The sequence below is a fragment of the Artemia franciscana genome, chromosome 9 (assembly GCF_032884065.1).
Source record: "Artemia franciscana chromosome 9, ASM3288406v1, whole genome shotgun sequence".
In the NCBI taxonomy this organism is placed as follows: domain Eukaryota; kingdom Metazoa; phylum Arthropoda; class Branchiopoda; order Anostraca; family Artemiidae; genus Artemia; species Artemia franciscana.
Window position 1 is genome coordinate 21,193,592 of NC_088871.1, and position 122,264 is coordinate 21,315,855.

A 122,264-nucleotide genomic window follows, 5' to 3' on the forward strand; every position below is an offset into this window, starting at 1 on the left:
TTATTATTTTTAATCTAACCTTTCTTCTTCAGTCTTGCTAGGAAAAGCTGTCACTCCGTCGCCAGCAAATAAAAGTCATAATTAATAGTCTAAAATGTCTAATGACACCTTACAGTCAGATATAACTATCTTAATCACCAAAAGCGGAACCAACTTCAGTAGTTATTTTGTAATAATGGCTATAGAATAAAATTATATATATCACCTCTAGTTTTGCACAGGGGACACATTCAGCGCAATTTCAAAATGATTCGACCTTCTTAGGAGAGAAAAAAACTCATAGTTTACTGCATCAGCTTCAAATACTATTTAAGTAAACGTCATAAATGTCTTGATTTTACAATGAGAAGCCCCATTTCAAATCCAGTCTATACCATATTACAAGCTACTATGAAAATAAAACTTCAAAACTGAAATTAACCCGGCATACGAAAGGCTCAGACGAAAGTTTCAAACAAGGGTTATCAACAGAGGCGGAATTGAGGGGGGAAATAGGAAATGGGCCAATTTCAACTCCAGCGATTTTTTCTAAATATAGATAGTCTTAAGAGTAACTATGTGTAGGCCTATAGACAAGATTTTAAAACTTAGGATGTGCTATATTTACCTATTGTTATTAAAAATTGTCGTGTGACCTTAGTTGGGATGATCACATGCAAAGCGAATTTTTAAACTTCCATTCTATTTTTTTTTTTTTTTTTTTCAAGTTAATTTTCTATTTTATGATCCATGAAAAAATGCTGAATGATCCAAGTCCTTTTTTAAGTTCAAATAATACTTATTTTAAAATTCTGGTATGAATCTACTTCAAAAGATGCAACATGTCTACTTTTCAACTAAAAATCTTGTAAAGGGGAAGGAAAGTGATGTTGCAGGGGCATATATTTATGTATTGTATAGACATCGTTTGTTATATATTTATACAGACTTTGTTGACTTTAAGGATGCCTCTGACCCTCTTGACCCTAAATCTCTATGGTTATTATTCTACACCACTAGACTGCAGACTAATATCGTCAACTGTTAAGCTGCATTCAAATAACAAGCAGATGTCATCAATAGTTAAAAAAGCTAGTGTGCAATAAGGGCATGCTGCTGTCCCTGATTTGTTCAATTGTGTTATGGATTTTGGTCTGCAATTTGGTTTGCAGCTATGGATTTGGTCCTTTTGGTCTGCAATTTATGGTAGAGATCAAGTTCTGGTCCATGCTAAATTTCTAGATGACCTTGCACTTATTGTTGATCCTATACAATATCTGATAGATGTCTCAATATCCTGCAGGAAAAAGCTGCAAGATGGTCTTAAAGTGAATGGGTGAAAAATAAAACTAAAGGCAGTGGAACAACCAGGTCTAGCTCCAACTCCAGATCGCATTACAATTTGAGGAACCCATGATGAAGATGTTACAAGCCGCAACTATCTTGGTTATGTAGTTTCAAATGACGGCTCAGTGGATATAGAAGTGTATAACCCTATTGCATAAGATTCTTTTTATCATTTGAAGTCACACTACCATTAGGGGAATGCAATATATTTCTCTCATATTTGTAGCCAATATGGGCTTGTCCAAGTTAAAGATAGGAACAGGGCAACAATTAGTGATAAGGAATGAGCTAAAGAGAAATGGGTAGAACATTTTGAGATTGTGCTATACCAGGATAAAGTTGCAGGAAAATATATAAAGGATAATGAAAAAGTTTTTGATGCCTTGGATGTGAAGGAAGATGTTTTATGAGGAAGAATTAGAGACAGTACCAAAAGGATTAAAAAACAATAAGGCCCCAGGGACTGACAGTGTGGTAAATGAGTTTCTTAATATGGTGGCTCTGAAGTTAGAAAAGTCAATGAAGAAAATGAATATGATCTTTGAAAAAGAGGCAGTACCTAGCAATTTTGGGAAAACAGCTGCAAAAGAAAGGTGATACAAGTAATTATAGAGGCATTAGTCTGGTATCTATAGGTAGCAAATTACTTAGTAATATGATACTTTTTAGACTGAGAGATGCTGTAGACAAATTTTTAAGAGAAGAACAGTGTAGTTTTAAGAAGGGTAGAGGATGTTGTCAACTAAATTTTCACTCTTAGGCTAATAATTGGGAATTTCCTGAGTTATCAAACACCTTGTCATCAGTTTTATAGATTATAAGCAAGTATTCAATTCTGTTGATAGAAGAGCTGATAAGTGTTATGTACAAGAATAACACTGATGCAGTTAAGGTAGGAAATGAGGTTAGCAGCTGGTTTTGTATTGAATCAGGAGTTAAATTAAACAGGATTGTGTCCTATCCCATTTACACAGATCATTTTGATCGACTTTTTCTTAAGGAGCACAGGAAAGGCAAAGGGAGAACACAGAATAAAATGGGAAGAAAAATGATGGTAACTCCCATACGGTCAGTCAAGGTTTCCTGTACCAGTCTTTGTCAACATCATCAACCAATATTCCCAGATCTTTTTTGCTATGACTGCATATGAGTGGCTGTTTTGAACCATTGCTGAATTCCATAAAATATTGGCACAGAGGGTTCATTGCTCCAAAATGAATGACTCTGCATTTCTGAGTGGCTGTTCTGGACCATTGCTGGATTCGTCAAAATATTCGCACAGAGGGTTAATTGCTTCAAAAGGAGTGACTCTGCATATCTGAGTGGCTGTTTTGAACCATTGCTGAATTCCATAAAATATTGGCACAGAGGGTTCATTGCTCCAAAACCTGCATTTCTGAGTATTAAATTAAAGCCACCAGGATGTGGCCCACTTTGAGAGTACATCAAGATCAGCTTCAATGTTTATGGCACATTGTGGGTCATGGAGAGGACTAATTATTTTGGAATCATGCACATTTTTTTCTCTATGAGTGAAGGCATACAAGCAAATTTCGTTCTTCATGATTGAAGGCATACAAGCAAATTTTGTTCACTATGATTGAAGGCACATTGTTGATGAAAATATTAAAGAAAAATTGGATCCAAAACCATTCGTTGGAGCACTGCACTTTTACATCTGTTGATTCCAAAAAGAGAATTGATCTGCCATCTCCACATACCCTTACCACCTACTTTCTTTAATGTTAAGAAGACCAAGTTGCTAAGGCTAGGAATAAGTGAAGTGAAAATGAAAAGGTGACACTGGGTAACAAAAAGATTGATCAAGTGGATAGCTTCAATTACCTTGGTAGTATTAAAGGAAAGATTGTGGGAGCAGTCAAGATGCTGAAAGTAGAATAACCAAGGTTCAGGGTGTTTTTTATTTTATTTTTTTTTTTTTAACTTGAAAAGTTTTGAAGAATAGGAAGATTGGTCTGCAAACCAAGATTAGAACATTGGAAGCTAAAATGGTGACAGTGGTCAAATATGGTTCTGAAGCATGGGCACTCCAAAAAATGAACAAAGTTTTACTAAATGTTTCCAGAGCAATTGCATGTGATTGTTCTGTGTACCCAGCTTACTAACTGTATTTCAAACAGTAGGTTGTACAAAAAGTGTGGTTCAATCCTGCTTTATAAGACACATGGCACAAATTAAAGATGACATATTGCCAAAGAATTACTTTCAGGAAACAACTAGGGCTAATCAGAAAGCAGGTCTTCCATGGTTGGGGTGGGAGGATGTCATACAGAAAGATTTAAAGGAAATGGGCACGTCCTGGGAGGGTGTATAGGAAGGCTTTGAATAGATTAGGATGGAGGAGGAGCATGTATAGCTGTGTTGGCTTCAAGCAGGTTGGTGCTGGTGTGAGTTGTCAGTTGTAGTAGTATATTTCTAGGCACACAAAGTTTAGTATGTTAAAACCACCTAAGAGCTCAGTCCTGCTTCAGATAAGTGAGATAGGTCCCCTCAATCTAGTCTTATGTATAATGGATATCTCATAGCAAAACATAAACATCAGTTTTGAGGGGTTTTGGGCGATTTTTGAAAATTTCCGCAAATTTATTTTCAAAATAACACTTTACACTATTAAAACTAATGAAAAAAAAAGATCACCATACCAAAATCAGCTACAAATGGTATTTTTTTTTCCAATTGTGCACCAAATCACTCTCTGGACCACGCTGTTTTGTTTTTGTGGACGGTGAAGACTTCCCTTCACAAGAGTGCAGATGATTTGGTATGGTAATTTCCTTTTGTTGGCAATAAAGCTTATTAAATTTATTTAAAAATTTATTTTTAAATTTATTGATTAAAAAATTTATTTTCAAAATAACACTTTACTATTAAAACTAATGAAAAAAAAAGATCACCATACCAAAATCAGCTACAAATGGTATTTTTTTTTTCTCAGAACAATGTAATTTTCTGCAGAAGCAATTATTTAATTTGGAAAGAGCACAAAAAAAGACATCAAGTGATGTATTCATTTCCATCCTAGCTAAACTATGTGAAAATGCAAATTTTTTTGGCTTATTTTATCCTAAATAGGTACCTGATGATAAATACTCGTGGACAAAAATTGAACTTTAATCTGTAAACTAATTGCATTCAGGAAGAAGTAATATATTGGTCTTTTTTAGGTAGTAATTTAACAAAAGGGCATCAACACAACAGCAACATCTTAAGAAATTTATAGAAAAATTTCTTGCGTACATTTATCTCCAGTTATCAGAAGGAAACCCATCCAATTGTGCACCAAATCACTCTCTGGACCACGCTGTTTTGTTTTTGTGGACGGTGAAGACTTCCCTTCACAAGAGTGCAGATGATTTGGTATGGTAATTTCCTTTTGTTGGCAATAAATCTTGTTTAAATTTGGAAATGACAATGCTAAGAACACCCCCTAAGGTCCCCCCAGACCCTACCCTAAATTTTGAATAAGTTCCACATCCACCCCATCTTGGCTTGTCAAGTCTCTCCCAAAGCTCACATGATGGATCAAATTCAATAATGGATTAGACAATCATGGAGATAGGGGCATATGTCACTATATGATAAAGTCATTGTTGAAAATGACTTTCAACAGGTCCTCTCAAGGAGCTCCAAAAAAAGGGGAAAAAAATCTGCCCAATCAAAAACAACTCCCTTCCTCTTGCACTAAGCCCGCCCTCTTCAAACCTTGGAATATACCTAAAAATATCTCCTAAAACCCCCTTTGAGATAAATAAGATAACTCTAATAAGGGTTGCAATGTTTTCATTAAACATAAATATTGATGGATCTTTGCTAATAACTCTCCAAGATTTTAAAACAGCAGAGATACTACTTTACTTTAAAACCCTTCTTAATATCCCAATAAAATCTTCTCTCTGGAGCCCAAACCACTACCAAACTAAAATAGTTGTGCATAATATTCCTCCAAGAATACCAATCTGTAGACTCATTACTGAACATTTCATTTTCCTAGCCTTACCTCTTTCCAAGATAGAAAAAAGTAGCTAAACTAAAATTTTACATTGGGACTAGACCAGTTGGGATTGGCTGACTGCAAACTTAGAAAACATCTGGTCTTTCAAACTTCAAATTTAGACTAAAGTTTGCTCTACCTTGCTCTAGTTTATTGGCTATAAATATAATCATTCTGTTTCACAGCACTTGTCTTAGATTAGGTCCATCCAAGGTTGACTGTGTCTGTCAAGATTAAACACTTGAAATTATTACTTTATTGGCTTTCCTACAAGGATCTTTTTTTGGAATTACTGATGATCCTGTTTTGATGTCAATATCCTTTCAATGTTTCAGTTTTATTTGCATATTTACAGAAAACTGATTTATCTTCTGATTCTAAAAACGTAACTTTTAGGCCAATTGCTTGATATTTATTCTAGTAAATCACAAATTTTAAATTAAATTTTTGCTTTTTAACTGCTCACCCAGACAAGGCAAATAAAGATGGGTTCTTGCTACTGCACTTACCTTACCTTAAATTGCACTTGCATGCATTAGTATGATTCATGTGTCCTCCAGCTTCAGTAATGATAGTTAGTCTTCAGTGGGGTCCCAATCAATGGTCCATTGTTTATTGAACCACTCTCTATCCATTGATGACTTGAATGCCTCCATGCTAGTAGACGTCACTTTTTTTCACTGAGGGAATTCCAGAAACTGGCAGCTCTATTTGAAAAGAATTTGTTCCTTAGTATGCTCGTTTCCAGAAAAAATTATGAGGGTGACCACAAGTTCTCTCTGAATTTTCTAGTTGGAAAAGGTCAGGAATGGTATCCTCAGCATTTAGAACCTTGTATACTGTTATCACATTGCCATATTTGTATCTATAGGCTAGAGATGGTATTCTGAGTTTGAGGAGATGAGACATCACATAGGCCTTTAATACATTTTGTTACCCTCCTCTGGACTGATTCCATTGCTGATTTGTCAGTCTTGCATTTTGCTGCATTAATTTCAAGCTTACAAATATTAGTTCAGTGAGTGAATACATCAAGGTCAAGTTATGTTGACTCAATATTTTCTGTTGTGTCTGCACAACCAATAAGTTTTGAGTCATCAGCATAGAGGCTGACTTTGCTATTAAGGATATTTGCCATATCATTTATATACATATATATATATATATATATATATATATATATATATATATATATACATTTACATATACATTTATATATATATATATATATATATATATATATATATATATATATATATATATATATATATATATATATATACATATATATATATAAATATATATATATATATATATATATATATATATATATATATATATATATATATATATATCAGATAGTCAGACCCACCACTGTGCCCTGGGGCACACCACTTCTAACAGCAGCCACGCAAGAGAAGAATGTCCTTCCAAATATTTTAGCCATCTATCTCCTATCTGTTAGGAGCTGCTTCACCCACTCTATCATGTCCTCATTCACCCCAACAGCTTAGAGCTTGATTTGAAGTCTGTTATGGCACTTGCATTGCATAATGCTGTTGTAACATACAGATGGTCCAAAAATGCATCTATATTTTTCTGGAATCCTGAAGAAAGTGGTCTTTCTCAAAAAGAGATTTTTTACAATATATTTGAAATTTTGAGGAATGTGCATTGTATAAATATTCAAGCCAATCACATACTTGTTGAAAACATTTTGATATATCCAATGCTGAAATAATCAAATGATTTTACAAAGATTTAGCTGTTAAAGAGTGGATTAGCTGGCCAACTACAGGGCATCTTACCCTATCTGTGATGCAAATCATAATAGGCTAGGCCCAAGCTCTTCATTTTTATCTTTGTCTGCTGGGTACAGAGTGTTTTTTTTTTACTTAAAACTTTATTTATACTTAAAACTTACCCCAACTTTCTAAGACTTCAAAATCAGAACAGGGTTAACATAGGAGCTTGGAAATACCTTTCTCAAAGTATGTTTTTAGCCATGGATCCATTACTAAAAGTTTAATCATTATCCAATCACAGCTATCTAACCCTATACACATAATATTCAATATTTGGACCCTGATGTGAATTTACAGGAAAGTTAACTTAATATGCAAATAATCCTAGTTAATAAATTTTGCAGTGGGGGATCCTTTATCTTCACTTCTTTCACTGTAGTACAATCTTTTTAATAAAATTCCAAAAAAAAAACAACATAGATTTGACTTCATTTATCCATTTTCAAATAGTGAAACCAGAAAATGGTTAACATAGAAACTTGGCAATATCTTCCCAGAGTATGTTTTTAATCCTGGATTCACTGCTGAGAGTTTTGTTTTCCTAACCTAAGCCCTTTCTAAGATACCAAAAAGTAGCTAAACTAGAATTTTGCCAGAAGTTAAACACCATCACTGCCATCAAACAAAAAGATATTAATGGGCAAATAGTGGAAATTAGGTTAAGTGACATCATATTGGCTTGATGGCTCTTGCATGTTTGTTTTTAAACAATTTTTAAGAGTTGGAGAATAGACAAAAAACTAAAAATACAAAGGAATAAGTAAAGATAAAGGTTCTTGCATTGAAAAATATGTTAATTGGGATTATTTTTTATATGATGAAGTAGGAATTGTTTTCTTGACATGTTTCTTTATGTGGTTGACTGCTTACACATCTACACCAAGAAAAATTATAATTAGAAGACCTGGCCAAGATTAGGCACTGGCAAAGTACTGGTGTCCTTTCCCTAGCCTCAATCATAGACATATTTAACCTATTACAAGTGTTGTGTAGCAGAATAATGATATTTCAGTAGGCTGGACTGTATGCTCACCTAACTTTTGTCTAAATTCAAATGTTGAAAAGCCAAGGTTTCCAGGATTGTAGTCAGCCAACTCTATCCAGAACATGATTTTTTATCCAATCATAAAAATCTGAAGCTATAAACATAATATCCAAGATTGATGCCTTGTCATCCATTGTCTGGAAAGTTATATTTTAATAAGGAAATTTTGTTTGAGATTAAACACTATCTGAGTACTGGGGGTCTTACCATAAGCCAGCCTACTCTCTGTTTGTACTACAGCTTTATTATTTCTGCAGTATAATGACATAAACCTATATTTCTAAAGAATAGTCTATGCAAATTTAAAGGACATTTTTTGGATCTATAGCCCTTATGATGAATTTGCAGGGTAGAAAGTAGGGTAAAAGACCTCTTTTTGGGAAAGGTCACTTTTCTCTGGTATTCCAGAAAAATAGAGATGGCTTTTTGAACAGCACTATTTTAGTAAAACATGATACAATGTGAGGGTAGTAACAAGAGTCCCACCTTTTTGGTGAAATTTTCAGCAATTACATGTCAGCATAAATTGAAAATGTGGTCCCTATTTTAACAAGCAATTGAAAACAAAAAATTTTATTTAATGTTTGTGATTGATAGAATAGATAGGCCTGTCAAGCAATAAGTTATATTTCTAGAATCAGAAGAAAATCAGCTTTCTGGTAATATATAAGTAAAACTGAAAGGATATATAAATCAAATAGGGTATTTCCAAAAAGAGGTACTTGTAGGCAAGTCAATAAAGTAATAATTTTAAGAGTTTGATCTTAAATAGGGCAGTTTTAATAATAACCATATTGATGCATAGCTTAGTTTTTTGACTGTTCATTAATTTATACAATTTCTATTAGATAACAAGGTGTGAGGGTTTTAGTTTTACATAATTCTGCTCAATTAGATACTAGCTTTTAACCCTATCTGGAACTATGTACCTTGGATGAGGCTTGCCATTGAAGCAAGTCTATTAAGTTGTTTATTAAATGATGAATATGATGTATTACTACAGTAGCGCTATCTAAAAAACAAAACTTAAGTTTCCTCCTATAAAATAAAACAGGCAAGTAAGGATTTGAGGACATTTGAGATCGATAGGAACAAAAAGTCATTTCGGACTTGTAGCTCATGGCATAGAAGTCCTTCAAGAGGAACGGCAGTTCACCTAAGTCGGTTTAGATTTTTTGGAGATTCAATCAATTCGTTGCCTAGAAGATAAATATGACATTCGATGTGCCAGTCAAAAGCAACACCCTTTCCGTTTGATATAATTGTTGAAGTTACAATTGAATCGCCCACCAACCGTTATAAAAGACTGATCGATCCAGAGATAAAACCAAAATTGTGGGAGCTTTTTTCTCAAATTGGCATTACGAATCAAGAGATGATGAGAAATAAATACCTTACTATTACTAGTAAGGACTTGTTGCAACACAAAGCCGCCTGAGGCCAACACAGCTACGTATGCTCCTCCTTCATCTCAATCTTATTCAAATCCTCCCTCTTTACCCCCTCCTATTAATTTCTTATTTCCATCAGATTTTTCCTTATAGCATTCTCCTGCCCCAATCGCGGAACCTGCTTTTTGTTTGGCCCTAGATGGTTGCCCGACAAAGACAATATGTCTTCCTTCATCCAAGGAACGTGTCCTAGCCATCTCATGCTTTCTCCCATTGTGGCCCCTGAAAGTGCAATTTAACCGTATTGTGGTATAGCTTACTGTTTGAGACCAGTTGGGTCCCCAAAATAATCCCTAGACAGTTTTTCTAGAAAACATCTAGCAAATATTCATCCGTATTTTGGAGCGTCAACAATTCAGAATCATGCTTGGCAACTGTCACTACTATAGCTTCTAACGTTCTAATCTTGGCTCTTGGACTTAAATTCTTATTCTTCCAAACTTTTTTCATCTATGTAAAAACACCCCTGGTCTTGGCTATTGTACTTTAAACATTTTCACTGCACCCACCGTCTTTATTAATAACTATCTTGTCGTTACCGACTTAGCGACTTAGTCTTCTTAAAATTGATTTTTAAACTTGTACTTGCACCCTGAATTCGCTGAACCTCATTTTGGTAACGTATTCATCGATGATCCTTAAATAGTCAGCATAATCTAAACCTAGTAAAGCTTTACTTCCCCACTTGGTTCCGTGTTTCCCATTGCCGTTGCTGTTGTCTTTAGGAACGAAGTCCGTCAATATAATCCATATAAAAGAAAATAAAAGGTAACCCTACTTGTTCCTGATTTAATACACAACAAGGTATTAACCTAATTTCCAATTTTAGCTGCAGCAACATTACTCTCGTACGTAAAACTAATTACTTTAGCGTACTTATCTTGTGTGCGACACAGCGATAGGGCCCTCGCTAAGGTTACTCCTTACAATTTACTTCGAGTTCTTAGTACTTATACTTAGTTTTAATTTTGGTTGAGTACTTGGTACTTATACTCAAATACTTTTTTGGAGTATTTGACCCAACGCTCCTCTAGAAAAACTATTGTTTTTTCTCTGTATTTGTTGTGGGAATCTTTGTAATGGGTATTTGTAGTGGAATTAAGTTGAATCGCTATAAGGAATCGGTGAGGAGGGTACTCTTGTGACTCTCGTTGGACATGGTCCAACAATTTCAGCCGGGGTTCTTTGACCGTGAGAGCAACGCTTCTCTTGATACCGCGTATTCATCGTATATCCAATTTTGGTATGCAATTACGCAGACGTATGCTGAGTATACTACATAAATAGTTGAGGTAATAAGCCTTCAGTGTGTTTTAATGCAATTGCTTCACTGACCAAGTTTTGCATCCGTAAAGAAGGATTGTTCGAATCAAAGCCAAGTAGATTTGGATTTCACTGCGTACACTAATTTTACGTTTATTCCATAATGGTTTCTGAAGGAAGCGAAGACCGGTTGTAGTTTCTGTAATCAGTGTCTGAAGATCCATCATTACAAAGCTGAGAGCCAAGGTATGTGTAGCTCTCAACCGGATTCAAGTGTACTTGATTTACAGTTAGCAAAAGAGGACTGTGCTGCCTATGACTATTGACTGACTCTACTCAGAGATAGAAGATATGGAAGGCCAACCAGAGTTCAATGGTAAATCTATCAGAGCAGCTGTGATAACGGAAGGTAAAACGTGTGGAACTTGAACGTGACTGAAGTTCTACGTCCGAATGTACTTCCAGTTTTTTAGAATACGCGGAAATCAGGATTACTCTGCGATTGATTTGGCAGTGTTTGTATTTTATATTTACTTAGAAGAAATGATTTTAGATTGTATTAGCACTAGTGCAGATTTTCATAAATTTTGGTAAAATGCCTGTTACCTATAAACAGGACCTGCCACCTCCAGGTGGCTATGAAGGAATAAAAGTTAAAAGAGTGCCCATGAGACAATACTTTACTGGTAATTTTTTCTCAGTTAGTTTGCTTAGGCTAGGCCAGTGGTCTGCAAACTTATCAGCCAAATATCACATTACAATAATTTTCAAAGAATTGGGAGCTAAGTGTGCTTGTTGAGTAAACATTTTGTTAAGATTCTACTTTGGCTACTTTTTGCTATCTTGGAAAGGCATTAGGTTAACAAAATGAAATTTTAAGGGATAGGTCTACAGACAAAAGTAGCCTAGCCTATGTCATGGGAAGGTTTTTTGAAGTACCTATGGTAAAATTCTACTTTAGATACTTTTGACTGTCTTGGAAAGGGATTAGGCTATGAATATAAAACTTTCAGGGAATTGCCCAGACTAAAGTAGGCCTATGTCCTTGGAAGGTAGGCCTATCTAGCCTACCTCCACTCTTTCTCCCTTTAAAAATCTATTGCATTATAAAAGTGAAACATTGAAAATAGATCTTCTGCTTAAATGAAGTACAACCAAACTTTTGAACTTCACAACTTTGCTTGGTAAATGTCAGTATTACCTGAACAATTTTTTGGGTCATGAAACTATTGTTAATAGATGCATTTTGACTTTTTGAATATCTTTTCTCTCTTGCAAAACTATCACAAACTCACCATTATAGAGTTATTCTGGCCCAAATATTCTTGTATTTATACATAGGCTATAGAATTATAATCATTTCTGTTTTCATTGATCAGAAATTTGAAATTGCTAATGGTTTAAGACTGAAAATTGCTCTGTGGCTTTTAGAGACAATTTGCACAAATTTTGGATATTTTTAGAGAAGATTATTTATGAGAGAATCAGCCTAAAATGGCCTAAAAAGGATTTTATAATTATTCAATAGCACAATCAATCTTACAGGAAAAAAGACTAAAAAACAGTAGAAATTGACAGAAAAATGACCAACTTTCAGTTTGACCAACTCCATAATGGTGAGTTTGCAGTAGTTTTGCAAGAGAGAAAAGATGTTCAAAAAGTCAAAATGCATCTATTAACAATAGTTTTATGACTCAAAAAGTAATTCCAGTAATACCAACATTGACCCTTGCTCAGTCCCAATTTACAAGGTTTCATAAAAAACCCATTGATATGGCTTAAAATTTTACTCAAATAACAGGAATTACATTTTCAAAACTAAAACCCAAGAAAAAGAAATTGATAACTGAAATTAACATAAAATATTGTTTTGTCAAAATTTTAGTAGGTATAGGCCTGTCAAGTCTACAAATTTCTAAGACTTCAAAATCAGAAGAGGGATTTTTTATTCCTTGACCCTGGATTCCTTATTGAAAGTTTTGTTTTCCTAACATGACCCTTTCCAAGATATACAAAAGTAGCTTGAGTAGAATTTTACCATACCTATCTCCACTCCTTCTCCCTCTAGAAGTTAGTGACATCTGATAACCTTTAAGAATATTAGTGCTATTAAAGTAAAACCATGCAAAATAGATCTTTGGTTTAAATGGTGTAGCCTATACCAAAACTGTTTCCAGCTTTACAACTTTGCTCAATCTCAATTTACAAAGTTTCAAAGATCTGTAATTGTATTTTCAGAACTAAAACCAGAGAAAAAGAAAGTGGTTACTGAAAGTAAGGTAAAATATTGTTTTGTCAAAATTTCAAATAGACAACTTTCAGAAGCTTGACAATGCCTTCTCATAGCATGTTTTTGGCCCTGTATTCATTACTGAAAGTTTCTTTTTCCTAACCTAACCCCTCCCAAAGGTAGCAAAAAGTAGCTAGACTGGAATTTTACCAACTTTTTTGCACTGATTATATAGTACACTAAATAAAAGTAAAAAAATTTCATATGCAATAAAGATTCATTAATGTAAACAATATGCTTTCATTTCCTAGTGAAGTTTGAATCAGTCAGGTTTTTATGTTTCTTTCTTAGTATTTGGTAGGATTCCTAGTTCTCATCAATAAGATGACTTCTTGGTTTACTCTTGATAATGTTCATACACAATTCTTTTTCAAGTTCATACTTGAAAAAGAATTAGTTGTATATATAAGCAGAACCAAAAAGGGATTACATTTGTTTTTTCTCAAAGTTTTGCAATTCAACACAAAGACGTTTGAATTTTTAATGTAACATCTCCTTGTTTGTTTTTTTTTTCAATCCAGCAACTGCATTTCAAAGCTTCCTATGTCAATTTTAAAAGGTGAAAATCTTCAAGCTGGCTACCATAGCATTAAGGCCTAGCTGAAGTCCAGATGTTTCACTCCCTAGTCAATTCTTTTTCAGATGCAGCAAAGCAGTCAAAGACAAAGTTATCAGTTTTCTTCACCACTTCCACTAAACAAATATGAGAAGGTTGAACTCAAGGGGTTCCTCACTCAAAACTATGATCATTGGATTGCTATTCTGTGTAATTTGGCAAGTTAATAGGAAGATTTATTTGCAAACGAACTATTATTTGAACAAAAATAAAGAAATTATTATTTGAAGGGAATTTTTTTTGGGGGGGGAGGGTTCAACTCTCATGCAGGAAATACCAGGAAAACATAGGAAAATTAAACATTTTAAAGGGAAAATTAAGCATTTTGCAAAGTTTGGAAGGGGGTGAATCCCTCTCCTGCATGTGTACCTGTGGTCTTGGCATCATTATTTGCCAGGGTGCAGTAAAAACTTGTGGGAATTACAAATAAAAATTATGTGTTTTTTTTTTACTTCTGGCAGACCTATTTACACAATTAAAATTTAAATAATTGCTTGCAGCAAAGTTACCAATTTACTTCATTTTATTTATCTATACAGGTCCATAAAAAAAATTCTAAAGCTTGAGTGCTGCTTGTGTTTTTGTATATCTGAATTTGTATTTGGATAAGACAGTAATTACACAAGACAACTACCTACACCTAGCATAATTGGATTCATATAAACATTTCCTGTATCTCCATACTTTTTGGCAACCTTCCATCAACAATTTCTGGTAACAGTGGTTACAACTAACTAATACTTCATTGAATTGATCAAGAACAATCCAAGTTGTTAGTCCCTTTGTCTAATTCATGTATTCTCATGTACTCTGATAACAGCTACATATATTCTTTCAAGGAAAATCTTTACTTTGAAACACAAATATGTAAAGTATTTGAAGGGACTGCAGCCAGCAAGTATATATTATACAAATAAGTTTCTGATTGTTGAATAGAATGTTTTTTGTTCTATTTTTTGATACCCCACAACAGCAATGTCAAGTGTAGCAATCTAGAATGTAAACCCATAACAGGTTTTATAATTATTTTGGAATAAAAAAAAATAATTGTTGGCTTTAAGATTTGATTAGATCAAAATGTTCACCAGATTTTTTTTTTCTTTCTGTTAAATTAAAAACACTGAGTCAGGCTAACTCCAAATGTTTAACATGGGAGGTATAGGAAGACTCCTTGAGAGTCTGTCCTGCCTCAAGAGAATTTTTGACTAATCCTAAAGATGCTCTACTATTTTTATGGCACTTGGTATTAACCAAGTGACATATAGCAGTCGCCAATTCTGTCAGTCTGTCGGTCCTGGTTTTGCTACTTTAGGCACTTCCAGGTAAGCCAGGACGATGAAATTTCGCAAGCGTATCAGGGACCGGACCAGATTAAATTAGAAATAGTCGTTTTCCCGATTTGACCATCTGGGGGGGAGTGGGGGCCCGGTTAATTTGCAAAAAATAGAAAAAATGAAGTATTTTTAATTTATCAGCGGGTGATTGGATCTTAATGAAATTTGATGTTTGGAATTATATTGTGTCTCACAGCTCTTATTTTAAATCCCAACCTGATCTGACGACATTGGGGGGAGTTGGAGGGGGAAAACCTAAAGTCCCGGTTTTGCTACTTTAGGCACTTCCAGGTAAGCTAGGACAATGAAATTTGGCAAGCGTATCAGGGACCGGACCACTTCCAGGTAAGCTAGGACGATGAAATTTGGCAAGCGTATCAGGGACCGGACCAGATTAAATTAGAAATAGTCTTTTTCCCGATTTGACCATCTGGGGGGGGGGGAGTAGGGACCGGTTAATTCGGAAAAAATAGAAAAAATGAAGTATTTTTAACTTATGAGCGGGTGATTGGATCTTAATGAAATTTGATGTTTGGAATGATATTGTGTCTCAGAGCTCTTATTTTGAATCCCGACTGGGTCTGATGACATTGGGGGGAGTTGGAGGGGGGAAAACTAAAATCTTGGAAAACACTTAGAGTAGAGGGATTGGGATGAAACTTGATGGGAAAAATAAGCGCAAGTCCCAGATACATGATTGACATAATCGGAACTGATTTGCTCTCTTTGGGGTAGTTGGGGGGGGGGAGTAATTCTTAAAAATTAGAAAAATGAGGTATTTTCAACTTACAAACGGGTGATCGGATCTCAATGAAATTTGATGTTTAGAAGGATATCGTGTCTGAGAGCTCTTATTTTAAATCCCGACCGGATCTGGTGATGGGGACAGGGAGCTGGGAGGGGGAAACCTAAAACTTGGAAAACACTTAGAGTGGAGGGATCAGGATGAAACATGGTGGGAAAAATAAACACAAGTCCTAGATAGATGATTGACATAAACGGAACGGATCCGCTCTCTTTTGGGTAGTTGGGGGGGGGGTTAATTCTGAAAAATTAGAAAAAATGAGGTATTTTTAACTTGCGAACGGGTGATTGGATTGGTGATTGGGGGGGGGGGGGGTATTTCTGAAAAAAGAAATGAGGTATTTTTAACTTACGAACGGGTGATTGGATCTCAATGAAATTTGATATTTAGAAGGATATCGTGGCTCAGAGCTCTTATTTTAAACCCGACCGGAGCTGGTGACATTGGGGGGGTGGGGGTGGGTTGGGAGGGAGAAACCTAAAAATTGGAAAACACTTAGAGTGGAGGGATTGGGATGAAACTTGGTGGGGAAAAAAACACGAGTCCTAGATACATGATTGACATAACCAGAACGGATCCGCTCTCTTTGGGGTAGTTGGGGGGGGGGGTTAATTCTGAAAAATTAGAAAAAATGAGGTATTTTTAACTTACGAATGGGTGATTGGATCTCCATGAAACTTGATTTTTAGAAGGATATCGTGTCTCAAAGCTCTTATTTTAAATCCTGACTGGATCTGGTGACATTGGGGGAATGTGGGGTGGGGAGACCTAAAATGATGGGAAACGCTTAGATTGGAGGGATTGGGATGAAACTTGGTTGGAAAAATAAGCAGAAGTCTTGCATACGTGATTTACATAATTGGAACGGATCCGCTCAATTGCGGGGGGGGGGGGGGAATTCTGAAAAATAAGAAAAATGACGTATTTTTAACTTACGAAGGAGTGATCGGATCTTCATGAAACTTCATATTTAGAAGGACCTCGTAACTCCGATATCTTATTTAAATCTCAACCGGATCAAGCGTAATTGGGGGGGGGGGGTAGTTGGGGGGACCAGAAATCTTAGAAAATACTTAAAGCGGTGAGATCAGGATGAAACTGGATGGGAACAATAGAAACCTGTCTAAGATACGTGACTGACATAACTGGACCGGATCTGCTCTCTTTGGTGGAATTGGGGGGGGGGGTAATTTTAAAAATTGAGGTATTTGCAACTTACGAAAGGGTGACCAGATCTTAATGAAATTTGATATTTAGAAGGATCTTGTGCTTTAAAGTTCTAATTTCAAATTCAGACCAGATCCTGTGACATTCGGGGGAGTTGGAGGGGGGAACCAGAATTCTTGGAAAACATGAAAATTGGAGTATTTATATCTTACGAATAGATGATCGGATTGTAATGAAATTTGATTTTAGAAGGAATTCATGTCTCAGAGCTCTTATTTCAAATCCCGACCAGATCTTTTGACATTGTGGGGATTTGGAGGGGTAAATCTTGAAAAAACACTTGGAGTGTAGGAATTGGGATGAAGCTTGGTGGATAGAATAAACAAATGTCCTTGATACGTGATTGACAGAATCGTATTGGATTCACTCTCTTTGGGGGAGTTGGGGGGAGGGGTTCAGTGATTTGGCGAGTTCGGTGCTTCTGGACGTGCTAGGGCGATGAAAATTGGTAGGCGTGTCAGGGAGCTGCACAATTTGACTTGATAAAGTCGTTTTCCCAGATTCGACCATCTTGGTGGCAAAAGGGAGAGGAAAAATTAGAAAAAATTAGGTATTTATAACTTACGAGTGGGTGATCGGATCTTAATGAATTTTGATATTTAGAAGGACTTTGTGACTCAGAACTCTTATTTTAAATCTTGACCGGCATTAAGCCTCTTATTTTCCTTTTTAAATCAATCTATTGATTCATAGAATTTTGTTATAGCTCATGCCATATGATCTCTTGGCTCTTAGCTCTTCTCGCCTCGTCACAAGTGCCATATGAGCTCTTAGCTCTTGTTTAAATTGCTGAAACTTTCTGAGAAATCCTATCATCATATTTGAAATTATTGTTTAAAATAGTGTTTATCAATAGAGGAATTATTTTCTGAGCAATGCTTCAGCATGCTCAGAAAGCAAAACAATGCTTCCCTTTTGAAATCTTGAGCAAAATTTGAATATTAATGCTTCTTCTAACATCAGAAAATTAAGGTTTCCTTTCCCCTGTAGTTTACCATTAAACTGATGTAGATAATGCATAACATTTACCAGAACGTAAAAGCTTTGGATCCACTAATTGTCATTTAGTTCTGGATATTGAATGCCCTTCTCAAGGAGAAACACATTAATTCCTTGAAAAGGGGATACAAAATGTTTTAAAATATCCCCTCTTGATAACCAATGTATGTTGTTATGAACCAGATGATCAGCATACTCACTCCATTTCAAGTAAAAATTCTTGGAATTTGCAATGATTAAGAGCTTAGCAAAAATAGAGTTGATAATGGTAATCACTAATTCCATAGATTTACAAAATTTCGTCTGGAAATGTTATTTGCATGAAGTGCATGTTAATGAATGATACAATGGTGAAAAAGTATTTCATGATTAATTTTTTTCTTTCAAAATAGCAACAAATCCTTTTTCTTATGCTGCTCATACTTTTGGCCCATCTGTTGAAAATCAGCACAATTATATTGAGGGGAATATAATGCTCATCCATAGCACTTCAATATCCTTTCATGTGTCTAACTTTTGGGTGGTAATAATACTAAAAATTCTTCTTTAGATCCTGAATGAGACATAAATCTTACAAAAAGTGAAACTTGTGCTGTATCATTTATTTCACAGGATTTGTCAGCTGCTATTGATAAAGCAGAAACCAATATCAGATCTTCAACATGATGTGTGTTTATATTTGAACAGATTTCAATTGCTGTATCTTTAATGATTTTGGAAGACAATGCTTTAATTCTTTTCAGAATATCTGCTTTGTTCTTAAAATCTTATAACATAGACACAAATTCTACATGTTCTCAATTTATAGAAGAATTTTGATCTATCAAAATAAGAAGTAATTTTTTTCTTACCAAGTTTTTTCTTATAAAAATACATGTAATACCAAGCATGTGAGCAAGTCGAAAATGAAGAGCAAAGACACACGCGGATAGAAGAATAGCAGTGGCATATCAAAAATGAAAATGTAAGACACACACAGTTAGAAAACATGCAACGCCAAGCATGTGAGCAAATCAAAAATGACAATGAAAAGCAAAGACACACACTCTTAGAAGACAAGCAACATCAAATATGTGAGTGAGTCAATGAGAATCAACCTGAACAGCAAGAATCAAAACATGCAAAATTGAAATGATGGCAATACTGATTGAGTTTGGGATTTTGACATGGATAAGGTAATCAGTGCCTACCATACCAGCATTACTAGTAACTACTAACAATTCACCACTGCACCAAGCTGCCTGAGGCCAACACAGCTTCACACATTCCTCCTCCATCTCAAACTATGTAAAGCCTCCATCTTTACACCCTCCCAGTAAGTTCCAATTTCCTTTAAATCTTTCCTGATAACATCCTCCCACCCAAGACAAGGACAACCTGCTTTTTGTTTAGCCCTAGACGGTTGGCCAAAAAGGACAATCTTTGGCAATCTTTTTGTCATCCTTCATCTGCAGAATGTGTCATAGCCATCTCAACCTTGCTTTCATTATAGCCGTAGAAAGCAGGATTGAACCACACTTTTCATGCAGTTTATTGTTTGAAATATGGTCAGTCAGCTGGGTACCCAGAACAATCCATAGACAATATCTCTGGAAAATCATCTAGTAAATCTTTATCTACTTTTTGGAGCGCCCATGCTTCAGAGTAGTCCCCAAAGCCGCACCAAATCGAAATTTGGCAGTGGTGAAGAGAATTTATTTTAGTGGGGGCATGCTGCTGAAGTACTATTGGCAGCGCGCCGCCAATTTTCTGGCGTTTTCGCAATTTTTAAGGCATTTTTCAGTAACTTTTTCAATTTTCTTTGGAATTTTTAATAGTGTCTTTACAGAAATTCTTAGTGTTTTTTCATGATATTTATAATCCCTGAATCTCTTTCATCATTACCTTGTTGTATAATATCTTGTCCAAGTGTTTAGGCAGTGTTTATAGATAGGCTACTTAAATCTACAATATTCACCTTACAACATGACTTTGCAAAAACTAGCGGAAGTTTCTAGATTGTGAGATTCACACTTAACTCAGCAAGCAGCAGACTAGAAAATATGAGTGTAGGACTATTCATATGATTGAGATTTTGGAATCCAAGTCCAAATACCCTTTAATACTGAATATATATAATAATAAAACAAGAAAAAAAGGATCTATTGTAGCTGAGTGCAGTAACTCAAATTATTCCTTTGAAAGCTTTGACTACCTTGTAATTATTACGTATAAAAATGAGCTTGTTCACGCGATGTGGAGCTAACATCAAATGTTTGGCAGTGACTATAAGCCCTTCATCACTGAAAACTCTTTCTGCTGCTGCACTTGTCACTGGCAGCAATAAAACTTTTCAGGCTAAAGCTGCAATCCATGGTAGCTGAGCACAATACCTTTTCCAGAATGCTATTGTTGGATTGAGTGTCTCTACCAGGTCAGGATTCTTGGATCTGGAAAATACAATTCCCATATTATTTAATTTTCAACAAGCTTTTAGACATCTCAAAACTAAGTAAGATTTTCTTGTTCCTTTAAAGGACTGTGAAACATACTCCTTCATGCTTTTTTAGACAAAGGGGAAGATCCAAGCAAGAAAATTTCAAAATCAACACCAAATGCCTTCTCACATGCAAGCTTCAGAAGAAGTTTTGGCCAAGAGTCAAAACTTTGTTGAGCTGCACAACAATAAATCATATCTTCACATCTGTGCAGTAACTATCTGTCTTTTGACTGAAACGTCTTTTATTCCAGACTTAATTTTCTTAATTATTCTTTTTTTTTTACAGTTCTTTCAACTCCACCAATGGAAAAAAATACTTGGACATACTAAAATTTACCCTCAACAAAGTCTATAGCCTAAACACAGATATGTAATTGAATTATTGATTTTGAAAAGTTCGATTTTTATTCGATTCCCTGCAAAGTTCCTTACTGTATTACTGAACTACAGTTTACTTTACTGCATACTCTTTGATGTATTGATCTGAACACAGAAATCAAGTAGGCAGTAACGTTTTGACAATAACTGCAAAATTGAAATTTACTCTACCTAATGCTGAATCACATCATCATTCTTGTCCTGCTCCGTTTCATCTTCTTGACTGATCTGATCAAGAAGCTTTCTCTTTTAGACAAATTCTCATTAGGAGGTTTTGGGGTTGGGGATTTGGTGGCTGCATCAGTTGACTCACAAGTGTACAAAGATTCTTCTTCCTCATCTATTTCAATCCGCTCTTCTTCATAAGAAAGAACTCAGGCAACGCTAGCACACCCACCACTACTGATTATAAAGCAACTAATGTCTGTCTCCAACACAACAGTTTTCACCATTTTTAACAAAAACTCTCTTTTTGTTATGTTTTTCTGTAGAAGATGGCCATTAATCTCTCTGACCTTGAAGATCTCGAAATATAAAAGCCCTGCTGTCACCATAAGATTATCCCTTGGAAAACAGAAATTGGACTGATTTCTCACTTTTTTCTTTCAAAATCAAAATGGAGGTGGTGTCTCCTGTTTCCTCTTGGAGGTGAGCTTTCAGCATCTCATGGCACAGTAGTACAACATTTAGGGTAAGAAAAATCTCTCCCTCTATTGCCTCCACTGTCACTACGAGTTTTGACAACAAACAACAAAGATCAGTCATAAGTTCCACTTTGTCATCATCTGGAAAAAGCTCTGGTTTCCCTATTTTGCACAGAACACTTGACAAAGGACCTTTGTGTTGAAGAATGCTCTGGATCATGCTGAAAGTGGCATTCCATCTTGTGGGCGAGTCCTGTTTGAGTGATTTGTACTGCTCATGACTAGGTAACATGGGAGGCAGCTCATCATCAACCTGTGTAATGGGCAACTGAGCATCAGCGTCAAGGGCCTCATCCAAATCACCAAATGTTTAAAGTAAAAAAAAGTTTTCTGAACATCAAAGTCAATCTCCTTTGTAAGATCTGCACCTTTGTATGTGAGGGCCTTGACAATCAATCTTGTCTTTTTCACCACCACTCCAACCTCATATACCTGAGATATTCCATCAACTACGATGAGGTTATGGAGTCCATGAGCAATACAGTCTCAAGACTTGGAGTCTAAATGGTCCAGGTGGCAAGCTTTCACAACATTTGATCCTCTGTCATGTACCATTATTAAGTTTTCTCCTGTGATGTCAAATAGCTTCAAAGTAGCACAGTAGTCTCTGCGGATATTGTCGACGGTATGGCAAACAGTCATGAAGTACGAGTTAGTAAGAGTTACATTTCACATTTTGAACTCATCATTCAGATATATGAGACGGTGGCACTGGTAACTAAGGTGATGGTATGAGTCAGTCCAAAAATCAAGAGCAACAGCAGCTGTGTCTTTCACAAGTTCAGATTCTTTAGCAAGCAGCTCCTTAATGGCTGTGAAACATGAAGTGTAAATGTCCTGTTGAAAATTTGTTGCAATGTCTCTGTCACTGGGTAGGTCACCTGCATTAGCTACAATATCATGTTTCACACTGAAATCTCCAAATCCTTCCCATTCACAACTCCAAATGATAAACAGTCAATACTACAAAGAAGTGTAATGTCGCATCCAAGGATACTCTTTGCTTCTTTGCTCATGCTTGCATATGATTTGAGAGTGTCCCGAAATGACTTAAAAATGTCAGATTTCCCTTTGTTTGTACCACCTGCTTTGTCTGCAACCTTAAGCAATCTATGAACTTCTGCGTCAGATTCATGAACAGCCTTTAGATGGGTTAAGAGATTTCCAGTGCTAACTCCCCTTTTGTATCTGGCTAGACCCTTGTAAATACACTTCAGAACCTTCTCCTTGTCTGCTTGCTGAAAACAAACTTTGCAGAAGTAATTCTCTGAATCAACAACTTTCACAGCAAAATCTTTTTTCATTATAAGTTTGCCAAAAAAGATCCATGCCACTGACTTTTTGGTCTTTCCAATCATGATCTTGAACAGTTTGCCAGGCTCATTTCCAAATTCTTTGAGCAATAGTGACAGCACTCATTGATACCTGCAAAAGTATAATATACAGGTGATGAAAAGAAACATTGCGCTCTGAGTTTGTAGGTCACATATTTTTGTCAGTTATGCAAGGATTTAAAATTTGTGGGTTATTGTTTGTAAATTTCTGAAATCACTACAGTGATGCACATTACTGGAACATAAAATTTTTTTTCTGCTTCATACAAATTAGTATTAAGTAACTGTGTAGGCCACAAAACATGGGAGAACTGAAAAGAAGTACTTTCCTTAGAGCACACCTTGCACTGTTCACTGTTTGAATTTCAACATTTAAACTATTGGAATAATGCAAAACAAAGCACTGCTTATACAAACTATTCAAAACTTTGGCTATTTTATGCCTTTTTTTTTTAGGTCCATTAACTTCTAGCAAAATTCAAATAACTGGTTTACATGTCAATAGCAAGATTTGCTGCTAACACTTGTGGGAGTACAATGCACATAAAAAATACTGAATCATGGTTAGCACAAATATCAACAATGGGGTTCTGCTGGCAGGTTTAGAATGTGACATTAAATTTGGGCTTCTGGTATTTAAAGTCTGTTTATGGAATTAAGGAATCAGGTTGCATTGTCATTATAGCAATGATGGCTCTTATCATTTGTCTGGTTTGGTGAGTGGGGAAGAGCTCTAACCACTACTGCAGCACTATGCCATTTTAATGCACATTTTCGAGAGATCCCTCCATCCAGGTGTCCATTTTAATAAATTTCCTTCATTGTCTATTTCCAACATTAATCTTAGGAGTACTCAAAGTTTCAGTTATTATTCACCTCAACTATATCTATAGTATTATCCATGATATTTTCCTTTTTCGAACAATACAGTTCGGGGCTAAATGTAAAATGAGAGCCAGAATACCTACTCAGGTGTTTACAAGGACCTTTAATTAGCTAATTGGCTGTTAGTAACAGGATAACTGCACTGTGAAAAGCTATACTACAAGAAGCCTGGTTAAACAAGAAAATTACCAGTCGGCCTATTACAATAACTCTGAGATGCCCCTGTAAACCCAATGAAAACTTTATAGCCTGCGTAGTTGTATAGTAATTTTATAAAAAAGTTGCATGTCTTGATATGCAATAGTACAGAATACTTTACTTTGATGTGCCTCACACAGTGCTACTTATGCAGTAGTATTCAGAAGCATCCCCACCCAGGGGCGTCCTGACACCTTCCTGATTTGGGGGGGGGGGTGCAGTTTCATAATTTTACCGGAATTTTTCTGGAAGTTTTACCGGGATTGGTCGAGGCTTTACCTGAGCAAAATTCCAGTAGATTCCCTGAGCAATAATCTCGTAGATTCCCTAAAAATCATCAAGTTCAGGTGGATTTATCAAATTTTGACTGGCACGGCTTCACTGCACCAGTCAAAATTTACCAGATTTTTTACCAACAGACCTTCTTGGGGGGAGGGGCTGTAGTACCTCCTCCCCCCTTGGGATGCCCCTGTCCTCACCATATTCCCGTAACACCCAATCTTGCTATAGTCTGTTACAGTCATATCAGCATGTTCCTTTCACAAACCACTTCATACTACTATTTGGAGATAATTTTTCATTTGGAACAGCCTGGTAGTATGTGCTTGTAAGAATGGACATTGATCTTTGTGTTTGTATGCATAGGTTTACTCTTACTAACAGTATATTTTAAAGCTATACTACCTTGCCATTCACAAATCCTAAATTTTTCCAACAATGGCGCTCCAAAGCCTGGGTATTCCCTAATGTATGGGCATTGATCTTGTACAATAAGGCCCTGCAGCAAGGGCATACTATGGTAAATTTATAGCAAACCATATAACTGGCTTTTGTATAAAGTGAATATACCACTCGGTGCATTTTTTATGCTCTTTATGAATATAATATTCACTTCTGCCGCAAATTCAGATTTAAGCACTTTTTAATCTAACCTAACGTAACCTTATTATAAAGAATTTTAGCACTGAGAAAATGTAGTATTCTTTTGTCAAAAGCGGCGCGGAGAAAATGTAGTATTATTTTGTCGGAAATGACGGATAACTTGTACTTTAATTGAAAATTCATCATTTTTAAGAGCTTAAAAAGTGCTTAAATTTGAATTTGTGGTAAAAGTGATTATTATATTCGTAAAGAACATAAAAAGGCATCAAGTGGTATGTTTGCTTTATTGGTAAGTCAGTTATATGAACTGTCATAATTTTTTGAAAATTCGCCATTGTTAAGTGCTAAAAAAGTGCTTAAGTCTGAATTTGCGGTAGAAGCGATTATTATATTCGTAAAGAGCATAAAAAAAGGCATCGAGTGGTATATTATCTTCATACGAAAGCCAGTTATATGGTTTGCTATAATTTTACCCATACTACCCCCATAACAATCTGTTTGAAAGCAAATTTAAATGTTATGTACTAAAATTAAATCATTTTGGTGCTATAACCTGCCATTGCTGCAGGGCATAGTAGTACCCCAAGGTATGAGGACCATGCCTACACATTGGGGCACTACTATGCCTGAAATTCAAGGATTTGTGTACAAGTGATACTTTCCACCGAGTATTCAGGGATAGGCCTGCACTAGGCTAGACTGCATTACACAGCCTCTTTACCAAGAAATGGAAATGTACCATACAGTAATGGTACAGTATGCTCATTTGAACATTTGTATACTTTGCACTGTGCCATTTTCATAATCATGCACTTACTATGACTAAAGTTAACAACTTAGATAATAGCCAAGTAGATAATTAATGGCATCTGTATTTTAAAAAATCATCCTGCCATTTGTCCAAAACTCCGCTGTTTACATTTAAGTTTCAGTGACAGTTCAAATAAGCATGGCTCTATTATACAGTACAAAAGTAAAGTACTTACATAAGTTTGTTCTCTCTCTCTCTGTAGTTAAAAAAGTCGTCGTTCTGATCTCCACTTTTGTTCTCCAACTTTTTGTATTTCTTCTTCCTCTTCAAAGTCGAACGTGGCTTGAGCAAAATCGCCCACAGATGGCACAGACAATAGAGCGTCCGTAGTTACAGCTGTACTCACTTGGAGAGGCTATATAGGACTAAATAAAAATTGGCGGCAATTATTCATCAGCGGGCCGCCGCCGGCGCGCCTATATGTTTTCGGCGGAGGCCCGGTGAGTTATTTTCGGTGGCGCGCCGCCGACTTTCGGCGCGGCTTCGGGGATTACTTCAGAGCTATATTTGACTGTACCCTCATAATCATTGAGGTTAGCTGTCTTATTCTTCCAAACTGTTTTTAACTGTGAAAATTCTAGCTGCATCCTTCCAGATCTTCGGCAATTTTATCCATGGCTTCCACTTCACACCTCCTTATTTCATATTTAATGCTTTCTCCACTGTCTACATTCCTTTTGTTTTCATATGATGTATCACTCAGATAATTCTTGTGCAAACCCCTTCTCCTCTCTATTAAACATAAAGCTTTTTCTCTAATATTCCTAGCTGCAGTCTTAACTTCCTTCCCTAACACATCATCAACTTCACAAATCATTTTTCTTAAATTATTCCAACAACCTTCCGCATTGTCACATTTTAAACTCTCAAGTTTGGTATTCAACAGTTCATGGAAAGTTTCTCAAGTTTCTCTCAAAATCTCAAAGCCTAAACAAAACTTAGGAGCTTCCTGTCTCATCATAAGCCTGCTCCCTGTCTAAATGTGTGGTAAATATCTGTTGATTTACCAAAATATTATTAATCAGCCATGTTTTATAAAATGTTACAAAGAATAAATCATTCAACACTCGAGACAGCTGTCAATGTACACGTCAAACTAGGATTACGAACCCATAATGATATTATTGATTGGAATATGGATAAGCTTGACAAAGAAACCAATGAAGCCCATTATAGCAAATCCAATTGCTGTGGCTAAGGCTGTTTTCTGGAATTCTCTTTTATCTGGTTTAGTGCATCTCTTAATGAATCGGTAGCTATCTTTGGTGAACTGCTTCACAGGTTTGGCAAACTGAACAATTTGATCCATTTTGAAACAAGTAGGTTTCAAAACAAGTTGGTTATATAAAAGGGTCATCATATTTTAGTTTTGGGTTTTGTTTTAGGGTTTGGTTTTTTTATATTTTTATCAGTTTATTCTGCACTGAGGACGGTCAAGCAGAGGTTTTGACTGAAATATTTGTATAATTTTCAATTTTTTCACTGGCTGTTAATTGTCCTTCTTCTTCGTCTCTTTTCGATTTTGTGTTTTGTTTTAGCATTTCTTATGACGTCATATAAGCATTTTCTTATATGACTTCATGCACAGCATAAATAAGACTGTTGAGTTTCCAATTGATCAAGTATGTATGCTATCTTTATAAGTGAGCAATAATCGCGTATTTTTTCTCGAAACACCTACTTTTTTTGGGAGAATTAGTATCTTGGGATAGTATTAGTCAGAATCTAAGCGTTTTTTATTAAACATCAGAAAATATAACTCATATTTCCAAATGACGTCGTTTGGTGCCCAAATCGAAAATCAAGATCAATACACCGGGACACAGGGAATATAAACGTACACCGGGACACTCAAAGAGAAATTACAGACCGGGATGGGACACAAATGACGACCGGGACACAGGGAATATAAATGACGTCCGGGACACAGGGACACAACTACAACGGGAACGCCGGGGGCACAGGGGGATATATAAATGACGACGGGGACACAGGGAATATTCGATTATCAATCACCATCAACAAAGCTCAAGGGCAATCATTAGAAAAATGCGGTATAGATCTGAATACGGATTGTTTTTCCCATGGACAATTATATGTTGCATGTTCAAGAGTCGGTAAACCTGACACTCTATTTATATGCACAGACAATGGGACAGCGAAGAATGTTGTATATTCGCAAGTTTTACGTAGTTAAAAACATATATATATATATATATATATATATATATATATCTTCTATATATATAAAAATAAGTTGTCTGTCCGTTACGCCAGATTATATCTTATCTATATATAAAAATGAAACTAAACTGAAAAGCAAACTGAAACTAAAAATGTAGAAACTGGGAATTGCATAAATATTTCTATATATTTTGACAATAGATTAAAGTAATTCGAAAACCTTATAACAGATATTTATAATTTTGAGGTTTATTATAAATTGTTGAGTGTTAGCATGCTTGGCACGTAAAATTTTTTCTAACAGTCAATGTTAGAATGAACACTGACAAATTGAAAAACATTGAAAAAGATAGAATGTTACCAAAAAGCAAAACCAGGCTTGCGGTTCAAAGAGAAAGGGCCAGATTAAGAATGTGCAATTTACGTCAACGAAGGCGTGTCGAGGAACTACCAGAGCAACGCGAAACCAGACTTGCTTCTGAAAGAGAAAGTAAAAAAAGAAGGCGTGCCGAGGAATCACAAGAACAGCAAGAAAACAGGCTTGCGGCTGATAGAGAAAGTAAGAAAAGAAAGCGTGCCGAGGAATCACAAGAGCAACCTGAAAATTATCGCCTGGCATTCAGGTACAGCCCAGTCGATGATTATAGTAGATGTGTTCAAATCGGGACTATGTGTAAAATTTGTCCCTATTGCAAGGCCTTGAAATTCAATGGTGAAACAATGGGAATGTGTTGCGCCTCAGGAAAAGTTAAACTTCCTCTATTGGCTGCACCACCAGAGCCATTGAAAACTTTGCTTACTGGAACTACGTCAGAATCTAAGCGTTTTTTATCACAGATCAGAAAATATAACTCATGTTTCCAAATGACGTCGTTAGGTGCCCAAATCGAAAATCCAGATCAATTTATGCCTACTTTCAAAGTAAAAGGGCAAATTTATCATAAAGCAGGGTCCCTTCTACCATTCTCAGGCGAGAATCATAAATTTTTACAATTGTACTTCATCAGTGATAGAAATTCTGAATTGAATGCACGTTGTGAAATTTCTCCCAACGTTGAAAGGACAATCGTTTCCCAATTGCAACATCTTTTCCACGAAAATAATATTTTAGTGCGTCTGTTCAAAACAGCCATCGATTTGATGCCTACTGATACGCATAAAATTGTTATTTCCGCTGACAAAACGCCTCCTGGCCAACATGTGCGTAGATACAATGCTCCAACTATCGACGAAGTGGCAATCGTTATGGTCGGTGATCAGTTTTTATCTCGAGATATTATTCTTTATAAGCGAAACGCTCAGTTGGTAAGAATTGCTGAAACTCATCGATACTACGATGCCCTACAATACCTATCATTTTTTGGGATGGAGCCGACGGCTATCACTTTAATATTAAATTGATGAATCCAGCCACTAACAAAGAAATGAATAAGAAATGCAGTGCAATGCATTATTATTCCTATAGACTAATGATTCGGCAGGATGAAGATAATTACATTTTAAAATGACGCCAATTGTTTCACCAATATGTCGTTGATATGTATGCAAAAATTGAATCAGAACGTTTGCTATATATCCGCCTGAACCAGACCAAGCTCCGCTCTGAACAATACATTCATTTGCGAGATGCAGTTGTAAATGACGGTAATACCACAAACGTTGGAAGATTAACGATTTTACCTTCGTCATATGCTGGCAGTCCCCGTCATATGCATGAATATGCTCAAGATGCTATTGCGTATGTTCGTCTCTATGGTCGTCCAGATTTATTTATTACATTTACATGTAATCAATCTTGGGACGAGATACAGCAGCTTTTACTTCAAGGACAATCGGCGGTTCATAGACATGACATTACGGCCCATGTCTTCCGGCAAAAGTTGAAATCACTGATAAACTACATAGTAAAACTTGAAGTATTTGGGTCAGTGCGATGCTGGATGTACTCAGTGGAATGGCAAAAACGAGGTTTGCCACACGCACATATACTAATCTGGCTACATAATAAAATTACGTCTAACGAAATTGATGATGTGATTTCCGCTGAAATACCTGATGAAAATATCGATAAGGGGTTATATGATGTTGTTGTAAAAAATATGATACATGGACCTTGCGGTGCATTGAACGAAAATTCACCATGCATGGCCAAAGGAAAGTGCACAAAGCAATATCCTCCAATTTTAGTATCCAACACAATTACTGGCAATGATGGTTGCCCACAATATAGAAGAAGATCTACTGAAGATGGCGGTAAAACAGCAATAATAAAGAAGCGTAACGGTACCACCATCGAAGTAGATAACCAGTGGGTTGTTCCATATTCCCCATTATTATCAAAAACATTTAATGCACACATAAACGTTGAATACTGTAACTCCGTAAAGGCAATCAAATACATATGTAAATACGTCAACAAAGGCAGTGACATGGCAGTTTTTGGCTTGCAGTCCGAAATCAAAGATATCGACGAAATCGTAAAATATCAGGCTGGAAGATACATCAGCAGTAATGAAGCTGTTTGGCGAATTCTTTCATTTCCGATACATGAACGTAGTCCAGCTGTTGTTCACTTAGCGGTACATTTACAGAATGGTCAACGTGTTTATTTCTCGGACACCAACGTGCAACAAAGAGCCCTGAATCCACCGGATACAAAGTTAACTGCTTTCTTTTCGCTATGCAAAAATGATTATTTTGCAAAAAAACTGCTGTATACTGAAGTGCCTTCGTATTACACGTGGAATACTAAAAATAAAGTATTTGAACGTCGAAAACAGGGTAAGTCAGTCGACGGCCAACCTACCATCTTCAAAGATACCACGATAGGAAGACTCTACACCGTTCACCCCAATCAACATGAATGCTTCTTTCTACGCCTGCTTTTGGTGAATGTACCCGGTCCAACGTCCTTTGAGTATTTGAGAACTGTAAACGGTACTATACATGACACTTACCGTAGTGCATGCCAGAATCAGTTTTATCACAAACGTTTTACCAGTACCTCCTGGCGCATCCAAAAAGAAAATTTCTCCAACGTTGTTTTCGACACAATGCATTATCCTATCATAAATGTCTTCTTGTTCCGACGTTAACTTGGAAATGTTATTTTGTACATACGACAATAGATCACTCTTACTGTAACTTTGTTCACGATCCAATTCTACACATGTCGAAACAGCAGCGGTACGATTAGGTGAAGGCATTCCCAAATCCTGAAGAGGTTTGTTTGCCATACATACGCACAAATCTTCTATAATAACTAAAGTGTAGTTATAAATTTCTGATGTAAAATCAAAAGTCATATCCGACGTCTCTAACCGTTTTCGATGGAGTATATCTTCGGACATTTTCGATTTATATTTTCCCCATAACTCTGTAGGAGCTGAAGGAGAGCAAGTTGTTAGAATGATTCCAAACAATGCACGAATTTGACTTGGAGTTGACGTTTCGCACACGTCATTGATGCAGTTATCCCAGTGTTGGTCATTCTCCAATAAATTCAGAGCTTGGCATGCACTACGGTAAGTGTCATGTATAGTACCGTTTACAGTTCTCAAATACTCAAAGGACGTCGGACCGGGTACATTCTCCAAAAGCAGGCGTAGAAAGAAGCATTCATGTTGATTGGGGTGAACGGTGTAGAGTCTTCCTATCGTGGTATCTTTGAAGATGGTAGGTTGGCCGTCGACTGACTTACCCTGTTTTCGACGTTCAAATACTTTATTTTTAGTATTCCACGTGTAATACGAAGGCACTTCAGTATACAGCAGTTTTTTTGCAAAAAGAATCATTTTTGCATAGCGAAAAGAAAGCAGTTAACTTTGTATCCGGTGGATTCAGGGCTCTTTGTTGCACGTTGGATCCCGAAAAATAAACACGTTGACCATTCTGTAAATGTACCGCTAAGTGAACAACAGCTGGACTACTTTCATGTATCGGAAATGAAAGAATTCGCCAAACAGCTTCATTACTGTTTATGTATCTTCCAGCCTGATATTGTACGATTTCGTCGATATCTTTGATTTCGGACTGCAAGCCAAAAACTGCCATGTCACTGCCTTTGTTGACGTATTTAATTTATTTATAACCCACTAAGTACATTAAACTGTGGAGTAAATACACAAAAAAAGAAAAAACAAGACAAAAAACATAACAACATAAATAACAGCAGCATAACAACATACAACATAAATAAATTACCTCCATTCAAAAGATGGTCAAAAACACCGATCATTTGCCGAGTTTTAAGACATATATCTTTAGATAAATGTTTCAGTCGCGAGGGCGCATCAACGATGTCAAATTTAGAGACGACTGTATGATTCCGATACCACCGAGGCAGACGTAGCAAATACTTGCAATACTTAAAATATCCTGAGCGTATTTTCTGTGTATCCTTCTTGCGAAGGAGGAAAGCAAAACCAGAAAGATAAAAAACAGCAGGGGCACAAAAACTAGAATAAAGACGGCATAGTCCATTTCGGTTATATCGACCACGATTTGATGAAATTTTCGCGTATCCAACCCGCATACTTTTCAGCACGCTGGACGTAATAGCGGAGCAAGTAGACGAAAGTGACGTGGAAAAAGAGAGACCCAACCATTTAATACTTGCTGAACATGGTATAGCTGAAGAACCCAAGCAAAGAGGTGATGCTGGTGGAGGACTCCCAAAACACAAAAATGCACACGTTTATGTGTGCATTAAATAATTGCCAGTAATTGTGTTGGGCACTAAAAGTCGAGGATATTGCTTTGTGCACCTTCCTTTGGCCATGCATGGTGAATTTTCGTTCAGTGCACTGCAAGGTCCATGTATCACGTTTTTTACAACAATATCATATAACCCCTTATCGACATTTTCATCAGGTATTTCAGCGGAAATCACATCATCAATTTCGTTAGAAGTAATTTTATAATGTAGCCAGATTAGTATATGTGCGTGTGGCAATCCTCGTTTTTGCCATTCACTGAGTACATCCAGCATCGCACTGACCCAGGTTGCTATTGTGATTCCTCGGCACGCTTTCTTTTGGTGATTTGTCTTTGAGACGCAAGCCTAATTTCACGCTGTTGTTGTGATTCCTCGGCACGCTTTCTTTTCTTACTTTCTCTATCAGCAGCAAGCCTGTTTTCTTGCTGTTCTTGTGATTCCTCGGCAAACCTTCTTTTTTCACTTTCTCTTTTAGCAGCAAGTCTGGTTTCGCGTTGCTCTGGTAGTTCCTCGGCACGCTTTCTGTTCTTACTTTCTCTATCAGAAGCAAGTTTTTTGGCATAGACTCTTTGAGCAGCTTCCTCGGCTGTTGCCATTGTAGGTTCTTCAGTCATTTTACAATTAAACATTTTTCCGTGAACGAATGTCTAAAATACCTTTAATGACGTCATCGTCATAACAAAAATGACGACAACTAACTTCATGACGACATGATGACATGACGTCAGTAGACAGACACACAGACAAACAACATATATATATATACTAGCTATTGGGGTGGCCTTTCGCGCCACCCCAACACCTAGTTGGTGGGGCCTTTCGCGCCCCCCCAAGCCCTCCCGCGCGCGTAAGTCGTTACGCGCCATATTAGTTACGCGCCATTGTAGTTGTGTCCCTGTGTCCCACCTGTGAATAGAGATAGATATAAATATATGTTTTTAACTACGTAAAACATGCGAATATACAACATTCTTCGCTGTCCCATTGTCTGTGCATATAAATAGATTGTCAGGTTTACTGACTCTTGAACATGCAACATATAATTGTCCATGGGAAAAACAATCTGTATTCAGATCTATACCTCATTATTCTAATGATGTGTCCCTGTGTCCGGGTCGTCATTTATATTCCCTGTGTCCCGGTCGTCATTTGTGTCCCGGTGTCCCAGATTGTAATTTCTCTTTGAGTGTCCCGGTCGTCATTTATATATCCCGCCTGTGCCCCCGGCGTCCCCGTTGTAGTTGTGTCCCTGTGTCCCGGTCGTCATTTATATTCCCTGTGTCCCGGTCGTGATTTGTGTCCGGGTGTCCCAGTCTGTAATTTCTCTTTGAGGTTCCCGGTCGTCACTTATATTCCCTCTGTCTCGGTCGTCATTTGTGTCTCGGTCTGTAATTTCTCTTTGAATGTTTTTTCTTTTTAGTTTTTTTTATAGTTTTTTACCTTTTTTCTTTTTTCAGTTTTCTTTTTCTTTTTTATTTTTCAGCGTCACTATGAAGTACATATCGACGAACCTTTGCTTTTTTAACTTAAATCTGGTAGGCATTGATGACCTTATCCAAGTCAAAATCCCAAAGCCAATCATCATCGCTATCATTTTCAGTTTTGATATGTTTTGACTCTCGCTGTCCAGGTGGATTTTCATCTAACTGCGCGGTTTTGCGTTCTTTAGCCGCAAGCCTGTTTTCTTGCTGTTCTTGTGATTCCCCGGCACGCTTTCTTTTCTTACTTTCTCTATCAGCTGCAAGCCTGTTTTCTTGCTGTTCTTGTGATTCCTCGGAACGCTTTCTTTTCTTACTTTCTCTATCAGCAGCAAGTTTTTTGGCATAAACTCTTTGAGCAGCTTCCTCGGCTGTTACCATTGTAGGTTCTTCATGTAAATGTAAGAGCAAAATGTAGAGCAGACACACACGGTTAAAAGACTTGCAACACCAAGCATGTTAGCAAGTGAAAATGAAAATGAAAAGCAAAGACACACGCGCTTAGAAGAGGTAAAACATCAAATATGTGAGTGAGTCTATGAAAATCAACCTGGACAGCAAGAATCAAAACATGTCAAAATTGAAAATGATGGCAACACTGATTGGATTTGGGATTTTGACATGGATAAGGTCATCAGTGCCTACCATATTACTACTACTACTAACTACTAACAATTCACCACAGCACCAAGCCGCCTGAGGCCAACACAGCTTCGCACGTTCCTCCTCCATCCCAATCTATTTAAAACCTTTATCTTTACACCTCCTAGGAAGTTCCGATTTTCTTTAAATCCTTCTTTATGACATCCTCCCATCTCAGACGAGGACGACCTGCTTCCCGTTTAGCCCTAGACGGTTGGCCGAAAAGGACTATCTTTGGCAATCTGTCATTCTTGATCTCCAGAATGGGACCTAGCCATCTCAACCTTGCTTTCATTATAGCCTTAGAAAGCGGGATTGAACCACACTTTACGCACAGTCTATTGTTTGTACAGTCTAAGTTTATTTTAGGCCAGAATATAGCAGGATGCTAATTTTCTCGAAAAAATATGGAACCAATTTTCCCGAAAAATATGGAAAATATGGGAATGTTGTATTCACTCTTCAGAAGGAAAAAAAACATAATTTAATTTAGTGCCAAATTTAACTGTTGTTTTCGGCAGTAATTCTTTTCTCTATTTCAGGGTATCAAATCATCCTAGGCTATATTGGGATAACAGCAGCTTCTGCTTGGTATTATTTTCAAGGTAAAAAGAGAATGAATAGAGATTTTGTGGAAATGCATAGCTCACATTTAGCAGTATTGCCTATGCTGGTAGCCGAACAGGACCGAGCGTGAGTAACTAAACACATAACTTTGAAATGATTGGTTTATTTTAGTATTGGTTTATTTTGCTTGATTAAAAAGATAGTAATGAATAAATCAGTTTTCATTCAGCGGTCATCGGGTGAACATCGTCTAAAAAGCAATATTTCAAGTGAAACAATTTTGTACTCATCAGATACTATGCTGGTATGTCTTTTAGCAATTAAATAAAATAAGCGTTTTTTTACCTGCAAGTAAGGAGCAGCATTGAAACTTAAAACGAACAGGAACTATTACGTATGCGAGAGGGATTGCCCCCTTCTCAATGCCTTGCTCTTTACGCTAAAGTTTGGCTCTTTGTTACAGCTCTACTTTTCAAAACAACAAAAAAAAACTTTAGCGTAAAGAGCGTGGCGTTGAGTGGACAACACCTTTCATATACGGAATAATTTCTGTTCGCTTTAAGTTTTAATGTCGCTTCTTACTTGCAGTTAAAAAAACTTGTTTTTTTTTATTTAATTCTGAACGTTTTTGAATTAACGCATGTTTTGATTTTAACTCACCGCACATGAATAAATAAAACGACATTTGCATATTAATTTTTTTTTTGGCCAAATGGTTTTCTAATAGTTTTGATTGGACGATAATGATGAAAAAAAAAAGGGTAGTTGCCCTCCAATTTTTGGTTACATAAAAATGCAACTAGATTTTTTAACGGAAGTTTTTGTTAGCAATAAACATACGTACCTTACGAATTAACTGACGTAACGAACTTCTACATTTGTGTATTTTTATTACGCATATTTGGGGGTTCGCCCCCTCGTCAATACCTCGCTCTTTATACTAAAGCTTGAATTTTGTCCCAAATCTTTAAGAATGACCCCTGAATCACAAAGGCCGTAGAGCAACTAGTTAAAATTACTATAACTACTTCAGCGTAAAGAGTAAGGTATTGTGGAGGAGACGAACCCTCGTATATACGTAATATTTTATGTTCGTTTTAAGTTTCAATGCTGCTCATTGCTTCCAGTTGAAAAAAAAAATTCTCATTGTTTTTTTTTAAATAATTTTAGAAAATCCTGCACCCCCTTCATGGAAAATCTCTTCCCTCAGGAGAAATTCCTCCATGGAAAGATCCCACCCTAACCCCAACACGAAAAAGTCCCCCTGAAAACGTCTGTACACTTCATAATAACTATTACTATGTGTAAACAATGGTCAAAGTTTGTAACTTGCAGCCCCTTCCCCGGGGACTGGGGGGATTAAGTCATCTTCAAAGACATAGTTAATTAGGTTTTCGTCTTATTTGAACAGAATGGCTGCCTCAAAATTTTGATCCAGTGACTTTGGGGAAAAGTGTGTGTGGGAGGGGGCCTATGTGCCCTCCAATTTTTTGGTCACTTAAACAGGTCACTACAACTTTTAATTTTTGTTAAAATGAGCCCTCTCGCGACATTCTAGGACCACTGGGTCGATACAATCACTACTGAAAAAAAAAACAACAAATAAACACGCATCCGTGGCAAAAATCTTTCTTCTGGCAAAAAATACAAAATTCCACATTTTTGTAGATAGTAGCTTGAAACTTCTATAGTAGGGTTCTCTGATACCCTGAATCTGATGTGTGATTTTCTGTGACTTTTAGTGGGTGTTTCCATTGATTTGGTAAAATAAGGCAAATTTTCTCAGGTTCGTAACTTTTGATGGGTTAGACTAAACTTGATGAAACTTATATATTTAAAATTAAAATTCGATTCTTTTGATGAACTTTTGGTATCAAAATTCCGTTTTTTGGAGTTTCGGTTATTATTGAGCCGGGTCGCTCCTTACTACAATCGTTACCACGAACTGTTTGATTACGCATCAACATCGATTAAATCTGCGATGAATATTGAAATTTAGAATTAATAGTTAGTAATGAGTTATATCAGAATTAGTAAAAAAAGATTTAGTCTTCGGCGGTCGTGTGTTAAAGGATATTGCTACTATTCCCTTAAAAATTAATTTTTTCTTGAAATGTCTATTGAAGGAGAAGCGAGCGCTCAGTTTTTAGGAGAAATTAATTTGAAGTTGGACCTTTGGCAGGAAATGCATGAGCTAAGGAAGAGATGAAAAAGAAATCGCAGTATTGAGAAAGTACTTAAGCGCAGCTAGTCAACGCTCAGATGATTTAGTTAGAAGGTCAAATATAGTTCTCTAACTTTCCTCCCATTAATACGGCAGTGAATACTCAGAAAGAAGAAATTCTTAAGACTCTTAATAAGTAGATACCCAATTTAGGCATTTCTCGCTATGGCGTGAAAGATGTGTTTAGAATTCGTTCTGGTCCAGCGGTATTAAAACTAAATTCAGTTGAAATATGTGGTATTATTTTGAGATCTAACCCTCTATTAAAGAGAAGTGTGATATCAGCAGCTCCAGATTACCACCAAAGGTAAAGGGAGGCGCGCAAGCATTTGAAATTGGTCTTAAATGATGCCCTTTCTCAGCGCCACCAAGCAAGGCTGAGGGGAGAAAAATTGTTTATAGACTGCAGAATGTTCATTTTAAACTTCTCCTCTAAGTGCGTGAAAGAGGTAGTATCCAACAGGGAAAACGTTAAGCCAAACTGGCAGAATAGAGAAATGTTAACAAAAAGAAATAATCCGGTTGAATCAGTGGCTGAAAGAATAGGCTTTTTTAAGACTTGTGAGTCGGTATCAGAAAATTCTTAGAGTGATACCGAAACACTGGTGGAGCTTAATAGAAAAGATCCTTCACCACGACTCTCCAAAAGCACATCAAGGTCTACTGAAAAAAAACTAGAAAATCTCCTAAAGCTACGAATAATAAGGAGAAAAGATTTAGAAAAGTTAGTGACATCATTAGTCCAGAAGAAAAGAACCGCTGTGACATTCGTAATGTTGTGAGAAGAGAAGTTAACTATAAATGTCCATCAAAGGGCCCGGCTACTGCATATACCAGTGGTTACTATTGACTTTCGTTCCCACATAGTGAAGATCCCGTCTCATTGTACGTCCTACCAGCACATGATGTTTTATTGCCAAGGGAATAGGGAGACTACGGTCATTCTACCCTTTGCGGTTAGCTACACGGAATATCCAAAGGGTAAATAATAAGGCAGACCATATATTACAAGATGTATATGGTCTGGATGTTATTGCTTTAATTGAAACGTGGCACAGTGAAGATTCAGTGCCAACTTTCAGAGATTATTCAGTAGAAAAATTGTTAATTAAGCAGGGTTGTTTATAAAATTATTTACGTATTTCTAGCAATTCAGAAAACATTGTATGGGTTCGAATTCCCCTTACAAAGGGCAAAAGATTGATGCTTGGAGTGGTATATATAGCTCCTCAGAATAGCTATATAGTAATGAATCAACATGGGATCTGCTTGAAGAAGAGATGAGACATTTACGTTGTCGATACAAAAATGATTATTTTTTAGTTGTGGGGGATTTTAACTCTTGTGTTGGGATGTGTAATGAAATGAATGAAGCTTCTTTTGTAGGAACGCGAGATTTGTTACTGGCTATTTATAAAACATCTAGAAGTAGCAAGGCCTAAAAAAAATTTTAATTGTTGGGGTAACAGACTTCTAGAGCTATGCTCTGATTGCGCTCTTGTGGTTGGAAATGGACGATTTGGTAAGGATGCAGAGGTTGGTGAGTTTACCTGTCTGCCAGGGAAAAATCTAAGCATAATAGATTATATATTGGTTGGGATCGAGCTTGTGAAATACACAATGTGCGTTGAGGTTCCAAGTATCATAGGGTCTCATCATTTTCCAGTTGAGGTTAAACTAAGCCTTATAACGGGAATCGTGGGAAAAACAAATGTAGTGAAGAAGAATAATGATGATTTTGAAAAAAAATGATTATTATAAGAAGCCTTTAAAGACCGAGTGGAGTGTTGAGGAGCTGGAGTTGTTTGGAAATGAACTTTTAAGGCCTAAGACAATTGAAAGGCTTGGAATTATGTACAGATCATCAGTGAGTGTTGATATGACTCTGAGCGAATTGTGCTCAATTATTTATAATTGTGCTCAAAAGTCTGAAAGGTTAAATAAGAAAATAAATGTAAATTTCTTTGACAATGAGTGTAAAGTTATGAAAAATTTCTTTAGAAGATTTACTAAAGGCAGTTAAAAATTACTCTTCATCTGACGAAAATCACGAATTATTGTTGAGCTTAAAAAAAATAAGAGAATATAAAAGGTTGATAAAAAGAAAAAAATGGCAAAAGCTTAGAGAAGAACAGAAGGAGCTTGAGCAAGCTTTTAATCTAGGTAATACAAATGATTTCTGGTCAAAAATGAAATCAAATGATAATAAAAGAGGCCCTATCAGATATCCCAGCGGCCGGTACTTGGTCAAGTTGTTTAGAAAGTATAGAAGGAGAATGTATAGAATTAAGTAATGAAAGTAGGAGCGATTTTGTGTTGTTCCCTATGAGAGAAAAGGATTATGATTTGGTAAGAGAAGTTTCGTCATAAGAAATTAGGAAATTTCCCAGAAATATGAAAGGAAGGTCTGGACCAGGAACAGATGGAATACCAGCAATTTTGATAAACAGGTCACTTATTGTGATATTGCCTCTGTTAGTTTGTATATTTAATAGAATTATTAGTAATGGAGTATGGTCTTCTACATGGAGGACATCGATAATGGTACCTATATTTAAAGGGGGGAGTCCCAGGGATCATGAGAGTTATAGGGTAATAGCCTTAGCTCCTATTTAGCAAAATCAAATGCCCATCCTAAATTACGGAGCAGAGGTGTGGGGGCATGTGAAAGCGGCTCAGCTAGAGAGTGTTCAATTAGGATATTTTTTAAGAGATTGTTTGGGCTGCATAGAACTATTCATTCCTAGTTTTTAAATGGCGATCTAGATATATGGCCACTAATAAATTACAGACTAGTCTCAATGATTAAATTTTGGTTGAGAGTCGTCCAGTTACCGAGTGACAGGTTGCGTAAGGCAGCTTATGAAGATTTACTCTCGCAGGGGAAAAAAGATCATGGCCACTAAAAACAAAAGGAATTTTATACAAAATAGGGTTTTCATTTGTTTGGAATGAAGGTAGAGGACCAATACGGATTGTTCTGGGTACCCGGCTGACTGACCGTATTTCAATCAGTAGGTTGTACGAAAAATGTGGTTCAATACCGCTTTCTACGGCTATAATGAAAGAAAGGTTGAGATGGCTAGGCCACGTTCTACGGATGAAGGATGACAGATTACCGAAGATTGTCCTTTTTGGCCACCGTCTGGGACTACACGGAAAGCAGGTCATCCTTGTCTGGGTTGGGGGATGTCATAAGTAAAGATTTAAAGGAAATGGGAATTTCCTGGGAGGGTGTAAAGAGGGGGGCTTTAAAAAGATTAGGTTGAAGGAAGAGCGTGCATAGCTGTGTTGGCCTCAGGCGGCTTGGTGCTGCAGTGGGTTATTAGTAGCAGTAGTAGTAGAGGACCAATGAATATAAATGCAAATTGGGAGAATGAGATTAAGATAGTATCAGAGAATCAAATGATATAAAAATGGAGTGACCAGATAAAAAAAATCAGAAATATTAAAGTCTTGTAAGGATCTTAAGGTGGTTTATGGGCAGGAGTTCTACTTTAAGCTGAATTTACCAGCTAGATATTTGACGTTGTGGATGCAGCTCAGGGCTAACTGCCTGCCAATTAGTGCAAGATTAAAAAGATATTCTAAAGAAAGATGTTCCAATGGAGACAGGTATACTTGCCCACTTTGCAGAGTGAGTAGCAATTTATTTGGAAATTTTGTTAAATAAAAAAAAATATAAAATAAATAAAAAATCTCAGTATAAAGTAAATGTAATGTTTTATTTATGTATTTTTCCAAGTGTTAAATGTTCTTTTCAATAACCGCTTTTTCAAGTATTAAGTACTAGTATTAGGTTAGTGCAGTGTTTCTTTTAGGTGTTTTATGATGATCGCTGATCAAAGTTTATGTTATTTGTGTCTTTCGTTTATGTTATTGTACTGTATTCATGGCCATATATTTGGCTTTAAAATACACTTATTTATCTATCTATCTAAATAAGTGAGAAAGCAGCCATTGTAAGATGTTTTTTACGCCAAATAAATGATTTTATACATTTTTTGAAAACCCACTGAAAAATAATGGTCATTTTAACTAATTTACTAAAGATAATGTCATATAGAGTTGCCGAATAAGTTGATAAAATTTGAACTTTGTTTGGTATAAAAGGCCATTGAATTTTTTTGGTGGAAGAAGCTAAATGATTTTACTGCATTCATTTTATGCTGTAATCTATTCTAGATTTAAGTTTATGCTTGTAAAAATATTTGATTTGGAAGGGGGCAAGTAGTGTTTATCAGAATTGTATATTCAAGCTCAAATTCTCTTCTTATTCTTTTTTGCCACTATTAATATTACTCTTGTACGTTCACACAACACAAATTTTTGGTTAAGGAAGGAGAGGGAGGAATGTATTTAAAGGCTTACGCTTTCCAATTTCTCCTTTATTTTCAAGTATTTTTGGAGTATTTTGCATATTACGATGACTTACTATTTTCAGTTTTTGTGTAATATGTTCTTTGGAGGTAATTCGCCAAGTTAATCGAATCAACAACTATTCACTCTCATATAATGTTTTTTTATTCCTTTAGGTACTTAAAGCATCTAAGAAAAATTAGAGACGAAGAATCAAAACTGATGGCAAATATTCCTAACTGGCAGGTATGTGTTCAGACTATTAAAAGCTTTCGCCATTGTCTCTTCAAATATATACAAATTCGATCCTTAGGAAACAAAGACATGTCAGAGGCCATTTTTGGGCTGGATTGAGTCAAAAAGAGAGATTTTTAACCATAAATAGCCCTGCATTATTCCTGGAGGTTCTCTTGGCCAATTTTGGAAGGGGAGAGAGTTCCACCTATATCCATCTCCCTCATTTTTGGATTCTTCTGAGGGGTAAAGTTGATTTTTGGATTCTTCTGAGTGGTAAAGTTGATTCGCCAGTTTAAAAAAAATTGGTATGTAACTTTGTTTTGCTCTTACAATTTTTTAATTCTCCTTTGGAGTTTCGCATGTGAGTCACCAGGCCATTATAACTTTCAACTTTCATTTACAAGCTTGGATTTCCTGCTTTACTTTTGACCTACTTCAAAATAAAATTATTTGATTTGATTTATTAAGGCAATGAAAAGAAATATTACTAGCAGTGTTACTCCTTCAGTGTAATGTCATCGTTACTATTACTTGGCAAAGCAAAGGTTTACCAATATTGCTTTGCCTTGTATTCATTCTGTTCAAATAACAGAAGTGTTATTCTGTTATTTGACTGTAGCTGCATCTATCATGAAAGTAATCGGAGATGTTCGGAGCTCTTTTGATTCGTGGTCAGTATCTAGCAACTGCATCTGTAGGTTTGTAGCTTGCTGTTTGTGTATGCTCTTTATTCTCTTAACCACAAAGAATACAAAATATTATCTCAATCTGAAATACTTATTGTCAGTGGAAACTAAAGGATGATACGGATTTTTACAGGCGAATAAGAAAAGAAATTGCATCTAAAATCAAATTTTGCCCTTTTTTGGCAGCTATCGATAAACAACTCCCTTTTATGCCTCTGAAGTACAGTAAAATCAAATCTGATAACAGAAACGCGAATATCGAAGATAATTTTGCAAAGGAGACAATGAATTTGTGAAGAATCAAAAACCTTTAGATGTCTTGAGAACAAAAAAGGTGCTAGCAATTGGATTAAAACATTGAATCCAGTATACTTTGTTTATGATAGTGTGAAGGGGAGGGGGATATGAATACTAATTTTCGAGAGTGGAATTACTTAGCGAATCGAGGGACCATGAAAAGGTGATCCAAAAACTAATCCACGAAGGCCGTCAACCCACCAAATGTATTACTCTTTTTGTTGTGGTTATGTTAGATGTAAAAAGCCTCTTAAATATAATATTTATCTATTTTAAAATTAGTTTTATTGTTTTCGGCTTTTTCTGAATGTTAGTTTTCAGTGTTTCGTTTTTCCCTTGCAGGTTGGTAAGCTTTACGATGAGCCAGTTTACAAAACTCTTGACAAGGATGATTGGATTGATTTAAGTCTCCATGAATATTATACTCACAGTAGATGGTGGGACAAATATTCAAAGGAACATTTTAGTGATTACCTTTAGATCAATTTCACTAACTTTTGCAGTTATAGCCGTGTACCATATTGTAAAACAATATACTAGTTAAATTTAAATTACCTGCCTTTGGAATATAACGATTAAGAAGCTTATTTTTGCAATATTCTTCTTATGCAAAAGAATGATGTAGTTGGGAAAAGTCTGGATTTCTTAACTTTTTTCTTTCTTTATGGTTAATAATGGTAGAAGGTAATAAGCCTACCTAAACTATGGATGTCGGGTGATTGATTTTTTCAAACGAAAATTTCGACAGGACCTGTACCTGTCATCATCAGGTTCAAATTCAGATTTGAATTCTACCATCTACCATTATTATGTATAAGAGTCAGGTTGGCCCCAGAGAATATATTTCTTTATGGTGCGATGAAACAGGCCTACTTGATAATATATTGCTAGTCTCGTCACCTCTGGAAAAAAATAAAGACACATCCGTGACCTTTCTTCTGGTAAAAAATACAAAATTCTACATTTTTGCAGATAGGAGCTTGAAACCTCTACAGTAGGGAGTTTTCTGATTCGCTGAATCTGATGGTGTAATTTTCATTAAGATTTTGTGACTTTTAGGGGGTGTTTCCCCCTTTTTCGTAACCTTTGATGGGTAAGATTAAATTTAATGAAACTTATATATTTAAAATCAGCATAAAAATCAAATTCTTGGGATACGTCTCTTGGTATCAAAATTCCGTTTTTTAGAGTTTCGATTACTATTGAGCCGGGTCACTCCTTACTTAGAGTTCGTTACCACGAATTGTCTGAAAGAATTAAGTCTTAAGAAATGTAAGAACTAAAATGTATTTTATGCAGGTTAAACCTCTGAATGATTCATTGCATACCCTGTTTATTGAAGACAATCTGCCATTTCCGTATCTCGAAAATTTGTGATGATTTCAGATATTTTTTTCAAATTTAACCAATTTTATTCTATCAGTCCTTGCGACACCGAGGATTGAACTTCCCACCCATTGAACAGGATGCACATGTTCATCCACTACGCCATCGCAAGGTAAATCATTAAATTTTTTGTTTTTAGGCTCGAACTCATGACCCTACGATTATGAAACTTACGCTCAACCGACTGAGCCACCCAAGCTTTTTAAATTATTTTAGAAATAATTTTAGAAGAAAGTGTAGCTCTGTCCACAACGTCATCCCAAGGTTATTATATACACATATTTACATATTAAAAACCCCGTCAATGCATAAAGACCGTAATACCGTTTTATATTACTTTATGTAAGGGGGACGATAACGGAATCGCCGGATGGTTCATGTAAAGGTAACCAACAAACCAATATACACAATTTATAATGGATCTTCATCATCAGTACTAGACTTAGTACCTCCTCCTCCTCCTGACAAGAGTCCAGTGGACTCATCTAACTTCTTTTTCTGTTTTTCTGCTTCTAACTTCTCTCTTTCTTGCATTGCCTTATACTGCTTTTGAAGTTGCTCAGAATCTGATACAATACTTCAATTTGAGCTCTGCACTTGCCTCAGAGCAAAGTTGAAGGAGGCTGTTTTGCCTAGTTCAACGAGGGATGACAAAAGGAAGACGAATGCAAAAACGTAGTTTTGTTGAACGAGTCAAGTACGAACACACATATCAATGTGGACAGATGATTTTCTTCCAGCTCTTGTCCAAGCAAAAAAGGGCTCTAAATATATATTGAGTCATATGCTGGCATCACAAAATTAGAAAGAGTACCTGAACAACGTTGTTCATTTATTCATGTCTGTTCGAGAAAATTGAAAATATTGTACTATTGTTTTGAAATTGTCCTCAATGACCTGTTCCTAGACTGGCGGTGGCACTCCTAGGGGACATTTTTAATCCTTTGGGAGGGAACAAGCAGTTCTTAAAAAGTATCAATAGTCCTGAAAGGGGACATAAATAGGTTTGTTTCTCGATAATTACTGCTTTTTATAAGGAACTTAGATTTTGAGAAAGTGGTAGGCAAAATTTTCTTAACAAAATAAGAGATGGGTCAAAAAACCAGGAAATATTATTAGGACCTGGGTCTTGTATCTTGTTCTCTCTTTTTTTTTTTATCAGGTACCAACATTTTTCACTGGTTCTTAATGGAACAATATGAAATTTTTACAATATACGGAAAAAGCGCGCATTGTTTACGTAGAAATAGATTAATTTCTTTAAAAAGAACTTGATCAAGAAAAGTTAAAGTTAATTTCTGAAGATACACGTTATTATTTTTTATAATAATACTAGCTGTTGGTGAGGCACTTCACACCACACCAACACCTAGTAAATATTTTATAAGGATGGTTGACATCGTGCGTAATATTTTAGACAGGATAGAGGTGTCTGGTAATGTGTTTTCTTCGTTTTTAATGCAAAGTCGTGTTCGGACAATTATCAGGGCTGCTAACCAGCCACATTTTATGTCAAGAGGTTACATTCTCATGTGCCGGGACACAATGACATCAAAAGGCAAAAAAAGTGACACGTTTTAAAGACACGGGACATAAAATGGCAAAAAAAGGACGCATTTCAAAATGCGTGACATAAGACGAAACATTTCTCAAATGGATATATATTTTGGTTGGAATATGTAACTTTTCACCAAAGTATTGTTTTTCTTGGTATTTATTTTCTTTTTTTTTGAGTATCCAAGTTTTGCTAGAGATGTTGTAAGTAAAAGTCTTTCTCTGAAGTAGGGGATTTATATGTTAGTATGGATTTCGTGTTTTCACACCGAGCAATTTTTTATGAATGTTTTACATGGATTTTTTTTCGTTTTCACTATATTTGATGTTAATTGGTAGTTTTGAATATTTGATGTTAATTGGTAGTTTTGAAAGTGGTTTTCTAATATAATACAATATGGACAATAGTGAAACTGGTAAAGTGGATACCTCTAGTTTTTAAGAGTTCAAGATGAACCCTTTTTAGCAAAAAATTACAAATTTTGGAGGCTCAGGGATAGATAAAAAAGTTGGCAACCCTGAAAATTATTCCAAAAACTATAGAACCCTATCTAATGTACAAAACCAATTTTTCAACTCTTCATATTAATCCTTCTATACAGGTTTCATACTAATATCTGGAATAAACAAATATATATTTGATTTTAGACGAGAACATCATCTAAAAACGAAACACAACGCCATTTTTTGGTTTAACTTCTTCTTTTTCCCAATCCGGTTGAACTGTTTTTAACTCTTCTACTGCTGGGATTTTTTCATCTATTGGCGATCTAGGTCCATCGTAGTCTAACTGTTCTTGTGAGATATATTCTGCAATTAAGGCTGTTTTCTCTGAATCTTCGTAAGTGGGGTCGTCTGAAAGGTGCTTATATATAATCTATTTATTTTTGTAATGTAAAGCCTAAGAAATAATAATAAACATCTAAACAGAAGAACTGGCTCAATATTTGAAGAGCAATTTTCAGATGAAAGCCAAAACTAGATGTAACCTGTTTCTTGCTATCTCGTTATTGTTTATTGCCTGGTGTAAATGACTGTTGAGTGGGGCACAAGCTAGGATGAGGGGAATTGACTCCCTAGAGTTTGGAAATGCTTTTTTTGTATTTTCATTGGAAAACCAATCATGATATAGATTTTGAAAAATACCTCTTGTGTCTTCATTTAAAACATTCAAAAAAGGTCCTTGCCCACCCTAGATTTTCGTGAATTTGCATCCTTGCTCTTGGTCAGTCAGTTAAAGTTTCTCAACAATTTAATTATTCATAGCCGCAATACAGTTATGATTCAACTTGTTTTTTTCTGACTAAACTTAAATTGTAGTGTATCTTAAGATGCCTCAATGAATACCTATTACACTCATTTCCGTCACTGTGTTCATTTACACCGAAGGAAGCGGATAGAAGAAGAATTGCCAACCGACACCCTTCCTCCTTCTCAGAATACATGTAGCGTAATTTCCGCTATCAATCATTATTTATCTTTTGGCATGTAGCACATGTTTGTCCAAATACAAAGCTCGGTTGGCTGTATGGAAGAACAAATTAGAAAATCATTAATTAAAAATACACCTAAATTGCATTGATTTTTAACTTCTAGCAAGGAGCGACATTAAAACTTAAAACTAACAGAAATTATTCTGTATATGAAAGGGGTTGTACCCTCCTCAACGCCTGGCTCTTAACGCTAAAGTTTGACTCTTTCTCATGACTCTACTTTTTAAAACAATAAAAACTTTAGCGTAAAGAGCGAGGCGTTGAGGAGGGGACAACTCCGTTCATATACGGAATAATTTCTGTTCGTTTTAAGTTTTAATGTTGCTCCTTACTTGCAGTTAAAAAACTAGTTTTTTTTTTATTTAATTTCGGAACGTTTTTGAATTAATGCACGTTTTAATTTTGGGTCATCGCACATAAATAATTAAAACAAAATTTGCATTTTAATTTTTTTCGGCTAAATGGCTTTCTCATAGTTTTGATCGGACGATTTTGATTAAAAAAAAGGGACGGGGGAAAAGGCCTAGTTGCCTTCTCATTTTTGGAATTCTAATTTTTTTACAAACGTTTTTATTAGTAATAAATATACGTAACTCACGAATTAACTGACGTAACGAACTTCTATATTTGTATATTTTTATTACCTTTATGAGGGGGCTCGCCCCCTCGTCAATATTTCCCTCTTTACACTAAAGCTCTTTACCCTGAATCACAAAGGCCGTAGAATAAATAGTTGAAATTACTAAAATACTTTAGCGTATAGAGCGAGGTATTGTGGAGGAGACGAACCCCCTTATATACATAATAATTTCTGTTCTTTTTAGGTTTTAATGCTGCGCCGTACTTCCAGTTGAAAATTTCTTTTATTTATTTTCTCATTGTTTTTTTTAATAATGCTAGAAAATCCTGCAGCCCCTTCATTGAAATTCTCTTCCCTCATGACAAATTCCTCCATGGAAAGATCATCCCACGTAACCCCCTCCCCCGAACCATCCCCCACCTCAACACGAAAAAGTCCCCATGAAAACGTCTGTACACTTCCCAATAACTCTTACTATATGTAAACAATGGTCAAAGTTTTTAACTTGCAGCCTCTCCCCCGAGGACTGTGGGGGATTAAGTCGTCCCAAAAGACATAATTATCAGGTTTCTCGACTATGTTGAACAAAATGGCTATCTCAGAATCTTGATCCGGTGACTTCGGGAAAATTAAACGTAGGAGGGGCCTAGGTGCCCTCTAATTTTTTTGTTCACTTAAAAAAGGCACTAGAACTTTTAATTTTCGTTAGAATGAGCCCTCTTGTGACATTTTAGGACCACTAGGTCAATACGATCACCCCAGGAAAAAAAAACAAACAAACACACATCCTTTATCTGTCTTCTGGCAAGAAATACAAAATTCCACATTTTTGTAGATAGAATACGCTGAATTCAATGGTGCGATTTTCATTAAGATTCAATGACTTTTAGGGGGTGTTAATAAGGCACATTTTTCAGGCTCTTAACTTTTGATGGATAAGACTAAACTTGATGACAACTTAATTTAAAATCAGCATAAAAATGCGATTCTTTTGATGTAACTAGTGGTATCAAAATTCCGTTTTTTAGACTTTCGGTTACTATTGAGCCGGGTCACTTCTTACTACAGTTCGTTACCACGAACTGTTTGACCAAGGTATTATTTAATAGATCAATGTTTTTTTCTCAATAAATGACGGTTTTCATCAGATTTTTCAAGAAACATTTACTTATAAAGCTTGACTTTTAGTTTTAGATTTTTTTAAGGGGAAAACACCTTAATTTTTTTTTTTTACTTTTACGCGGTTGTTATTCTATGTCAAATCTTTTTGTATGTCGAACATAGTTTCAGTTTTTGCCTTGTGAAACTGGATTAGCTCATATTTTATATTCAAGTAAAGGGAGTGATGTTCTGCTATGACAAGCTGGTGTTTTCAGCAATGACGTATAAAATCAACATTGAATTTCCAGTGATAAAATACGTTGCAAATATTGTCTCCAAATAAATTTATTTTACGAAGAAAGTTCTTCGTAGAACCGGCCCTTTTTCATTGGCATGACTTTCTCAAAATGCTCTCAATATGAAAGATCTAAATGTTTCATCTTTTAGATTTTTCTTTCTTTAGTTCGACTATTCTTTTTTTCGTTTTTTTTTCTATCGCTTAATCAGGGCCTAACAGTTACAGGTCTTTTGAACAAAACATCAATATTAATTCAGTTTTCCTGCTAGTTTTGAAAATGAGTCGGTTCAAAAAAGAATGTGTACTTTTTCTTTGAAGACTTAAAGGGTATTAATAATTGTTATATTCTTGAACTTACTATAGGATATATTCCGTAAAATATAAGAACTGAAATTTAACCATAAGGTCTGCCTTAGCCCTAGTCTGAATCCTTAAAATAGTATTAGAAACTTGGATTCTGAATATCATTTTTCAGTTATTCTATGTGACCTACTTGATGTGTTTAACAAGTAATTCAAAACTCAAAACTGATTGTCTGCAAAGGGTTGCGTTACCCAACTTGCCAGCTTGTTACAAATTAGGAAAATCGAAACTTATTCTTGAAAAAAAAAGATATTTCATCAATTGGTCGAAAGACGAAGAAATTCAGAATTCTTTTAAAATTAAATTTTGAGTTACCTGTAGGAAGCAGGGAAATTATAGTGAGAGATATGGCTGCTAGAGTTCCTCCAAGGCAGCCAAATCCAACGCCAAAAATTATGGAAATTTCAAGAAGATTGTTGAATTCAATAGCTGTTTTATCGTGAACTTCAATCGATGCTTCTTTTTCAACTACTACAGTTTTTCGAGGTAACAGGTATCCTGCAAATGAATTTAACTATGTAAGATTAATGTAGGATTAAGTACATTTTCTTTAGGTATCGTAGAGCCGTAATACTGTGTATAGTCGCAGTAGGGGTACAAATGATGAGAATCTAGAGGGCCATGCTCCTCTCCTCATTATCCAACAACACTTTAAGCTCTTTGACGAGAAAGTGGGATCTGAACACGGTCTTTGTGAAATAGTGTTCCAAAACGGTTTTCCCATGTGATTATAACTAAAATGTGATTACTAACACCTAGAACTGTTTACCAGTTTCAATTATTCAGAGTGAAGGTCGGCACTTAAATGCGCCTTTATTCTAATTGATTGAAATTTAGAAAAGTTTCTTGGGCTTACACATCAATGTTTCCACTATCTAATGGAAACACCTCTTAAGTAATTAATTTGAATAATATTGTTATAATAGTTTGAGATAATCTATTCAAGTGACTTATAATACAGATTCAACTGCCTCAGAAGTGGACTAGGGCAAAGTTAAAAGAATGTAGCCGTAGGATGCACTATAAGCTAATGTTTTATCTAAATAGTACTACTATCTCATACTGTTTCAAGGATTTCCATATTTCAACGAAAACTATTTTATAAAAAATTATGTTAAGATTGCTCAAATCTGTATTCATTTGATTTTTATAACAAATAGCAACAAATACAAAAAGAGGAATGACTAGAAAGAAGAGGGTAAACGCAAGTATCAAGAAACTGTAGGTGAAATTTCAAGATTTTTTTACCCTCAAGACTTAATTAGCAAATGCTACATTTAGAGTTTTTATCAGAGGCAATTTTAGGTACGAGACACTTGCCCTGGTTGCAGAAATTTTAGGGGTGCAGAATTTCAAACAAGTAATATAATGGTTATAATCGTTTGGTGAATTTGTTTAAATGATAAAATCAATACTAATAAAATGTTAATTATTAATTAGTAAATTGAAAATAATGTTGTTAATAAATCAAAGTTTTGTTAAAATTTGGCCCGAAAATTTTGTAGACGATAGGGTGGGGGGATTATCAAGATTTTGCCCCAGGTGCAAGAGAGGCCATAACCACCACTGGTCGTGGTGGTTACGGCCTCCACAAAATCTGATGTCTCTGAGATTTGAGATGCCATCACAAAATCTGATGTTTCTGAATTAACAAAGACATCACCATGTGTTTGTTAATTCAGTCTGAAAAGTGACCGTAACGTTTAATTTTTCTCTATTGCTTTGATAAGTTTGAAATAAGGGTGTACACCAAGGAAGGAGTAACCCCCGTCGCATGTTAAGGTAAATTTAAAATTAGGAGTTTGGAAAAAGGAAATTCGATCACGTTGCATTTTACCCATATTCCAAATATATAACTTTCCTAATAATACAAGATACCCACGAAAAATAATTTGCATAGGATTGTCGATTTGATGGAACAAAAAGAGGTACCCCGCGCTCTCCGGAGGAGTAATAAAAATTTTATAAACTTACTTCCAGTGACTTCGTCATGTCAGTATAGTCTTAGTTCGACTTTTGAACGCCTTCTTAAGTAATAAGTATTTTTCTCGTAATCACTCTTGGCTTATATTTTCTTTTTCTCCAGAGGTTATCTTATCGAATTGACGGTCTCAGAAAGTTGCAGGAGAGGACGCAGGAAACAAAATTGTGGGCTCTTGTGTCCTGTTTAAGCATTAAATAAAAAAAGTTTTTCTTTTAACTGAAAGTCAGGGGTGACATTAAAACTTAAAATGAACATAACTTTTTCCGAATGTGAAAGGGCCTGTCCCCTCCTCAACGCCCCTTTCTTTGACCTAAAGTTTGACTCTTTCTCACAACTTAGCTTTTTTTAAAAATTAAAAACTTTAGCGTAAAGGGCGGGACGTTGAGGAGGGGGCAACCCTTTTCATATACGGAATAATTTCTGTTCGTTTTAAGTTTTAATATCGCTCCTTATTTTCAGTTAAAAAAAACTTGCTTCTTTTTGTTTAATTTCTGAACGTTTTTATGGCACTTGGTATTTACCAAGTGACATATAACGATCGCAAACTCAGTCGGTCTGGCTGTCTGTCTGACTCTCAGTCTGTCGGTCCCTTTTTGCTAGTTTAGGGACTTCCAGATAAGCTAGAACGATGAAATTTGGCAGGTGTATCAGGGGCCAGATCAGATAAAATTAGAAATAGCTGTTTCCCCGATTCGACAATCTGGAGGGAGGAGTGGGGGGACGGTTAATTCGGAAAAATTAGAAAAATAAGGAATTTCTAACTTACGAACTGCAGATCAGATCTTAAATGAAATTTGATATTTAGAAGGATATCATGTCTCAGAGCTCTGATTTCAAATTCTGACCAGATCTGGTGACATTGGAGGGGAGTTGGAGGGGGAAACCTAGAATCTTGGAAAACACTTAGAGTGGAGGGATTGGGATGAAACTTGGTGGGGAAAATAAGAATAAGTCCTAGATACGTGATTGACAAAACCGGGACGGATCCACTCTCTTTGGGAGAGTTGAGGAGGGAGGGTTAATTCCGAAAAATAAGGTATTTTTAACTTATGAAGGAATGATCGGATCTTAATGAAATTTCATATTTAGAAGGACCTCGCAACTTAGACCTCTTTTTTAAATCCCGATCGGATCCAGTGTCATTGGGGTGAGTTATGGGGGGGTGGAGCCGAAAATCTTGGAAAACGCTTTGAGTGGAGATATCAGGATGAAACTTGGTGGGAAGAATAAGCAGAAGTCCAAGATACATGACTGACATAACCAGACCAGATCCGCTCTTTTTGGGGGAGTTGGGGGGGGGGGGGGTAATTCGAAAAAATTAGAGAAAATGAGGTATTTGGAACTTACGAACGGGTGACCAGATCTTAATGGAATTTGATATTTAGAAGGATCTTGTGCTTCAGAGCTCTTATTTTAAATCCCGACCAGATCCGGTGACATTGGGGGGAGTTGGAGGGGGAACCGGAAATCTTGGAAAACGTGAAAATTGAGGTATCTTTATCTTACGAATGGGTGGTCGGATCTTAATGAAACTTGATATATAGAAAGATCTTATGTCTCAGATCCTCCATTTTCAATTCGAATCGGATCCGAGGACATAGGGGGTTGGAGAGGGAAATGGAAATCTTGGAAAACGCTTAGAGTCGAGAGGTCGGGATGAAACTTGGTGAGAAGAATAAGCACAAGTTCTAGATACGTGATTATCATAATTGGAACGGGTCCACTCTCTTTGGTTGGAGTTGGGGGAGGGAGTGCTTTGGTGAGTTCGGTGCTTCTGGACGTACTAAGACGATGAAAATTGGTAGGCGTGTCAGGGACCTGCACAAATTGACCTGATAACAGTCGTTTTCCTGATTCAACCATCTGGGGGGCTGGAGGGAGAGGAAAAATCGAAAAAATTGAGGTATTCTTTACTTACGAATGGGTGTCTTAATGAAATTTGATATTTAGAAGGACCTCGTGTCTCAGAGATCTTATTTTAAATCCTGACCGTATCCTGTGATATTGGGGGAGTTTGAGTGGGAAACGGGATATCTTGGAGAACGCTTAGAGTGGAGAGATCGGGATGAAACTTGGTGGGAAGAATACGTACAAGTCCTGGATACGTGATCGACATAACCGGACTGAATCTGCTCTCTTTGGGGGAGTTGGGGGGGAGGGTATTAATTCGGAAAAATTAGAAAAAAATGAGGTATTTTCAACTTACGAGTGGTTGATCGGATTTTAATGAAATTTGTTATTTAGAAGGACCTCGTGTCTCAGAGCTCTTATTTGAAATCCCGACCGGCATTAAGCTTCTGATTTTCCTTTTTAAATCATTCTATTGATTCTTAGAATTTTGCTAGAGCTCATGCCATATGAGATCTTGGCTCTTAACTCTTCTGACCTCGTCACAAGTGCCATATGAGCTCTTAGCTCTTGTTGAATTAGTGCAGGTTTTGAATTTGGCTCACCGTACATGAATATTTCAAACGAAATTTGTATATTAATTTCATTTTTTTTAAACTAATAATAACCTTAAAATAAACTAAGTTTGATCTTTGTTCCAGTTGCTTAAGAATGATTTTTGAATCACAAAGGGTGTTTAATTAGAATAATTAAACTTTAGCGTAAGAGAAAGCTATTCAGGTGAGGCAAAACCCCTCATATGCGTAATATTTTCTGTTCGTTTTAAATTTTAATGTTGCTTCTTACTTTCAATTTAAAAAACTTGTTTCTTATTTAATTGTTTGTCATTTCTTAAGCATAGTCGGGAGACTATGCTTAAGCCTCCATTAAAAATTCCCTCCTCCCACAAGAAATTTCTCCATAGAAATATTCTCCCACGTAACTTAAATTAGTGATATTTGCAGAACTAATTTTGTAAGGCATAGTAACAAAATGGTCAAAGAGGTCGAAACTATTTTTATGAAAATGAAAATCTCAAGTAGAGCAATTCTCAAATGAATGAAAGAAAAGACCTTTAAAAGATATGCGTAATAATTTATGTTCGTTTTCAGTTTTAATGTTATTAAATAAAAAACAAGTTTTTTTTAGCTGAAAGTAAGGAGCGACATTAAAACTTAAAACGAACAGAAATTATTCCGTATAGTAAAGGGGTTGACCCCTCCTCAACACCTCACTCTTTGCGCTAAAGTTTGATTCTTTGTCACAACTCTACTTTTTAGAACCATAAAAAAACTTTTGCGTAAAGAGCGAGGTGTTGAGGAGGCGACAACCCCTTTACTATACGGAATAATTTCTGTTCTTTTAATTTTTAATGTCGCTCCTTACTTTCAGTTAAAAAAAAACTTTTTTTTTTATTTAATTTCTGAACGTTTTTGAATTAATGCATGTTTTGTTTTTGACTCTAAACTAATTAAACTAAATTAAAACTAAATTTGCATATTTAGGACATTTTTTGTATATTTGACTCTAAACTAATTAAACTAAATTAAAATTAAATTTGCATATTTATTTACACATTTTGCATATCTCATAAATATTACGAATTAAAACTAAATTTGCATATTAATTTTTTGGCTAAATCGATTTCTCATAGTTTTAATCGGAAGATTTTGAGAAAAAAGTAGTGGGGGAGGAGGCCTAGTTGCCCTCCAGTTTTTTGATTACTTAAATAGGCAACTAGAACTTTTAATTTTTTACGAACGTTTTCATTAGTAAAAAATATACGTAACTTACAAATTGACTTACGTAGCGAACTTCTATATTCGTATGTTTTATTACGTATATGAGGGGGTTCACCCCTTCGTCAATACATCGCTCTTTACACTAAAGCTTAAATTTTGTCCCGATTCCTTAAGAATGACCCCTGAATCACAAAGGTCGTAGAATAAATAGTTGTAATTACTAAAAATACTTTAGCGTAAAGAGCGAGGTATTACGAGGAGGTGAACCCCTCATATGCGTAATAATTTCTGTTCGTTTTAAGGTTTAATGCTGCTCCTTACTTTCCGTTGAAAAAACTTGTCATATTTATTTTTTATTATTATTTTTTAATAATGCTAAAAAATCCTGCGCCCATTTCATTGAAATGAAAGGGGCCCCCATGACAAATGCCTTCTTCCCCCATGACCAATTCCTCCATAGAAAGATCTTCCCACGTAACCCCCCTTCAACTTCTACCCCCCTCAAACCAAAAAAATCCATGGGAAAACGTCTGTACACTTCCCAATAACCATTACTATATGCAAACACTAGTCGAAGTTTGTAACTTGCAGCCACTCTCACGGGGACTGTAGGGGAGTAACTCGGCCCCAAAGACATAGTTAATAGGTTTTTCGACTATGGTGAATAACATGGCTATCTCAGAATTTTGATCCGGTGACTTTGGGGAAAAATGAGCGAGGGAGGGGGCCTAGGTGTCCTCCAATTTTTGGTCACTTAAAAAGGGCACAAGAACTTTTAATTTCCGTTAGAATGAGCCCTCTCGCAACATTCTAGGACCACTGAGTCGATACGATCATCCCTGGAAAAAAAAACAAATAAACACGCATCCATGATCTGTCTTCTGGCAAAAAATGCAAAATTCCACATTTTTGTAGATAGGATCCTCTGATACGCTGAATCTGATAGTGTGATTTTCGTTAAGATTCTATGACTTTTTCGACTACTCCCCACAGGGGCTGACTTGACCCCCCCCCCCCCCACAGTCCCCGAAGAGGGGCTGCAAATTACAAACTTTGACCAGCGTTTACATACAGTAATGGTTATTTGGAAGTGTACAGACCTTTTCAGGTTTTTTTTTGGTTTGGGAGGGGGTTTAGGGGAGGGAGCTACATAGGAGGATCTTCCCATGGAGGAATTTGTCATGGGAGAAGAGAAATTCCATGGGAGAAATGGGAGAAGAGAAATTCAAATGAAAAAATAAACGTGAAAAAGTTTTTTCCACTGAAAGTAAGGACCAGCATTAAAACTTAAAACGAACAGAGATTATTACACATATGGGGGGTTCGTCTCTTCATAAATACCTCACTCAGCCTGTGTGATTCAGGGGTCAAATCTTAAAGAATTGGGACAAAATTAAAGCTTTAGTGTAAAGAGCGAGGTATTAACGAGGGGGAAGACCCCCTCATATACATAATACAAATATACGAATATAGAAGTTCGTTACGTAAGTTAATTTGTAAGTTACGTATATTTTTTACTAATAAGAACGTTCGTTAAAAATTAAAAATTCTAGTTGCCTTTTTAAGTAACCAAAAAATTGTAGGGCAACTAGGCATCCTCTCCCACCCTTTTTCTCAAAATCGTCTGATCAAAACTAACAGAAAACCATTTAGCAAAAACAAGAAATTAATACGCAAATTTCGTTTTAATTATCCATTTGCGGAGAGCCAAAATCAAACATGCATTAATTCAAAAGCGTTCGGAAATTGAATTAAAAAAAAAAGAAGTTTTTTAACTTAAAGTAAGGAGCGACATAAAAACTTAAAACGAACAGAAATTAGAACAGAAATCCTCAACGTCCCGCTCTTTACGTTAAAGTTATTTACTGTTTTATAAAGTAGAATTGAGAGAAAGAGTCAAACTTTACCGTAAAGAGCGAGACGTTGAGGAGGGAACAGCCCCTTTAATACACGGAGTAATTTCTGTTCGTTTTAAGTTTTAATGTTGCTCCTTACTTTCAGTTAAAAAACTTGTTTTTTTTTTATTTAACCATCTCCCATAACAAGCAGTAAAGCTTCTTGGCCCGAATAACTTTTTACGTTTGTAATAGTTTTTTAGTATTAATAAAATGATTGATTGATCTTTCTTCAGGCAAAAATACAAAATTTCACTTTTTTGCAGAGAGGAGCTTGAAACCTCTACAGTAGGGTTCTCTGATGCGCTGAATCTGATGGTTTGATTTTCATAAAGATTCTATGACTTTTAGGAGTGGTTTTCATTTTATCCAAAATAAGGTAAATTTTCTTAGGCTCGTAACTTTTGATGGGTTGAACTAAACTGGATGAAATTTATAACTTTAAAATCAGCATAAGAATTCAATTCTTTTGATGTATCTGTTGGTGTCCTGTTTTTTAGAGTTTCTGTTATTATTGAGTTGGATCACTTTTTACTCACAGTTCGTTACCACGAACTGTGTGAAAGAAAGTAGTGTTGTTTTGCGCAATTTTGTGCCACCGAACAGTACTTCGAGACTATAAGGGCCAATTTGGCATCGAACTATGTCATTTTAACGACAATGTATGACAAGATGGTGCTTGTTACTTCGTACCATATAACTGAAATCCACGTAAAATGAAGGGTTTGCACAGGCTATAATTTGTTAGAATGTTATAAAATCCCCCGTGCCTCTCCAAGAACTGTGTTCCCGAACAAATATAAAACCTTTCTACCTTAACGGTCAGATCTGGGTGTAGGAAAGCACACAACTTCATCGTCGAAATGAGACTCGAGGAGAAAATCTAAGTTGATAATCTTAAAGTAAAATAGTGCATCTCCGAATATTCTTGCCTTTTCTGTCTTCTTTTTTTTCCACCCCTAAGAAACTGGTGCGGAAAAGGGCCAACCCAAGATGCCAATGATTGGAATAAGGGGATAGGTACCACTCGCACAGCGAACATTTATTTGAGATGGCTCGCTTGTAAACCAGGCTCCAATTCATAAGCGCGAAGGCCCTAGTTTACTGCCTTTGCGAGGCAAGAGTCAGTTACGGTAAATGCGTTTATGCCAAAGACTTGTGATAGAAAAATGATAAAGACTCTACCCCTATATTGGAGTTACACAAATAAAGCAAATCGAAACTTTTTATCGACGTATTGCAATTAAACAATTATATGATTGCTTCTACCTTTAAGGCAGCATTGTGAGAAGATTTTCGAAATTTAAGTGCAATATTTTTAGAAGACTTAGCGAAACATAGCGTCAGCCTAAGCGGGCCGAAGACAACTCGTGGGCCATATTTTGAAAATACCTACTCTAGTAGAATCAAAAATACTATAATTAATTATGACAGGCATAAAAAAAATGTACACTTTTGCTAAAAAATCAAATTGTATTATTCCAGGACCGTACCCAAAGGAGCTAAGTTTGCGGATATCAAATATAAGAAAGCTTTAAGCCACTAAGGTGGGTACAGGCGCAGAGATACAGCCAAGGCTCAATGAAAACTGGTAGGTTTTATCATACACATTATAAGATATTACAGGGAGTTTTCGCTATGAGGCAAAACTCACGGTTTTAATCACACATGCGTGGTTGCCTTTACTTGGCAATGGTGATAATCCTCTGAGGCCGGATTAAGGGTCTTAATGTCTTCGCACGCTTCACCAACCTTTGATCCGCTCAACAGCTGTTTTTTTTTTAATTTACAACATTTCGTCAGAGAGGCTCGTCAAAGGTTTTGACAGAGAAGTAGATATTCTTGTTCAAAAACTTTTGAATTATATAGTTATTCTTATCTTGAAATGCAATATTTACCGAATAATATCAAAGCTATCCCAAAAATGGTCGTTATAATTCCAACTATTAGGCAAAACTGACAAAGGCCGTTCCATCTTTTAGACCTGCGACTTGAAGTTGGCGCACCAAGTTCCTAAAAAATAAGTATTTTATAGATAAAAAAATAGAGTTATATTGGAAAAAGTAGGATATAGAGTTATATTGGAACTACGTGGCTATATTGCAAAAAGCAGAAATCCAATTTCCCGTAGAAAGATGTGTTATCGTCTGTAAATTTCGAACCATAAAAGCCAATGTTTCAGATGAATTCTCTTGGGTATAAAAAGGGAACAGATTTCTTATGGACCCAGTGATATTTTTTTTCATCATAGCCATTGCAATAACAATGGACAAGTAAAGAGTGATGCATCTCCAATGTATTCTATTTTCCAGCCACCTAAAATGGAAAAGGTGGTCTTAGAAACTCAGGAGGAGGCTCATTTGACATAAAGTTGAAAGTTCCTGTGCCTTTTTAAGACGCAAAATACTTGGGACGTACCAAGTACGTGTCTCAGAGCTCTTATTTTAAATCCCGACTGGATCTGGTGACACTGGGGGGGGGGAAGAAACCTAAAATCTCGGAAAACGCTTAGAGTGGAGGGATCGGGACGAAACTTGGTGGGAAAAATAAGCCAAAGTCAGAGATACGTGATTGACATAACTGGAACGGATCCGCTCTCTTTGGGTTAGTTGGGGCGAGGGTTAATTCTGAAAAATTAGAAACAAATGAGATATTTTTAACTTACGAACGGGTGATCGGATCTCAATGAAACTTAATATTTAGAAGGTTATCGTGTCTCAAAGCTCTTATTTCAAATCGCGACCGGATCTGGTGACATTGGGGGGATTTTGAGGGGGGAGGACCTAAAATCTTGGAAAACACTTAGAGTGGAGGGATTGGGATGAAACTTGGTGGGAAAAATAAGCAGAAGTCTTAGATACGTGATTGACATAATCGAAACGAATCCGCTCAATTTGGGGGAATTGGGGGGGGGAGGGTTAATTGTGAAAAAATGGCGCATTTTTATTTTACGAAGGAGTGATCGGATCTTCATGAAACTTCATATTTAGAAGGATCTCGTAACTCAGATCTCTTATTTTAAATCCCAACCGGATCCAGCTTCATTGGGGGGGGGGAGGCAGTTGGGGGGGGGAATCTTAGAAAATGCTTAAAGCGGAGAGATCAAGATAAAACTGTGTGATAAGAATTAAAACAAGTCCAAGATACGTGACTGACATAACCGGACCAGATCCGCTCTCTTTGGTGGAGTTGGGGGGGGGGGGGGGTAATAATTCGGAAAAATTTGAAAAATGAGGTATTTGTAACTTACGAACGGGCGATCAGATCTTAATGAAATTTTATATTTAGAAGATTTTTGTGCTTTAAAGCTCTTATTTTAAATTCTGACATTCTGACAGAAATCTTGGAAAACGCTTAGAGTGGAGAGATCGGGATGAAACTTGATGGGAAGAATAAGCACAAGTTCGAGATACGTGATTGATATAATTTGAACGGGTCCGTTCTCTTTGGAGGAGCTGGGGGTTGTTCATTTTGAAAAACTAGAAAAATTATTAACTTATGAAATATATAACTTATTAACTTATGAATTATTAACTTATTTAACTTATAACTTAAAAACTAGAGTTATTTTTAATTTATGAATGGGTGACCGGATCTTAATGAAATTTGTTATTTAGAAGGAACTGATGTCTCAGAGCTCTCATTTAAAATCCCGACCAGATCTATTGACATTGGGGGGAGTTGGAGGGGGAAATCGGAAATCTTGGAAAATGCTTAGAGTGGAGGAATCGGACTAAGTTTGGTGGGTAGAATAAGCAAATGTCGTAGATACGTGATTGACATAACCGTACTGGATTCGCTCTCTTTGGGGGAGTTAAGGGGTGGGGATCAGTGCTTTGGCGAGTTTGGTGCTTCTTGACGTGCTAGGACGATGAAAATTGGTAGTCGTGTCAGGGAGCTGCACAAATTGACTTGATAAAGTCGTTTTCCCTGATTCGACCATCTGGGGGGCTGAAGGGAGAGGAAAAATTAAAAAAATGAGGTATTTATAACTTACGCGTGGGTGATCGGATCTTAATGAATTTTGATATTTAGAAGGACATCGTGACTCAGAGTTCTTATTTTAAATCCCGACCGACACGAAGACTCTGATTTTCCTTTTAAATCAATCTATTGATGCTTAGAATTTTTTTTAGAGCTCATACCATATGAGCTCTTGGTTATTCCGGCCTCGTCACAAGTGCCATATGAGCTATTAGCTCTTGTTTAGCTTGTTTTTCTTCCGATTTAGGTTATGCTCAGCAGGGCCATATCCAGGATTTTGTTCGGAGAGGGGGGGAACTTAAAAACGGATCAAAAATAGCCTGTATGAGAGGATGCAGTCCCAAAGTTGCTGTCATGCGGATGTCTATCAAACGAGGCTACTTGATTCAAACCAAACTTTTGGGGAAGGAAGGGGGTGTAAAGTTATGTCATGACGATATCTACCAGAAGAGACTCTTAGACTTACTTAGACTTAGGTCCTCCCACGCCCGAAGGCGCGTTTCGAGGTACACTCACTTAACATTCCTAGTCCGTGTTTTGACTTGTTTATTGAGACGCTTATACTGCGCTTTTAGATCATCTGGATATTCTCTAGTGCATGTCGTGTTATGCTCATGCCTATCTGCGAAAATTTTGACTTCTGCCAATTGATCAATGATATCCCAGGTACTTTCAGATATCCACTGCTCTTTCTTCTTCCTGTTATATCCCACAGCTTCCTGTGCCGCTTCTTTCAGGGACTCGGCGATCTTTTCCCATTGATTATCAATTGACAACTCATCGCTTAGTATGGAAAACTTATTTGACAAAGTAGATGTATACTTTTGTAATACATACGGGTCCTGCAGTTTTCTCACATTAAATGTTTTTACTGACCGCTGGGGCTTTATGACAAATGAAACAGTAAAAGATCTACATATGTCTTGGGGTTATATACACCGTCAGACTTCGTGGTGGGATGTGGGGGGGGACTTTAAGTTCTTGTATTCAGGGTATTTATCAGAAACGATTGTCTAATCCCACCCAAGATTGTTGGGAATAACAGTTAGTGTCTAAGTTATGCTTTTTGGTGGGAGGGAGGGGTGTCTGGACCGATCCGACAACTGTGGAGAAGGAAAACAAGAGACATGTATAAAGTTTAGCTACCAAGAAATTTAATTGAAGTTAGCATATTTCAGCAAAACGTGATGGGAAGTAAGATTAAGTGTCCTAGTTATGATTTTAGGGGTTTCACACTCATCCAAACCTCTATGTAGGACGGAGGGTTGTCTAATTTTTTTCATCAAAACACTTACCAAAAGATAGTTTCCTATCTTAACCAAGCTGATGAGGAGGAACTAACTAGTGTTTTAGAGTAGTGAGTTATCAGGAGTGCATAAAATCTGGCAGTTAGCATTACCAAAAGGGGCTGTCAGGTTTCGGAAAAAATCTTGGTTAGAGTTAACAATTAATATTAAAGTTATGCATTTCAGAATCCAAAATCGATTGTACCCTGGATGACAGGAAGTCGTTGAATTTTTGTCGTAAGTAGTCTATATCTACTAGGAAGGGACATCATATACTAGCCAAAATCATTGGTGGAAGTCAGTTTTTGGCAACTAACTGTGCATTTTAAGGGCCTACACTGGTCAGAACCCTTTTATCGAGAAGTAGATGACGAAATCCCCACTCATTATCCCACTTAATTTTCATCTTGGCGAAATTTTTTAACCCCAACCCGGTCAAGAGCTACAGTTATAGTTCTGGAGACACGTGTTCAATTATCCTTCTGTAGGCGAAGCCTACATGCTTGTCATCCAAATTCTCTGAAGAAACTCATTTGTTGAAAAAGAAAGCAATATCCCTACCATTTGGCAGGAATTACTAGTTAGGGTTTTTGTTGCACCTTTAGTTTGAGCCTCATCTGAAAGCTTATAGAGCATTTCCTGCTAGAAGAAAGTGTCTTATGAGCTACTAGATTTTGTTTTATTTTGATTAATGTGTTTCTTCTGTATATCTGCGGGTGAAGTCTACATACTTGTAATCCAAATTCTCTGAAAAAACTCATTTGTTGAAAAAGAAATCAACATCCCTACCATTTGGCAAGAATTACCAGTTAGGGTTTTTGTTGCACCTTTAGTTTGAGCCTCATCTGAAAGCTCATAGAGCATTTCCTGCTAGAAGAAAGTGCCATATGAGCTACTAGATTTTGTTTTAATTTTGGCTAATGTGCTTCTTCATGTATGTGAACCAATAGATTTTTCTCCATGCTGGAACCAATGCTGGTTCAATGGAACCAGTCCCTAACCACAGAAAACCATCAGGATCATCAAACACTTCATTAATGCAAACAAATGTAATAGTAAAAGCCAATATGTCGTATCCTTGCTTTGTGCATTTAAAAATGGTTCTGACGTTATTTGATTTCACGGCTAATACCATACATGAAATGCAGTATATTATTTTTTGTTCAGAAAACATAGTCGCACAGCTCACTCCACAGCTGTGACCAATAGCTCACGGCTGCTGGCTCACTTCACAAGGTGTCGGCACCATGGGTCTTGATTATTCTTGTAAACTTATTATTGCTTACGTTCACACGCCAAGTTAGTTCTTGATAAAGAAGAAAAGGGGAAAAACATAATAAATCAAGTATCTATGTAACGCACCTTTTCTAGTTCTTCGCTATCCTTATAGTTGTTTTTCTCGTAGAATAAAGGAAGATGGTTTTTAACACCAACAAAGTTTGTTTTTTCCGTCGTGCTGCACCTAGGCTCTTCCGAAAGGATCTCCATGGTCGGCTTGGAAAAACTTCGAGCTCGAAAAAACTTTGCTTTTCCTATAGCCCTTGTAGGGATACTCCCATGATTGGGATCAGTTGGCATTAGCTGTCAATAAAAAAAGAATAATAACTCTTAAAGAAAAAAAAAAAAAAATACTGAATACGAAAACTGAGCGGTCAAAATAAATCGATCGGTACCATGATGAATATTCTTACACTAAAAACAGCCCTGAAAAATTAACCGACTAGCCAAGAATGCCCAACAAAACTTTTCTAAGGGGGGGGGGGGTTAAAAAATATATATTAAAAAAAAATTATCAAATATTACAGAATTTGCAGTTTTTTGCTGAGGGCGCGATAAAGCCCCCTCCCCGGCCTCTGGGCACCCTTGAGACTAGCAGCAGGTATATAGAATATTTTTATTTCTAAACGTAATAATATTACCGCACTAAAAAGAACAGGCTGAATCAATTGATAAATGTACAAAATGCTCTAGGACTGATTGTTTACACTGATAATAATATACTGCTTGAGCATTGGACATATGTGAGCACAAGAACACAGGCATTCTCTCTGGAAGGGGAGAGGAAGCTGGCAGGCTATCTTGATTATAAATAATAAAAAAACAATTCTTGGTAGATATGTTTCATAGTTGTCACCGACACTACAACATTTTCAGCTTCCCATTAAGTTTTGGTCGTCTTGTGGAGCGGAGAGGGAAAACAACTTTCATCCTTCTATGACAAATTTTTGTCTTGTTCAACTGAATTAATTAACATAAAAACATTTGGAATGCGATATATGGCACCCTGATTTAAATATATTACACCAGTTTACAAACTTGTCAGATGTTTGCTTCCACTATAGGTATAATCTAAACTATTAGCTAAAAAATCATAATCTTTAAGTGAATTTCTTAAATAATGAAGAATACATCTTTGCACTTTGGTTTGCCACTAACACAATATTCGCATATTTGGATATCTGGTAACCTTGACAAGAAATGAAACTAAAAATCCATTTGAACTTTCAATTTGAGAGTTTGACTAACGTTTTATTCGGTAACAATAAACAAGGCAACAGTTTACACTAATAGTCCTGGAATTAGCGAGAACCGTGAGGTAGTGACAAATGCAAGACTCACTTGATAAAAAAGCTTAAAAATTTAAATAACTGAACATGAACTTAAAAAATAACTGACATGTTTATTTGTTTTTTTTTATAATGATTTGCAGCTCTCACTGGTCTAGAGTTTTCAACTCAAATTTTTCGTTTTTTTCTTGTTTCCATTTTTTTCCAGCAAATTTCGGCTATTGTCATATAGTTTTTGTAATTGTGAAAGTGGAATAAACCCGCTCTCTCGATAAGTAATATACCAATATTACTTAAAAGTAACTTTATCACTGAAAACAGTATGCATAAGAAAAACCATGAAAACAAACCTAGGTCCAAGAACCTATGGGACGAGAGGGGGTATATCTATATGACTAGCTAAAGCCTAAGAAGATTTCAAACATTTCAAACGACATTTTTATATTTCTTTTTTTCAAGGCGGTTGGCCCATGAATGTGTCCTTAAATTAACGATTAGTTGAAACTTCCAAGTAGAAAAAAAAATATTCAGAGGGAGCAAGTTATTGCATAAGAGACGAAATTTCAAATGCAGCTTAAACAGCGACATTTTAAGCAGTGAATATTTGAAATAAATTATTCCTGAAATTCTGAGTAACCCATGGGCACAGAGAGTGACATTTTGGCTTTCACAGCATGGTTGCCAACGATCACTCTCCTGTGCTTTTGTGGAACCTTTTTGGTCATTGTTGTACTGTAATACGTACGACACCGAAAACCGCACTTTTCCATGGAAAATTGAAAAGTGTCGCACAAAAGGCTACGTTTTTCGTATGTTAGAAAATTGTCTTCAATATGTGAAAGAAAATAAAATTGCCAACAGCAACCTTTCTGTTTTTGAGGTATGACTAGAATATAGCGTCATCTGTAATTTGTTGACAGTATGCCAGTTTAAGCAATTTGATCAACTAATAAAGAATAAATAACGCTCGCCGAGAAAAAAGAACCTGAAACATTTGAAATTTAGATTAATAAGCACTAAGTGAATTTTCACTGTGGCAAATTCTATGTTGGGAGAACCCCCCAGAATTCCGAGAAACGCCTACAATAGCATAATGATATCACCAAAGCTCTGAATTGTAACATTACTTCTGTTACTTTTGATTCTAATTTAAGTAGCCATGTTTTTGAAAATCCTAGCCACAAAATACTTTTTGAAGAATCCGCCATTATTAGCAATGACCTAGGCATAAAGCAAGTAGTTCGAGAAGCAATTGAAATCACACTTAAGATTAATAATAATATTTCCTCAAATAGGGACTTGGGAGAATATTCACTAAATGCTCTATACACAAATTTAATTAAAAAATGATCTCAAGAAATATTATAAAAAATCAAAAGATATGAACACAGAACCTGTCACAAATAGACCTATGAGATCAGCAGCCAAAAAAGCGAGGCTGGCATTAAAACTGTGTTTTTAAATCATTCCTTTTCATTTCAATGAATTGCCTCGTTTCATCACAATTTATTTATCAGTTCTGGCTGAACTTCGCTGAGATAAGGATGTTGGAACGGTTTTGAAAAACTTTTCGTTTTAGTTTTATTGATTTTATCCTGTCGTAAGTTATTTCTTCTTGTATATTTTTGTAGTGCTGAGGACGGTCCTTGGACATAGGGCCGAAATATTCATACTAATTTGTTTCCCACTGTCTTGAGAAATTTCCTATTGTTCTTTTGTTTTTGGAATTTTATCTCTTGTGTTCAGTCATGGATCGAAGTAAGAACCAACAAAAAGAAGAGAAACAAGAAAGGTTAAAGAAAGTTTTTAACGCATCAACATCAAAATTCTAGTAGGCTATAAACTAAGTATTAGCGTAAGGTGTTAGCTAGGTTAGCCTTAGTTACTAGGTGACTTAACTTTAAGCATTGTACATTAGTTAAGATTATGGGAAGTGTTGTTCCTTTTACTAAGCAAGCATACCAACAAAAGGATGGCAGATTTCAACATAAAATAGCTAGAATGAGATTGAATAGATTACTTACTTGATGCTGTTTTTATGCTCTTTTTTATTTCAATCATTGATTTATCTCAATTTGTTTATTTATTTCAATAGATTAATTTCAATAAATCAATTAATTTCAATATTTCAATTTTATATCAATTTTGAGGAAATTCTAGTTTGAGCCCTTAAAGGGAATAAGAGGGTTCAGAGTAGCGCATCATAGCCTAAGCGTGTTTCTAAGAAAAAGCTGTATAGGCAGAAAAAATTGCTATTTCGGAAAATTTAAAGTTTTCAAGGTAATTAAGCAAGGCTGAAAACCAATTCATCACTTGATGCCTTTTTATTTTACAGTTGGTGGTAACGACTTGTAAGTAAGGGGTGACGCGGCTCAATAGTAGCCAAAACTCTAAAAATGGAATCTTGATACCAATAGATATATCAACAGAATCTGCTTATTATGCTGATTCCAGATATACAAGATTCATTATGCTTAGCGTTTGATGCTCAAAGCATCAAATGCAAGAGCCTGAGAAAATTTGCCTGATTTTCAAAAAAAGGGGGGGGGGGTGATATCCTCTAAAAGTCGAAGAACCTCAATGAAAACTACAATGTCAGATTCGGCGTAACTTGTCTGCGATTAAATAAAAAAAACAGGTTTTTTTTAACTGAAAGTAAGGAGCGACATTAAAACTCAAAACAAACAGAAATTATTCCGAATAGGAAAGGAGATGTCCCATCCTCAACGCCCCCCTCTTTACGCTAAAGTTTTTTATTGTAAAACTGTCTCAATTCTAATTTTTGTTTATTCTAATTCTAAGTTTATTTATTTATTTTTCTTGTGCTATTTAGTAGACTGTACTTTATAGCTGTATTTTGATATATTCTTTGTGTTGTGTTTTGTAGTTTAGGTAGTGAAATACTCTATACGAGTTTAGTCACTGAATAAAATCATTCATTAATGGGCATAGTTAAAGATGTTATCTAGAATCTGTCGCGGCACGAACAGGTTGGATCACAGGACTTTGACATTTCAAATATACGAGTTTTTCATTTAAGAAAAATAATTAAGACTCTTAAATGAAGCTAAACCAACGTACTTATTATTGAGAAGCTTTTTGATGGTAACACCGGTCGTTATGATAGAACAGAGAATGTTATGGTTTGTTTTGAAACTGGGCATTAGATAGTGAGAATTTGATCCTCCGAAATCGATTGGAAAGTGAAAACTTTGATCTACTTTTTTCAGATAGTTCAGGAGAGCAGAATCACCTTGCGAAAAGGAACACTAAACATTCACGCATCTTGACGCAGATTCGACATAAATGAATAAATGATTTGCCCGCAAAAAAGCAGATACGATACATGAGTGGCGATGTATAAAGGTCTTACCTTTTGGTTTTGTTTTCTATCCTCTTTAACTAATTTAGCTTAATGCAGTAAAAGAGCTCCTGGACTGCTATGGATAAAAGCAGGTTGATGCAGAACAAAACACTTCCTATAATTAAATTTTAAAACACGACAGAAAATTGAGATAATGGCAAACAAATACCTTTCAAGCCAATAGTTCCATTTAATCTTCTTTCATTGAACTGTTACAATAAATGGGACACATTTTTCTCAGCGGATGACGTCAAAGTTTTTCTTACGGCGCAAGAACAGGATAAATCCAAATAGTCGATAGAAACTTGGTGGTAATCGAGGGCGGAAATTTCCATCATATTTGCATTCCTTTCTGTCAGTGACCTTTGAGGCAGCAGGTGACATAAGTAATAGAGTACTGCTTGCTGTTATACTAATGATTATATGGCGCATAAGTCAGACGAAATCTATTATCAATGGTGTTGGACAAAAGATGATGTAGACAGCTATCATTTGCAATTGAAAGCTGTTAATCAGAGAAAAAGCTTCTGCATGTAGGCGGAGTTTTGTTTCTCGAGGTGGAGGGACGTGACCCCAATGCCAAAAACAATACTTTCTTCCGGAAGTTTCAGACCAGAATCCAATATAAATGATGCAGTTGTATTTTCTCCGTAAATTGGCTACCAATATTTTTTTTCATGTTTCAGTTATTCGCTACCAGCAGAACTATTCCCCTCTAATCTTATCGTGGACGTTGGATTTTCCTGTATCTGTAGAATCTTGTCAGACACCGATCTGGGTGGCAAACGAGGTCCGCACGTATCATTGCGGTCGCAGGGATCACAAATTCTGTTGGTCAGTCGGTCTGTCTGTCCCGGTTTTGCTACTTTAGGCACTTCCAGGTAGGCTGGAACGATGTAATTTGGCGGGCGCTTCAGGAACCAGACCAGATTAAATTTGAAATTGTCGTTTCCCCGACTCGACCAACTGGGGGGGGGGGAGGGCTAGTTGGATGGTTAAATCAGAAAAATAAGAAAAAATGAGGTATTTTCAACTTGAAATGAAATTTGATATTTGGAAGGATATCGTGTCTCAGAGCTCTTATTACAAATTCTGACTGGATCCAGTGACACTGCGGGGAGTTTGGGGGGAACCTAAAATCTTGGAAAACGCTTAGAGTGGAGGGATCGGGATGAAACTGGGTGGTAAAAATAAGCAAAAGTCTTAGATATGTGGTTGGCATAACAAAACCGGATCCACTCTCTTTGGGGGAGTAGGGGGGGGGTTAATTCTGAAAAATAAGAAAAAATGAGGTATTTTTAACTTACGAAGGAGTGATAGGATCTCAATGAAAATTCTTATTAAGAAGGACCTCGTAACTCAGATCTTTTATTTTAAATCCCGACCGGATCCAGTTTCATTTGGGGGGGAGGAGGAGACCAGAAATCTTGGAAAACGCTTAAAGCGGAGAGATGAGGATGAAACTTGGTGGGAAGAATAAGCACAAGTCCAAGATACGTGACTGACATAACCGGACCAGATCTGCTGTCTTTGGTCGATTTGGAGGGGGACAGGGGAGTACTACGGAAAAATTAGAAAAAATGAGGCATTTGTAACTTATGAACGGGTGATCAGATCTTAATGAAATTAGGTATTTAGAAGGATCTTGTGCTTTAGAGCTCTTATTTTAAATCCCGACCAGATCTGGTGACATTGGGGGAGCTGATGTGGGAACCAGAATTTTTGGAAAACATGAAAATTGAGGTATCGTACGAATGGGTGATCGGATCTTAATGAAACTTGATATGTAAAAGGATCTTGTGCCTCAGATGCTCCATTTTTAATTCGAATCCGATCCAGGGACATAGGGGGTTGGAGGGGGGAAGAAACATTGGAAACCGGAAATCTTGGAAAACGCTTACAGTGGAGAGATCGGGATGAAACTTGATGGGAAGAATAAGCACAAGTTATCGATACGTGATTGACATAATTGGAATGGATCTGTTCTCTTTGGAGGAGATAGGTGGTGTTAATTTGGAAAAATTAGAAAAATTGAGGTATTTTTAACTTAAGAACAGGTGACCGGATCTTAATGAAATTTTATATTTATAAGGAACTCATGTCTCAGAGCTCTTATTTCATATCCCGACCAAGTCTGTTGACGTTGAGGGGAGTTGGAATGGGAAACCAGAAATCTTGGAAAACGCTTAGAGTGGAGAAATCAGGATGAAACTTGGTGGGTAGAATAAGCAAATGTCGTAGATACGTGATTGACGTAACCGTACTGGATCAGCTCTCTTTGGGGGAGTTAGGGGCTCAGTGCTTTAGCGAGATTGGTGCTTCTGGACGTGCTAGGACGATAAAAATTGGTAGGCGTGTCAGGGAATAGGTGTGTCATTTGTGTAATGAGCAGAATACTATAGAGTTTGGCCATTTTGTTTTCATGTTTCTTTTGAAGATGGATCTTATTTGTTGCAAATAAACTAGTGAATATTTTGCTAGTGAAGCACCAGCACTTCCAACACCCAGATCCAGTTCCAAAGGTAAGAATAGCTTTTGTTGTGTTTGTACTTCTTAAACCAAAAATTAACAAATATGGGAGAGGGCGAAGAAGCTTCTCTCTGGGTCTTCCCTCTCGGCGGTCCTGAATCCGGGTGGGAGTACGGGCGAACGAGAAATGCAAATTGACACGCCTATTTTAAAAAGCCCCTTTTAGAGATAATTGTTATTAGTATTGCGATAGGATTCACATTAAATTGAGTCAAGGCTCAGACCAAAAATTGCCTAGTGTCCCTCCTCATAAGTCGATGATTGTATTTCTTAGTACATTAGGTAGAAAGATTCTCTCAAATATGAAAGCCATAAAATAAAAAAATGTCAAAATGGAATTTTCGAGACGGATCGGTCATGGCACGATTGTCACCGAGGACTTTTTTTTTAATAACCCTTTTCACCTACTAGAATCACCTGATTCCGATCCATTAGACTAAATTAATCAATTTAAAGATTGAGCTAAGAGATAAATGACCTAAGAGGTTTAAAGATTAAAGAGGTAAATAACTCCAAAGACCTCACAGAGGAGGAAAAGAAAATAAATACCTTTGATTTTTTGTATGTTTACGAGCGTGGAAAAGAGGCTCAGAAATTAACTAGTGATGCATTTAAACTGAAAATATCAAGAAATTTTTTTAAACGACAAATCATAATGGAAATCCCTTGAAACGTTTCCAACATTCAGGTCTACAAACATACCAGCAATATACCTCCAGCTCTTGGCTTAGTTGTACCTGCAGTATCTGGATGTTTCACCTTCAGCTTTTGGCTTAGTTGTATACACCATATCCTAGAAAAGTTTACCGATGATAATATTGCCACTAAAGCTAAGGCTACTAATATTAATTAATATTGCAGTTACTAAGAGCTAGAGTTTGTTCTTTGTTATAATTAAGCGAAGACAGTACGCCTCTATCGACTGCTCAACGATCATTTTCGGCTGCTCTGTGCTTTTGCGCAACCCCTTTTATTAGCAAAGGTACTGATTCAAATTTTCTGGAAATGACTCTTTTCTTTGTCATAAGTAGAAGGTTTCTGAATCTGATTGCGCTGCTTGTGAGCCAGTTGTAAACGTTGGCATTGCAGTTGAAGCCCCATTTGCTGAAGCAATACTTTGCATCGAACGTGCGAAAGGACTGCCGAAATATGACACAGTAATTGTGAAAGAGGATATAGTTTTATAGAATAAAGATTCCTCTGTTACAGACAAAAGTGCTCCTGACTCTTCAACTATTTTCATGCCCACAGCCTTTGTAAAGGCTGTTTGAACTCTGCATTTCGTCTGTCGTCGATTTCTCTATCTTTTTTCAAGTCTTCAGCCGATACAGTTCTCCTTGATTGGGTAGCAACATTTTCTGGCTCGGCTCTAGTTCAGGTGATAACACGTTCTGGTGTCTCTGACCTCTGATCTGTTTGTAGCCTTAAGCTCTGCCCAAAATCTTCTTCCAGGGTTGGTACAATTTTTTCCTCTTCCATCTGAAATACATAATTTTCTATGTATTTTTTAATAAGTACTTTTGTCTAGACCATCACTTTATATAGTACAAATGACGTCATAATGGTCTCAGTGCTGTTACATCTACAACTGAATAACCTTGTACTGTCCGCACTGCTGTGATGTTTATAACTAAAAATGATAACATGCTATCTGCACTGCTAAAACACTTATACAATTTGAAATGGCTTCATAACAAACCTCCTTAGGCCACACAGCTCTTCTCTTAAAACTAAATCTACAGCACCTCTAGGTCTAAAAAGCATCATCTTACTAAGCGATTTGCTTCCTACAGAGACCAAGCTAATACGTCTGTAATTACCACACTCACAATTATCACCTTCCCAATAGAAGGATTTAAATAGAGTTTTCCTAAAATTACTAGGTACTTACCCTTTAAATTCTTCAGGTATTTTTTTTTTGTTTCACTTGAATAGGTGGAATTGTTGCTAAGACACTATATACACATTTCTACATCTTAATAATTATCTGGCTGAAAGATAAGTGCGTGTCGTATCACCATGCATATGGTGATTTATGTTAACATTTAATTTTTCAATGATGGTTACAAACGGAGAAAAGCCTGTGGCTTTTACTTAGTTGAAATAGTAAGAGACAAATTTTAGAGAATCAGGCTGCTAAATAAGTAAAAGGTGGCACCATACCCCAGAAAAGAAGATTTTCATAATATGCGTGTAATATCTAAACTTTTAGTTACCATATCCCGTGATTTGTTCTTTACTAGGTTTTTAGCAGTCCCTACAACTATGATCCTACTGAAACGTACATAGTTCCCATTTATATTGAACTATACCGTTCCTTTCTGAAGCCATCTTTTAGAAACGTTTATTGATTATAATACAACCCACTAAAGCTAAGACAACTACTATTAATTAACATTTTAGTTGTTATGATCTAGCGTTCGCTGTTTATTATAATTAAATAAAAAAAACAATTTTTTAAAATGAAAGTTAGGAGCGACATTAAAACTTAAAACGAACAGAAATTACTCCGTATATGAAAGGGGCTTTTCCTCCTCAACGCCTCGCTCTTTACGCTAAATTTTGACTCTTTCTCTTAACTCTACTTCTTAAAACAGTAAAAAAAACTTTAGCCGAAAGAGCGTTGTGTAGAGGAGGAAAAGCCCCTTTCATATACGGAGTAATTTCTGTTCGTTTTAAGTTTTAATGTCGCTCCTTACTTTCATTTAAGAAAAACTTGATTTTTTTATTTAATTTCTGGACATTTTTAATTAATGCTTGTTTTGATCTTGGCTCTCCGCAGATAAATAATTAAAACGAAATTTGCATATTAATTTTTTTTTTGGATAAATGGTTTTCTCATAGTTTTAATCGGAAAATTTTGAGAAAAAAGGAGAGAGGGAGGAAGCCTATTTGCCCTCCAATTTTCGATCACTTAAAAAGGCAACAAGAACTTTTAATTTTCGTAGTTTATTAAAATACGTAGTTTACGAATTAACTTACGTAACGAACTTCTATATTCGTATGTTTTTATTGCATATATGAGGGAGTTCACCCTTCTTCAATACCTCGCTCTTTACACTGAAGCTTAAATTCTGTCCCAACTCTTTAAGAATGACCCTTGAATCACAAAGGCCGTAGAATAAATAGTTGAAATTAATAAAAATACTTTAGCGTAAAGAGCGAAGTATTACGAGGAGGTAAACCCCTCATAAGCGCAATAATTTCTGCTCGTTATAAGTTTTAATACTGCTCCTCACTTTCAGTAGAAAAAAACTTATCATATTTGTTTTTTCATTGTTTTTTTAAATAATGTTAAAAAATCCTGCGCCCCCTTCATTGAAAGTCTCTTCCCGCATGAGAAGTTTTTCCATGGAAATATTCTCCCACGTAACCCCCCCCACCTCAACTCTTCCTCCCAAACCATAAAAATCCCCCTGAAAACGTCCGTACACTTCCCAGTAACTATTACTATATGTAAACACAGGTCAAAGTTTGTAACTTGCAAACCCTCCCACAGGGACTGCGGGGGAGTAAGTCGTCCCCAAAGACATAGTTATGAGGTTTTTCGACTATGGTGAATAAAATGGTTATATCAGAATTTTGATCCGGTGACTTTGGGGAAAAATGAGCGTGGGAGGGGGCCGAGGGGCCCTCCAATTTTTGGTCATTTAAAAGGGGCACTAGAACTTTTAATTTCCAATAGAATGAGCCCTCTCGCGACATTCTAGGACCAATGGGTCGATACGTCACCCCTGGGGAAAAAAAACAACAAAAAAACAAATAAACACGCATCCGTGATTTGTCTTCTGGCAAAAAATGCGAAATTCCACATTTGTAGATAGAAGTTTGAAACTTCTACAATAAGGTTCTCCGGTACTCTGAATCTGACGGTGTGATTTTCGTTAAGATTGTATGACTTTTAGGGGGTGTTTTCCCCTATTTTCTAAAATGAGGCAAATTTTCTCAGGCTCGTAACTTTTGATAGAAAAGACTAATCTCGATGAAAGTTATATATTTAAAATTAGCGTTAGAATACAAATTTTTTGATGTAACTATTGGTATCAAAATTCCATTTTTTAGAGTTTCGGTTACTATTGAACCGGGTCGCTCCTTAGTACAGCTCGTTACCACGAGCTGTCTGATAGATGTGACAGATTCCCGATGCTAATAACATAAGCTACTACAGTGTTATAGAAAAATGTTGTTTTTCGTAAAAATTGATTATATTTTATAAAATATCTTTTTTTAATCGCAAAAAGTTTTTGACCCAATCAATTTCCTTTAAAATGAGCCATTGAAAAACTCTCCACGATGTTCCAGTGCTTAGCTATCAGAGGAGAAAAAGAAACGAAAAGAAAGAAAAAAGATACCGTACATGCAGAATATCGCGGTTGCTGTCAGTTTTCTTGATTTTCAAAGCCAATATATTTTCCTCGTTATTCAAGCCAAGGGATGGTAAGTTTTCTATATAGAGGTTTCGGACAAGGAGGTTCTAATAGTGCGCTTCTTGTTTTGATCAGACACTATTTTTAGAAGTCACGAGTTGTTATATTTCTTAGTATTGGAAGTGATTGTCTCTTACTAGGCTGCTAGCTACCACCGCAACCCAGATAGAGATTCAGAATTTCCTAAGTAAGTTTAAAATGAAACTAATGTATTGTTTCTTAAATATTAAGAAAGATTTAGCCACGCTTGAACCATTTGAAAAATATAAACGAATCTCTGAGTTATTTATTCTTAGTTAAACCTACAAAAAGAAACCGGTATGAATTTTAGATACAAAAACTATTCCTGAAATTATTCATTTATTGTAGGAACAATTTAGAATTATTGGTAATGTCAAAATACCCCAAAGCAAGATCTACATGTTAAAAATTGATGGCGTCATTTCTATAAGTTTAAAACTAAGCGCATAATTTTCATGTCTGGAACAGCGCTCCTCTCAAATAGCTAAATTGCAAACTAGTTTCATGCTATGAAATCAAAGTGGTTACGATTAAAGCGATAATATATAGCTTAGACTAGTTATTGGCGGGCGGTATTATAGTCACTAAAAGTCACTTATCGGTAAAATCAGAATTACACACGATTACAGCGCCAATCATGCATGAAGTTCATAATATCTTGAGGTGAGCATTGCTAAACTTTCAAGCATAGAAATTTTATCGATCTATCAGAGTCAAGAATAACTGCATAATTTTGAAATTTCAAAAGACGGAAGTTTAGAACAGTAGTGTTTTTTATTTTCATTTTTTTCATCCGTAATAAGGATCTGGCAAACTAGGAAGATGTTGTATTAGTAGAAAAGCAGCTTAAACAAATTAGCGTTGGTAACCCTCTTAGTAAGCTATACGCATCTGAACGCTGCTTCTAATAACGATAGAACGGCAGAATAAGCGAGATAACGGTAGAACGTGCGGAATAACAAAACCGCTATAAAGACGTACAACAACAAAACGATTAAGCAACAATTCACTTCCAACAATGAGTCCATACAACAATCAGTATCTATTTTGATTTCAATATGCAAAATCTATTTAAAGAAATTTATGTTTCACAGCCTAGACCATCCAACGTGATAAGATAATCTTTTCAAGCCAATTTATTGCCCTTTTTGTTCTTCACTTCTGACATACAAGTTTAACGCAGAAAAAAACTCCATACTATTCATAAAATTGGGCTTTTTTATCAGCTGATACGACCATAGCGTGGTTGGGATATTACATTTTAACAAGTGGTAATCGGCTAATTTCTTGTTGATGTTTACAAATCTGCGACGAAAGAGTTTTACGATCTCTTTGTTGATTATACAGGTTACAAACGATAAAGAAAAAAAGAAGTATTCTTTAGTTCAGCAACACATCCAAACAATTAAACAAATCAATCAAAAACATAGAATTACCTTCACGTGCGTAATCCACATACGCTTTTTTTAAAGCAAAATTTATAAAGAATAAGCCAAGTCTATTTTCAACTTGGCGGAGTATCTAACCTATTACTCATTACTCTTATGGTCTTGTAACTAAAGGACTTCTTGCATGTAGATATTTGCATGATATATTTAATATACTTGAAAACAAGACACAAAAAGTTGTTTCGTCATTTGAGTAATTAAATGCTGTAGCGTAAGTTGCATATTACAAGACATTAGCACGACTGAGATCACGAAATTTCTACGGCTATGAAATGTTATAATTTAGAATATATTCTGTCAGAAACATTAAGTAACTTGTAAACAAAGTTTTCACTATGAGAAATATCAATGCATTCTTTTATATTTTTCTTCTTGTTTACTATCCCGTTTATTCACATTGCTCAAGTCCCTCTTGTTATTGATATTACTTGAATATCCCAATGCATCCTCATTTTGTTTATTAGAAACTCCATTCTTCTGTTTGTTTATAAATCCATTGTTATTCGGACTTTTTCTTCCACTTCTCATACCTTTAGACTCATATCCTATCACGTTGGGCAGATGTGTATTTTTTTCTGAATCTTTATTAATTGAGTAGCTGGCTCGACTATTCGGTTCGGTTTCAGCGTAATTTTCATCGTATTTCGACTTCGACCTATTATCTTCTTGTTTAACACCGTGCTGTTTTCTACTTCCTTCCCTAGCATTGGTTCCTGAATAGAGTTCGGGCTCTTTGTCTTCAAAAGTTCTCCTGTTCAAACTACTCTTACTATGTGAAAAATCACTTGCTTTTTCTTCTGCTGGATCTTTAATTCGACTTCTAGACTCTGCTAAAAGGGTATAACCATCTTTTGTGTCTTTTCTTCTATATCTATAAGCTGATTCTGCTCTCTGATTCTTCCCCAAATGGATATTGCTATTTTTAGAAGAACGGTCATTGACTGGTATCCCATTTCTACTATTTATTTCACTAGAAAGAGAAAATCGTCTACCATTTTCAGTTTTAAGTCCTGAATCTGGGTTTATCGAGGGGCCTGCGCTACTTTCTTCAATTTCTTCATAAATATGATCATATTCATTAGCTATAGTAGGGGCATTTTGAGAATTTGCATTAGTAAAGGAGCCTTGTGCGTTTGATTTGGTGTTGTTCGTTGATCCCATTGGTGTTCCAAACTTATTAACATAAGGTTCAATAATTTGAGATTCTAATTCAGCCATCTTTTGTTTGCTTGAACCACCATCTGCTTTGGCAATATCATTTTCTTTACCCTTTCTAGCTTTTATGCTGTAGAAAGATCCTCTGGGAAAATCTTCTTCTTCAGATGCATCTTTTTCAGGGTAACTCTTCTCCTGACTTTTTGGCTTTTGGTAGTTTTGTTGGTTATTTTTATTAATTATTTTAAACCGCGGATTGTCTTGCATTGAGGAATGGTTTTCCATTGTGTTTGTTCCATCATATTGTGAAATATTTAAATTATGTTGATGTGTCATCCTTCCTTCATCGGTGAATTCTTTGCTGTTACCATCTTCACCGGTCCAAAAATAACGATTCTTTTGCTTTGCTCCTTTTTCATTCTCGTTTCTATTCCCATGTAAATGATTTTTTCTATATTCTCCAGATTCTTCAGTATCACTATAATTATTTATGTTATTATCACCACCATTATGTATCTTCTCTGTCTTGTTGCTTTTGTCAGACGGTTTTTGGGTTGGCATCCCATTTGAGTTTGCAAATCTTCCCGATGAAAACCCTTTAGAATCATTTTCATCTTGACTATCTTCTGATTTCTCATTTAACGCTTGTTGTTTTCTACTTCTATTCTTGTTTGTGCTATTATTCTCGTTGTTAGCTTGATCAGCGGTGTCTCTTGAGCTTTCGTGATATTTCCAAGACAAACTCGATTTTGAGCGGCTTTTTGGTCTTTTCTGATTTTTGTGAGTATCGCCTTCATCGCTTGTATTATCACTTCCATTTTCATTTACCTTTTCCTTTGCAAAATTTTCTCGCTCATTTTTAGTGCTTATAAGATTTGATTTTTTGTTTCTGTTATTTCTTTCAGTTTTGTTTGAGCTATTCTTCTCATTATGATCTTCTCCCGCCTTATTATTACTTTCTTCCGGTTCTGCAGCATTTCTACATTTAAAGATGTCATTTTCAGCTTTTCCTGAGTATTTTTCATTATCTTCCTTGGCACCATATGAAGAGGCTGATGATTTCGATGTAAAGTTTTCTTTGTCGTCATTTTTCAACTTATTTTCATTTAAATTTGAAACAACTGATTTGTCACCCTTTAATATATTTTTACCGTTTTTCTTTGATTCAGCTTTAACCTCGTTAAGACTAGATGTCTCTGGTATTGAATTTCGTCCTCCATAGTCAGGGTAATTGTCATCATTATGGTCTGCAAATGTGTTTTTTGGCTGATATTGCAAATTACCTTTTGCTGCTTGTTTGTGTTCAGCACTTTCATTCTTACTAAGAAAATTATTTTGTTCTTTTTCATATGTAGGTCTTAAAAAAATGCCATCAGAATTATTCGTGTTTTTTTCTTTATTCTTCGAAGATGGATCTACGTATGTCATCGATTGATCAGAGTTTCCCCCGAACCGCAGGTTTGATTCACCATAAGTACTTTCAACTTCTTCTTGAATCTTGTAAATAAAGTCTCCACCATTTACAGGAGGTAGTTCACTGTCCACGACGGAACTCTTTGAGTATGATATATCTAATTTTGACTGATCAGTTGGATATAGTCCTCCTGTGACGTCTCTTGGACTGCTTTGCAATTCTCGAAAGTTTCTACCAGCTCTCCCATTGCTCTTTATACCGTTATCCACACCGTGACGCTGATTATAACTCTGCTTCTTAGATTGGCTGGAGTTGAAGCTATCTTTCGAAACATTTTCTTCTTGATTTTCCATGTTTGACATTTTTCCGTATCGATCAGCGTTACCATTTTGATATTGAGTCTCTTCTTCAAACCCAATTGATTTTGAGCTACCATCTCTTACTGTTTCTTGGTCATTTTCTTTCGAAGAACCGCCAACATTTCGATTGTGCTGTCCTAGATCTTGTTTGTAAGATTTATTCAATAATATTGCATATCCTTTTGATCGTGCTTTTTGGTCTTCATTTAGTGAATACATACTTCCATCTTTGCCTCCATAATCGCTTTCATCTGAATTTGAACGAAGATTTTTAAAATCATTAGACCTCGTTCTCTTTTCTTTTGAAGTTTTATCATAACCTTCATTCGACAAATTTTTATTCTCTTCTTCATCATACTTATTATTTTCTTCTCCATCGTCCTGTTTACTTTCTTTTCTATATTTATCACGACTGCCCTCGGAATTTCTGTCTTCAGATTGACTGGATTGGGCGCTTCCTTTTCTCGATTCTTCTTCACTTGAAGAGTTTTGAGCCTCATCGTCTGAATCTTCAGAAACATATTTATCACTCGTAGGAGGAAATACAGCAACCTTAGATTTATCCTTTGAGTGTTTCAATATTCCCATGACTTCTTCGTACAAATCTCCAAAAATTTCTTCATGCTGTCTATCACCAGACACCTAAAAAAAAAAAAACTTATTTCAGGACAAGGCAACCCCAAGCATGAAAATCTTTCGTTTTGCTATGCAAGCAATTATTATTATTAGTAGATAAAGTTGTTAGATTAGTTTGTAAAATGAGTACTAAAGACTAGAGTATTTACTCAGAACATAAGTTTATATATCACAGAACTTTCCTTTGAAATATTTCCAACCCTATTGTTGGCTATCACTTTTTGCAAGCGTTTATTATTTATCAGACTGTTTTACGAAATAGATCATAGGTTATTATCACTGATTAGGTTTCACGACTGTTTCAAACAGTTCGTGGTAACGAACTGTAGTAAGGAGCGACCCGGCTCAATAGTAACCAAAACTCTAAAAAATTGAATTTTGATATCAATAGCTACATCAAAAGAATCGCATTTTAATGCTGATTTTAAATATATAAGTTTCATCAAGTTTAGTCTTACCCATCAAAAGTTACGAGCCTGAGAAAATGTGCCTTATTTAGGAAAATAGGGGGAAACACCCCCTAAAAGTCGTAGGATCTTAACGAAAATCACACCGTCAGATTCAGCGTATCAGAGAACCCTACTGTAGAAGTTTCAAGCTCCTACCTACAAAAATGTGGAATTTTGTATTTTTTGCCAGAAGACAAATCACGGGTGCGTGTTTATTTTTATTTTTTTTTTTTTTTCCAGGGGTCATCGTATCGACCAAGTGGTCCTAGAATGTCGCAAGAGGGCTCATTCCAACGGAAATGAAAAGTTCTTGTGCCCTTTTTAAGTGACCAAAAAAATTGGAGGGCATCTAGGCCCCCTCCAACGCTCATTTTTTCCCAAAGTCAACGGATCAAAACTTTGAGATAGCCATTTTGTTCAGCATAGTCGAAAACCATAATAACTATGTCTTTGGGGATGACTTACTCCCCCACAATCCCTGGGGGAGGGGCTGCAAGTTACAAACTTTTACCAGTGTTTACATATAGTAATGGTTATTGGGAAGTGTACAGACGTTTTCAGGGGATTTTATTTTGTTTGGAGGTGGGGCTGAGGAGAGGGGGCTAATTTGGAGGATCTTTCCTTGGAGGAATCTGTCATGGGGAAGAAAAATTCAATGAAAAGGGCGCAGGATTCTCTAGCATTACTATAAGAACACAATAAAAAATAAACATGAAAACGTTCTTTCAAATGAAAGGAAAAAGTAGCATTGAAACTTAAAACGAAGAGAGATTATGACGCATATGAGGGGTTCTAAAAATACTTTAGCGTAAAAAGCGAGGTATTTAGGAGGAGATAAATACCTTGCTCTTTATGCTAAAGTATTTTTAGTAATTTCAACTATTTATTCTACGGCCTTTCTGATTCAGGGGTCATTCTTAAAGAATTGGGACGAAACTTACGATTTAGTGTAAAGAGCGAGGTATTAACGAGGGTACAAACCCCCTCGTATACATAATAAAAATATAAGGTTATGAAAGTTTGTTACGTAAGTTAATTATTAAGTTACGTTTATTTTTTACTAATAAAAACGTTCGTTAAAAATTAAAAGTTCTAGTTGCCTTTTTAAGTAACCGAAAAATTGGAGGGCAACTAGGCCTCCTTCTCCACCCTCAAAATCGTCTGATCAAAACTAAGAGAAAGCCATTTAGCCAAAAAAAGAATTAATATACAAATTTCATTTTAATAATTTATGTGCGGAGAGCCAAAACCAAACATGCATTAATTCAAAAACGTTCAGAAATTAAATAAAAAACTAATTTTTTTAGCTGAAAGTAAGGAGCGACCTTACTTTCAGCTAAAAAAAACTGACTTCGATTTTTGGGTCCCAAGGTCGGACGTCTCCAGACCATAAAGTTGGGGTAGCAGCTTGCTAATTACGGCATCAAAGGAATATAGAACTATCTCAAAATGGGACAACTATTGTTGATTTCGGTACTCAGGAGATCGATACTCAGTAAAGTAACGTAAATAGCAAAATAGTATCTCTGTGTGTACTGGATACTGGTGGAATCATTGTTTGCTACAACCGTTATGCTACAAAAACGTAAATTAATAGTATAGGTGGGAGGAAATTGGGGACAAACTTATTTGGATTTACTGCTTCCAAACCTCCCCCATTCCCGCAAAAACCGAAACAACAAATTCTTAAGCCTCCAAAATTTTTGCTAGTAAATATTCCTGGCTTCTCTACCTTATTTACAGAAATATACTACCATGCTTTGCATTTGTATGTTGGTTTTCTAAGTCTGCCACTATTAGCAAGGGTCTTTTCTCGACTTTAGATGAGTTTATGCCCCTAAATTAGCAGGCTGCTATTCTTAATCCGGATCAAAATGAGTGCCGATCTGGGTAGTGAAGGCCCGATTGTAGTCAAGGCAGTTCAAGTATTTAACATGCCAAAGTATTGTCTTACGCTTAGGTAAACGGTTATTATTTCTAATTAACATATTAATAGAAATATGTTTATTCATTTTTAACTGTTGCTGCTAATTTGGGTAATTTTGTAAAGGACCCCTTATAGAAAACAATTATGTGAAATACCCGTAAAAAAATTGAACTTAACATTATAGTCTGTAATTTAAGTCCTTTTGGATCAGTCCATGCCAAATCATCTAAAACCGCAAGGTACATCTACAAAACTAATTCAAATAAACTGACTCGTTCCGATATTTGTAGAATATTAAGAACTAGTGCTTTACTGAAAACATAAAACCGAGCCAACAAAATAGTATGTTTCCTTCAGGGCAAAAATTCCCTAAGTAGCCACCGGAAAATAAAAGACTAAATTACAAAGCTCTCGATAGTCTTTCACTAGTCATAATGTTGATAACTTTTAGTATACAGTTATAATTGTCAAAAAAACTCAAGCAAGCTCTGTTTTCGTTTTTGCAGTTCGAAAGATACAATCATTCCAACTTTGGAACAATTTAGCAGAGAATTCCGACAAAGCCATAAAGTAAGATGATTAACAAGCCAGAACTAGAAAAATAAAATTGAAATTAAAAAACAACAAAAATTTAAAAACAAATTTTAACTTATTCAAATTACCTCTATGCCTTTATGAACTTTATAGGGTATTCACTCTGTTCACGGGGTGGCAAGGGCAACTCTAAAGTTTGGATAGCAGTCCCCATAGGATATTCGCGACCAGCCTGAACGAGGTAAAATTGGGGCACCCTGAATCAGGAGTCTCAGAGGGACCAGGTGCAGCATTTCTTTAATTCCAAAAAGTGTATTGCCAGTTTTCTTTTCCTGTGGTCGAAATAAATTTTACTTCAATCTTTTTTATTACTTCTTTTTCCACTGAATCGAAAGTTTAATAATGGTACAAAAAGCCACGCAGCATTTGCTTACTCATTGCACACTTCGAACAAATACTTTGTGCTTAATGTCCTGATGAATTGTCCTCTCCCTCCTCCCACAAAAAAAGAAAGATATAGGCTCCCATCGCAAATACATGTAGACACTCCTTAAGAATTTTTAAGGCAGATTTTTGTATGTTCTTATTGATCTCTACACTTTTTTTGCTACAGTAGATTACATTTAGTAGATTTTTCCTCCATCCCTAAATTATGACCACTCTATATGAATCATTGTTTACGTGCCTGTAACTGCAGTAAAAAAAGTTGAGAATTCCTTGCCTATATCATACGATTTAAGAAGGTGGTTGTAAGAGAGCTAGAGTAGACATCTGAATTAACAAGCCTTTACCTAAACATAGAGCAATCCTCGTTTAAAATTAAATAAAAACACTAATTTTTTCAGCTGAAAGTAAGGAGCGACATTAAAACTTAAAACGAACAGAAATTACTCCGTATATGAAAGGGTTGTCCCCTTCGCAATCCCTCGCTCTTTACGCTAAAGTTTGACTCTTTGCCACAATTCTACTTTTTAAAACAATTAAAAGCTTTAGCGTAAAGAGTGAGGGATTGCGGAGGGGACAACCCATTTCATATACGGAGTAATTTCTGTTCGTTTTAAGTTTTAATGTCGCTCCTTACTTTCAGCTAAAAAAATTAGTTTTTTTATTTAATTTTAAACGAGGATTGCTCTATGTTTAGGTAAAGGCTTGTTAATTCAGATGTCTACTCTAGCTCTCTTACAACCACCTTCTTAAATCGTATGATATAGGCAAGGAATTCTCAACTTTTTTTTACTGCAGTTACAGGCACGTAAACAGTGATTCATATAGAGTGGTCATAATTTAGGGATGGAGGAAAAATCTACTAAATGTAATCTACTGTAGCAAAAAAAGTGTAGAGATCAATAAGAACATACAAAAATCTGCCTTAAAAATTCTTAAGGAGTGTCTACATGTATTTGCGATGGGAGCCTATATCTTTCTTTTTTTGTGGGAGGAGAGAGAGGACATTTCATCAGAACATTAAGCACAAAGTATTTGTTCGAAGTGTGCAATGAGTAAGCAAATGCTGCGTGGCTTTTTGTACCATTATTAAACTTTCGATTCAGTGGAAAAAGAAGTAATAAAAAAGATTGAAGTAAAATTTATTTCGACCACAGAAAAAGAAAACTGGCAATACGCTTTTTGGAATTAAAGAAATGCTGCATCTGGTCCCTCTGAGACTCCTGATTCAGGGATTGCCCCAATTTTACCTCGTTCAGGCTGGTCGCGAATATCCTATGGGGACTACTATCCGAACTTTAGAGTTGCCCTTGCCACCCCGTGAACAGAGTGAATACCCTATAAAGTTCGTAAAGGCATAGAGGTAATTTGAATAAGTTAAAATTTGTTTTTAAATTTTTGTTGTTTTTTAATTTCAATTATATTTTTCTAGTTCTGGCTTGTTAATCATCTTACTTTATGCCTTTGTCGGAATTCTCTGCTAAATTGTTCCCAAGTTGGAATGATTATATCTTTCGAACTGGAAAAACGAAAACTGAGCTTGCTTGAGTTTTTTTGACAATTATAACTGTATACTAAAAGTTATCAACATTATGACTAGTGAAAGGCTATCGAGAGCTTTGTAATTTAGTCTTTTATTTTCCAGTTGGCTACTTAGGGAATTTTTGCCCTGAAGGAAACATACTATTTTGTGGGCTCGGTTTTATGTTTTCAGTAAAGCACTAGTTCTTAATATTCTACAAATATCGGAACGAGTCAGTTTATTTGAATTAGTTTTGTAGATGTACCTTGCGGTGTTAGATGATTTGGCATGGACTGATCCAAAAGGACTTAAATTACAGACTATAATGTTAAGTTCAATTTTTTTACGGGTATTTCACATAATTGTTTTCTATAAGGGGTCCTTTACAAAATTACCCAAATTAGCAACAACAGTTAAAAATGAATAAACATATTTCTATTAATATGTTAATAATTCATAGAAATAATAACCGTTTACCTAAGCGTAAGACAATACTTTGGCATGTTAAATACTTGAACTGCCTTGACTAAAATCGGGCCTTCACTACCCAGATCGGCACTCATTTTGATCCGGATTAAGAATAGCAGCCTGCTAATTTAGGGGCATAAACTCATCTAAAGTCGAGAAAACACCCTTGCTAATAGTGGCAGACTTAGAAAACCAACATACAAATGCAAAGCATGGTAGTATATTTCTGTAAATAAGGTAGAGAAGCCAGGAATATTTACTAGCAAAAATTTTGGAGGCTTAAGAATTTGTTGTTTCGGTTTTTGCGGGAATGGGGGAGGTTTGGAAGCAGTAAATCCAAATAAGTTTGTCCCCTATTTCCTCCCACCTATACTATTAACTTACGTTTTTGTAGCATAACGGTTGTAGCAAACAATGATTCCACCAGTATCCAGTACACACAGAGATACTATTTTGCTATTTACGTTACTTTACTGAGTATCGATCTCCTGAGTACCGAAATTAACAATAGTTGTCCCATTTTGAGATAGTTCTATATTCCTTTGATGCCGTAATTAGCAAGCTGCTACCCCAACTTTATGATCTGGAGACATCCGACCTTGGGACCCAAAAATCGAAGTTAGTTTTATTGCACCTGTGCAATTGCAGCAGGCCAGGCGTTTTTCGCCTCGCCTGGCATCTGAAATTTAGATGTCTCGTGGAAACTTGTTTAACCGTAAACTCCCCAGATTCACGGTGGCTGAGCCCACAGAGTCAAACCCCTGGATGCCATCCCGACCCAAAGGATTGGCTTTACCTAGAGTCGAATACCTGTCCCAAACACTTCAATGTAATTGGACGAATAAGTTAAGCCCTTGTTTACTTGATAAACACTTGTTTAGACAATATTATATATTTGTTCTATTTAAAATAAAAGTAATATTTGGTTCAATTCATTTATTTTTATCCAAAATTAAAATTTAAAGAACGCTTTACTAAAAAATTGTATTCTATAGTTAGGTTGCTAACCCTATAGTTTTTGCAAAAAAAACGAAACGACTTAGTACTTACAAAAAAACTTATGTTTTTTTAACGAGTTAAAAATTAACTCGTTTTTTAATCGATAAGCACTTATTTAGACAATATTTTGTCATTTATTTTATTTTAAATTTTTGTCTTTATTTTGTCTAATCTACTTAGAATTAAAATTAAAACAGTACTTATTTAAAAAATCGTATTCTACAGTTACCTAGTTACCAAGCTAAATTTCAGCAAGTGGAAAAAAAGACGACAAGTAGGTACTTACAAAATGCAAGAGACCAATCTGATCAAAAAATTCTGCAACGTGCGTAACGTGACTCATAAAATATTCCAGATCTCTTCTTGCAGATTCTTTGTTTAAAAGTCCTTCATTTGCGCCATAGTTAATCTGCCTCTCTAAGGATCTCTTTTCCCAATTCAGTAAAATGACTCCATCAATCCGCTTCAGCTAAAGAAACATAAATTAAACGTGGCATTGATTTCGAAGCACTTATGCGTCTTAATTCGAATTTATATTCAAAATTTGAATTCTGACAGACACTGTTTTTTTTTTTCTTGGAAACCTTCACTGTGTTTCTGATACATTTTCACATACTGGACTTAAGCAGCAAAATTTAATAAAACATGAACTTAAACATGAATCTGATATAATCTCTTATGCTGAATTTAAATATAAAAGCATGTTCTGTGGCTCACGGTATTTGCGTAAACGTTTTCACATTAATTTTTTTTTCTTTGTTAAATTTGGGTGTTTCAGATTTTCAAAATTTCCGGATTCTTTAGTATAAGCATCAATTGTAATTTTGCATCCCAAGTTTAAAACGCGAATTAGTCGAACTTTCCTTGCACGCGTTATCCTACGAAAGATCTTTCTTTTTAGATTTTTATTTTTTTACAGAATTGCAGGTTTTCCACACAAAATTGGCTCCTAAAAGTGTAGGCAATTGAAAACTTGGGATTCAGTTGTTCATGCAGCTTAAAAATTTATATTCCAGTTATTTAATTAAAGTTTTGAGAAAAAAAATTTGAAACTTATTTCTCAACGTTATGAATCTTGCCGTTTGTTTGCATTTTGGAAAAAATACAGCGGAATTGAATACTAAGGATGGTTTTCTAATTAAATTTTTTCTTATTGAAAAGTGTAATGGGATTTTTTTTAGAGCCAATTTGGGCACATTTACCTTTGATTCTTTTGAATTTTTTTACGTTCGAGAGGAGAAAAACTCCAAAAGTCATTCCAAAAATCATAGGCGCTGGGAAAAAAGAATTAAGGCGACATTTTGTAATTCTACGTACAAAACTACACTTGAAAATTAACCTTAACCATTAAAATACTTTTTCCAAAATAACAAAAGAACTAAAACACTAAATTTTCCTAAAAAACAAACTTTAAAATTTATCACAGAAACACTACAAGTAGACTCAAAGATTGGATTATATTTTCGAATTCAGTATGTTTTCTCGTATGCGATGGTAGAATAACATATATTTTAGAATATGGGTAATAGCTCAATCCAGTTCAATAATTTATTCGAATTGTTAATTATAATATGTACTGATTACAGTAAGATAGTAATTGCTTTCATAGTTTATGTACACTTCAGGTCTGTGAAGGCATCTATGTTTACACATTTTAAACAAAGGGTTTGGAGAAAGCTCCGAAGTCAATAAATAGCAGTAAATACTCACAATAATTGTATTTATAACTTTTAAGCTGTACTTCAAATAAAGATTGAAGGGGTAAAAATTCTATTTTGGATGGTAAGTGAAATCCGAACAGTTTAATGGGGAAAAATAATCCTACTATAGAAAAATATTTTATATACTATCGTTTTTGATTTTTTCAATTAAGGGAATGAACTCTAGGCCATTCCCTCTCCCCAAAAGTTACGCCCTTGACCGCAGCATTAGACTTGCATGATGAAACCATAATGAAGTAATTTGAGCTTCGGCTTTTTTACTCAAGGTTTGTAAGATTTTAACCATCTATCTCGCCTAAGCATGAAAAACAAAGTAGTCTATATCCTTTGGTCATATTGATGTCTAAGAATTTCGCAGCGTAATGTTCATGCCCAAGCTTAACTACAGTCACATACATGGATAAAGAAGGCTATGATCCGTGCGCTTCGTTTATTTTATCGACACATTTGTGATAGCGAACTGCCTTAAAAATTTTGGACTGACTGATGCAGGAAAACCTCTGCGTCTCATACTTTTGTTGCAAAAACAAAGTGTTCATAGGCTAACCTGTTCCTTGCACACTGCTAGAAATAATACCTCCAAAAACTACTTCCTCTATTGAAAGAACTTCTATGCACCAAGCTCACTTCTAGAGTTTTCAGCATAGTTGAACTTTGACTTGATTTATGGCTGCCTCATGATGTGTGGCGTAGAGAGCATAGGAACTTTGGTCTTCCAGGTAGACGAATCTGCTGCTATGAGGGATGCCTTGACAGTATCAGTGTCGGCTATGTTCAGGAACATCTTAAAGCTGTCGTTCCATCTGTTCCGAAGTCCACCCCTCGGGCGTAACCAACCACAGGATGTGGGGTCGAAATCGTGCATGATTCTAGCAGGGCTGTCGTTGGCACCCAAAAAAGACTCTCTAAGGTGACCTTCGTATTGCCACCTGGAATGCCACAGGTATTGCCACCTGTGGATTGATGTTGAATTATTTGGAGCAAAGTCTTTAGTTTACATTTACTTGTTCATATTTGAACGCAGGAACGTATGCAATGATGGGTCTTTGGGCCTATAGCTCCCACCAGAATCTCAAGATGATATACAAGGTGTGTACAAAATTTTACATTTTTGAATAATTCGAATTTTTATGGCGTTTCTTCGAATATGAACATACGAAAATATACACCTTATATTGTGCTAAGTTTTCTGGGAGATGGAGTCAGCTATTTTTCTCTGATCAGCTCAACTTTTAAACTTATATGTTTCATGCAGGTTGTGTTCCATAACCTTCAGCTACTCACAAGTAATTTTGCTAATCTCTTACAAGGGCATAGGTAAATTACCTGCACTTCCATGTGTCGGCAAGACCATCAAGATTTATTTTGTGCTGTTGGGCTTGGTGATAATAAAGGGTAAATTAAAAATTAGAAATGCAAAAATAAATTATCTATGCTTAGACTAATATAAGACAGACATTATTTATATCTGTTATGTGAAGTATGTGTGTATTATATTTGTGCATTGAAATAATCAACTTTCCCATTTTTCTTTCATATTCACCATCATGAGAATGCCTTTTTAGGCACGTAGGTTGCTTGCAAAATTCTCTAGCTCCCAGGTCAATCCTGGGTAGGAGAGAGTTGGCACGGGTCAAATCGATTGCGTAACTTTTATTGTTCCAAGATTTTTTAAACCCTTGACTCTTTTTCTAATTGCAGGCTTCTGGGACGGCTCCTCAGACGGTCAATGGTTGCTTAGAGTTAAAACTGAATCAGAATAATAGCTTCTGCATTTTTCGAAACCTAGCAATTTGAAATACCTTCCCATTTTACAAAATGGAGGCCATGCTCAGCAGAAAGCGGCAAAATCGGTTCTGGCAATTTGTCTAAAATTTTTAGGACTTGGAAAGAAAAATTCACGTCAGTTGAGAAAAGCAAACTTCGATAATACAGTAGCGGATCCAGACTGTCTCTGCACCTTGAACCGGTTTTGGTGCAGTTTTCGTTTCTATTTACAGTATTTGTTGCAAGAAAAAATTATAAAGCACTGGAATATGTATTCCCATTATTTCTTTATAATAAGCACTCTACAATGTGTTAATTTTAAATACTTTATCAACAAGACTTCAGCAGAATTGAAAATATTTTGAACTGAATAATGATTTTTTCCAAGATATGTGTCAAAATGAAACATGAGTAAATTGTTGATACCTTTTTCATATATTCGGAAACATCTCTCATGTTTCTTGGAAAACCTGTTAAAATATAAGCAGTTTTCTTCTTTGTCTCTCTTCCAAAGAGATGGGAAATCGCTTGCACAAGTTTAAAAGTTGGAATTCCTTGGAAGTACCTCCCTACAAAACAACAATAACAAAGAACATGCAATAAAGCCCCCTCGAGAAAAAACGACTAAATAAAACTTTTATAACTAGTTGTCAGTGAATTAAGCTATATATGGACATTATGGGGGCAAAAATTTTACTAGACTCATTTAGGATGGGGGTGCAATATTTCAGGAATCCTAAGAAAAATTAATATTTCTTCAATTGCTTCTTTTTTGTTCCCAATTTTTGGGAGCTACTTTAGGAGATGGAGCGTGAATTTTTGGGAATTACCTTGCAAGAGGGAGCATGGAAGTACCTCCCTTCCACGGATACGCCCCTGAATGTTCATGGAGAAAATAAAGTTCATAAAAAAAAAATTCTCGAGCATTAGCCCCCCATTCCGTCTCTTAGTAAATTTTTGTAAGGTTGTCTTACCTCCCTGAAAAAGTGTGGGGGCTCCCTTAGCTTTGGCGTTGTACCACGGAACCTCCAAAGGTTTCATTTCATAATCTTAGCCTAGCCTAACCTGCATTGTCCTGGTTTTCTTTTACCACTCAGCGGGTTATGTATATTTAAAAAATATGAATTAGTAACTAAAGTTAAAAAACTATAAAAAAAAATCGGAAAAACTCAATACTATTCAGTAAAACATATTTTTTTTGCTCTGCTTAAAATACTAAAAATTAATAGCCTTTCTTCTTTTGAAAAAAAAAACATTGCATAATTCATAGGTAATGGTAAGATGTTTTCTTCATTTGCTTATAATGTGCCACGATTCCAAGTACGTTTGATTTTTGGGGGCAATCGCTGTCGTAAAAAAAAAAAATCCAAAAAAAAAATTCACAAACAACATAGACATGAATGTTTTTGGTAACATATCACATTAGTCTTTTAGTTGCCAATCTCACCGAAAGTACTTATTAAATTTTGAAACGATTGTGATTGTTACAACGATAATCTTCAAAATAAGGAGTGTCAAATTGTTACAAAACTCTTGTCTGCTATCGAAGACTAAATCTTGGTTCTAGAACCCAATTTGACTAAGTCCATTCAACATTCACTGAAGTACATTCCCCGTACTCAGGCACATAAACAAATGCATTGCAATTTAGCATTTACCAGTACAAAATGACCACCATTATTACGTGTAATCCTCCTGTATTTACAAGTGAAACTACCCCCTCCCCTGCCTGATAAATAAGAATATTTTTTTTCACCATAAATTGCTTTTACATAAATTTAGATTTTTATTGTTTCAGGCAAAAACTAAACATCAGTAAAATCACATACGTAGAAAACTATTGGGATAGAAGATTGCAACCGCAGAAAACTGACCTCCAAAAAAAAAAAAAAAAAAAAAAAAAAAGGTTTTTCAAAAATTAAAATCAAGTAGTTGCGGGCATCAAAGCCATAGTTTAATTGTAGAAAAAGCCAAGACATATAGTCCGAGTGAGTGAAAGGCAAATCTCGGACAAGCTCTTTTTAAGTTTTTATAAAAATGATGTCATTCCACTTGTTGATAGATTTGCCCATCCTTCCATACATCATTCCTTGGGCAGAACGAAGGTAGATAGTCATACAACTATGGGATGAAATGTTGGACTAATTTTGGAAAGTCCAGAGACTGAAGCTTTCTATTGGTGCATAAGAACCACGATATATTCCAGACGAACAGCTTTAGACAATATTTTTTTCTATTTTTAAATATAAATATATATATATATATATATATATATATATATATATATATATATATATATATATATATATATATATATATATATATATATATATATATATGTGAATCTCTGAGGTATCCTTGATCCCTTTAGTAATTTCAGGTTCACATTATCATTCCTAGGGAATATTGGGCATCCTGCCATGAGATACTAAAAAACTGCATATTCTTTTCTTAATTTTATCTACTCAAAATAGCCTCTGAAAGCTCATATATTACTATCAACCCTCATATATTGACTGGTTAAAATCCTTAGCTTGTGTTTTTCGATTAATACCAATTTACAGTTCAATATGCACCATAAGTTGTTTATATAAACATAGTTTCATACTAACCATAGTTTTTTGGTATTTCTTTTTGATATCAGAATACCAAGTACACTGCTTTTATTAGAAAGAAGAAGACGAAAACAAAACAAAAACAAATATCACTTGGAGTAATATTTAAGTAATATTAAGTAATATTACGTAAGTTATTAAGTGATATTATTAAGTAATACTATTAAGTAATATCAAGTAAGTTGATATGTAAGTAATATTTAGTAATATTTTATATTTTATACCTTTATTGAAGCTGCTTTCATTTTTCAACTCTCCTTCTACGTCAATGTGGACAAGTCTCTGTATTTTATTGGCCAAAATATTGCATAGTGATATTTTACCAGAACCAGGTCCACCTAGAACAAAAGAGCGAATTTTAATTATTTCCATTTTTTTGCTTACGAATCTCCGTAGCGTTGAGCATTATTCTTGGTATATGAGAACCGATCAGCTAAAGCTCATCATTTCTTTCTTCCTTTCTGATACTAATCAGGCTATTGACCTTATAATTTTGAAAATAGTTTTAAAGCTCCAACAAATACCAAATGAAACCTTACCACAAGGCCGAATCCATGGGGAGGAGGAGGAGGGGAGGTTGTTGAACTCCACTGAAAATTTGTCTCCTACTTTTAAAAACGTAAAAAAAGCACATGAACAAATTTTTTGACGCGTTTAAAGTCCCCCCCAGAAAAATATCCCCCCGGAGGAAAACACCTGGATGCACCCTTGTATTACAGTCCTAAAAATTTTCTAAGACTTGGAATGGTAAGGGTAACTGTTAATCTGATTGATAAATGCTAAAAATTGGGTGCTGAACTATCCGATTTAGGTTATGTTCCAAGACAGCATTTTAGTTTGCATAGCCGTATTTCAAATATAAATATTTTTGTGAAGAATTCAGTCAAGAAAACTGACATCTCCGTGAAAACGACCGTTTTTAATAAGAAAATAGACAACAAACAAAACTGGGCTTGTCAATAAAGTCTATGAAGTTAAAAAGCTGACAAAATTCACCTAGAACAAAGATAACGGGTCCTTTCGGTTCTTCAAAATCTGGAATCAAATCAAGAATACTAGAGCCGGAATCATTTGGTCGGGCGTCATCCATGGCTGAAACTAGAATCTGACGTCGCTTTGGTGTTTTCAAGGGATCCTCTTCTTCAGTCTTTGAATCTCCTGTAAAGTAAACAAGAAAAGAGAAGTAGGAACTAAAAAATAATGAACAACGACAATTTCCTGATACTTTTTGTATCCTCCCCCTTAATATCAGCTTTTGTGGAATTTCTTCAGCGTTTCCCGTAGTTTTTTTTCCAAGTCTAATTTTTTTCTCCAAACTATTCTGTCATTATTTCGTAAGTGGATCCGTCAAAATACGTTATATACAAGTAAAAAAAAAAATTGACTATGACAGAAAGCTGGTCTTTACCAAGGCTGGATAGTCACGGGAGAAGATATACAAGAACAGCATAGAAACAATACTTGCTTAATTTTACTCTACGGCCCACGACCTACAAAACTATTTTTAATTAAAACTTTGTATTTAGTGATTAGTAAAATACTTTTAAAAAGTATCTAATTTACAAATATGTAATACTTGGTCTTAATGCATTTAAACAGCATTTCCAAATACATGACTTAATATGTATTCTAAATTTAAATACTGAAATACGTATTTAAATGCCCAAATATATCGGTTGTAAAAATGTAAACGATAGCATAGCAGGAAAATTTAGCGGAGCAACAACGTGGTAGCCTGTACTGTAATCATAGAAATATTATACAAACCATGAAAGATGAATATTGTGTTTCCTGTGTGGGGGTAAATCCCCTCACAGGAAATTCACCCACATGAAATTTACTCTCCCCCAAAAATGTCTGTTTACTTCCCAATAGCAAAAACTATATGTAAAAACTAGATAAATTTCTTAACTTACAAGTTTTTGCTCCACGGACTTGCAGAATCCTGTCATCTCCAGATGCATTATACTTAACCTTTCAACTTTTGTGATCAAAATGGCTATCTCAAAATTCTGATCGGATGGCTTTGGTAAAAAAGGACCATGGGAGGGAGGGGGATTCTAGTTGCCCTCCAATCGGTTTAGTCACAAAATGGGGAGCTAGAACTATAATTTCCGTTCGAGCGAGCCCCCTCCTGATTTTATATGACTATTAGTTTGATACGATTATCCTTGCAAAAAGTTAATAAAACAGAACAAATAAACACACATCCGTAATATTTCTTCTGGAAAAACTTACAAAATTTCACATATTTTTACACAAATTTTCTCAGGCCCGTAGCTTTTGATGGTTACATAAAACTTGATGAATTTTATATGTCTGGAGTCGGCATAAAAACCCAATTCAGTTGATATATCTATTATATAAAATTTCGTGGTTTACAGTTTCGGTTATTATTTGGCCAAGTTGCTCCTTACGTACACTTTGTTAACACAAACTATTTGATTAGCTAACCGGGCTTGGAATCTACTCTCAGAAAGGACATTGGTGGCGGGTATGGACAATATTATTATGAAAACTTTGTATAGGTATTTCTGAGACCCCTATTACAAGACTTCCACGACTTATGAGACTCAGTTTTTCCTTGAACTAAAGACTCCCTACTGAAAACCTAGAAAGCCGTGACAGATGCAGCGACTGACGAAGCTTGTCTTGCATTGGCTACTAAAACTTCATCTCGTGATCTCCAAAAAACTGGCTTGATTCTCGATTCTGCACTTTTAAGGTAACTGTAAGTAAGGAGCGACCCAGCTCAGGAGTAATTGAAACATTGAAACTAAAAAAAAGGAATTTTGATACCAATAGATGCATCAAAAGAATGGGATTTTTTATGCTGATTTTAAATATATAAGTTTCATTAAGTGTAGTCCTACCCATCAAAAGTTACGAACCTGAGAAAATTTGCCTTTCTTTTGAAAAAGGCTGAAATATCCCTACTAGTCATATAATCCTAATGAAACTCACACCATCAGATTCAGTGTATCAGAGAACCTTACTGTAGAGGTTTCAAGCTCCTATCTGCAAAAATGTGAAATTTTGTATTTTTGCCAGAAGAAAGATCACGGATGCGTGTTTATTTGTTGTTGTTGTTGTTTTTTTTTGTTTTGTTTTTTTAAGTGGTGATCGCATCAACCCAGTGGTCCTAGAATGTCGTGAGAGGTCCCATTCGAACGGAAATCAAAAGTTTTAGGGCCCTTTTTAGGTGACCCAAAAAATTGGCAACTAGCCCCCTCCCATGCTCCTTTTACCCCAAAAGTCACCAGATTTAAGTCACCCCTCCGAAGTTTATACAGCTATTCCTTCCATAAAACCTTATATGCCCCCGGGATATAATTTACAACACTTGACCCCGGGTTCTGGGTGGTTGTGTGAACCCTAGAGTTTTCATTATATGGTTCTGGGTCTATTTTTGGCAAAATGAAAATCTCAAAGTTCTATTGGATGAATTTGGGGAAAATACGATTGAAATACGATTGATGGGAGAGGCGCGATTTGCCATCAGATTGCTTTTGAATCTCAAAAAGGGAACTAGAACTTTCAATTTCTAGTCATTCGAGTCTCCTCCGAAACTCACCTCTTCCATAATAATCTTATTCACCCCCGGGCATAAGTTACAACGTTTCGCCTGGGCTCGGGGTGGGGGTCTGTTGACCTCAAAGTTTAGTTGTCTGATCGTTGGACTATTTCAACCAAATTTTTTCTCAAAATTTTGATATAATTTGTTTGGGGAAAAGAGGGTTATGTGAGGTGAGGTAGATACCTTACTTTCACAATTGACTCTTAAAAAGCCAACTAACTTTCAATTTAAAATCAAATGAGCCACCTCTGAAGTTTATACTACCACCCCTTCCATATGAAGTGCCTCTGGAAAAATAAAAATAAAATAGTAATAAAACATTTAGCCGTATGGCCTTTACTTAAATGACCCCGGTGCATAGCTTACATGATTTGCCCCCGGGCTCTGGGGCTTGTGTCAACCCCACCGTTTTTGCTATTTTATCTTTAAACTATTTTGAATAAAATGGCCATCTCAAAATTCTGCTCGGATACATTTGTAGAAAAAAGGGACCTGGGGGGAGGGGCTAGTTGCCTTCCGATCACTTTTGAATCTTAAAAAGGGCACTATAGCTTCCGATCTTCAATCAAATGAACCCCTTCCGAAGTTTATACGGTCATCCCTTCCATATGAAGTGACTCTGGGGAAAAAACTAAAACATTGGACCTCTATGGTTTTAGGGTGTGTGGGGGGGAGGCTAGTTGTGGTCGGATTACTTTCGACTCTTAAAATGGGAACTAAAACTATAAGTTTTCTAATCATTTGATTCCCCTCCAAAGTTTATTACGAACGTCTCATCCATAACAACCTTATATGCCCCGGGCATAATACAAACCTTTCCCCCGGTTATGTTGACCCCGAAGTTTTGTCATCTGATCGTTGGACTATTTCAAGCAAAATGGCTATCTCAAAATATGATCGGATACATTTGGGGAGAAGATGGGGGAGGGGTGGTGTATGCCCGTCGATCACTTTCGATGAATCTTAAAAAGGTAGCAAGAACTTCAATTTCCAATCAAATGAGAAACCTCTGATGTTTATACGACCACCCCTTACATATTGCTTTATCTATCCCAGGGTAGTAATTTACAACACTACCCCCTGGCTCTGGGGGGTTGTATTAACACCTGAGTTTCTGATACTTGATCTTTAAAATATTTTGAACAAAATATCATAATTTTCTCATAATTCTCATAATTTTCTCATAATATTATCTCATAATTTTGATCGGATGCATTTGTGGACTAAGGGCCTGGGAGGGGGGGGGGCTAGCTAAATAAAATATAAATAATAATAAGAATAAACAATAATGAAACATTGGAGCCGTATGGCCTTTACTATTGGCAACGCTATAGCTTGCCTCCGATTCCACCATCTGCAAGTGTCAAATGGGGCTAAAAATGGCACTTTTGGTGCCATTTCTCAATTGAAAAAGCTTGGCTTTATGATTTATAGTCCAAAACCCTTCACTGGAGGTTTTTAATCACCCCTCCCGTATACTCCCCCTCCCAGCCTCCTTAGTAAGTAGCAAAAATCGTCTCTTCACCGGTACGGCAACATTAGCAGGGCTGACAGTCAAGCACACCATCGTAGAGAGATGTTTAATGCCTCATTTAAAAGCCACGCTTTAGTACTACTCGAAATGAAGAACAAATAAATCATAATATGAACTTCTGAAGTCCGACTAAATCTCTATACAAAACAGATAATTTCAAGTTATGATACGAATTCTAAAGCTAGTCTATAATTCTAATTTCATCAAGATGCATTTACTTCGGACAAAATAATCACAAAATGTCCTTTTCAGAACCAAAATGATAGCCAATCATTAGACTGATCTAAGTACGTAGAAGTGATACCAAATTAACAGAAAAAAATTAAGCAGCAATCGTAAAATGCTTTATTTTCATACTGTAAAAAGTGTCATTAATCGGTTTGCTTTTACTGTACCAAAACTCCAATATTATTTTGTGTTTTCAGTACAGCGCTAGTTTTCTGTAATCATACAAATATAGAAGAATATCGTCAGTTGGTTTATTTCCACTAGTTTTATCAATATATGTTAGGTGGGCAGTGAAGCAATAATTTTTGTTGGTTTTAAATTTCAGCTTCGTTCTTTACTTCCTCCAGAATTTTTTTTTTAAATCAATAAGTAGTAAGAATGACAGTATTAACATATATTATTATTTTATACTTTACCACCGTTACTCTTTTCCCTCGCAATCAGATATTCGTTGCATCCCTCACAATCATGGTGGCCACGGATGTCCAATTTTCCACCTCATGAAGTAGAACTGGAAACTACGTTTTCAACCTACGATTCGGCATGGATTTTGAATTGAGGATAAATGAAAAATAAAACCATACATGTAATAAAATATATCAAATGCGGATCATAAAAACTGAAAAGCTCCTTTATCATGTCATAGAATAACTACCAGAAAAAAGCTTTGGCAAAGACAAAATTATATTGCCATGAAGACGGTTTACAAATAGTCTTAAATTTCAGTAGACGAATTTGTTTTGAGAGATAATGTTATTCGTCAATTGTGTGTTATTATCAATTCTTACAGAAATCTTAATTTCCGCAATTGTTGGGAAAACGATTTGAAATTAAATTAAAAAAGAAATATTTCAACTGAATGTAAGAAGCAACATTGAAACATAAAATGAACAGAAATTGTTCTGTATATGGGGGGGGGGTTCTACCCTCCTCAATACCTCGCTTCTTTACACTAAAGTTTGACTTTTTGTCCCAATTCATTAGGAATTAAATAAAAAAACAAGTTTTTTTAACTGAAAGTAAGGAGCGACATTAAAACTTAAAACAATCAGAAATTACTCAGTACATGAACGGGACTGTCCCCTCCTCAAAACCTGCTCTTTACGCTAAAGTTTGACTCTTTTTCTCAGCTCTACTTTTTAAAACAGTAAAAAACTTTAGCGTAAAGAGCGGGGCATTGAGAAGGTGATCTGTCTTGTGGCAAAAAAATACAAAATTCCATATTTTTGTAGATAGAACCTTGGAACTTCTACTGTAGGGTTCTCTGATACGCTGAATCTGACGGTGTGACTTTCGTTAAGATTTTATGATTTTTAAAGGGGGTTTCCCCTATTTTCTAAAATAAGGCAAATTTTCTCAGGCACTTAACTTTTGATGGATAAGACCAAACTTGATGAAACTTATATATTTAAAATCAGCATTAAAATGCAGTTCTTTTGATGTATCTATTGGTATCAAAATTCCGTTTTTTAGAGTTTCGGTTACAATTGAGCCTGGTCGCTCCTTACTACAGTTCGTTACCACGAGCTTTTTGAAAAGTCATAAAGCACAAGGGCTTACTTACTTACTTGAACTTAAAGCATGTTCAAGCCGAATGGAGGATCATCCTGGCATCCAGCAGAAGAAGACCAGTTTTCTCTCGCATATCTCGATCAGTAGTGGCTGGCTCCACGATATTAATCCAGTGACTGTCCCAGCGTCTGCCCTACTTGCGGAAGCAACCAATTGGCTCCAGGTCGGCTTTGACAGTGGCAAGCCAGGTTTTCTTCTGTCCTCCTACTCTCTTCTTCCAAGACGAAAGCGGTAGGCATTTGGGGCAATTGGTCGTTTAATTAGAATAACAATTTTTTTTTAAAGTACTAAAAAACTTTAGCGCGTAGAGTGAAGTATTCAGGAGAGGCAGCCCACCTGATATACCGAATGTTTTCTGTCCGTTTTAAGACTTAATGTTGCTCCTTACTTTCAGTTGAAAAAACTTGCTTTTGATTTAATTAGTAAAAGGATCCCCTTTCCCTATGTACCTTTGTTTCACTAGATTTTGTTATGTTTGTTGCATATATTTTTATGTCTTCGTTTTCCAGCGCTATTTGTTTAACAATAGTATTGTGTAACCATAACATTTTGTATATGACTTAATAGCTTTGTAACACAATTATTATTGTTATGAAATTGTATTTTAACAAACAAATGACTTTGGGGAGGTCAACTTCGTCTACCCATATGACAAATATTCAAAATGTCTTACCTTTTGATACAGTGGTTCCCATTCTGATCACCATCCATTACTATATTAAACCTCATCTTCCTAAAACAGATTAGGCTGGAAAATAATTTATTTATTTGCCACAGACCAAATTATGAATGAATACAGGAAATCACGAACTTATAAAATTATTAAAAGATGAATTCGAACTTGAATTCCAACCTTCATAAAACATTCAAAGACTTCCATCATTTATCCATTCCAAGATCACGGGAGTGAAATAACTTATGATTACGTCCGTTCCTGAAAAACAGAGTAAATCATGAATCTCTCCATAGAAGGTCTACTTAAAATAAATTTCTCTGAAATGTTTTACTTTTATACGTGGGATAAATAAAAATACCCTCCAACAAGAAATTTAAATCAGTGTGTCCAAATAGGAGCGTGGTAAATCAATCCACAACAACGATGAATGCTAAATATTACGTTATAAAGAATTATCTTCAGTAAAGCATTAGTTTTTAGAATTCTAAAAATATTGGATAATTTCACGAGTCAGTTAGTTTGAGCTAATTTTCTGCATATATCTTGCGTAATCTGTAAAGAAATTTTTTGCTCGTTTTAAGTTTCAGCTTTACTCTTTAAGAAAAACTTTGTCTTAAAGATAAATTTTTGCTCGTTTCATATTTTTAAACACACGAATAAATCTTACAAAAAATATTTGGCTAACTCAGGCGATGAAAATAAAGAAGTCAACATGAGCTTTTGTTAAAATGGTGCATTAAATACAGATTCTACTGTCTACCTCCCTTAAGCTTTTCCACGAGATATATGCAATTTTATCACATAGGTAAAGATTCCAAGGGTTGAAATTGAAAATAAATTAATAACATTTTATCTTCATTAGGAATCTTTTTCAAAACGTGTTTTTTAGTTTTCACATACCAATGGGGCTGGGATGGGGATGATACAATAGGGGACATTTTAAACCTCTGATTATGAGTTTTTGTCTACGAATACTAGAATGTTTCCCTTTTTTGGCTTCCCAGTCTTTCCACTCCAGAATGGCACCAATGGATGCCACTTTTCGTGCCACATGGTACTTTACGATGGACTTATTAAAAAGAAATTATAAAAGACATGTATATAATTGCAGTAGCTTCTGAATGAGCCGTTAAACATCTATTTGTGATCTTGCAGTAGCTTGCTAGCCGTGGCAGATAAAAAAGAAATGAATATGGAGACGCATACTAACTATGCAAAAATGATGATGTATGCTAGCCATCGAAAATTGGAGGACTAGAAGCCTTTTGTTTAGGGTTTTAAACCATAAGAAATCGATAGTATATCTTAGAAGTTGCGTTCTCCAGCATTTTGGCCCTCTTTGTGCTAAATTGATGTTTTCTCGTACAAAATGGCAGAGAACACCAGTTTTCTGTAGCAAGATCTCTTCGCTAGTTAGATAGGACACTGAATATTGCTGTTCACGTTCAAATGATCAGCCTCCTGATATTTTAAGACCATTGGTTCTATACGATCACCCCTGGGACAAAAGGAGATACATCAGTGAAGCAGGAGGTCTAATTTAAGGCTGTCGACAATGGTGATTCCTTGGAGCAAATTTCGTGTCGCCACCCCTATCTTCGAAGGGTTTCAAGCTCTTTTCAAAAATCTACAAAAATCCTTTTTTGCAATTAACCTTTACAATTTAGCTAAACCTGTATAATAGTTACCATTCATGGTTCCCTTTTAAATAAGAAATGTTACTTACTGTACTAGACAGCCTTTCCAAAATGCACTGAATTTTGGTTACTATGGGCTGTAGTCCAATCTTTACTAGGTTATAGCTGCTGCTACTACCACGATTGCTTTAGATTAAATCCCAGTTCCTAGACATATGCTGAAAATTGCTTGCCAAGAATAAACTATGACATTTTGAATCAGAACAAAAATAGCCTGCTCATACAATTAAGATTTCAACTTCTCAAGCAAACATGTGAAATAAATATTGCAGTTTCCGGTCATGTTTAGGGTGGGCTTGCGAAAAGGGTAAAAAGTATTTTGTATAATTACTCGACAATTTTCCAATTTTTGTGAGGAAAGGGTGTTTTAGATAAACACCAAAGAGCGTTAAATCTACACCCTATATGGCGTTCGTGGCTAAAGTCCTTCACAAGTGCTTCATTAACCATCAAATAGCTAAAAAAAATAGTGTATTCAATTTTATATCCTGTTTCACATTCAAGGGACTGACCTAACCTGTTAAGACATTGCTGTAAAATTTCTACGTTAGGTGACCTTGCTCTGTATACGGAAATATGAATTGGAGAAGAAAAGGGATAAGATACCAAACTTAAAATGAATACAGGAATAACAGACTCAAATCTAATTCTGTAAAGGAGCGACCAATAAGGGAAACTATCTTTGATGGGGCATAATTACGCCAGAGACTTTTCAATAAGAGAAAGGGACATATTAATAAGAGACGGGGTATTTCAGTCTGTGGCCTACGTTGGATCCCCTGAGGTGTGACAAATACCTTTTTGGCTATTTTCATTTAAAGGATCAACTCCCCCCTAGATTTAAAAGTACAATTCCTTTCCATCTTCATTAAAAAATAGAACCCCCCCTTATATTTTCGTGATATGATGCCCCCTGGTTCAATTTTTCGCATTCAGAGTTCTCTTTTCTTACATTCTCTTTAGTTATAACTTGTAGCTACAATTGAGAAACAATCCAGGAAGTGACACCAAATATTTGGTATCTTTATTTGATGCTTGTAATATTTAAGCGTTTTTTTGTCACTATGTACAATAAAAAAGTTTCCGGTTTTTTACAGAAAAAATCATTTATTGAAAAATTGAATAGTGAAAAGAGAGCTTGGTCTTAGAAATTACTCAGAATAAATCCATTTCTCAAGAATTCTTGTGAGGTAGAATAACTTCATTTTGAAAGTGACAAATCTGCAGACTATGTATTTCGGAAGCTAATAGAAAAGGAATTTTACCCATCGACCGGGCGTGTTCAATTTAAGATGGGGAAAATAATTAATTTTGCAAATTATGTATAGCATACTTTGAATTACTGCAGTCGAATAGCAATGGGACTTTTACGAGCTAATTTTTAATAGTAATAGCAACAAAGTTAACAATTTAGAGGTTTTCTAAAAGATATCATATCGCAAAAGACAATAAACATTCATACGTGCACATGAGGTGATAATAAGCTATTAAAGCAACTAAAATTTTCCTAAAATGAAATATGAAAAATTATCTCTTTCACAAACGTTGCAAATATTTTTCCCCAAATACTATAGTTTAGCTAAAAATTTAAAGTAGTTGATTTATGAAAATCAGGAGAGGTGCTTAAGTCAGACAGTCTGATTTAGACCAACAAGAGAAAGAAAATACTTAGCGAGAATAGAAGTTTTTACTTGAGAAAGCTTTTAAAATTTGAAAGCAAAAAAATAACGTGTAAAAAGTAGGATCATATCTGGTTTTCAATTTAATTGCTAAAAATTAATTACCTGCTCTTCTCATTGATACAAGAATCTCTGTGAGCATAGTTTTGAGCTCAAACGCTCCAGCTTTGGCTCCATGATAAATCATTGCGTATTCACCGGACACCTAAAATGTGAATAAGCAAAAAAGTTCGTAAAAATAAGCCGTGATGATGCACCAAAACAAATTCGCTACAAGGAGAAGTCAAAAGCATTCGTCTTCTTAACATTAAACCCTATATACCTTTTTGTGTAGTTTAATAAAGATCTTTACGTTACTTACATAAACTTAGAAATAATAATTTTAATTATATAGTTAACACTTACAATTTTTTCTTTATTATTATAATCACTTTAATTATTTTCTTTTACCGTCTCAGCGCTACTAAGGCTTCTATTGCGTTGAGTGCCATTATCATCACTACCAAGATAAAAATCATGGTATCTAGACCTCTATATGAGTTTCATCCAATCAGGGTAAGGATGGAATTTGAAAATGGGCATATTGCAAGCAAGAAACTATCCAATTGGCTGAAGATCGATGCTGAGTTAGAATCTTACAATTTTAAGACGGGATACATTTATACATTTTTGGTGCACCATTTCCTAAGTGTAGTGCATTGAAGAACTTCCCCAAATATCCGCAAGACACCCCCACTCACTCACCGGTTTCAAATTTTAACCAGGAGCAATATAGTCACCAAGACTCAAACAGCGAATGCAAACTAAATTTTTATTTTAAATAAGTTCAGGCAAAACTAGATGTCGTTCAGTTGTTTTCCAGAATACATTTTTAGATGAAGTACCCCTAGTAAGATATTTAAATTAAAGTCCAAACTATATAATTGACTATTTCTCAGGTTTTTGGATTACTATTTCTCAGGTTTTTGAATTACTATTTCTCATGAATTACTATTTCTCAGGCACTACATAAATAGCATAAGTATACTTTCTTTTCGTAAATCCAGGTCCGTGAAATTTATTTCAATTTCAGTAGTAACAGTCCAAAATTATAAAATTATAAAATTATATAAATTATAATTTTTTTTCTTTTATCAATAAACACCATAACTTTTTCAAATGTTAATGTCATATCTTAAAAATTTGTGTCCATACTTCTTATGAACATTCACCTTCTTTATAAAAATTGAAAAAAACCTAAAGTTTTGTGACTTTTATTTACTTACATTAAATAAAGATGAGCGATTCAGAAGCCAAATTGTTGAGACCGATTGAATAAATATTTTTAAAGGATGAAATTTAGACATGAAATGTTATAAGTTACTCAACTTTTTCTCATAAAAATCACAAAAAGACAAGATTAGACTTAATCGAATCGCCGTTAATCATTCATATTTTTGCTAAATAGTTATTACCCCGTATCTGCTTTTTTCCTGCTACGATTTCAGTGAATTTATATAAATGTGACTTCAATATAGCATCACTTCAATTATTGCAGCAGACATCAATGACCCAAAGCGATTTATTCCCCAAATCTCCATCTTGTACGTTTATATTCAGTGTAATGATCTGATTCCAGTCTTCTGAATCATTTTGAAAAAATCCAGCTACGAGGTTTTCGCTGCCCCCTGGTGATATGGAGAAATGATGACTCACTTTAGGTAAAAAGCATAAGTATTGAACTCATACAAGACAGACAAATTACGAACCTGGTAAATGAACATGGGATATTCGGGATATTTCGCTTTCAACTGACTCACGATGTCAAGATACGCTAGTCCTGGTTTAACCATAAGCATATCAGCTCCTTCTGCAACATCCCTAGCCTGTAATAAAATATAGGTTAGTTGTTGATCTTTCGTAGATACTGTCATAGGTGAACACACGTCCGACCCTGAGCACATTTCCAGAAGGAAGGGGTAAAATATTAGAAAAGTGCATTTTAAGGGCAAGGGCCACAGTTCCTAAATTACTTTCTTGAAGATGTGCTCCATCATGCTTCTTTTCTCTCTTCTGTTGTCTCTTTTTCAATCGCAACTTATCTGGTACAATATCATTTACGTTTTAATTTCTTTGATAATCAGCACTTTTGAACTAACTATTTCGACATTTTTGAGTTTTTTTTTCATATTTCAAAATGATTTAATGATTAATTTTTTTTCATTTAAAAATGGAAAAATTAAAAAATCCAAATCTCCAAGTCCGGTTCTATGAACACAGTCAGTCTCATAGACATCCAGATCTATGAACTTATGATTTTGTTCATTTAGTATGTCAAATTAAATCCTTAATGCTAATAATATTACAAGAACCGTTTATAGGATAACATACTTTTTCTCCTAAATGGGTAAAAAAATCAGGTGCGATGATTGTACAAAACCATACAGCATTTTAGAACCTGTAGAATACTAAAACAATTTTGAAGGGGTCTTGCACTTACCGTCATCTGGTGTAAACGTAGAAACGTAACGCACTATGTGCGTTCCATCCCTATATACTATGCATCGGCACATTTCTTAGGTACCACTGACCCAATCGTGCCAGATTTGGCATGCACCACTAATTTAACAAGTTTTTTTGAAATTGTACAGACTCTTAGAGAAATCCTTTCTTTGCTTGAATAATCAAGTGTATAGTGTCAAAACATTGTCAAACAAGTCACGATGGTAAATTTTCTATGTGAACGGAAACATATCAAAACTGCTTTTCATTATTGAATTCATATAGGCTAATAAAACCGGCTTTTAATATTGCAAAAATGTTGAATATAAAATTTTGAAAACTAAAAAGGATTATTAGATGATAAAACAAAATTTTATTTTAAAATAAAAAACACTATTTTTTAGAAAAAATTGTGCCGATGGCTGACAATAATCTTGTTTTCATTAATTCCCATAGACTATGTTGTTCCATCATTATCTATCTTCCTAATGACTCATTGTCATTGATCAATGACAAATGTTATTTGTCGTGGATAGTCATAGATGCACAAACAAATTACCTAAGAGAGCTTTTTTTATAGATTTGAAGGAATATTTGCTATTATCGGTTTGAAAAAAAAAATTATCATTAGAATCTACTTTAAAAAGTCATTAAACATTTTATTGGTAACAGCTGTGTCAATAATATGTATATATACGGTTTATGTGCCAATATATTGAACTAAAAACATTATCTCAAGTGTTCAACTTTTAAAACATATCAAGTTTCATGAACGAAGCTTTTACTATATTCGTTAACTTAAAAAAATAGTTTGACTACTCACAACTCTACTTTTTAAAACAATAAAAAACTTTAGCGTAAAGAGCGGAGCGTTGAGGGGGGACAGCCCCTTTCATATACGGAATAATTTTTTTTCGTTTTAGTGTCGCTCCTCACTTTCAGTTGAAAAGCTTGTTCTTTTTTATTTAATTACATAAAGCTCAGTTTGATTTGCAACATTTTCTTGTTATTCTAATCCTCGGTCAGATATGTAGACCTTAAAAACTTTATTTGCCCTCTAATCGTTGACTAACAGTGTTAGCAAGTAATTTTTGTTACGATAGCTCAAACAGAATTTTTAGTGAACACATATTGCTTGCTACCAATTCACGGAAATGTAGTAATAAGCGGGAAAATTCTAAAACCACAAGCATAGAGAAAAACTTGAGAATTTCAAGTTTGTTTGTGGGGCCAAGCGAAACTCAAGGCAGGAAAAACACATATATACTAACCATATTAGCATATGTATCAGTTCTTAACATTATATCACTGTTATGAGCAGATACTAGTTATCCTGTTTTGTTGTGTTATCTAGTTTTGAATATTGCGCAAAAAATCTCCCTAAAATTTCTCAGGCAATGATTGGACTTGTCCGAGAAATTCTCTAATACACTTTCTCCGGACGGCAGTAGTATTGATCGCTGGTACACATCTATCTATCTATATATATATATATATATATATATATATATATATATATATATATATATATATATATATATATATATATATATATATATATATATATATATATATATATATATATATATATATAATCAGTTGTTTGTGGGTTATGTCTGTCGAGTGACGTCATGTCATCATGTTGTCATGTCGTCATGAAGTTAGTTATCGTCATGTTTGTTATGACGATGACATATATATATATATATATATATATATATATAGCCCCCCCGCGCGCGTAAGATGTTACGCGCCATATTAGTTACGCGCCATTGTAGTTGTGTCCCTGTGTCCCATCTGTGAATATATATATATACTAGCTGTTGGGGTGGCGCTTCGCGCCACCCCAACACCTAGTTGGTGGGGCGCTTCGCGCCCCCCCCAAGCCCCCCCGCGCGCGTAAGTCGTTACGCGCCATAATAGTTACGCGCCATTGTAGTTGTGTCCCTATGTCCCACCTGTGAATATAGATAGATATATATATATATGGTTTTAACTACGTAAAACTTGCGAATATACAACATTCTTTGCTGTCCCATTGTCTTTGCATATAAATAGATTGTCAGGTTTACCGACTCTTGAACATGCAACATATAATGGTCCATGGGAAAACAATCTGTATTCAGATCTATACCTCATGATTCTAATGATTGCCCTTGAGCTTTGTTGATGGTGATTGCTAATCGACCATTCCCTGTCCCGGTGTCCCGGTCGTCATTTACATCCCCCTGTTTCCTCCGGTGTCTTCGTTGTAGTTGTGTCCCTGTGTCCCGGTCGTCATTTATATTCCCTGTGTCCCGGTCGTCATTTGTATCCCGGTGTCCCGGTCTGTATATACATTCGTTTTTTAGTTTTGTTTTTCTCCTTTATTTTTTTCCTTTTTTTTTCTTTTTTAGCTTATTTAGATTTTTAGATTTTTTAGTTTTTTTATTAGTTTTTAGTTTTTTTTTCTTTTTAGTTTTTTTGTCCCGGTCGTCATTTATATCCCCCTGTTTCCCCCGGTGTCCCCGTTGTAGTTGTGTCCCTGTGTCCCGGTCGTCATTTATATTCCCTGTGTCCCGGTCGTCATTTGTATCCCGGTGTACCGGTCTGTATATACATTCGTTTTTTAGTTTTGTTTTTCTCCTTTATTTTTTTCCTTTTTTTTTCTTTTTTAGTTTATTTAGATTTTTAGATTTTTTAGTTTTTTTATTAGTTTTTAGTTTTTTTTTCTTTTTAGTTTTTTTGTAGTTTTTACCTTCTTTTTAGTTTTGTTAATTCTTTTTTTACTTATGTCCTGGTCGTCATTTATACTCCCTATGTCCCGGTGCTTTGTTGATTGCTAATCGAACATTCCTTTTGTCCTGGTCGCTTTCTCTTTGAGTGTCGTCATTTATTTTTTTCTTTTTTAGTTCTTTTAGTTTTTACCTTTTTTAGTTTTTTTTAGTTTTTTAGATGAAAATTTTTTTTAGTTTTTTCCTTTTTTTCTTTTTAGTTTTTATTGGTTTTTACCTTTATGCTAGCTTATTTTTCAGTTTTTTCCTTTTTTTTTAGTTTTTTTTTATTTTTTATTTTTTTTAGTGTTTTACCTTTTTTTAGTTTTTTTAGTTTTTTTAGTTTTTTAGCTTTTTTACTTTTTTTTTATTAGTTTTTAGTTTTTTTGTAGTTTTTGCCTTTTTTTAGTTTTTTCAGTTTTTTTTTTAGTTTTTTATTGGTTTTTACCTTTATTTTAGCTTATTTTTCAGTTTTTTCCTTTTTTTTAGTTTTTTTTAGTTTTTAGTTTTTTTAGTTTTTTACCTTTTTTTAGTTTTTTTAGTTTTTTTAGTTTTTTAGCTTTTTTATTTTTTTTATTAGTTTTTAGTTTTTTTTGTAGTTTTTGCCTTTTTTTTAGTTTTTTTAGTTTTTTAGCTTTTTTATTAGTTTTTAGTTTTTTTTGTAGTTTTTGCCTTTTTTTAGTTTGACAACTTATTTTTATATATATAGATAGTTTTTTTTTTTTACTTATGTCCTGGTCGTCATTTATACTCCCTGTGTCCCGGTGCTTTGTTGATTGCTAATCGAACATTCCTTTTGTCCTGGTCGCTTTCTCTTTGAGTGTCGTCATTTATTAGTTTTTTCCTTTTTTTCTTTTTAGTTTTTTATTGGTTTTTACCTTTATTTTAGCTTATTTTTCAGTTTTTTCCTTTTTTTTAGTTTTTTTTTATTTTTTATTTTTTTTAGTTTTTTACCTTTTTTTAGTTTTTTTAGTTTTTTTAGTTTTTTAGCTTTTTTACTTTTTTTATTAGTTTTTAGTTTTTTTTTGTAGTTTTTGCCTTTTTTTAGTTTTTTCAGTTTTTTTTTTAGTTTTTTATTGGTTTTTACCTTTATAGTTTTTTTAGTTTTTTAGCTTTTTTATTTTTTTTTTTAGTTTTTAGTTTTTTTTGTAGTTTTTGCCTTTTTTTAGTTTTTTCAGTTTTGACGTCACCTGATCCAGTTTTTTCAGGTGACGTCACCTGACCCATCCACACATCCACAGACAGACAACTTATTTTTATATATATATAGATATATATATATATATATATATATATATATATATATATATATATGTATATATATGTATGTATATATATATATATATATATATATATATATATATATATATATATATATAATATATATATATATATATATATATATATATATATATATATATATATATATATATATATATGTATACATATATATATATATATATATATATATATATATATATATATATATATATATATATATATATATATATATATATATATAAATATATATATATATATATATATATATATATATATATATATATATATATATATATATATATATATATATATATACATATATATATATATATATATATATATATATATATATATATATATATATATATATATATATATATATATATATATATATATATATATATATATATATATATTATATATATATATATATATATATATATATATATATATATATATATATATATATATATATATATATATATATATATATATATATATATATATATATATATATATATATATATATATATATATATATATATATATATATATATATATATATATATATATATATATATATATATATATATATATATATATATATATATATATATATATATATATATATATATATATATATATATATATATATAGATATATGTTTTTAACTACGTAAAACTTGCGAATATACAACATTCTTGGCTGTCCCATTGTCTATGCATATAAATAGATTGTCAGGTTTACCGACTCTTGAACATGCAACATATAATTGTCCATGGGAAAAACAATCTGTATTCAGATCTCTACGTCATTATTCTAATGATTGCCCTTGAGCTTTGTTGATGGTGATTGCTAATCGAACATTCCCTGTGTCCCCGTCGTCATTTATATATCCCCCTGTGCCCACCGACGTCCCCGTTGTAGTTGTGTCCTTGTGTCCCGATCGTCATTTATATTCCCTGTGTCCCGGTCGTCATTTGTGTCCCGTTGTCCCAGTCTGTAATTTCTCTTTGAGTGTCGCGTTCGTCATTTATATTCCCTGTGTCCAGGTCGTCATTTGTGTCCCGGTCGTCATTTGCTGTTGCCATTGTAGGTTCTTCAGTCATTTTACAATTAAACATTTTTCCGTCCACGATCTTCTTACAATTAAAAATTTGTCTTTGAAGGATTTCCTCAAATACCTTTAATGACGTCATCGTCATAACAAACATGACGACAACTAACTTCATGACGACATGATGACATGACGTCACTCGACAGACACACAAACTACTTATTTATATATATATACTAGCTGTTGGGGTGGCGCTTCGCGCCACCCCAACACCTAGTTGGTGGGGCGCTTCGCCCCCCCCCCAAGCCCCCCCGCGCGCGTAAGTCGTTACGCGCCATATTAGTTACGCGCCATTGTAGTTGTGTCCCTGTGTCCCACCTGTGAATATAGATAGATTTATATATGTGTTTCAAACTACGTAAAAATTGCGAATATACAACATTCTTGGTTTTCCCATTGTCTGTGCATATACAAAGCCGTATGTACTAATAATGACGTCATATGCAAACACTCTTTTTACAAACAAACAAACATGCATACACACAACTCGTTTTTATATAGATAGATAGATAGATAGATACAATACAAATTAACTGCGTAAAACTTGCGAATATACAACATTCTTCGCTGTCCAATTGTCGCTGCATATAAATAGATTGTCAGGTTTACCGACCCTCGAACATGCAACGTACAATTGTCCATGGGAAAAACAATCAGTATTAAGATCTATTCCACATGTTTCTAATGATTGAGCTTTGTTAATGGTGATTGCAAATGCTAATCGAATTGGGAATTGCAATCTTTTAAATTGAAAAGGCAGATCCGTTGGAATCATGGGAATGCGAGGAATAAGAACAGCCTCACCCTCAAACGGCCCTGTCAAGATTGTGGCCTCTATTAGGTTTTCCATTGTTTTTTTTACGGCAAGTCGCGTGCCATTGCAAAGCTTTGGTGGGTTGATATTTCTTAAAAGTATTATTGGTACGCCTATTTTTAGTTGTAGCACGTGTGGTGGAAGCCCTGAAAGATCTATGGAATTTAAAAATTCAGATGGATAATTAACCGCTTCATTTGGTTCCAAAACTGTGTCGACTGACTTGTAAAGGACTGCCTGGTCTCGAATCTTGGTCAAAACAATATTGTTGATTTCGTGGACGTCTATATTTTTGGGTGCGAGAATCACTCTTTCACTTAGCCATTTATTATTTTTATAATTTTTTAGAATTTTCGGAAATACTTATTCAATCAATTCATTTTTGGACGTCACTAAATTACAGAAATCAGCAGGTAGTTGTATACGTCCTGAAATTGAGTCTACTGGGAGCTTTCCGTTTCCAATTGCCAGCAATTGATCTGAAAATATTTGACCAGAGTCATCGTTTTGCAATCGGACACGCATATTTGTAGTTAATTTTAATATTTTTACGTGTGCCCATAAATTAGAATTTTTCAGGCAAGCATTCATTTCGTCTGCAGGAGTTGATTTAGGTATTATGAGGAATGTTTGCCTGAAATCTCCCGCAAGCAATATTAATGTGCTGCCAAAGGGTTTCGACTTCCCTCTCAAATCTTTCAAGCATTAATCCAGAGCCTCGAGCGATTTTTGTGTGCCATTGTGCACTCATCCCAAATAATAAGTTTGCATTGCTGCAATACTTTACCCATCCCAGATGATTTGGAAATATTGCACGTGGGAGTTTCTGTAGAATGCAAATTCAGAGGCAATTTCAAAGCGGAATGAGCAGTTCTTCCACCAGGCAGCAATGTTGCGGCTATTCCGGACGACGCAATTGCCAACGCTATATCATTTTTTGATCGAATTGATGCCAGAATCAGTTTTATCACAAACGTTTTACCAGTACCTCCTGGCGCATCCAAAAAGAAAATTTCTCCAACAATGTTATCGACACAATGCGTTATCGTATCATAAATGTCTTTTTATTCCGACATTAACTTGGAAATGTTATTTTGTACATACGACAATAGATCACTCGTACTGTAACTTTGTTCACGATCCAATTCTACACATGTCGAAACAGCAGCGATACGGTTAGGTGAAGGTATTCCCAAATCCTGAAGAAGTTTGTTTGCCATACGGACGCACAAATCTTCTATAATAACTAAAGTGTAGTTATAAATTTCTGATGTAAAATCAAAAGTCATATCTGACTTCTCTAACTGTTTTCGATGGAGTATATCTTCGGACATTTTTGACTTATATTTTTCCCATAACTCTGTAGGAGCTGATGGAGAGCAAGTGCACGAATTTGACTTGGGGTTGACGTTTCGCACGCTTCATTGATGCAGTTATCCCAGTGTTGGTCATTCTCCAATAAATTCAGAGCTTGACATGCACTACGGTAAGTGTCATGTATAGTACCGTTTACAGTTCTCAAATACTCAAAGGATGTCGGACCGGGTACATTCACCAAAAGCAGGCGTAGAAAGAAGCATTCATGTTGATTGGGGTGAACGGTGTAGAGTCTTCCTATCGTGGTATCTTTGAAGATGGTAGGTTGGCCGTAAACCCACTGGTTATCTACTTCGATGGTGGTACCGTTGACATTGTAGGTTCTTCAGTCATTTTACAATTAGAAATTTCTCTTTCAACGGTCTTCTTACATTTAAAAATTTGTCTTTGAACGATATTCTTAAATACCTGTGTCCTGGTCGTCATTTATATTCCCTGTGTCCCGGTCGTCATTTGTGTCCCGGTATCCCAGTCTGTAATTTCTCTTTGAGTGTCCCGGTCGTTATTTATATTCCCTCTGTCCCGGTTGTCATTTGTGTCCCGGTCTGTAATTTCTCTTTGAGTGTTTTTTCTTTTTAGTATTTTTTAGTTTTTTACATTTTTTCTTTTTTCAGTTTTCTTTTTCTTCTTTATTTTTCAGCTTCACTATGAAATACATATCGCCGAACCTTTGTTTTTTGAACTAAAATCTGGTAGGCATTGATGACCTTATCCAAGTCAAAATCCCAAACCCAATCATCATCGCTATCATTTTCAGTTTTGATATGTTTTGACTCTCGCTGTCCAGGTGGATCTTCATCTAACTGCGCGGTTTTGCGTTCTTTAGCCTCAAGCCTGTTTCCTTGCTGTTCTTTTGATTCCTCGGCACGCTTTCTTTTCTGACTTTCTCTATCAGCAGCAAGTTTTTTGGCATAGACTCTTTGAGCATCTTCATCGGCTTTTTCCATTGTAAGTTCATCAGTCATTTTAAACTTAAACATTAATAGATTTCTACGTGAACATATATGTCTTAAATATCTTTAATGAAGTCACCGTCATAGCAAAAATGACGACAACTAACTTCGTCAGTCGACACAGAAACATGACGTCACCTGATTCACAGACAAACAACTTATTTTTATATATATAGATAGATATATTGTGATTCCTCGGCACGCTTTCTGTTCTTGCTTTCTCTATCAGCCGCAAGCCTGTTTTCTTGCTGTTCTTGTGATTCCTCGGCCGCTTTCTTTTCTTACTTTCTCTATCAGCCGCAAGTTTTTTGGCATAGACTCTTTGAGAAGCTTCCTCGTCTGTTGCCATTGTAGGTTCTTCAGTCATTTTACAATTAAACATTTTTCCGTCCACGATCTTTTTACAATTAAAAATTTTCTTTGAGCAGCTTCCTCGGCTGTTGCCATTGTAGGTTCTTCAGTCAATTACAATTAAACTTTTTCCTTCCACGATCTTCTAACAATTAAAAATTTGTCTTTGAACGATTTTCTTAAATACCTTTAATGACGTCATCGTCATAACAAACATGACGACAACTAACTTCATGACGACATGACGTCACTCAACAGACAACTTATTTTTATATCTATATATATAAAATATAGAATAGATATTATATCGCGGTCGTTATTTGTGTCCCAGTGTCCCAGTCTGTAATTTCTCTTTGAGTGTCGCGGTCGTCATTTATATTCCCTGTGTCCCGGTTTATAGTTTTCTTTTTCTCCTTTATTTTTCAGCTTTTTTCCTTTTTTAGTTTTTTTCTTTTTCAGTTTTTAGTTGTTTTTTTTATTTTTTTTTGTTAGTTTTAGTTGTTTTTTTCTTTTTAGTTTTTTTGTAGTTTTTACCTTTTTTTAGTTTTTAGTTTTTTACCTTTTTTTATTTTTTTTCAGTTTTTTAGCTTTTTCAATTATTTTAGTATTTTCTTTTTAGTTTTTTTTTTGTAGTTTTTACCTTTTTTAGTTTTGTTCTTCTTTTGTATTAATGCTAAGTCAAGGTTCGAACCCGGAACCTCTCGGACCTGGAACCTGGAACATAACGCTTTACCAACTCAGCTACTTCGGCTTGAATACATTCGTTTCTGACTGGTATATGATGAAATAATTCAGACGTCATATAATGACGTCACTCGACAGACAGACAGACAAGAATTTAATATTAGTAGAATAAGAAATAAAATATATTCTAATTTAAAAATAGTAACACTAGATCATTATTTTGTAATGCGAAGATTAAACAAGCAATTGCTAATCTACAGAATGAATTTGTAATTGTGTCAGTGGATAAAGCTAATAATAATTTTGCCATAATTTGTCAGAAGCTGTATTGTGATATCTTAAAAAGGGAGTTATGCACAACTAATGTTTACGAAAAGGTAAATTTAGAGGATGAGAATTTAATTGACAAGACTGAAGAAATACTTTTAAAATTTTAATATTAAAATAAATGACAATGATAAAAAGTTCCCTTTCCTATATTGGACTGTAAAATTTCATAAGATCCCCCTAAACCACGGTTTATTGCTGGAGCAGCTAAATGTCCAACCCGCATTGCTGCTACTGACCTCTCTTTAATTTTAAAGGAAATTGAAAATAAACTTAAAACCTATTGTTCTGGTATTAAAGTTTTCGAATTTTAATCTATATTGGAGTGTTAATAATTCACTGCAGGTGATAGAGTCTTTAACAATGGTTTCAGCTAAAAGAATTGAGTCTTTCGATTTTGCGACAATGTATACTAATTTATCACTTAATGTAGTGTTAGATAATTTAAAAACTGTTATCAAGAAATCTTTCCTCTTATCTAGTAAAAGGTTCTTAAAATAGACACTTATAATAAAAAAAGCTATATGGACAAATTGCTTTAATACTACAGTTAACTTGAGATGTTACAGCTTGGATATGATTTTTGAGTTATTAGAATTTGTTTTATACAATCTATATATATAAAAATAAGTTGTCTGTGGATCTGTGGATGGATCAGGTGACGTCACCTGAAAAAACTGGATCAGGTGACGTCAAAACTGAAAAAACTAAAATAAGGCAAAAACTACAAAAAAACTAAAAACTAATAAAAAAAATAAAAAGCTAAAAAACTAAAAAAACTAAAAAAAGGCAAAAACTACAAAAAAACTAAAAACTAATAAAAAAGCTAAAAACTAAAAAAACTAAAAAAAGGCAAAAACTACAAAAAAAACTAAAACTAATAAAAAAAATAAAAAAGCTAAAAACTAAAAAAACTAAAAAAACTAAAAAAAGGTAAAAACTAAAAAACTAAAACTAAAAAAACTAAAAAAAAAGGAAAAAACTGAAAAATAAGCTAAAATAAAGGTAAAAACCAATAAAAACTAAAAAAAAACTGAAAAAACTAAAAAAAAGCAAAAACTACAAAAAAAAACTAAAAACTAATAAAAAAAGTAAAAAACTAAAAACTAAAAAAACTAAAAAAACTAAAAAAAGGTAAAAAACTAAAAAAAAATAAAAAAAAACTAAAAAAAGGAAAAAAACTGAAAAATAAGCTAAAATAAAGGTAAAAACCAATAAAAAACTAAAAGAAAAAAAGGAAAAAACTAAAAAAAATTTTCATCTAAAAAACTAAAAAAAAACTAAAAAAGGTAAAAACTAAAAGAACTAAAAAAGAAAAAAATAAATGACGAAACTCAAAGAGAAAGCGACAGGACAAAAGGAATGTTCGATTAGCAATCAACAAAGCACCGGGACACAGGGAGTATAAATGACGACCAGGACATAAGTAAAAAAAAAAAACTTTCTATATATATAAAAATAAGTTGTCTGTGGATCTGTGGATCATGGATCAGGTGACGTCACCTGAAAAACTGGATCAGGTGACGTCAAAACTGAAAAACTAAAAAAAGGCAAAAACTACAAAAAAAACTAAAAACTAATAAAAAAAATAAAAAAGCTAAAAAACTAAAAAAACTAAAAAAAGGCAAAAACTACAAAAAAAACTAAAAACTAATAAAAAAGCTAAAAAACTAAAAAACTAAAAAAAGGCAAAAACTACAAAAAAAACTAAAAACTAATAAAAAAATAAAAAAGCTAAAAACTAAAAAACTAAAAAAACTAAAAAAAGGTAAAAAACTAAAAAAACTAAAAACTAAAAAAACTAAAAAAAAGGAAAAAACTGAAAAATAAGCTAAAATAAAGGTAAAAACCAATAAAAAACTAAAAAAAAACTGAAAAAACTAAAAAAAGGCAAAAACTACAAAAAACTAAAAACTAATAAAAAAAGTAAAAAAGCTAAAAAACTAAAAAAACTAAAAAAACTAAAAAAAGGTAAAAAAACTAAAAAAATAAAAAATAAAAAAAAAACTAAAAAAAGAAAAAACTGAAAAATAAGCTAACATAAAGGTAAAAACCAATAAAAAACTAAAAGAAAAAAAGGAAAAAACTAAAAAAAATTTTCATCTAAAAACTAAAAAAAACTAAAAAGGTAAAAACTAAAAGAACTAAAAAAGAAAAAAATAAATGACGACACTCAAGAGAAAGCGACCAGGACAAAAGGAATGTTCGATTAGCAATCAACAAAGCACCGGGACACAGGGAGGATAAATGACGACCAGGACATAAGTAAAAAAAAAAATTAACAAAACTAAAAAGAAGGTAAAACTACAAAAAAACTAAAAAGAAAAAAAAACTAAAAACTAATAAAAAAACTAAAAAATCTAAAAATCTAAATAAACTAAAAAGGAAAAAAATAAAGGAGAAAAACAAAACTAAAAAACGAATGTATATACAGACCGGTACACCGGGATACAAATGACGACCGGGACACAGGGAATATAAATGACGACCGGGACACAGGGACACAACTACAACGGGGGCACCGGGGGAAACAGGGGGATATAAATGACGACCGGGACAAAAAAACTAAAAGAAAAAAAAACTAAAACTAATAAAAAAACTAAAAAATCTAAAAATCTAATAAGCTAAAAAAGAAAAAAAAAGGAAAAAAATAAAGGAGAAAAACAAAACTAAAAAACGAATGTATATACAGACCGGGACACCGGGATACAAATGACGACCGGGACACAGGGAATATAAATGACGACCGGGACACAGGGACACAACTACAACGGGGACACCGGGGGAAACAGGGGGATGTAAATGACGACCGGGACACCGGGACAGGGAATGGTCGATTAGCAATCACCATCAACAAAGCTCAAGGGCAATCATTAGAATCATGAGGTATAGATCTGAATACAGATTGTTTTCCCATGGACCATTATATGTTGCATGTTCAAGAGTCGGTAAACCTGACAATCTATTTATATGCAAAGACAATGGGACAGCAAAGAATGTTGTATATTCGCAAGTTTTACGTAGTTAAAACCATATATATATATATATATATATATATATATATATCTATATTTCACAGGTGGGACATAGGGACACAACTACAATGGCGCGTAACTATTATGGCGCGTAACGACTTACGCGCGCGGGGGGGCTTGGGGGGGGGCGCGAAGCGCCCCCACCAACTAGGTGTTGGGGTGGCGCGAAGCGCCACCCCAACAGCTAGTACTTATATAAGATTTGGTGGTGATTTGTACAAGCAAATTTTGGGAATTCCCATGGGGGGGGGGGGGAATGCTGGGCCCATTTATAGCTGACTTGTTTTTAAGTCAACTAGAATATAAATATATGATGGAAGAGAATAATCCAAATAATTTAAAACATGTTTTGTCAAATAATAAAAGATATTTAGATGATATTTTGGTCTTAAATTGTAAGGATTTCATTGATATTTCTAAAAATATATATCCATCAGAGCTTACACTTGAACCTAGTCATGGCGCTGGTCATGAAGATCATTTCTTAGATTTAAATGTTAATATTTGTGATAATAATAAATTAAGTTTTAAAATGTATAATAAAACGGATGATTTTGATTTTGAAGTGATTTGTTTCCCATTCCTGAAAGTAATATACACTCAATATCACATATTCTGCGTTTTTCTCACAGTTACTTCGTTATGCAAGGATTGTAGTAATTATATTGATTTTAAAAATAGATGTAAAATCTTAAGCCAAAAATTGATATCAAGAGGTTTTTCTGCAAATAAATTAACTGGCAATTTAAAAATTTAGTTTTCATTATAACGAAATTTAAATAAATATCAAAAGAATTATCTGGAAATACTTAAAGAAATTTTCAACCAATTTCGGAGGTTCGACAAATGATGATGCAGCGCCATTTATTTGAATGTGTTTCTAATAGAGCGGATTTTTAAAAAAAAAATAGCCACATGGTAAAGATGAATTCTATAATTGTTTAGTTCTTTTTTTTTGCTATGTGTTAATACTTGTGATTTGGTAAATTTTATCATATTTAGTTTACCTTTGTTGCTAAAAAGAGGGATATATTAACAGGATAAGCTTGTTTTGGTGTTACTTGGTTGTTTTACATTTGCTGTTTTTTTTTTCATAGGCATGTATTTTTGGGGGTGATACATGACACGGGGATGCCATGGATATTCTGTGGTAGCCACAACACTTGGCTGGGTAGAAAATTTAAAGTGGCGAGACCCTATAGGCCAGTGTATTCTCCTGATGAGCCCTTGTGTTGGGTTGTTGCCTCTTTATTATTTTTTCTATTGTTTGGTAAATGACGACTTATACTTATTAACGACATGACTGCCTGTCCATGATTATTCTTGATGGTTGATTGTGTTTGGCTATGCTATTTGACCTATGTGATTATATGGATGAGTAGGGTTAAGGCCTCATTCAAGTGCTGGTCTATATTAATCACTAATTTAGGAAAACAGTCTTCTTTTTCTCCTTCTGTCTCTCAGTTTTTTTTTTTTTTTTTTTTTTTTTTTTTTTATTTTTTTTTTTTTTTTTTTATGTATCTTTCTATATTCACAGGTGGGACACAGGGACACAACTAAAATGGCGCGTAACGACTTAAGCGCGCGGGGGAGCTTGGGGGGCGCGAAGCACCCCACCAACTAGGTGTTGGGGTGGCGCGAAGCGCCACCCCAACAGCTAGTTTATTATATTTATTCCTTTCTTTTCTCGTGTACATGACTATATTTCCTAGTGTTAAGCATTGAGTCCTAGTATTAGGTAAATGTAATGTTTCATTTAAGCCTTTTCTGATGATCACTGACGTAATTTTATGATATTTGTACCTTTTTCTGTATTCATGGCCATATTTTTGACCTTAAAATACACTTAGTTGTACTATGCTGGGGGGACAACTATATATATACTCCCGTCCCCACTTGTTAGAACTGCATGTTAGAACCATGGCTGCAACATTGAAACAAAAGTCACTTCCAGTCATGGTAGTACCCAATCGCTCCGCCTATTGGAGTTACTGATTGACCAAAATCCAGTCCGTCTCGTTTTTGCTTCTTTTTACTAATATAGTCGTGGCTTAAAATAACTCGAGTCTCAAAGAACAAAGTCTTGCTCTGAAATATCGAACACTTGCAATATATAATATTCTAAATGAATTAATTAGAAAGGTTTAAACATCTTTATAACAATGAGAAATTACTTACCACAGCTCTCAAAGCAAGTCCTGAACTGCCACCTGGAAGTTGATAACACCTTCTATCTCCAAAGGTGGGCGCTGAATTTGCGGCATCTCTAAGGGTCCATAGAAGCTGGAAGCGAATTTTGCAGCATAAGACAATACAGATACTTTATTCCATAGCCATTTTCATCAAGGATTTTCTTAATTGCTGCAATGCGACAATCCATCATGTCAGATGGAGCAATAATATGTGCCCCCTGAAATAGATGTACCTTCATCAAGTTAAGCTCGATATGTAAATGTACAGAGAGGGCCGTGTCAGGGGAGGGTTTGTCGATTGAGCCCCCTATACCTCCTGCCTGAGATGTTTGCCCGGCTCGTAAAAACATAATAAAAAGGATATAAACAAATTTTTGACGCATTGCTTAAAAGTTTTCTTTTTGTAAAGCATGGTCCCCCCTGAAAAAGATCATTTTGTAACACCCACCCCCCACCCCCAAAAAAAAAATCTTAGATATGACCCTGTGCAGAGTTTTCAACTCTATGCAGCCAGCTTTTCAACGTTCTTGGATATTTTTTTTCCAGTGACAAAAAATGGTTCGATAAAATCCTGCAGATCACTGAAATTACAGAATTGTGCTAATAAACACGATTATTTTGTGTTAATAAAACTTGTTGAAACACGGTATTTTAGAAGACCCCAAAAACCAGCATTTTAGACGAGCTGGGTCTGAAGAAAGCGAAGCCAAGGTTGTCCAACTGCTCTGGCATATGGTCGAAAACTGACTTGTTAGGCAATACGTTTCGGCAACAGTGAAAGG

General features: G+C 35.1%; 3 protein-coding genes across 5 annotated transcripts; 1 reads left to right on the forward strand and 2 right to left on the reverse strand.

Moving 5' to 3' along the window:
- Positions 1-11,416: 11,416 nt before the first annotated feature.
- Positions 11,417-43,786, forward strand: LOC136031128 (NADH dehydrogenase [ubiquinone] 1 alpha subcomplex subunit 13-like). Its single transcript, XM_065710445.1, has 4 exons — positions 11,417-11,588; positions 35,408-35,558; positions 42,192-42,261; positions 43,578-43,786. Exons 1-4 carry the CDS (start codon positions 11,498-11,500, stop codon positions 43,713-43,715), a joined length of 450 nt encoding a protein of 149 aa, XP_065566517.1. The 5' UTR covers positions 11,417-11,497; the 3' UTR covers positions 43,716-43,786.
- Positions 43,787-46,793: 3,007 nt separating this feature from the next.
- LOC136031129 (neurensin-1-like) lies at positions 46,794-68,997 on the reverse strand. Of its 2 annotated transcripts, none has more exons than XM_065710446.1 (5): positions 68,889-68,997; positions 64,151-64,369; positions 59,417-59,531; positions 50,326-50,508; positions 46,794-47,030 (listed from the first exon to the last, which is right to left on the reverse strand). In XM_065710446.1, exons 2-5 carry the CDS (start codon positions 64,364-64,366, stop codon positions 46,837-46,839), a joined length of 708 nt encoding a protein of 235 aa, XP_065566518.1. In that variant the 5' UTR covers positions 64,367-64,369; positions 68,889-68,997; the 3' UTR covers positions 46,794-46,836. The 2 variants fall into 2 exon arrangements, with proteins under 2 accessions (XP_065566518.1, XP_065566519.1); XM_065710447.1 differs by having other exon boundaries at positions 68,729-68,900.
- Positions 68,998-77,275: 8,278 nt separating this feature from the next.
- Positions 77,276-121,694, reverse strand: LOC136031138 (uncharacterized protein DDB_G0287625-like). Of its 2 annotated transcripts, XM_065710457.1 has the most exons (9): positions 121,469-121,694; positions 105,866-105,982; positions 104,223-104,322; positions 100,739-100,999; positions 94,151-94,312; positions 93,379-93,492; positions 90,966-91,108; positions 87,338-87,520; positions 77,276-80,714 (listed from the first exon to the last, which is right to left on the reverse strand). In XM_065710457.1, exons 4-9 carry the CDS (start codon positions 100,770-100,772, stop codon positions 77,490-77,492), a joined length of 3,861 nt encoding a protein of 1,286 aa, XP_065566529.1. In that variant the 5' UTR covers positions 100,773-100,999; positions 104,223-104,322; positions 105,866-105,982; positions 121,469-121,694; the 3' UTR covers positions 77,276-77,489. The 2 variants fall into 2 exon arrangements, with proteins under 2 accessions (XP_065566529.1, XP_065566530.1); XM_065710458.1 differs by lacking the exon at positions 90,966-91,108.
- Positions 121,695-122,264: the final 570 nt, after the last annotated feature.

Excerpts from the sequence above, each read along its gene's own strand:
- LOC136031138 (XM_065710457.1), bottom strand. The coding sequence starts at position 100,772 with ATGGTGATCAGAATGGGAACCACTGTATCAAAAG. Across the intron at positions 93,493-94,150 it reads ACCCGTTATCTTTGTTCTAG|GTGGACCTGGTTCTGGTAAA; the intron begins GTGAATTTTGTC and ends CTTTTGTTCTAG. Across the intron at positions 91,109-93,378 it reads TGAAAGCAGCTTCAATAAAG|GGAGGTACTTCCAAGGAATT; the intron begins GTATAAAATATA and ends GTTGTTTTGTAG.
- LOC136031129 (XM_065710446.1), bottom strand. The coding sequence starts at position 64,366 with ATGCCAACTGATCCCAATCATGGGAGTATCCCTACAAGGGCTATAGGA. Across the intron at positions 59,532-64,150 it reads ATAGCGAAGAACTAGAAAAG|GAACTTGGTGCGCCAACTTC; the intron begins GTGCGTTACATA and ends CTTATTTTTTAG. Across the intron at positions 50,509-59,416 it reads GATAGCTTTGATATTATTCG|GATACCTGTTACCTCGAAAA; the intron begins GTAAATATTGCA and ends ATTCATTTGCAG.
- LOC136031128 (XM_065710445.1), top strand. The coding sequence starts at position 11,498 with ATGCCTGTTACCTATAAACAGGACCTGCCACCTCCAGGTGGCTATGAA. Across the intron at positions 35,559-42,191 it reads GTAGCCGAACAGGACCGAGC|GTACTTAAAGCATCTAAGAA; the intron begins GTGAGTAACTAA and ends TTATTCCTTTAG. Across the intron at positions 42,262-43,577 it reads CAAATATTCCTAACTGGCAG|GTTGGTAAGCTTTACGATGA; the intron begins GTATGTGTTCAG and ends TTTCCCTTGCAG.